The sequence below is a fragment of the Argopecten irradians genome, chromosome 9 (genome assembly GCF_041381155.1).
Source record: "Argopecten irradians isolate NY chromosome 9, Ai_NY, whole genome shotgun sequence".
NCBI lineage: Eukaryota > Metazoa > Mollusca > Bivalvia > Pectinida > Pectinidae > Argopecten > Argopecten irradians.
The window spans coordinates 38,940,870-39,061,468 of NC_091142.1; the positions used below are offsets into that span (position 1 = coordinate 38,940,870).

At 34.7% G+C, this 120,599-nt stretch overlaps 5 protein-coding genes across 7 annotated transcripts; 3 read left to right on the forward strand and 2 right to left on the reverse strand.

Moving 5' to 3' along the window:
• The first annotated feature begins 29,970 nt into the window (after nucleotides 1-29,970).
• LOC138332284 (uncharacterized) lies at nucleotides 29,971-39,753 on the forward strand. 2 transcript variants are annotated; one of them, XM_069280311.1, is made up of 2 exons: nucleotides 29,971-30,115; nucleotides 36,565-39,753. In XM_069280311.1, the coding sequence occupies exon 2, from the start codon at nucleotides 36,596-36,598 to the stop codon at nucleotides 37,787-37,789; it is 1,194 nt and encodes a 397-aa protein (XP_069136412.1). In that variant the 5' UTR covers nucleotides 29,971-30,115; nucleotides 36,565-36,595; the 3' UTR covers nucleotides 37,790-39,753. The 2 variants fall into 2 exon arrangements, with proteins under 2 accessions (XP_069136412.1, XP_069136411.1); XM_069280310.1 differs by lacking the exon at nucleotides 29,971-30,115 and adding an exon at nucleotides 33,072-33,852.
• Nucleotides 39,754-50,309: 10,556 nt separating this feature from the next.
• LOC138332285 (oxysterol-binding protein 1-like) lies at nucleotides 50,310-54,787 on the forward strand. 2 transcript variants are annotated; one of them, XM_069280312.1, is made up of 4 exons: nucleotides 50,310-50,527; nucleotides 52,181-52,195; nucleotides 53,820-54,019; nucleotides 54,462-54,787. In XM_069280312.1, exons 1-4 carry the CDS (start codon nucleotides 50,325-50,327, stop codon nucleotides 54,770-54,772), a joined length of 729 nt encoding a protein of 242 aa, XP_069136413.1. In that variant the 5' UTR covers nucleotides 50,310-50,324; the 3' UTR covers nucleotides 54,773-54,787. The 2 variants fall into 2 exon arrangements, with proteins under 2 accessions (XP_069136413.1, XP_069136415.1); XM_069280314.1 differs by lacking the exon at nucleotides 52,181-52,195.
• Nucleotides 54,788-60,923: 6,136 nt separating this feature from the next.
• On the forward strand, nucleotides 60,924-72,645 carry LOC138332286 (potassium voltage-gated channel protein Shaw-like). The gene is made up of 2 exons (XM_069280315.1): nucleotides 60,924-62,263; nucleotides 70,493-72,645. Exons 1-2 carry the CDS (start codon nucleotides 61,385-61,387, stop codon nucleotides 71,657-71,659), a joined length of 2,046 nt encoding a protein of 681 aa, XP_069136416.1. The 5' UTR covers nucleotides 60,924-61,384; the 3' UTR covers nucleotides 71,660-72,645.
• A 2,430-nt stretch (nucleotides 72,646-75,075) lies between these two features.
• LOC138332287 (serine/threonine-protein kinase TAO3-like) lies at nucleotides 75,076-104,208 on the reverse strand. Its single transcript, XM_069280316.1, has 21 exons — nucleotides 103,991-104,208; nucleotides 97,549-97,800; nucleotides 96,941-97,012; nucleotides 96,637-96,738; nucleotides 96,178-96,223; nucleotides 95,678-95,827; nucleotides 94,955-95,107; nucleotides 94,215-94,390; nucleotides 93,506-93,724; nucleotides 91,201-91,359; nucleotides 88,738-88,770; nucleotides 87,101-87,154; nucleotides 85,192-85,224; nucleotides 83,351-83,524; nucleotides 82,939-83,073; nucleotides 82,339-82,467; nucleotides 81,493-81,690; nucleotides 80,953-81,192; nucleotides 78,769-78,981; nucleotides 78,267-78,449; nucleotides 75,076-77,738 (listed from the first exon to the last, which is right to left on the reverse strand). Exons 2-21 carry the CDS (start codon nucleotides 97,678-97,680, stop codon nucleotides 77,496-77,498), a joined length of 2,844 nt encoding a protein of 947 aa, XP_069136417.1. The 5' UTR covers nucleotides 97,681-97,800; nucleotides 103,991-104,208; the 3' UTR covers nucleotides 75,076-77,495.
• On the reverse strand, nucleotides 79,000-80,657 carry LOC138331063 (serine/threonine-protein kinase TAO3-like). The gene is made up of 4 exons (XM_069278522.1): nucleotides 80,631-80,657; nucleotides 80,052-80,273; nucleotides 79,512-79,751; nucleotides 79,000-79,257 (listed from the first exon to the last, which is right to left on the reverse strand). Exons 1-4 carry the CDS (start codon nucleotides 80,655-80,657, stop codon nucleotides 79,249-79,251), a joined length of 498 nt encoding a protein of 165 aa, XP_069134623.1. The 3' UTR covers nucleotides 79,000-79,248.
• Nucleotides 104,209-120,599: the final 16,391 nt, after the last annotated feature.

Below are 120,599 nucleotides of genomic sequence, written 5' to 3' on the forward strand. Positions count from 1 at the left end.
TGTTTTAAATGTTTACTAATAAAGCATTTTTAAGGAAAAAATAGGCAAATATCATAAGCTGGGAGTAAACAATATGTTATTAGTATGCCAAATTTGGTAAAAATCCACTTGACCCGAAAACTACATATACACGTTTTTATCAGCGTTTCACGACAATATCCATTTTGTGACCAAATACATTCTAGGGACTGTCTGGCCTACCGCGATAATTACATGACCATCGCTGGGTCTATTGGGCACTTGTTCTGCGTCATTTATTTCCAAATCACATTTCAATCCAAATAAAGCTTGGTACTCTCTAAGGAGGTAAGAGAGGCAATCAAATGGTTAAAATGGTTGCTTGAATGCAGAGCACAATGCTTAACGTATGGATATCGAGAAACTAGAAATATGTCTGTTAGACATTAAGTGCTCGCTAATTACTTCCTAAAACCTTAATTTCCAGTACAATACACATCAATACCTCGCTGCTATGATGTTGTTTGCACATACGTCGCACTATCCCTCATTTACCCTTGGGACTATTGTAATGAGATTGTTTACGACGTCATTATTGATGTATCGTAATGAATTCCTTTTATTCATCAAAACTATAAATACTTAATCAACTGTAACTTTGTTCATTGTGTTCTTTGATATATTGACGTTTGTTTATTAATTTGTTGATCGCGATACGGTAGACTTTTTTGTTGTTGTTAATTTAAAACCATGCATAAAGACTGGTATTGTATAATGTTTTGTCATTATGTTTTTTATCATTACCTAATCTAACGCTACAAAGTTCTCCTCTTGGAAGTATGACAGTATGTCAGCCTCATTGTCATTGCGCAAGGCTGGGCACCTGATTACCCCCTTGCTGCAATTCAATAATGAGTGTGGTTTTACACACACTCTGAGGCCGACAAAACTGTTGGTTCCAAGGAGGTTCTCCGCTTGTTGCTTGCGGAAAACCTCTATTAGGAGATCAACCGATCCCAAAGGCTTGACAGATTTGACATCTCCAGCAATGCCTTTGATACCCTTTCGCAATATTAAGGGTGATAAACCTGCAGTGGTCTTGCCACTCTGTGTAGAGGACATGACCAGAAACTGTGGGAATGTGTTTGTTGTACCGCTTTTTGTTTGTTGATTTGTGGTTGATTCCTTTTGGGGAGATTTTGGTTGTAGTTCATTTTATTTGTTTTTGGAAGCCATCTTTTAGAGTTAATTACAATTCGCTAGCTGTGCCCCCACCCACCTCGGAGCCCATTAACGGGACACTCATGATGACATGGATATCCAATGTCAAAGTGTCAGGGTTACACAGATAGTATACTCGGAAGAATATTTTGAACAAACATAATTCAAATCAAGCTTGCGACAGCACGCTCGCAAGATTGTACACCCGCAAGATCGATCAGAATCAAGACAATCCAAATTAAACTCACGATTGACCCTAAGCCACCGCCTTCTTGGAGATCTACGAACCAAGGGCTCGGCATGACCAGCCGGTCTCTCATGTTAAACGCATCATGACGAGAAAAAGTGGGTGCTTGGTCCCACTTTTATCTTAACATTCGCTACACACTTTTATCTTAACATTCGCTACACCAACATTACCACAGAGCGTAACTGTTGGTTACCAACGTTACAATGTCACTGTCTACATCCCTAATCCATTGAGGTGCCGTAACTGCCAGAGGTACGGCCATCATGAGAGCAATTGTAGACGGAAAATGGTATGTCAGTACTGTGGCCGTGAAGGTCACGACAAAAAGACGAATGTGACATTGTCAACCGTCACTGCGTCAATTGCGGGGGTGACCATGCTGCGTCTGCTCGCACCTGTCCTGCCTGGACTCGGGAGAGGGAGATATTACGGGTCAAATATACCCGAGGTGTCTCCTTCCCTGAAGCTAGGAGGATAGTCGAGTGTTCAGACCTGAATGTGGCAACCTATGCCCAGATCACCCGCGCAAAGACGCCTGTTGACAGTGTCACCGTCAAACATGCGTCGGTCCAGGCCTTGGTTGACAAGCCTAACTGGGACAATGATGTCCCAGATATGGCTGATGCTAAGGCCTGCAAAGTAATCATGGGGGACCCGAACAGGTTCAAGTCAGGTCCATCTAAACCACAACACAAACCACAACAAAAACCACCTGCTGGGCCACCTGGAGCTAAAACGCCAATCCCACCGGCGTCTCCAGGACTTACACAACACCAAATTCAAACACAGAACATTAGAAAACAAGTTACTGCCGCTCGCCATAGACGTGATTTATCTTCACTGTCTATTGACGTTAAAAAAACTCCCTAATAAAGCCAAGCGACCAGCTAATACACCACCGCAGGGGCAACGCCAGACCAAAACCACCAAGGTAAAGCTGGCGAGGTTCCCTGCACTAAACAACAAACCCAGTAAGGGATCAGATGACCCTATCCTTGGACGGAACATCTATGATGTTCTATCGGACGACAGCGAGTTTGGTGACAACACATTTATCGCCACCAAACAACCTACTTCAAGTAGTCCTGTCGGTCCGACAAACTATCCTCAGGGACCAACATAGAGACAAACACTATCACACAATGGAACATACGCGGATTTAAAGCGAACATAGAAGACTTAAAACATCTTATACAAACAAAAAACCCATCCATATTCTGCCTTCAAGAAATAATGCTGAAAGACACCATCAATCTCAGACAATTTACACAATACACAAAAACTCCAACAACAGGTGGCCGCGCATCAGGTGGTGTGGCGGTGGCGGTACATAAAAACGTCCCTCATAGACACATTCAGCTAAATACCACCTTACAAGCTGTTGCTATAAGCGCAACTCTTCACCGAAAAATAACAGTCTTTTCTATATATTTACCTCCAAATACTCCATTTAGATGTGATGAACTGAGCAACATCGTATCACAACTACCAGTGCCATATATTATCATGGGTGACTTTAACGGTCATAATAGCCTCTGGGGCTCCCCAGGCACTGACGATAGAGGTAGACGTATCGAAGAGTTTATTGATAAAAACAGCTTATGTCTTTATAACACCAATGTCCCAACATATTTACACCCTGCCTCTGGCTCGCTTACCCACATTGATCTATCGTTATGCCATCCATCAATTCTTCTGGATTATGATTGGAGGGTCAACGATGATCTTTGTGGAAGCGATCACTTTCCAATTATATTAAAAAATATAGGGTCACCAAAACTTGAGGAGCCTTTTCCTTGTTGGAATCTACATAAGGCGGACTGGGTTCAATTTAAAAATTTGTGCGCAGAGGAGCTCATTGAGGATAAATTTTTGAACCTCGATGACCCCATTAAAATTTTCACAGAAGCGCTCACTTCTATCGCTACAAAAACCATACCAAAATCCGTGCCAAAACCTACAAAGTTTCTTCTGTCAAATGATTCATTTATCAAACGATCTGGTAGAAATGCAGCTCTGAGGCGGTACTTGGCTTCGCCAACCGTCTCAAACTATAACAATTTTAAAATATGGAGAGCTAAAGCTCGAAGTTCTATTAAGTCCGACAAGAAAAGTACTTGGAAAGAGTACGACTCAAAAATTAATTCCAATACATCTTCGAAGAAAGTTTGGGAAATGATTGGGAAAATCAGTGGGAAAAGAAAAGCAACACCATCCTCCCACCTCATTAACAAAAATAAAATATTTTCTTCAAAATCCGAAATAGCTGACGCCTTTGCCAAAAATTTTGCTAAAAATTCATCCGTCAAAAATCATTCCAAAAAATTTCAAAAATTTCAAAAAGAAAAGGAAAAGAGACGTCTTAATTTTAAATCCTCCAATAGTGAAAGTTACAATAGGCCTTTCGAGATACCAGAATTGCTCGAGTCCCTTGAGAAATCAAAGGACTCGGCAGCTGGACCAGACGAAATTCCATATATGTTTTTTAAAACAATTACCAGACTCTTCACTAAAATGTCTTTTAACTATATTTAATCAAGTTTACTCTTCTGGCAAAATTTCCGAGTCTTGGAAGGAATCTACTATTATACCCCTTCCGAAGCCCGGGAAAGATGCTACTGATGCCAATAACTATCGTCCTATTTCATTGACGAGTTGTATTTGTAAAACTCTAGAACGTATGATAAATACTAGATTAGTTTGGTTCCTTCAATCAAACAATATTTTAAGTTCTTTGCAAAGCGGCTTTAGAAACCGCAGGGGAACGGTAGACCACTTAGTTAGAATACATTTATACGAGAAGCCTTTGCCAAGAGAGAACATCTTGTGGCCGTATTCTTTGACCTTGAAAAGGCATACGACACAACTTGGCAATATGAAATCATGAACGATCTCCATGATATCGGTATACGTGGTAATTTGCCAAAGTTTATATCAAATTTTATATCTGACAGGCATTTCAAAGTTCGAACGGGTTCAATTTATTCAGAAACAGAAACGCAGGAGATGGGCGTCCCTCAGGGTGGTATCCTGTCCGTCACACTTTTTGGACTAAAAATTAACAGCATAACTAAATGTCTTGGCCAATCTACGGAAGGGCCTCTATTTGTGGATGATTTCTTGATCTATTACAGATCAAAATCATGCACACTATAGAACGACAACTACAACAATGTTTAGGCAAATTACAAAATTGGGCTGACGAAAATGGCTTCAGATTTTCAAGATCAAAAACTGTCTGTATGCACTTCTGTCAAAAACGAAAACCACACAATGATCCTGACCTCGCACTCAATGGAATTAAAATTCCATTAGTTGAACAAACTAAATTTCTTGGACTAATATTTGATTCGAAACTGTCCTTTGTTCCACATATCAAACATCTGAAGGATAAGTGCTCGAAGGCGCTGAACATTCTACGAGTTCTTTCCTAGTCTGATTGGGGTGCAGACCGTGAAATGCTTCTACGTATCTATCGGGCACTTATTAGATCAAAACTTGACTACGGCTCTATTGTCTATGGATCGGCTCGCAGCTCCTATCTACAGATGCTTGACCCTATACAGAATCAGGGACTGCGTCTCGCACTTGGAGCTTTTCGAACAACACCTGTGAAGAGTCTCCATGTGGAAGCTAATGAGCCATCTCTAGACGATCGACGAAAGAAATTATCCTTACAGTATGCTGCTCAACTGAAATTCAACCCCGAAAATCCCGCATTTAACCTTGTATTCAATCCACAACATCAAGAAATATTTACACAAAATCAAAAGCTCATACCAACATTTGGCATCAGAATTTCAAAATTTTTGCTGGAACTAAATATAAATTTCGACACCATTGACGAGTACACCGTATCGGATGTACCACCATGGCTCATTCAAACACCTGATATCAATTTATCTCTACATGAGAGGGCAAAATCCAGTGCATTACCCGAAGAACACAAATCCTCCTTTTGGGAGTGCATTAGGGCTTTCCCTGACCATGTTCAGATCTACACTGACGGATCAAAAGATTGTGATAATGTTGCGGCAGCATGCTGTACATCTAATCACTGCTCCTCTATCCGACTCCCGGATGTTGCCTCCATTTCTCTGCGGAAGCATGTGCTATCGGTCTGGCGCTTGACCATACCGAAGAACACCGAATTGAAAAGACAATCATCTGTTCAGACTCTCTTTCGGTTCTTCAGGCTTTGAAATCAAGAAGCCCTAGAAATACTCTAATCCAAAATCTTTTAATCCGAACATTCCGATTATCTTCTAAAACTCAAATTACTTATCTCTGGATTCCCAGTCATGTGGGTATAAAGGGGAATGAACAGGCTGATAAAGCAGCTAAGACTGCTCTTCGCCTAGCACAAACATATATGAAACTACCATACACCGACATCAAACCTTCAATTCAGTCAGCCATCAAACACCATTGGCAACAAAGGTGGTCTACCGGAACAAACAATAAACTGTTTAAAATTCAACCTACACTTAATCCTAAACTGTCCAGTCGGAGAGACCGCAGAGAGGAAGTTGTTCTCTCTCGGCTCCGAACTGGACACACATATTTTACACATTCCTATCTATTGAAAGGGGAGGATCCTCCTACATGCCATGCATGAGATTCTCCTCTCACAGTGGAGCATATTTTATTGATTTTAAACACATACGAGATAAATACTACGATGTCTCCGACATGTACACTTTGTTTCATGCCGTGAGACATAATCGTATTTTTAATTATCTCAAAGAGATCGGTATTTTAAGCAAAATATGAACGCTTTCTCATTATACATCGTATCAACACAACATTTCATCGTTTCATCAACTTTGTGCATGAGTTTTCTCATGTGTTTTAGCTAAAACTATTTTATCCCATGCAAACCTTTTTTTTATCAAATAAACGTTTACAATCTGTGTTTTACTCCTTACCTGCCTTTTCTTACCCTGATCTTTTATCCTGAAAATAATGCATGATTTGTAGTTTGGCCCTAAATGACCTTAGTTGTCGATGGGCCGTAAAACTCAAACAAACAAACAAAAACAAACAAACGCTACAAAGTAGATCTCGACAACGCTTTCCCAAAGCTGTCAATTTTCAACGGCATGTTCTATTTTCAATGGCATTCGGAGTCAGTTTTCAATGTTAAAAAAATACCCGACAACAATTTTTAAAGGAGGTCCATTTTCAACGTTTCAGTTCCGGTTCCAACTGACTAACATTGTTATGAGGTTAGTTTTCAACAGGGTCCATTTTCAACGGATCGGTGTGTAAAATGCGCTTAAATATCAGTATACAACAGCATTTCGGGTCATCATTCAACGTTGAAAAAAGACCTGAGGTCAGTTTTCATCGAGGGTCCATTTTCAACCCAATTCTGGATTTGGTTCCAAGTTTTGATCTCGCCACTGATTATGATTTGGTGTACATGGAGGGATTCGCATGCACCCTCCCTACACCAAACCTCTGAACCAATATTTTTTTTTCTGAACCCCGATGACCCCTTGATAACCTTGTGATATAGCCTCTGCTATATCTGTAGTTTATGCTGTGCTGTGGACTCTGCTATCTCTGTGGTTTATGCTGTTCGGAGCACTCTGCTATCTCTGTGGTTCATGCTGTTCGAAACACTCTGCTATCACTGTGGTTTAGGTCATGTTGTAGACTCTGCTATCTCCGTAGTTTAGGCTGTGCTGTAGACTCTGCTATCTCTGTGATATAGGCTGTGATGTAGACTCTGCTATCTCTGTGGTTAAGGCTGTGCTGTAGACTCTGCTATATCTGTGGTATAGGCTGTTCGGAACACTCTGCTATCACTGTGGTTTAGGTCATGTTGTAGAATCTGCTATCTCCGTAGTTTAGGCTGTGATGTAGACTCTGCTATCACTGTGGTATAGGCTGTTCGGAACACTCTGCTATCTCTGTGGTTTAGGTCATGTTGTAGACTCTGCTATCTCTGTGGTATAGGCTGTTCGGAACACTCTTCTATCTCTGTGGTTTAGGTCATGTTGTAGACTCTGCTATCTCCGTAGTTTAGGCTGTGATGTGGACTCTGCTATCTCTGTGGTATGGGCTTTTGCTGTAGACTCTGCTATCTCTGTGGTTTAGGCTGTGAAATAGGCTCTGCTATACATGTAACTGTGTTTTTGGCTGTGCGGTACACTTTGCTATAACTGTGGTTTAGGTTGTGCTGTAGACTCTGCTATATCTGGTTTAGGCTGTGCTGTGGACTCTGCTATCTGTGTTGTTAAGGTTGTGATGAAGACTCTGCTACCTTGTGGTTTAAGTTGTACTGTAGACTCAACTATCTCTGTTGTTTAGGCTGTACTGTAGACTCTGCTATCTCTGTGGTTTATGCTGTTCGGAACACTCTGCTATCTCTGTGGTATAGGTCATGTTGTAGACTCTGCTATCTCCGTAGTTTAGGCTGTGTTGTAGACTCAACTATCTCTGTGGTTTAGGCTGTACTATAGACTCTGCTATCCCTGTGGTTTAGGCTGTGCTCTAGACTCTCCTATCACTATGGTTCAGGCTGTGCTGTAGACTCTGCTATCTCTGTGGTATAGGCTGTTCGGAACACTCAGCTATCTCTGTGTTTTAGGTTGTTCGGAAAACTCTGCAATCTCTGAGGATTTGGCTGTACTGTAGACTCCGCTATTTTTGTGGTTTAGGCTGTGCTGTAGACTCTGCTATCTCTGCGGTTTTGGCTGTGCTGTAGACTTTGTTATAACGGTGGATTAGGCTGATCTGTAGACTCTGCTATCCAGTTTGTGGTTTTGGCTATGCTGTAAAATCTGCCATCACTGTGGTTTAGTCTCTGATGATCTACCAGAGAAGCAGAAGTATATCAAGTCTCTGGCCATCAAAGTTGCCCACATGATAGTACACGGAAGTGTAATTCTAAGACAGATTAACAAGCATGAAGGTATATATAGAATGAATTAAGAAACCATAGAAACAAGATGTTTTCCTATTTTTTTATTTTGAAGAAATTTTGCATAAATACAAAGAGCATAGACATATGACATTAACATAAATATATTTTTTAAATCTAAATAGTCATATGCATTTATGTACTTCTCTGTTCTCTAATAGTGTAGATAGATAATGCTGTTAGATATAATGCACTCCAAAGGTATTACTTGAAATGACAAAGTTTACTCTATCTATATACATAACATATAACATTAACATATGTTAATTGTATATAATACTTAGTTATCAGTTTTTCGAGTTTCCTTTATGATATACAAATATATATACAATGAACATATATGATCATATATAATCATTCAAATAAATTTAGTCCTAAATGAAAAGGAGCCAGGAATAAAAACCAAGAAACTAGTTGCCGTGTAAACAAAGGGCTTTACAGTATCATGTAGTTCCTATGCAGTATGATCGTATTTTTGAATTTAGATTCAAAGATTAAAGACATTTGTAATTTGCCAGTTACTCATTTTTAAAAAAGCAAGATAAAATACTAAGTAAAAAGGAAGAAGAGAAAAGAAGAGAATAGAGAGAACGAAGTGGCAATGGACTGACGAAGTTCATCATTCTCGATGAGATTCATAATATCATATGTAAATCAGATTTTAGATACCACACAAAGATCATGACTATTTCCAAAGGCCCTACAGAGGCCACATGGAGGGATATGGTGGATACAAGTAAACAATCATGTAAACAGAAACTCGTGAAACTGGCATATACCTGCGAAATAGGCACACATCAATGAAAAGTCATAAGCAACGGACTCAGGTTAGATGCGACACAATTGCAGACAGAGAAAATCCCCTTTACAATGATTCCCGCAATGAATTACTCCAAAACCTAAATAGGTACACTAATACACATACTCATATAAGTATTGACACATTTCTATACGGATGTCCTGATTGTGGTATAAATACAAATAGATAAATACTTAAAGATATTTATGTATTCATAGGAATGTCTCAACGTTTTAATTTGCATAAGCTAGAGTAAGCCTTTATATTGACCTTTGGACTTATTCATAGAATATTTTTCATATCAATCAAGTATATGTAATTTTGTAAAATCCTTGAAATAGTTGGAAACTAGTTGGGCAGCATTGCTGTGTTTCTGTGTTAAAAACTGATTTTCATTTATGTAGTTTATGATTCTTTACAATAGTTAATGAGTTATCATATTATCATATTTCTAAAATAAAATATTGAACTATGTATATTTCAAACAATAACAGTTTGGATGGTTATTACCTGTGTAATATTGTACATGGACTTTTGATTAATCCACCTAACTGTATATTATCCCATAAAAATGTTTTGTCTCATATATACATATTCAATATGATACATTATACATATATATATTGATATTATGATCACTATATCCTCATGTTTAGATTATAATTGTGTGTAAGGTGTGTGTTATGGTGTGTCTTTCTGTGTTAAACCTGAGTTACCTCCCCTGAATGTTATTATATTTTTTTCATTTCAAAAATATTAATGTAACAATATATGTATAGATATTATAACTGATTTATATATAAACACTCCATCCACCAATGGAGAGAACTTATATAGGCCTAGCCTGTTGTTCCATCCTATTGACTGTACCATCAATATGTCAATAAAATTTGTTGAAATGAAAAAAATGCAGACAGAGTAAAAAATGTGCATCTGTCTGTCGACGATTGTCAGAATGTTAGATAACTTTTTATTATGAGGTGTTATATAGTGAATCTATACAGAGAAAGACTTAGAGCGGACGGCAACACCACCAGCTGCCAAACGAGTGATCGTCTTGTGATCGTTGACAAAATGCCAGCACACATACCGCCATATCGTCACTTACAGGCCTAAAGAGACATACACATATAAAAACAAAATGCTGAACTGCACTAAATGCCTAAGTGAGGTACGCACTTTTCGTCAATGTCCTAAATGACTGGCTATGTAGAGATTGTGGAGTATCTGGACATAAGCTTTCTGATTGCCCCAAACCTATTCTATCAGACCGAGAAGATCTTGGTAACACAGACAAAGTCATAAAATAAATAACGCACATGAACTTGGTGACGACGGCGACGACGACGTCGTCAAACAGCAAAGACGTGACGATATCGATAAAGAGTTTTACTCCAGTGTGGAGACTAAAACAGAGAAGACCATAGATCTGTCCAAGCAATCCAGACATAAAGATCCTACCAAACAACTGAAGTTAAGTGTAAGGGAACACAAACAAAGCCTTCAAAAACAAAGGATACACCAAGCTGGTCGAACTCTAACTTAGCTGAAACGAAAACTACACCAAAGTCTGGGATAAAGGCATCAAGTCGCATAAAACATTCTCCCAATTCACCAGCAGAGGTCTTAAATGATCAGCAAATCCGAATGTTAAATAAGAAAGGAAAATGGTCATTGACTTAGAATTCCAGCAATTATATTACACACTACTATAGACATACTGAAATATAGACACGCATTCAGTTGTTTAAGTAAATGAATGAGATAGAATACAAAATAATGTACTAAACTACCAATATCTAACCCATCATGCATTTTTTATATATTTATATGTACATGTACATTAGATAGGTAATATATTTAAAGCATGCATGTGATATGACTTTAAAAGAAAATAACCTTATATTTGGATATGGTCAGATATGTATTTATCTTTGCGGATACTATTTTATGACACCCGCAGAGAAAACAAAGGAAAATAATAAAGACAATAAATAATAAAAAAGACTAAACATGTAAATAATTATTTATTAAGCTTATGGATCTACGCTTTTTGAAAATTTCAAGATCTGTAGGATCAGCAAGAAACAGATTTTACAGATGGATACAAAATAAAAAAGCAGACATCATATTCACCCAAGAAACCACCTTTACGGAAACATTGAAGCCTTACGTAAGAGCAGAACAGGTTAGAACAATAGTACATAGGTATGGAACCAAAAACAGTAAGGGGTATCAATATATAACACAAATAATATAGGAAAGATTACAAAAGTAGGAAGTGGGGAGAAGGGTAGACCTTTACTTAAAGATATAGAAATAGACAAAGTTGTCTATAGCATAGGAAATATTTATTCTCCAAATGATAATACGGCACGCAACGCCATTTTCAAAAGAAATAAAAACTATGTAGATAGCAATGTGAAAGGTCTGTTAATATTTGGAGAGGAGATTTTAACGATACACTCCAACCGATCGACAGAGAATACAGGAATGAGAAAACAGAAAAGAGAAACACAGTCTAAATTATCTCATTAAAACAAATAAAATTAATAGGCATACAGAGGGTTAATTAACAACGCAAAGTGCGATACAACTAGCGCAGATATAATCAAAGCCAAGTCAGTCGCATAGATCTATGGCTAGCAGACTAAGGAATTGTGCAAATTACAAAATCATGTGACATAAGACATGCATTAATATAATCATTATCACAGCGAGCAATTTTCCTTAAATATAAAGAATAACCATTCCTTAAATACAGCCTGTTTTTGGAAATAAATAATAGCTTCCTAAGCAATGATAACTATCAGAATCAGATAAAACAATTGATATAAAATAAAATATAAACACCACTGACAACAACATAATAAAGAGAAACGACTTAGCAGGTACACATGAAAGGTTGTGATCAATGAAAACACAATCAAATTCTATAAAAAAACAAGCAACACTGGAACAGAAGCTACAAGCTTTCCAAGCTAATTTAGATAAAAAAAAAAACATAACAGACACTGAAATTTCCAGTCTAGCTGATCTACAAAATAAAATAGAATCAGCCTATAAATGCACACAAGTCAGGTCGAGAGCCAACTGGACAGAAAACGGAAAAAATACTGAATTATTCCTGGGGCTAGACATGATAAGACAAAATGCAAAGCAGATTACTCAAATTAAAGATATTAATGGCATAGCTAGAAATAAACAAACAGAAAGTCTAGAATCAGGGAGAAAAAAAAATATGAAACACTATACAAATTAACTCACCCAAATGCTGATATAACAAATATGTGTATACAGGAAACAAACATTGAAAAACCCTACCGAAAGTCGGAAAAAAATGAAATGGAAAAGTAACTAGACAAGATTTGTAAGAAAATCATTTTTGAAATGAAATGAAATAAGAGCTCTGGTCTAGACGGCCCGATGTCTATACACAATAACGAGGTTTATCTTTATTCTTTCAAAAGGGAGATCCTTTCTTATTAGAAAACTGGAGACTAATCACAAACCTAAATATTGAATACAAGATTGCTGCAAATGTATTTTCCCCTAAGAGTAAAGTCTGTTTTACCATATATATATATTTATAAAATTTACCATCAGGCAAATACATTATATTATGGAATACACAGATAAAACAAATATTAACGGAGCACTTCTATTTCTTGATTTACAAAGGCTTTAACCCCCTCGAGTGGTCATTCATGTTAATGGCTTTAGAAAAAATGGATTTGAATAAATCTCTTTTTTGGATGAGTTAGTACTCTTTATAAAACATACTCACTTTGATTTGATATAATAGGTTGTTATCAAATGGTGGTCAAGGTTGTCCCTAGTCTGCTTGATCTTTGTGGTAGCGGTAGAAATAATGGCAGCTAGTTAAGACCGAATAAAAATATTAAAGGAATTCCAATAAAATTTAAGAAAAATATGAAACATAAGCTCTTATTTCAGTTCAGACAAAATGGTTAATAATGCTCCACCGCTGACAAATAGTATTTATTCTCACTAAAAGTCAGGAGCAGATGAATCAGTATTTTTCTTCAAAATTTACTTACTTTACACCATTACCACCATTAAAATGTTTGAGCTTTTAATTCTCATCAAGATAAAAGTATTAGAAATTAATTGCACTCGGAAAAAAAATCTGCGATAATGTCCTAAATGGAATGAAGTCCTGATTACGCATGTACCAAAATCAAAATAAGGTTTTTGTATTGTGTTTTAACAATTAGACATATTTACACAGTCATGATTAAACACCAATTATTATTCAAATGATTAGTGTCGTTTATGCTCTGTTGGCGGATAATAAAAGACTTAAGCAATGGCTCGCTTACCCACATTGATCTATCGTTGTGCCATCCATCAATTCTTCTGGATTATGATTGGATGGTCAACGATGATCTATGTAGGAGCGATCACTTTCCAATTAAACTAAAACACATACGGTTACCAAAACTTGAGGAACCTATTCCTCGTTGGAATCTATATAAGGCGGACTGGGTTCAATTTAAAACCTTGTGCGCAGAGGAGCTCATCGAGGATAAATGTTTGAACCTTGATGACCCCATTAAAATTTTCACAGAAGCGCTCACTTCTATCGCTACAAAAACCATACCAAAATCCGTGCCAAAACCTACAAAGTTCCTTCTCTCAAATGATTCATTTATCAATAGATCTGGTAGAAATTCAGCTCTGAGGCGAGTACTTGGCTTCGCCAACCGTCTCAAACTATAACAATTTTAAAATTTGGAGAGCAAAAGCTCGAAGGTCTATCAAATCCGACAAGAAAAGTACTTGGAAAGAGTACGTCTCAAAAATTAATTCCAATACATCTTCGAAGAAAGTTTGGGAAATGATTGGTAAAATCAGTGGGAAAAGAAAAGCAACACCATCCTCCCACCTCATTAACAAAAATAAAGTATTTTCTTCAAAATCCAAAATAGCTGACGCCTTTGCCAAAATGTATATGTTTTTAAAACAATTACCAGACTCTTCACTAAAATGTCTTTTAACTATATTTAATCAAGTTTACTCTTCTGGCAAAATTCCCGAGTCTTGGAAGGAATCTACTATTATACCCCTTCCGAAGCCCGGGAAAGATGCTACTGATGCCAATAACTATCGTCCTATTTCATTGACGAGTTGTATTTGTAAAACTCTAGAACGTATGATAAATACTAGATTAGTTTGGTTCCTGGAATCAAACAATATTTTAAGTCCTTTGCAAAGCGGCTTTAGAAACCGCAGGGAAACGGTAGACCACTTAGTTAGACTAGAAACATTTATACGAGAAGCATTTGCCAAGAAAGAACATCTTTTGGCCGTATTCTTTGACCTTGAAAAGGCATACGACACATTTTGGCAATATGGAATTATGAACGATCTCCATGATATCGGTATACGTGGTAATTTGCCAAAGTTTATTTCAAATTTCATATCTGATAGGCATTTCAAAGTTCGAACGGGTTCAACTTATTTCAGAAACAGAAACACAGGAGATGGGCGTCCCCCAGGGTGGTATCCTGTCCGTCACACTTTTTTGATTAAAAATTAACAGCATAACTAAATGTCTTGGCCAATCTACGGAAGGGTCTCTATTTGTGGATGATTTTTTGATCTGTTACAGATTAAAAAAAACATGCACACTATAGAACGACAACTACAACAATGTTTAGGCAAATTACAAAATTGGGCTGACAAAAAATGGCTTTAGAATTCCAAAGATCAAAAAACTGTCTACATGCATTTCTGTTAAAAACGAAAACCACACAACGATCCAGTAGTTGAACAAACTAAATTTCTTGGATTAATATTTGATTCGAAACTGTCCTTTGTTCCACACATAAAACACCTTAAGGATAAGTGCTCAAAGGCGCTGAACATTCTACGTGTTCTGTCCCATTCTGATTGGGGTGCAGACCGTGAAATGCTTCTGCGTATCTACCGGGCACTTATTAGATCAAAACTTGACTACGGCTCGATTGTCTATGGATCGGCTCGCAGCTCCTATCTACAGATGCTTGACCCTATCCAGAATCAGGGACTGCGTCTGGCACTTTGAGCTTTTCGAACAACACCTGTGAAGAGTCTCCATGTGGAAGCCAATGAGCCATCTCTAGACGATCGACGAAATAAATTATCCCAAAAACCCCGCATTCGATCTTGTATTTAATCCACAACACCAAGACATATTCAGACAAAATCAAAAGCTCATACCAACATTTGGCATCAGAATTTCAAAGTTTTTGCAGGAACTAAATATAAATTTCGACGCCATTGACGAGTACACCATATCGGATGTACCACCATGGCTCATTCAAACACCTGATATCAATTTATCTTTGCATGAGAGGGCAAAGTCCAGTGCATTACCCGAAGAACATAAATTCTCCGTTCGGGAGTGCATCAGAGCTTTCCCTGATCATGTCAAGATCTACACTGACGGCTCAAAAGATGGTGATAAAGTTGCGGCAGCATGCTGTACATCTAATCACTGTTCCTCTATCCGACTTCCAGATGTTGCCTCCATTTTTCTCTGCAGAATCTTGTGCTATCGGTCTGGCCCTTGACCACATCGAAGAACACCGCATTGAAAAGGCAATCATCTGTTCAGACTCTCTTTCGGTTCTTCAAGCTTTGAAATCAAGATTGCCCTAGAAATACTCTTATTCAAAATCTTTTAATCCGAACATTTCGATTTTCTTGTAAAACTCAAATTACTTATCTCTGGATTCCCAGTCATGTGGGTATAAAGGGGAATGAACAGGCTGATAAAGCAGCTAAGACTGCTCTTCGCCTAGCACAAACAGATTTGAAACTACCATACAGCGACATCAAACCTTCAATTCAGTCAGCCATCAAACACCATTGGCAACAAAGGTGGTCTACCGAAACAAACAATAAACTGTTTAAAATTCAACCTACACTTAATCCTAAACTGTCCAGTCGGAGATACCGCAGAGAGGAAGTTGTTTTCTCTCGGCTCCGAACTAGACACATATATTTTACACATTCCTATCTATTGAGAGGGGAGTATACTCCCCACATGCCATGCATGTGATTCTCCTCTCACAGTGGAACATATTTTAGTGCATTGTATTGATTTTAAGCACATACGAGATAAGTACTACACTTTGTTTCATGCCGTGAGACATAATCGTATTTTTAATTATCTCAAAGAAATCGGTATTTTAAACAAAATATGAACGTTTTCTCATCATACATCGTATCAACTCAACATTTTATGGTTTCATCAACATTGTGCATGAGTTTTCTCATGTGTTTTAGCCAAAACTATTTTATCCCATGCAAACCCTTTTATTATCAAATAAACGTTTACAATCTGTTTTAATCCTTACTTGCCTTTTCTTACCCCGATCTTTTATCCTGATACTAATGCCTGACTTGTAGGCCCTAAATGACGACCTTAGTTGTCGATGGGCCGTAAACCTCAAACAAACAAACAAACATGAAAGAAAAGAAAAACTAACCATATTTTGAAGAATAAAAATGATAAAACCTCTGACCATTCCTATAATATCATATAAACTAACCAAGAGGAATAGTCAAAAGTATTCTGTCAAAATAATTATCAGAGAAAGTAATATTAGATAAACTGAAAATAAAAACAAATTGGATAGATAAATAAATTTGCAGAAGGAAGTCATGCGAGAAAATTGTTTGAAATTTTTAAAAGAAAAAAAAATCTAAAAACATTTAAAAAAAATATCAAGATATCCAACGAAATCACTTTTTATGATGAGGTAAGTAAAACAATGAAAACCTAAAAGAAATTAACAATAGTAAGGTATACAACACATTTACATTTAAAAATACTTGAGCCCATAAGTTTTAGATCTTTTATGCTCAATGTTTTTTAGTTACGAGACAAGATATACCAGCAACACTCTCATTTTAATTCATTACAATCTAAATGTAACAGGTTAAAAGAATTCAAAAAGAAGTTGTTACACATCATAGTATCGTGTAAACAAAAACTATACATAAATGGAAATTATTCCTGTGTAATTACTGCAAAGTTAATGAAGACTTACATCACATGTTCATACAATTTTTGTAAGTTGTGAAATCATCAAACCCTTTTGGTTAAAAATCATCAGTTTATTAAAACTGCTGCACATCACGACTGAAAACAATTTTCTCTTGTGGAAAAGCATAATACTGAGTTACAAATTCTGAAACCATTCTTCAGCATTGTTACAATCAACAAACTATTAAAGATGCTGCACCGCTGAGAAACGGCCTTTTCTCACTATCAAAAACAGGAGCATACGATTTAGTATGTTTCTTCAGTTACAAAAACTTTACACCATTACCACCATCGAAAAGTTTGAGCTTCTAATTTTACTTCAAGTAAAAAAAAATATAAAAAATAATTAATTGCATCCCGAAAAAAAAATCTGTGGCACTATATCCTATATGGAATGAAGTACTGATTGCGCACGCACCATAAGGCAAACTCCATTTATTTCATATTATTTTTTGTGTTAATTAGACATACTTAAACACGATAAAACACCAAATTTTTGTTCAAATGATGAATATCATTTATGTTCTGTCGGCAGTAGGGCATTCTTAACAATCATAGCTTACTAAATTTTACAAAAGCTACAACAACGTCAGCGAACAAAAAACAAAAACCCAACAAATGTACTAACTATTTTCAAGAATGGAATCGCAAATATAGTTACGAAGCATACACATTATTCAACGCCTAAGTGGATACAAACAAAACACACACGCATCGAGCAGATATGAATAGGTTTATTTTTGATACCATTTTTTTTTTCTTCTATAATATACCATGACATCCTTACTGACAATAGGCACTAATACCACTAATTTCAATGCTTTTCCCTTTATTGATTGAAATAAAAAACATAGCAAATACTCACCCAAATCTGGATTTCAGTTTTGTATGGTCTCTTATAATGATATAATTCTATTTACATTACGAGTTCCGATACTGTCCGCACAGAGCTATTTAAAGACGCTATTTTAACAAGTATGTATCGAGTATTTTAGTCTGACTTTATGGTTCCCTTTGATTCATTTAGTAAGTGAAGGGATGTCACTTCGGAAGGAACAATTGTGTTTGCAAAATGTGTCAATGGAAAAATAAATAAACTTTAAATTACGATGATGACATAGCTCGTTTTACCCTCATTAATTAAGCTTCATTGATGGTGTTTTCGAGAATATAAACAGTATTTTTTCTAGTAATTTAACGATCTATTTCAGTTACTACTAACCGGAAATTCGTAACAATTACCATCCTAATTTTATCTACATGTAATATGTGTAAAATGTAAGGAAATATCACTATCTAGCATTGAATAGAAATGAATACAGTGTGAAGTAGCAACAACTGGTATTGAAAAAAATGAATATGTGAATTACCAATAACTAGTATTGAAAAAAAAAATGAATATGAAAATTAACAATTAACAATATCTAGTATTAAAAAATGAATATAATGTGAATTACCAATATTTAGCGTTAATATCTCTCTTTGAATACGAAAAAAACCAACAACAACACCAACTAAACATTGTTGTGTCGGCCGTACAATTAATGTTATTCCTGTCACTATTAAAGTATAACACTGCCAATAAATACTACCTTGTAATTTCTATCGATCAAAAACATTAAAATATTTCAAAAAATAGATACACACTATTACCATCACTGAAAAGTTTCACCTTCTTATTTTCCTTCTGGAAAAATAAATTTAAACTATTAATTGCATCTTGAAAAACACCCATCGACATGTATGAAGTGAGGGTAATAATTAACCAGACAATAAATACAAAGTAAATCATATTATATTATTTTTGTGTTAGTAATACACGTACCATTAAACATCAAATATTGTATTGTTGAACATCTTTCAAATTAGGTTTGGGAAAAAAACCGTTGGTACCTACCCTGATGAATGTGCTTATCGAAAACATTCTTGAAATAAATTACTATACGCTCGAAAATAAATTTACTTCATACACAAAACCGAATATCTAAACATCTTAGAGCAAAATATAATGGAACAAGCGCAAGCAACAATGTGGCGCCTAGGTCAACATGTGAAAATATATGGTTATTTACAAAATATTCGTTTAGATACGCACAACGTATTGATACAAAATATGTTTTTTTTATAAATGTTTAAATGCAATCTGCTTATCATTCATATTTACATATGTATGTGGATTTTTTTCAAAATTTTTCATCATATAATTTTGATAAACATTATGCATGCATTTCTTCCTTTGTTATAGCAGAATTTCTGATTTCCTTTTTTTCATTTTCGATTTTTCTTTCACATCCTTATATCATACACAATTGACCAATGGCAATAAAAATAAGTTTACAGCCCCTTTGTACACATACTGTTTGTATCATGTACATGCTATTATAGCAATTTTTACGATCTGTGTTAATCAAGGTCCAAATCAAAAGTAAGGTTAAATTTGAAAATACCTAGTGTTACATTAATTGGTTTGACATATTCTTTAAGTGATTTCTATTTTTCTATGAAAACATGAAAAGCAAATGGAGGCTGAGCAATATCAATATATATATAGCGAATCAACATTCAGAGGACTTCAAGCAGGTGACTTCAACAGAGGGCAAAAACATTGATATAGTCCCAGAATAAAAGCTTAATATCATATTCAAATTTAATTTCATACAAAAAATTCATTCGCTAAAAATAAATATTCCCAACAAGTTCACCAATACAAGAAATAAGTTAGAGATTTTTATGTTTTAAAAAGATCTCTCATTTTAATTTTAAAAAATACTACCGCCACAATAACGTTCATTTTTACCCGAAAACATTGTTTTTCCAAACATTTTTAAAGAATGACAAAACAATATTTCGGTACTCGAAACCCAAGGTATTCTGATAAAAAAAGCAATCCATCTCTGCCTAAAATCTTGAGTAATTTTTTGAAGTAATGAATAAAAAGAAATTGTCAATGGGAAGGGACACAACCCTCCTTAAAAGTTGTTGGAGATACGTAGGCAGGACATCAATTAGGTTTGGAGAAGTGGACAGTCACTCTGATTGAGGATACAGGAGATATGATGATTGTACACCGGGCCCCACATCACCACCATTGTCTATCCAACAGTTACATAGAAACGTGTACAGACGGCCGTCTACATCCTCCAGTGTAGCCTTAACAAAATACAAATGGTCAGCTTAATATTCAAATGCATTACAACATTGTTATTCCAAAGCCTCGTCGTTAAACGAATATACGAACATTGACGGGGGACTGGTTAATGCTACATAATAACCATTAATGTCTGGTCCACGTGTTCATTTTTACACATGTTGTACTATAAGAGACGTTCATAGTAAATTATATACCATGTATTGCTTTAATACATTTTTTGGTTGTAAAAACAATGCCACGGAGTATTTCGTAAGAAAAAAGCAAGTTCCTCGATGACAAAATAATAACAGCTGCGATGTAAATAACACGATAGAATCGTCACCTTTCATTCTATAATATTGTTGTTTTATAGAATCTAACCCGTGAGACTGCTCAATATACCTGTAGTATTATCGCCGATAGACAAAAGACATACAAGAAAAAATATCACAAGGAGACACAAAACATTGGCAATTTCTCTTCACCAGTATTCACGTGTTAATGCAGAACTTATGTATGGCCATTTTAAAACGTATGCATATATAAGGCCAGGGTTTAATAAACTTCCGTGGTAGCAGAAAAACGGATGACAACCATAATTGTTATACCTCTATGAAATAGTATCTATATGAACTCTATTAACAAAAACGCCAATAAATGAACTGTTCCGTCGAAAGGTCAAAATAACTATTAAAATCGACTGTTAAAATGTGCTGTTTGACGGAGTAACGTTACGCCTACAACACGTGACGCCAATGCATTGTTTTGAAGTTAATGGGTTTAATAAAACAGTTATCGACTGAGATGTTGTTGCCCTCTACATTCGGCTCTCGGGCAACAGTTTGTCTTCGGGTCCAACAAATCAGCTGTTGCCCTCAACATTCCCAGTCAAACAACTGTATACTAGCGAACTCACATGAGAGTTTCTAGGAAGCTAGGTTGGATATAGTTATAGTGCGGGACACTGATGGACTATGAGCCCAATGTAATATCACCATATACGTGTTCTCGGATAAACATTGTATAAAAAGATAGTTATTAGTTACTAATACCTATGAAATGTTAATACAGATACTATCAGAAATAAATAAGAGGCCCATTGGTACGGAAGCCCTGGATGGACTTTAAACTTATTAATTATGATCTTATTTCTTTAATTACTTATTTACTTATCACTTAATTGTTATCACTTATTTGTTATCACTTAAACACATTATTTGTTAACTGAGTAATCTTTGACGGCCTGTGTTCAAGGCGCGACGTTTTCCCATGGGAAAAACAAAATGGCCAAGGCAATGGACTGAGTAACTTAGTTCACAAACGAGGGAACAATGGGACAGTCCAAAACGAAGAAGAGGTAAGAATGATTGGGAGTTTGTCAAATATTACCAGGGACATCCTTTATTTTACAAACACGCCATAATTCCCCTCACAAACACTTATTCCACATATCAATCCAGTACTTGTTCAGTCTTAAAACAATTACACGTATGTGGAATGACACTAAAAACCCTTGATGATATAAAGATATAATAATTGAATGAAAATGGCAACGTAACGTTCAAACTTTGAGTTTAAACCAATACTAACAAGTACTGTAGACAGTACATACAATTCGGGTATTTTATAAGTTGTTAGAACTTGTCTTCTACCCAACCCTTTAAAATATCAAAATATGGTTTAATATCAAAATGTTAAGCTAATTGTTGACCAAATGTGTCATGGTGATGTGTTTCATGATAATAACAGACATATTGTAGTTTGTATATTTTCCCATGTAATGTTGGAAATAATGTAAAAATACACTGCACAATTACCACGAGTACAGTTTACGACCGCATGTATTGGGCTGTTAATGGACTATTTACAGTCAATCCCCCAAATGCCGTTCGGACACTAGTCCATATATTTTACCTTTGTCACAGTGTTTGTCAATGGAATCAAGGCGCTGTCATATTTAGTCACACTTCAATGGAATATTTCATTAAAATGATATGTTGTTAACATTTATGATGGCTTTAAGGGTTACTTTACTTTGATGTGAAACTACTTGTCAGTCACACTTTGGATCACACCTGGTCTTAACTAACAGTAACAGAACATACAGTTGAATGTAGTTCGATAATAGTCTGCGTGTTGTAATTTATGACATCTCTATCCTAATTCGCAATTAGCGCATGCGACATAGTCTATTTTTGTTACAAACAATAACTAAGTCGCAATTACATATCACAAACGATATGGAACATCCTACAAAGTTGAATTGTTATGCCTCTGGCTTGAGATGACGTTCCGACAGCAATTTCAAATACACTTTGGCTTCAGTAGGGAGGAGAAATATTTTAAAACTCAGTTATTACTGCACTTCCCAATTTTTAACATACATGAGAGGAAAAATCTTTTTAAATGAGCATATCGATTCAATATATTTCAACTAGCCCTGGACCGCACGTGGTCCATCTGTCCTTAAGAAATTCTGTTTTATCATTTCTTCTCAGACATACAGCTACAGAAAGCAGAATAAATATTACCAAACGAACGTTTAGTGTTTTGAGTATTACTTTATTTATTATAAGAAAGCAAATATATCGCAAAGCGGTTGTGTCTCCCGGTTATGAATGACTTTGACACAAAAGAACAAGTTACACATTAATAAATAAGTAAGGAAATATTAAAGAAGTTGATTATTATAATAATAATAAATTCGTAATCAGATAATAACAAGAAAAGTATAAATAAATAAGTAATACAATAATAACCAAGTAAGTAGTCATTAAATAAGTAATAAATAATAACAAGTAGAGTAGTAAAAAATAAGTACTAATAAATAATTAACAAGTAAGTTAGTAATAAATAACTGAAAAATAATACTGAGTTAAAGTAAGTACTAACCAACATAGTAGTAACAAAATAATAACAAGTTAAGTCGCGTAATAAATAAGTAATATCACATAATAACAAATAAGTAGTAATAAAATTAGTAATAAATAATAACAAGTAAAGTCCGTAATAATCATAAAAAAAAATATAAACAAAAATAATTAAATCACGAGATAAAAAACAAAATAAAGCAACAACAAAGTATATTAAAGTTGCCCCACTCGCCGACAAACGGTAAATTTTTTTCACTATCAAAACCAAGAACAGGACGATTTAGTATTATTTCATGCGAGTTACAAAAAGTTACTTACTTTACACAATTACGCTACATGGAAAAGGCTTTGTGCAATCTAATTATTTACTTCAAGGTAAAAAATATGAAAAGAATAATTAATTGCATCCCGAAAAAATTCCTTGGACACTATTTAATCCTATATGGTATGAAGTACTGATTTGCGCATTATGTACCAAAGGCAAAATAAATTATTTTGTAATTATTTTTGTGGTTAATTAAGACAAATACATACACGATCTAAATATCAATTTTTATTCAAAATAATGAAGATCATTTATGCTCTGTCAGCGGTGGAGCATCTTTAAAGTATTTATTGAATGAGAAATAATTAATCCAATTACTTCATCTTTCAGAAAGAAGATCAAAGCCTGTGGTGCAAGGGGCAACAGAGTGTTTACATGTTATATAAAGGGTGGCAACACTATTCCAGTGAGAAATATAGAGTGGTAACCATAAAAAAGGAGATGTGACAAGATTGATAGAATATAAAGCAGATGAAGTCCAGACGGTGGAAAGTATCATAAGAAAAGGCGCAAAGTACTTCTTTCCGAAGTCAGTTTGGCGACTTGGAAGATATGGATTTATCATTGGCTAGTTTATCTGGCGAGTGCATAGAGACATTCACAGACTTAGAAGGTTGTGAAAATACATTAAAGACATATCTCAAATCAATGTTTTCTTCTCTATAACATTTGTAACTGAGATCAAAAAGAAAAGAAGAAGCAAATAAATTACCAAAACATGAAACGCCCGATTCGCTAAAACGTTCAAAGGTACCAACCGATGTTAGTGGGAATGAAAATGACGAGTATATCTATATATGAAAGAATCCTCTTGCCTTCCAGGAAATATGAAATTGTTTTCAGAATGACAAAACATTCCACATATTCTAGTGATGAAAGTTCAATTTAGAGTGCATCAATGAAAACTTAATTGATCAGTGCATTAGGTTATCTAGGATAAAGGTGTTTCAATGTGAATATTAAGATTTGTTGAGTCACGAGATAAAAAAAATTGTGTTTCATTCTGGTCATATGGATCTTTGAAATAAACAATAAAGATATGAATTCTTTTTTTTGTTATTGTTTTCAGATAGCATGTTCCAAAATAAGATTTTTTAGCATATATAAAAATGTATTTTGACGTAAAAAATTGACGTGAATTTCATATACGTTGAATTATATTTGTGTATATGTTAAAATGCATTTTTACATATGTATAAATCGTTGTCATTTTTACATATGCAAAAATCAATTTATAGCTCATCTCTCGAATAGTGGGGGCTTATATGATCATTTCGGCGTCGGTGTTGGTTAAAATTTTGGTTATTCAGTGTTATTCTGAACAACTGGCAATGATCGATTTCTACATTGATATAGGATCATGATTGTTGTGATAGATATCATCAAACACTTTAAGGAAGAAGAAAAGGCTGCATTTTGAGAATTTGAAGATGCCTAAATGGGCCGAAATTACAGGTTTTCTATAGAACAGGCATTGTTCCTACATTTTATTATAAGGAATGATTCCGCCCTCCATAAAATATGTTATCATACTACTTCTTCTCCATAACCGAAAGACCCAAAGGATACTACTGAACGATTTTTGTCTACTGTACTGTATACTTCTACTGTGTTTTATTGTACATACCAATAGTAAGACGACCATTAAGGCCCTTGGGCCTCTTGTTCTGATTTGCTACAATGTCTCTAATATAAGGATTAAACCATTCACAAACTGTTAAAAACAGGGGATAAATAGAAAGTTTTGATAGGTAGGATGAGACACGCAAAAAGGGGACTGCTATTACATGAACCATATTTAAAACGGTTATAATAAAACTGATAACTAGAAATTGCTGTACATGAACCCTTATATGAAGTTTATAACTAGAAATGTCGCCAGAGTGCCCGGACTAATACCCCCCGCTGTAACACATTTAGTAATAACTCCGTTAATAGGGGACATTGCAGATTCCCTATTCTAAAAATTTACTTCAAGATTTCCTCCTAATGTCAGTGGTTTCTGTGAAACACAATATTTTTTATCAAAATCTGTATCTCATTCAGTTTCAGGGGAGGGAGGTCGGCCGCAGACAAGATGTGCTCCCTTAAACATGGACGGGACAAGCCCCCTATTCCCAGTTATACCTCTCCTATTAACTAGCTGATGGGGTTTTAACAGAGGGGTTTATGAACAACCAGTGAGCACAATTTCTGGCACCGCGCATGGCGGAACCTACATGGTACGGACAGAAATGATCTGTTTATTCCTGTCATGGAATCAGCAAAACAAACGATGCGTTCTTGGTTCGAGATGCTTACACTTGACCATTTATTTGTTACTTGCAAGTGGGTAAATGAAGGAATAATACAAATGCTTAAATAGCGATGGTATGGTCCACTACACACTTGATTATGGATCACAAACATTGTTTTCCCAAGGTAAATGTGACTCCGATTAATTATTAATCTAGTCAATGCTGTTGTCCGATATAAATTATAAACCTTAGTAAAGGATCATTTAAAACAACAAGCGTAGTTTATACCATTTACTTACTTTGGTTCAAAACACAAACAATGTTTTACAAAAACATTGAATCTAAATCCAGGGTTGGTCCCTTGTGTGGGGGCCTTGTGCCATGTGTACTCTCACTGGATCAGTGACATTCCTGATTCTTACTTGTGCTGCCTTCAATAGACTGGCCACCAGACCCTAACAATTCTTAGTTGACTTTAAAGCCATAAGCTTCACACAGCAGAGTGTCTTTTACTTTGATTTATTTAAGCCGGCCCTGCTGTCATATCTACTCTTACGGATCTGGTCAAACTCTACTGAATTCACGTCCTCGTATTAAACGATGAGTACAGCAAACGCGTCAACACTCCCCTATTACAATACACTGTTACTGTGTATGAGTTTATATCGTAATAATAAGGACGGTGACAATGTGTAGTTACTCCCTGGGGCAGATTTTTATGACCACATCTTTAACACACAGCTGGGGTGGGAGCAGGGCCTGACAAAGGGGTTTCATCAAACTGTGTCAGGCAGACGTCAAGAAGACATACAAGAAAGAATCAAGCCGAATTCTAGTGATTTTGTTAATTATCTCTAGAAGACTTGGGGTGGGTCAGTCTGACTTTGCCACACTACTATCTCTAATAGTCGACTTTACTCAATTCGCAAACTAAGGGCGAAACTCTCACCCGAATTACTTGTAAACATTTGAAATTATTGAAAATACAATGCGTTCTATTCTATAACATTTTTGATATTGGTTTGATTATATTTTCGAACAAAAATCAACATATTTAATAATTAAAAGGTTGTCAGTAGAATGTGAATCTAATTTAACCTAAGATATCCAATGCCCTTTTCTGCAATCAATGAGTTGGCTTCAAACTGGTGGAATTGATGGAAGGCATTACTTTTGAAACACTCTTCATTTTTATTATCTTGTTAAAGTTTAGAACTCAACGAACGCATCAAACATATCCACACCGCCCTCTTTACATTTCATTCCCTAAGAGTTATACCCCTACATGCCGAGTCATTTTTTTCCAGGAAACAAATATTGTTGTTTTACATTGCATGTACATATTATTTCGGGCACACTGGCCAAAAAGAATCTACTTGGAATGCTTTATGGATACATATGGCCGTTTCAATTGTTCTGAGTCACCGAAACACATCCTGTATTTGACAACTTCTCCGGCCATCCTCATCCCCTCATAATTTTGTTTTTTAGAGATTAAAAACACAACTAAGAAGGGATTATCTCACACAAAAAAACCTCACATAAAATCAAACCCTTATCAGATCGATAAATAACACTGCTAAATATATTCGACATACTAGTGATCTGACTTTCCTTTATTTTGGGAAAACAAACTAGACGCTTACATCTACACGTTATTCTTAAATTAAGTCCATAATAATAAGAATATATATATAGACAGTACATAAGTTGTACTTCGAGTTTCTAATCAAAATCGCGTTCTGGCAGGCCCAATGAAACACTTAACTTCCAAAGTTTGCGACTGTTGGGCCCGATAGTGCAAAAATATAAACGACAATGAAAAGACAGTCATATTTGTAGCATTCTGAAACTGTCAACAGTTCATTTTAATATCCTATTCAGAGGTTATTTTTGAGAATATTAGCTTTCAAAAAAATGTTTCGTTCAACAACAACAGTATCGTAAATCTTTCGTCAGGGATGATTGGGGAGTGATGAGCACCGTTTAACAAATTCTTAAAATGTTTTACTGAATACTGTTGGTTTTATTTTTTCATCGCTATAGGTCTAAATGTAGTCGCTCCTTCTCCTTCAAAAATCTTATCAGTATCCATATTAGGTTTTAAGCATCGGGTCCTTCGCAGCTCAATTACACGCACAAATAAAAAAAACATAAATGCTGTTTGTTGTCCAGAGGGGGCCAGTATGCAGTATAGTTTTTTCTTTGGACCGCATAAGCGTGTGGTGCGCAGAGATCAGGGTGATCCGATGATCTCAAGATAATCTACATAACATGATTATCTTTATAAATAGATTTATCTCACCTAATGCACGCTCCAGATTTCCCGCGAAAAGCAGGTCCCGCCAGATAAATGCTTGAGTCTCTTATTGTGTAATCGAAGCGAGACATTTCTTTGAAATGCGGAGCAAAAGATTCATTCACTAAACTGTGAGTGTTTATATTTAATCTGCTCCATTTTACTACCAAGGGAAATAACGCATTTGGTAATATATCATTGAAACAATATGAAAATACTAAAAAACAATAACTATATAGTATATACTCATCAAAGAATTACTTTACAATACATACATTTGCCATGGGCCAAGAAGAAGACGATACTGTCATAGGAATCTTCGATATCGTAAAAATGACGTAATTCCGATGTGAAGGTGACGTCACTTTTTAGCGGGACTGAATGACGTTTCATTCACCGGAAGGTTAAAGTTCGGGGTCAAATTAGAAAACGTTCCGTCAGATGTAGAACAAATACATCTTTTAGTTGGCATTCCTATTGGCTATAAATTCCAACTGAAAGACGTTCAATGGTTATATTTTATATTTGGTTACAATTTTATGGACTTGACATCTACATTTAAGCATTGAACGTCTTTCAGTTGGCAATCATAGCCAATATGAATGCCAACTGGGCAAAGGCAAATTCCATGAAGCGCGCTAGCGCTCCATGTTGGATTTGCCTTTGTCCAGTTGGCATTCAAGTTGGATACAAATGCCATCTTACAGACGTTCAATGCTTATATTTACATTTGACTGCAATTTCATGTTGAAATACCAAAGGATTTGGCATTCATACTGAATTAATTATTTGTTATCGTCAAGGATGGAACAGTCATTTGAACAGCCGTTTTTCTGTGATTGATGCACGACAATTGTGACGTCACAATGATAATGACTTGTAAAGATGTATAGTGATATTTACAATAATAATATTAAAAAGATTGCTTAAATCCTTAATAGCATGTCCTAGGTTTAAGTATCCAGTGCTTGTTTAGCCTATATAATGTCTTTCCTAGGTTGATGGTGAAAACTTCGTGACGTAGTTTTTCCAGTGCTTGTATAGTGGGACCGTTAATGAAATGAATAAGTATAGACTCTTTGAATGCCAACTGCTACCCAGAGAGGGATTGCAGTAAAAATGTAAATATTGACGGATAAAGCATTTCGTGTAGTTATCCGTCAGTGTGTGTGGCAATTGCAGGATCTAGTGACTAAAAGGTCCGATAGAGAGTAATATCTAGTGAACTAAAAAGGTCCGATAGGGAGTAATACTTAGTGACTTAAAGGTGATAGTAACATATAGTCACTTAAAGGTTCAATAGAAAGTTATATGAAGTGACTTAGATAATAACAATATATATGTATAGTGAATTACTTGTCAGAAAGGCCTGATGGAGAGTATCCCTATGATAATGATATCTATTGACTTTTTATCTTTACGATAGAAAGGTACATGTATATACCTTTCAGACATGTTATACACTGTAAGTCACTATAGGCAATATCTAGTGACTTATGAGAAAAGTATTTTGTGACTTTTTACGTGTCAGAACAGATGAATTGTCAAATGTAAATATGGCCATCAGTCAGGCATAATTTTATTTTTATTTTATTGAGTATAGTATTGAAATCCAAAATATTTATCCAAAAAATTAATATCGGAAAAAAACTTCCTTGCCTACCACCTTCTGTACATTAAAAACCACAATGGTTCTCATGATGAATATTCGACGTATAATGTGTGTTGTAATCACAGTGGCTTTGTTTAAAGGGGCATCGATACAATATTCTACAAGAAAATGAAGCGAGCCAAGGCTTTGCGTACAAAATTTCACTCCAAAATATATTCAAGCTTTTAGCTGATCATGATCTTTGAAACGTTTTATTAACCATGATTTAATGTTTTTACATTAGTTACAAGAAAGCTTGAAATCCAACAGGTGTCAAATCAGATTGGAAATTTAACCTTATATTACATAATCATACGGTGCCTGTGGACATGTAACGATGCTGAAATATTCAGTGTGATGTAGATTACAACAACACTAAATGGTACGTATTTCTCAGTTTTTCTGGGGTGCAATTTATCAAAGTTTGTAGCATGGATGTAACGTTATCGATTCTCTATCTGCATGACCTGTACTGTATCCGTCCCGGTACTCAGATTCTCTCGGTAGTCATAAGATGTCTGTATCTTATCAAGACTATTTTAGACATAATTTATCATCAAATATTAATTTGGTTTCTTTAGATATTCCCTGCTTTCTGCTTTTGCTAAAATAGTTATCAGTGCTTATCATCTCACCCCTTGCAATGTTGGATGTGGAGAGGAGGAAGCGTAGCTGTCAGAACCGGTTTTCGATCTCAAAGGACCTCTAAACACTAGCTGGATGCATTATTGCTGAGCTACCTGGTCACCGATGATATCCCCAAAGACCTCAGACACCACAATTCAAGTTGGCATGTACTCTTCTATGCATACTCCCAATATAATTGAAACATGTTTTCGATCTCAAAGGACCTCTAAACACTAGCTGGATGCATTATTGCTGAGCTACCTGGTCACCGATGATATCCCCAAAGACCTCAGACACCACAATTCAAGTTGGCATGTACTCTTCTATGCATACTCCCAATATAATTGAAACAAGGGTTGGTAAGCTCGCCAATTTTGTAACAGGAGCGGAGAATACTTGTGGCTTTACTGGTTAGTATCTGCGATCACCTAGCTCTAAATGACGGACAGAAGATTTCTGACAGATGGTCGTCGTCAGAGCTACAATTCCGTCCTATTGACCATAGTGTTGCAAAACATCCAGCGGTGATAATGTTACATTTCACGTGTGTCATGTAAATATGTAATTAAATTCAACAATATCAAACATCTAAAAACAAGATTATTCATTTACCCACCTCCATGTCTAAATTTTGTTTGTAAACACATTTGAATGGCTCACATCTTTGACACGGCTCACTTGGCTGCAATGGTGCTTCTCGTTAGAAAGTCTCGCGCTCTAAATATGACCAACAAGTACTTAATACAACAGAAATATACGTCACAGAGTTTTTAACATAAGTTTTAAAATTCTTTTTTGCTAAATTTAAAAGGATACTTATATTTGTTTAGTTTCACAATGTTTATTCTCAGTTTGTTGGCTTTTTTTAAACTTCAAAATTTTTTATCTGCTGAGTGTTTCATTTCGTCATGGTTTCCAGTAAATCAGACATGGAGGGTTTTTTGAACAGAATTGTATGTGTGTTTTGTTTTCCTTTGATTTTACTTCTAATAGTTGATGAAACATTATAATCGAAAGGTTTGTGAATTGAATATTGATCTTAGTTGTCAGATCAATACAGTTACATATGGATATTATCCGAAAAATATATTTTTATCAGTCTCAAATGCGATCCACATCGGGGCTTGCAACACTATCGGCGATGGGGTGGAATTTATACCCTGCCAGGAACAGAGTGGAGGCAGAGTATGATTAAATTCATTCTAACTGGTTAGATGTATGTCTGCTGATATCTCTCCACAGGTTAAATTAGTTTATAGATGATAACTGATGTACTAACATCTCCATATTAATTCAATGCCAGGATCATTTTGGTTAAGGTGACCATTGCTGGATGATCTCTATTGGAATTCTTATTGAGATTCTGACATTATTTTTATGTTTGGTAATGCATCAGGTGTGCCATCAGGAATACAAAATCTTATTGGTCATTCAAACATTAGCAGATGACTTGTTTTAATATTCAGTTAATAGTGATGTAATGGTATACCAAGACCAGAATCATCAAACATATTTTATTATCTGCTTAAGAGTAAAAAAAACATGACTACAAGTGTATTTTGGTTGATTAACAAAGAATATAAATTTATTGGATTGGATATGCATGAATAGCCCCTTGGGTTGTGACTAAAAGGTTAGATAGAGAGCGCATATGTGTTGACTAAAACGTTTCTGATTTTGTTGACAGAACTTGGCACCACAAGTCACTTAGAAAGATTCTATTAGTCTTCCCATACTTCTGTTTTAAAGTTATCACAATGACACGTAAATCTCACTGGTTTTTTGGGGTTATTCCGGGGTCCTTTGTGTTTTTGTGTTAATGATATTAGGGTTATTCCCCTTGGTTTTATTCCTGTGATCTATAGCCATCCTGTGATAAATTTGGTATAAATAAATTAACAAAGTCATTAAATATGTACATTGTATGTCAGTTATATGTTTAATGTTCAGGTAATGGTGACCATGGTTCAAATAAGCAATTATTGAGTTCTTTTTGAATACTTGCATACATAATTAGGGCTTTTTGCTGGTTAAACCTGGCTGTAGTACCGCCCGATTCGGGCTAAATTACATAAGATAGCATAATGATAGTATAGAAATGTACCCATGAAATTGCAATTGTGCCCCCCCCCCTGAAAGATAATGAAACCCATGCATAATTTATATTTACAGAAAATATCAAAGCATATCCAACAGGATGGTAAAGTAATAACTTCAATGATTTATTATAATTACTGTAAATAATAACCTTTAACAAATTGATTTTAGAGCCTCAGTTTTTGAAATTAACATCTTCAGATCTTGGTGACAAATAAATGAATTTCATTGATCCTTTTGTTTGATTCAAATAATTTGCTGAGTGTGGTTGCATGAGTATGCCTTTAACAGGGAAATACTGCTTAATCAAAATAATTGCATGTAGTTTTCAATTTACATTGTTAATTACTTCCCTAAAGTTAGTACCATATTTGATCCAATAAACACACAGAATACTTGAACATTAAGGCAGGGTAGGGTGGTAGACCAAATATAAACTAACCTTTTACAAAATAAGCCAAAAATCAATTTAAAAAAAAAGAAATGAAATTTTGAAAAGGGATACAGTACCAACTATAATTAAATTTTCTGTTGTCTGCATTCAGTAAAGATTCAAATTTAAAAAATATTTATATTGAAGGTAAGTCTGTGAACTAATGGCCCCAAAATGGGAGATTCATGGGAAATTGAATAATGATACTTTCTCCACTGGACATAGGGCACTTATTGGGTTTAATACTTTCTCCACTGGACATAGGACACTTATTGGGTTTAATACTTTTTCCACTGGACATAGGACACTTATTGGGTTTAATACTTTATCCACTGGACATAGGACACTTACTGGGTTTAATACTTTATCCACTGGACATAGGGCACTTATTGGGGATAATGCTTTCTCCACTGGACGTAGGGCACTTATTGGGTTTAATACTTTCTCCACTGGACATAGGACACTTATTGGGTTTAATACTTTCTCCACTGGACATAGGGCACTTATTGGGTTTAATACTTTCTCCACTGGACATAGGACACTTATTGGGTTTAATACTTTCTCCACTGGACATAGGGCACTTATTGGGTTTAATACTTTCTCCACTGGACATAGGGCACTTATTGGGTTTAATACTTTCTCCACTGGACATAGGGCACTTATTGGGTTTAATACTTTATCCACTGGACATAGGGCACTTATTTGATTTAATACTTTCTCCACTGGACATTTAATCAATACGCTGGTATATGTGTCTGACATTTGCAGGATTGATCATTCTAGATCTACTTCTTAACTTGGACAATCATCTTAATAGTTATTTTTATACAAATCATATTAATATTTGACTTATGGACATATCGTTGCTTACATGTGTAATTAAATTGTTATTAGTGGAGTTATCTCCCTTCCTGGGCACATGCTGTGTTCTTATTGGACTACAATGGAAGGAGCACTATGAGGTTTGTAGATACTTTGTGTAGAAGTTGGTACTAAAAAGACTTACATGTAATTATCAGAACATTAAGTAGGGAAATGTTACAGTATTATCAGTAGTCTTTATTATATATAAATAGCGAAGAATGTTTTGATTGATAATGCAGTACGTGTTTATGCTAGCAACACTGTGGCAAATAGTACTAAGTCATGAAATAATATATTATCCACATATATGTAGAGCATGTATTTAACTGATTGTTTTAACTCAAACTTTTATGAAAAGAATAATTTCTTTGAAAAAAAAACCCCAACATTTATAAGGAACATTTAAATAGAAAACTATTCATCAACTCACTTTTTATTTTGTATTTATACAACAATACAGCTATGTACATCTGATGTAAGTTATATGAGTTATAAGCCATGAATTGAAGGATGAAATTCAATTTTTTTCAATATCAAGATTATAATGCTATTATTTATAATGGTGCATGTTTATCTGAATTTGTTTTTACAATAAATGAAAAGGTCATGTGTTATTGGAGAAAGACAATAATTGTTTATAAGTGATTAGACCTCTTAAATCTATATATAGTTTGATGTCTGGTACTTGTGAAATGACAGGTATGCAATGCTAAACCACTGCAGCGAGGGGCAGCTCCTAACAAAAATTCTTATTGATGTTGATATTTCATAGTCAATATTTACCCAAGTACTTTAAAATTATTGAAATTCTCTAGGTGAAATGAAGTAATTACTGAGAGCAGAACATTTACATACCAGAAAATCTATATCATGGGGCTAGACTCAGAATAATTTGATGGATTACAGATAAATAGGTTATAATTAATGTCCCTGTACTAAAGTGTTCAGTTTTCATTCCATTGTTGTGTGTCATGTAAATATTGATAATATCTCAAAATATACCAGGATTGATTAGAAAGCCTTGTTAGCTTGACAAAATTCATTATAAAACAAAATATACCAGGACTGACTATACAGCACTCCTGGGTTGACTAATCATGACAAAGTAATGTTTCTCGGGCAACCATTGTTAGCTTGACCAGTCAGGATTTCCTGTTGCTACTGATGCAATGCTGTCAACTAGTGATAATGTCAAAGCACTCGGCTCTGTCAACTTAATCTGTTACCATACAAATATGTAACATTTCCCAGTAATACTAAAATGTTAGCTTGACTAGTCATAATATTTTAATGTTAATGGCACAGCAGCTTTGTTAACTAGGCTTTGCAATGTTGTCAACTTATATATCTAGCCAATATAATAATTACTTCAGTAACAGGCTACCATTATTCCTAATATACACTGTAAAAGGATATACACTTGTCAGCTTAACCAATATATCCGATAGAAAAACAAGCAGATTTTACAGGATTGATTAAGTACTGTCAGCTTAACCAATCAAAACAGGATTTCTCAGGATAAATGACATAGCTCGATTTCAAAGTTTCAGTCCCAGACTAGATGTGACATTCTCAAGGGGAGGGCATTCACTTGCCATAGTAATGGTTTGCTTCAATGATATTTTGGTATTTTCCAAAATTGTCAACATATGTATTGATATAATACAATTTTGAAGGAATAATCAATTGATCAAGTTAATTTTGACAACATACAGATAAAAAAGTTACCCGGGATGTTCCTGCATAAGATTTTGACCTGCCATCTAAATATTGGTGGTGGGATTTTCAAATCACACCTCTCCAATGTGGTCCACAGTATATCTTTTTTTTATTAACACCTTTCAGCACTACATAAGCTTAGTTTAATATCTTTTTTTTACACTCAAATTAAAATCAGCAGTGATGTCACTGCTGATTTTAATTTAAATTGTAAAAATTTTTTGAATGTATTTAGTAGGTATATATCATTTTTTTTTTTGGTTTTGTTTCAATTCAATTCATTTTATTTCGAATTCAACCAGCATATAGGCTTACAATATAAATACATATGACAACATATTACATTTGTGCAAGATGGCTTAGAACACAACCAATATAATACAAAACACACGTATGATGATGCTGATATGGAAAAATGAGAGAAAAAAAGAATATGTACTAACAGTTTAGAATTTGCAATTTTAAACCACATGAATTAATAACATATAACGACTAAATGTCGTGGTAATAAGAAAACATGAATGCAATTTACTATGTTAGAGTTATGTTTAATACATGAATAAAAATTTACTGTTGAACTACATTTGTATTTAATTAGATTTTTCTCCTAGCCGTTGTCTGAATTAAATATTTTCCAAAAAGTTTTTACATTTTTAATTGCGAGAAATGTAAATTTGAGAAGTATATAGCATTATTAATAACACTTTTCAGGGATATTTTGAGTATAATATTTAGATACAACTTTTTAATGTTGAATTGCTTTCTGATCTAAATATTAATCTGCATTCACAATTTACAGGTGAGAATTTCACATAGATTTGAATGTTTTTGATACTGGTGGCTTTCCAAGTCAAATACTAAAAAATATTGTTTATTGTTCATATTTTTCTTATATGACTTTTGTATTTAGGACAACATACAAATGTAAATGTTTCGATTTCTGAATAACCTGACATTTTACCTGTATAACCTAACTGTTAACTGTTTCCCTGTATAACTAACTGTTTACCTGTATAACTAACTGTTTACCTCTATAACTGTTTACCTGTAATCACAATTGTATTATCGTTAACCTTTCTGTGTGTTTACAGCTGTAAGCCAGGAGAGCCGTATGAGGAGGGGATGTCAGTACTAGCGGTGATAATGTACGCCCTCGCCAACTCTGTGTGGCTCTTACTCTACTGGCTGTATCAGCATCCCTTAAAGCCTCCACAGTCACCACAAAATGGCCGCAGTAGTGTACGACTACGGCGACGTCTGCGAAGTCGTCAAGGATCTCTCCTAGAAGCACTTGGAATTGTCTACACAGATAAACCGTTTTATTCATTCGATGACCACTTCCATAGTTTCCAGGAAGTTAGTGATTCTTGTAAGAAGGCTGGTTTAGAGAAGTGTGGGCTAATCATTGGAGTGGATTTTACAGCTTCTAATGAATGGCAGGGAAGGAAATCATTTAATGGACAATGTCTACATAAAATTATCTCTGGGCGAGTGTATAATCCATACCAGAAAGTTATTTCTATCATAGGTCAAACGTTAGAGCCATTTGATGAGGATAACATCATCCCAGCGTACGGCTTTGGTGATAGTGTATCCCTAGGAGATAAAGTGTTTCCATTATTTACTGAAGGATTATTGTGTCGAGGATTTAAGGAAGTTCTTGAGTGCTACAGTATCATGGCCTCCAAGTTAGTTCTCAGTGGTCCTACAAACTTTGCACCATTAATACATCAGGCGATCGATATAGTGAAAAATACGGGGACCTACCACATTCTAATAGTGATAGCCGACGGGCAAGTAAATGAGGAAGAGCCGACGATTGACGCAATTATTGAGGCTTCTAAATATCCTCTCAGTATTGTTGTGGTAGGTGTTGGAGATGGACCTTGGGACCTAATGGAGGAGTTTGACAATCATCTCCCTTCACGTACATTTGATAACTTTCAATTTGTGAATTATCATGAAGTCACGTCTAAATCTAAACATCCAGATGCAAACTTAGCCCTCCATGTTATGATGGAGATCCCCTTACAGTATAAAACGATCAAAGCTATGGGCTACCTCAACAAGGGGAAGACAACTCTCAACATTACAAAAAAATCACAGAGTTTGGACGTAGAGAAACGGCTTGAGCGACAAGACTTGGTAAGAGTCCGACCTCAGACTTGGGACTGTTGTGAAGAGTCTTTATTACTACCGGCAAATGGTAGCAAGTCACTAGATATGGACAACAGACCTTGGAGTAGGGGCGGTAGCAAGTCAGAGCTCGAGAAGAAGGAAAGTTTGCCAAATATCTGCCTGCATACAGAGGTTTGATGTTGTGTTTGTCAATAATGTTGGGTGACCTGAAGTGTACCATAGCTCTATTTATTTTATTGACAACGAATTATTGTTTGGAAAGTCTGGATATTTCTTCTGATATATATTTTAGAGTTATCTCCCCTGGTGAACAAATACTAATGTGTGACATTATTTGTTTTATTTGAAAATAATACAAAATTCTCACAACTATATTGATTTTGACTGTCACAAAACCTTCATGATTCTATTCTCATAAACAAATGATAAGGCCCTCATAAATTGATAATAGAATTGACAATCATAAAATGTGACCATAACAAAGAGAATGGTGAGACTCATGAATGTTACTCTGAAGCTCACAAAGGAATTATGTCACCTTCACAAATTTACAGTGAGACTCACAAATTTAGAATTTTGTTCTCACAAATTTTAAAATGACTATAAGCAAATGATGTGACTCTCACAAGCAAGTAATGTTATCCTCATAAAATTATTATTCTATTCTCGCAAAGAAATAATTAGCAGTGAATAAATGCTCACAAGGGGAGATCAACTTGTAAAACTGCACATTTCAAGAAGCCACAATAAAGAAAAGACTTAATCAAACATCTTTTACATGGCACTATGTTGAAAGTATGATAAAGTGTGTTGGAAGATTTGATTCTTGTAAGGTGATGAGGAAATTGAATAATGATAGTTTTAGATATTATTTTCCTGCATTTTTTTAGTGAAATACTAGAGGTCTATCAGGGTATGATTTACAATGTAGGTTAAAATTTGAATACATATTTTTACATAGGTATTGTTTAAAAGGACAATTCAGTCTAAGAGAACATTAAAATTTGTACACATATCGGGAAAAAAACCCAGTTCTAATGGAAATTAAATCAGTCGGTTTTACTGTGATATGCCAGAAAAGCCCATGGTATTGAAATGCGTGTGAAATGTTCAAACTCGCTCGCTGTCCGCCATTACACACTGTGGTCAAACATCTTGTATGCCGAACCCTGTCCCTTGCTCGTAGAGTAATGCAACTTTTGTCTAGAACTGCTCAAATCGCTCTGACAGTAGTGTGTTTACCTTATAATGTGAATTGTCTTGCCTAAAAATCATTTTATCATCTCCTCAGTGGTTATGTAGTTCATTTGTTTAACGTGCGTGACTGTGGCTGGGGTATGGGTACGGTGTACATATGTATCTGCTTAATCGTATTGATCAACCATTTGTAATAACAACGGTATCAATTAAAATACTTAACAATGATTTGGAATTTGTCAATATTTTGTGTTATATGTTTCATAAGAAATGTAGAACAATACATTTATGCTATATTTTGCCTCTTAGTTATGTAAAAGAATTAGCCTGAGTGAATTGTCCCTTTAAACAGTATATCCATGTAAGTATACAGTGTGTGAGAGGTTGATTATAATGCTGTATGTAAGGCAGTGTCTTGATAATACTCTTAAACATTCTACATATGCTATAATTGCATTTTCATGAAACTAGGTTTTTAATAATACGAAAATTCAAATTTGAGAACATAAATGCCAGTTCATTAGCACTTATTGTAAGAAAATTGAAATGTATGTTAATTGCAATGTGTTTGAAAGGCAATCATGCATAATTGCGTCAAAGCAAAGTTTTGTGTACAATTCTTTCTTATATCTTTATGGTAAATTTTATGGTTTGATAAACAGAAAAGGAAAATATTACCAATCTCATTATAATTAAGGCTGAACCATTCCTCAGTCAGTTTATAAAATTGTGCTAGGATTGAAAGAAAAACTTGAAAAAAGAAGTGTAACACTGCCTTTAGTGACATCTAGTAGAAACATATTTTATTATGTAGGCCAATATATGTTTCTGTATCTAGTAATCATGAGTAAGTTCATTTAAGTCAATCATGAGTTGGTTCATTTGAGTTACCACGATCTCAAATGTGTGTAACAGGAGGGGAGACAATGTAGTGGCCAGACTAACACGAGGGACCTCTAAAGCCCAATGTTCTACTGATTGAGCTACCTGGTCACTGTTGATCGATCATGTGTATATGTATCAGGGAATCAGTTATACACTGGTAATAAACACACAGAGTTGTGAATGTATGTGACATGTCTGGCCTTCAGAATGAAAGTGGAGAATACGTGTATTATCAGATCATTGAATTGTAAATCATTGTTGATCAAGGCATAACAGGAGATTATAACAAGTTCATGAAAATTCAACAACATAATATTAATACACTAATAAATATTTCCATGTTGTGAAATTTGCTCAAAATTTGTAGGTATATTGATGCATTAAGTAGATAGATTTATCTTTGATTTTAACTCTAATAATAACTGTTTAGTTAAATATATTACACAAGTCCAACAAAATTGCCAACATTCATGATGAAATTATTTCATATTTGAAAATGTATTTTGTAGAATATCAATTATGGCAGGGGATAATTAAATTATTTTTAATTTCTTATACAATTACTATATTTATCTGGGTAGATTAATCTAATGATTATGGGTATGTGGAACCTTGATTGTAAGTAAGCTTACACTTGGAAGTAGATTTTTTATATAGATTACTTTAGTTAAGAAAGTGTGAAAAAGAATAATTTGTATACCATAAATTATAGTGTGTCTACAGGACTATTTCATATCCTGTTTACAGGTAAAAGGGTAATATACATGTATATATACACAACAATTATACCTTCTATTTATGTTATAGTATAGATCTGATAGTCATAAATGTCTTTATTTCTGCACTCAGTGTATTTATGATGAGTCACAAAGCATGCATATTTGTAGTGTTCAACCCCCCTCCCCTTTTTTTCTTAACATACAATGTACGTGTAAACATAATGTATAATTTATAACTTTAAATGTAGAGTCAATGAGTTTTCTAGTTTTGGGTTATGATGTCTACTTGGATAGCTATATATTGTGATTTTAAAATATATATTGTCAGAATGATATAACACCTTAAGGCAGGCATATCAAAAGGGGCTCTTATATATATAGGGCAGTATATTCATACAAAGTCAATAACTATATACTACAATAAAATTAATATTCTCACTAGTGAGTCAGTAATAGTCCTAACATAGTAGAATATCAGATGTATATTATATGGTGCTTGATTCCAATAATCAGATGATTGATAATATAAGTTTATGATTCATGTACATTTTATTTCTGTCTTCCATCAGAGCTGCTGTATGAAATGTAAAACATTCCTTCAAACTTTGATCAAAGACACAATATGTGTTCATTTCATCTTTGCATATTTCAAAGTTACCTCCCTTGCTGGTAGGTATTAATTGAAAAGTACATTGTATTGCGACGTAACATTGTTTTCTCCTAGAAATATGATGTTACGCTCACAATGCAGACATAATGTAACAATCAATAACTTCCCGCAAAGGCAGATAACTGTGTAATATGCAAACATATTACATAAAATTATCAAAAAAAAATTCTTTCAAATGTCATTAAATCTATAACACTATTTGTCTATTTTTTGTTAGTTTATGATAGAAATAGTTACTGATTGAATTATTTTGAAATGAATCAGTTTTAGTTTTATAACTGCTGTTATTGTAAATTAAAGAAAGCTTACTATGTATGTATTTTTGTGCATGTGTAGTTTTAATTCTATTTTATTCTTTATTTTCTTATAATTTTTCATGTGAGAATTTAGCTTCTGTTTTTTTGTTTTTTTTTTGTTCATGTAAAACAAATCTACAAATTGAACAACCAGTTCATTATTATCCCTGGTAGACAGATGATACAAATGTCTATAGGCGTGTTTACATCTCCACATGATTGATGAAGCAAAATCATATCCACATGATTAGAGTCTGCTTTGTGAAAAGGGAGATAATTCACTAACAGTATCGTGTTTTCCCTATTAAGAGCGCCTCCTCTAATAAGGGCGCCCCCACGTTTTTTGCTGAAAAAAATCAACTAATTTCATACAATTTTTGTGCAATGTTGTGACGATTTGTCTTTGCAGACGCTAAAAAAATACTGTTTCACATCAATCTCATGCTTAACAGATATCCAATCAGCTTGTATAAGCACTAAATTTATTGCATTGGACAACTTGGGACATCTTTGCCAAGTATTTACACATAGAAACAGCGAGAACGCCATGTTCAAAATAAAACGTGTCACTTGAATGCCCCACACACGTGTATGGATGAAGACTAACAGGCTACAACATTTTAGCGATGTCTATACAGGTTTTATGAACACTTACTTGATTTTTATGATAAAGGTTCTTAAATAACAGGAATGTTATCATTTCTAAGCATTTTATTGTGTGCTCTTGTCGGTAATTCCCATCTGCCACAAAATGAAAGTAGTGATAGAAAGCACTGTCCGCCATTTTGTGTACGCATGGTAAACAAACAGGCTAGCATGAAATGCCAAAATTCCATAAAACAGACATATTTAACCAGTGTTTAATACTTCTAGTGCATACATTTCTTCATAATTATGTAATTTCAATACTTACTTGACTTCAAAACGTAAATTGGTTATAGTAAGTTTCAGAAAAACATGAAAATAAAAGCAAGATGACTAAAGTCTGTTTCAGAAAAAAACATCTAAAAATGGTCTCAAATAACGGCGCCCCCCTTGGCCATTTACCCGCGCCCAGCGCCCTTATTAGGGAAAATACGGTATTTTCATAGCTTTGTGTAAGGGGAGATAATCCACTTACAGTATTCTCATAGGTTAGCTTTAGATACTAACTTTGTTATAGATAGCCATAGTAACATTGTTAAATCTATATTTCAAGCAATAACTAAATATATGCAATGCCTGATACTACATGTATTACTTTGAAATTTAAAATTAATTATTGAAAAATCTTCTTGCTTTTGATTTAGCAATATCAGTGTTTACACTGACTATTTTCTGAAGGTTTTCATTTTGAGATGGATGTGTGAGTGTGATTGAAGGGGAGGGGAGTGATTGTGTGATCAAAGGAAGTTTAAAGTCTTTAATGTAATTAAGGATTTTCATCGCTGGAAATTTTTCTGCTGTCATGTATTACAATACATTCTTTAGACATACACTTTCATTCCATATTTACTTAATGACGATATATATATTATTGCTGACATACTTATAGTTTTGACAAATGCTTTAATATGACATTGATCATTAATGTGTATATTCCATCATGAACTATTCCAAAGTTTTAATGGTTACTGGTTTATTCATACAGTTATTACAATTAGTATATTGTAATAATAGATCAGATTCGGATTTCATTCCTATCCAAATTGTTATCTCTTAATTGCTCAAAAATGACTTAAGTTATATTTTTCTGTGTCATGAAATTCGATTCCTAAAAACTTTGTGTTGTCTTTGAAAAAAACTGTTCAATGTACAACTGAAGGTGATTCTCATACTCTATTACAAGATGGCATCCTAGATGAAATCCAGATAGAAATACAGGCCCTCTTAAAGATGCTTCACTGCCGACGAATGGTATTTTTTTCTCTAGGAAAAACAGGATCAGACGAATAAGTATTTTTCTTCAGTTACAAAAGCTACTTACTTTACACCATTATCATCACTGAAAAGTTTGAGCTTCATATTTGATACCAAGATAAAAATATCAAAAAATAATTAATTGTATCCCAAAAAAATCCATGGCACTATGCTTTATGTGAATTTAGTACAGATAGTGTATGCACCAAAAGCAAAATAAATTAATTAATTGGTTGTTTGTGTTAATTACACGCACACAAACATGATTATAAATCAGTTATTGTGCAACTGACGGTTATCGTTAAAGTTCTGTCGGCAATGGATCATCGTTAAACTTTTATTATAAATCCTGAAATGGCTTGTCAGAGTGCGTATATTCCATGCTTGGATATTAGATCCATGTTTGTTTTGTCTCTAAGTTTATGATTCTTCTTCAAACATAGAGTTGAGAGATTGGAGCATCACTTTCTATTAGAAATAAGCCCTATATTAGGTTAGTCAAATCTGTTTATAAAGACCATCAAGAACACATGTCAGATTGTGTTATAAATGGCCATTCGCTATCCTAAGAAAGTAGTCTAATAATTTCGCACTCCTGCTCTTTTTACAGAAGTAGTTGCTAAGTCAGGCTTCACTGTATTACCCTGTGATGTGCGGGGCTTGTCACAGAACAAATATGGTATTGTTATTTCAACAAAAAACTGCTACCTTATTGTAATCACCAGTTAGTATGTGTATAAAGTAAATTTTAATTATTGTAAATATTAGTTTTAACGAGTGTAAATATGAGAGATTTACTGCACGTCAGAAAAACAAATTATGTAAAATAACCAAAAATCATATCCAAGAGTATTTATGCAATATCCTCTGCGATTTTATATAAATTGTACAGCTTAACTATAAATAGATGACCTCTATATACACGGAAAATATCTTCAGGTCAAGTTAACCTGAAAAGAACTTCACTTGAAATTCCCCCTAAAAATGACCTGAAATTGGAGTCAGTTCCACATGAAGTAAGGTCAGTTTCAAGTCCAGGTTTTCACCTGAAAATTTCACCATTGACTGAATTTACCTGAAGATATTTTCGCTGTGTACATATGACTATTGTATGACATGTATACTGTAAACATGTATATTTCACTGGTAATCATCTTATAATACTTCTCACGTTACAATTTTTCTGCAAATAGTAATGGATTGTACAGTTTGCATTTTTATTCGGACTTTATGTCATTTATGTAAATGCATTGATTTGTCACTCCACTAAAAAGTTCAATACCAGTTCTGCCCAAAAACTTGATTACACTAAAATGAATATGTTTACAGTAATTCTTTGTATATTTGATAGCTAGAATCTCAAATTAATGTAATATCTCAGCCCATGTGTGCCACAGGGACTTGGCATGAATTTCCAACCAACGGTCAATATACATGTATAAATTTGTATTATAGTAACCTACATACAGTGTTCAATCTACGATTATTTTTCGTGGGTCCTTTTCAATGGTTTTTGTGAAAACAATGGGTGGGTCCTTTTAAAATTCTGTGAGTCCAGGACTCGGGATGCGCACGTAGATTTATCACTGTACATATGTATTGGCCTTTGTTTGAAATGCATGCCAAGTGATGTGTGTAAAAAAACCAACTCTGTGATTATAGTGAGGTGTCTCAATGCGCCTCATAACCCTTGTTTATGTAATGTGATTGAGTTTTCTCTGTTGTTTATAGTATATAAGTACATGTAATATATTATATATAAACCACGAAGCAATATTGTTAAACTGATTAAGATATACTCCTGATGTTTTTGAGGTGCTGTATACTCTTACAAAATATACCAATAATTGTATTCTTTGATCTTCATTTATTATTATCATACAATGAAGATCTTTTGTTTATAAACATTGAGAAATTTTGATCGTAAATGTTTTTATATATGATCATAAACATTGAATGCCTTTAAATAATAATTTTGCTGGTAATCTCATTTACATGTCCAATGTGTGTTCAAAATCTCTTTTTTAAAAATGATTATTTTTTTTATTTTACCAGAAATGTCAGGAATTTTGGTTTTCATTCCTTACCACATTGTCTTTTATACACTCGGCATGAACAAAATGGTGGAATTATGATTTAATTTCCTGCTAGGACGGCTTATTAGTGATAGATCTGGGAGTAGATTGACTGGTTCCAAGTTTGCAATGTGACTAAAGTTTCAGGGTTGCCAATTTACAAAGATACAAAGAAAAAGATCTCCTACAATCTGATTAAAATCCATTTCTTCATCGCGTCGCTTACACAAAGAAGCTTCATAACATAGGCAAATGGAAGATAGGGATGTTTACCTGAATAACGTAAGAGTACTTAAGATATGGAGTTATAACTGTACTATCTATAAGGATTTCTCCTTCCAAAATACAAGAGATTTGACATTTCCTGCTATTTCTGCACCTAAATCATCCTAAAAAACTTTAAGTCTCCTATCAAGAAACTGAGAATTGGTAACCCTAATATTCAAAATTATAGTTGTGTATACAATTTTTTTATGAATTCCACAAAAACTGCTACCAAATAACCATTACCCTGGAACCAATGAGTGTTAGTTAATACACAGGGACTTGACACATTTCCAGAATGAAATATTTAATTATGATTATACAGTTATCTACCCTTTGGTGTCAGGTCCTGATTGTTGCATTTAAGAGACACTGCTACAACAGATCTCTGTGGGGACAGGTAGGTTAGTTAATGTTGTTTTTCAAAATAGATACTTATAAATAGAAGAAAATCCAAAAGTGGCTCAATAATTTGATGTTCCTTATTTGACAAAAACAAATCAAAACAAAACCAAAAGCAATGAAAGAGCTGTAAACATAAAGTTGGTTTGAATTACCTCCCCTTCATTTGTCCTCTATTTCAATTATCTTGTATGCAATTTTCTGAGTGTCTCAAAGTTAATCTATTATTGATGTGTCTGTGTTCATATACTGAAACTCTATAGCCTCTGATTAATTTGATTTTGATTAATATTTAATTTATCTAATCTATATTTATAATTCCACAAATTAATCATTTTGACCTTACAATTTCTTTGTGATGGGCATTAGAAAGCAGCCTTTGGTACACTCTGGAGAGTGTGAATTTATAACATATGCATGGGTATGCATTGCGATATACCAGAGTTACTTCCCTTATCTATACAATGTACTCAATAGATCAGAATGCGTTATTTCTGATTGGAAATCAGTTGTGTCACATATGGTATCATTGAAGAAGTATGGTGTCAGAATTGACATAATAAAAAAATCTAGATTAATTCAATTGCCTTCATGAAATGTGAAAAACATTATTGCAGTAATTTGAGGTTCATGCTGGGACATAGGTTAAATATTCCATTCTGGTCACCTCAACATAGGAATGTGTCAAGCCTCAGTGTATTCATAGATTGAATTTATTCCTTTTTATCATTCCTGTTATTTATCTTTGAATAAACATGTTAAACCTACTATGACTCTGAGTTGTGTTTTGTTTTACTGTGAATTAACAGAGTTACTTCCCCTTAAATTTCACAAATTTTCTAATACTCAGAGAAAAGTTATGACTTGCAGTATATTTCGACTGTATCACACAGTCTTCTTCAGGGTTCTTGAGTAATTTATAATTTGAAATCTAATACAATTCCAGAAAAAGAGAACAACATCTATAGTTGTTTATTTCCCTTTTTTCACTCCATCAGTGATACCTATATGATAAATTACCACTAAAAATCTTCGCAATAATTCTTGAAAAATGTTTTGAAAATTATAAAAAAAAAGAAGATTTGTTAAGTTTGAGACATTTCAAGAAAATAAATTTTGTTGAAAAAATATTGAAACAATTAATTTTTTTTAAATGCTTGAATTATAAAGATAGTCCACCGTTGACGAATGGTAATTTTTCATTATCAAAAACAGGAGCAGACGAATTAGTATTTTTCTTTGAATTCCAAAAGAAATTTACTTTATACCATTACCATCATTGAAAAGTTTCTTATTTTACTTCAAGATAAAAGTATTAAAAATAATTAATTACATCCTGATAAAAATCCATGGCACTATGTCCTATATTGGATAAAGAACTGATTGTGCATGCACCAAAAGCTAAATAAATGATTTTATATGTGTTTTTGTATTAATTAGACACATATATACATGATTAAACACCAGTTATTGTTCAAATAATGGGTATTGTTTATGCTCTGTCAGTGGTGGAGCATCTTTAACTATGTAGATATGTTTTAGTCTGTTATTTGGTTACTGAAATAAAAATTTAAAAAAATTGTGATTAACATAATAATTTCATTTTTATACTTCGGAGGATCAAATATAGAACTACTGTAAACTTAATTGTCAAATTCTTAATTGTCTTATTCGGATCCTTGTGTATTACGGCAAAATTGTATGACATTTTCCTTCTTAACTTATAGTTCACTGTACTTAAAACCTATGTAATGTTAAAACCTGGCTAAACTGAGCAAAAATACTGGTCCTGGTGACATCTGGTTTAAACAAGTTTGAAAGGATCAACGGGTATACTAACAATAGTATAATGCATATAAAAGAATATGTACCATACATTTATTTCCTTGTTCCTGGATGTTTGATGCTGAATTTGATAACAACCTAGTATTGAAAGTACAGTCTACTAATTTTTAATGTTGTATTTACAGTAATTATAGCCCTCCTACCCCTATAAGTGTCCATCTCATGGATTCAATAATGTTTTACAACTCTGTGATGCATATAAAATCAGCATTATTAGTATCCCATTTCTTTTGAACTTGTGAGTCTTTCAGAATACATGAATTACGAAGGAAAGAATTAAGGCATATTACCTGGTACTGCATGTCACAGATTAATGTGCCATAGGAGTAAGGAAAGAGTTAATCTATGGCTGATGTTTTCTAAAGGTTTTTTTCCCACAACTTCCAATTTGGTTCTCTAATAAGTTGTTATAATTTTTGAAGCGCTCTGCCTGGGCACTACAGCGAATACAGACTAGCAGTGAATTAACTTTGAGAAATCAGAATTGAAAGTGTTGATGATGGGTGGCACCTATAACGGAATCCTCTGTTTATTGCAAGGTACAAAATGAACCATAATTCCGAGATTTAAAGACAAGATTTTGTTATAATAGATTCTTAAAGATGCTCCATTGCTGAAAAATGGTATTTTTTCACTATCAAAAACAGCAGCAGACGATTTGTATTTTTCTTCAGTTACAAAAGTTACTTACTTAACACCATTATCACCATTGAAAAGTTTGATCTTCTAATTTTACTTCAAGTTAAAAATATAAAAAATAATTAATTGCATCCCGAAAAAAATCTGTGGCACTATATCCTAAATGGAATGAAATACTGATTGCACATGCACCAAAGGCAAAATGAATTATTTTATATTATTTTTTGTGTAAATTAGACATATATATACACGATTAAACACCAATTATTGTTCAAATGAGGAATATCATTTATGCTCTGTCGGCGGTGGAGCATCTTTAAGTAATTAACAAAGTAATTATATATTCTTGACATCTTCATGAGGTTTCAGTAGATAACTATCATACACTTACATCTAGAACATTATAAAATTAATTGGATATTTTCATCGTTATCATGCCAAACAAAAAAGTATGTAAAAAAATTTTGCATTGCCAAAAAAATAGGGTCAGAAGTGTCTTTCACTCTGAAATAATGGCTGGAATCAAAGTTTAAGATCGAATTAAATCTTGACTTTTAATTTCTTTTTTTTTTCGTAGAAAAGTAGCTGCAATATTGTAGCTAAAAAGACTTTTAGACAGAAAATGGTGTCGTTATAATTGGTGACTATTACTGCTAATGGAGCAAATTAATGATTATGCAAACCATTATAAAATGGTTTTTTGCATTTTCTCGTACTTGTTTGATATTGCTTACCTACTAGGCAATGAAACTGAACCATATAAAATATAAAATTCTCATCGCAGCATTATATTTTTACGTAATACATTTGAAGGGATTTCTGAAAGGAATTTATACGGCTAGTCCACAAATTGTGAATTTGATGTCATGTGAGCGGTACGGTAGATATTAAGAATGGTAGTTATGTTTGTTTTGGACAAAAATAATATGTAAATGCATGTATACGCATGAAATAGTTGGAAACCTACAAAAAAGTATAGAAAACTGTGCCCGAGTGATTTTCAGAGGCAGTGCTCCACTACGACACATAGGGACCAATTCGTATCCGGCCGAAAGGTATAGTAGGCCGGGTACGTATATTCATCCTAGTAGATGGAAAAAATATAAGGGTCGGGGGTAAAAAATTAGGGTGAGTCAGGTAACCCTTAACAGACATATTATTTTTTTTTTGCCTCACGATATTCACACAACCAGGGAATGTCACTTACATGTATGTCAAAATATTCAATGTTTCATGCACACCAAACATACCAACAACAATAATGTACCATACATAATGGAAATAAATTTGAATTGGTCCTTTGCCATCTTTCAACAAAACATGTTATCAACTGCAGGAGCAACAACAAATGTAAATGAATATTCCTTTTTTTTTATATTATTATTTTGCAATGAAATCACTGAGAAAACTATTAATCATCTACAATTTAATATTATCGTTTTATATTTTAATGTTCATAATCTATCTTATGGAACAAGTAACATTTTAAAATGACTTATTTATTTAATAACTAAATAATACTAGCCTAACATTTGTTTATTTATCGAATTCATTTATTGTCTGCTTTTTTATTTATAGCGTAATAAGGGGGCAGGGCTACTTCGGATTGTTGTACACTTTTTACCCCGAACATATATTACATATTATTCATACGCTACAAAATAGTTCTTAATATTTATTGGTTGAACTTATTGATTATGGTTATCAAAGTTATTGAAACTTATTGTTCTATTTCTATTGATCTATATTTAGTCTTTAATGACGTTTTCAGAAACGCATACGGCATATTTCAAACCAGGAAGTCGCAGTGATAAATAAAGGATGGTAGTGACACGTCGCCGGCCATCTTCCGATGACTCGATAAGCAATGACAAGTGTCACAAGACACTGAGGCTTAAAATGTCTGAAACTAAGCCCCAACATCAGTCCCAGTACCGAGGCTGGCTGTATAAATGGACCAACTATTTGAGGGGGTACCAGAAACGATGGTTTGTGCTTCAAAATGGCCTACTTTCGTACTACAGGTAAATAAAAGGAGGGAGGTTTTAGCAAAATATTGTAGATTGCTTTGCTGCATCTAAATTTTTTACTTGGATCTGTGAACAGACTAACTGTTAGAATGATATAGCGATTTTGTTATAAGCGTGCACAGTTAGGTTTACAAAAGCACACAATTGCTGAAGTCAGTGTCCATAAATGCATCGTGATGCTTGGCCCCTTCTCAAATAATTTGTCAATAAACTTGCACCGGTGACCCTGCAGTCTGCAATCAGAGCAAAAATATGGATCCATACGTGTGATGCCTCAGGCTGATGACAAATCTAAAGTAAGAAGTTGGATTTTGAAGTTTATCTAGATTGATCATATTTCCAATGCTCTGTCACCTAGCACATATTTCCACATATGTTTGAAAATCGTCACAACTTGTTGTCATATGACAATTTTTTATGGTAAAAAAATAATTTGAAAACTTAATTACTGAATTGACAGTGTTTTTCCTGCCTATATATTTGGGGCCGAAATTAGGCCCCATTCCCAATTGTATTTCTAGTTATTTTTCCCCAAATCTATGTCTAAATTTCCCAAATCAGTGAGTTGAAGCCTATTTTGTGTGAAACAAAAAAATTCCCGAAATCCCAAGTCTGAACGTCATATTTTAGTATACAATATTACACTTGATTTTTAGAGAAGGAGAATTGTTTATTTCAACCTTTTCCAAAATTTCAATAAACACTTAAAATTTTTCATTTCATACTTTTATCGCACCAAATTTCCCAATTTTCACCAGGTGACAATTTCCCAAAATGCCCAGAAAAAGCACTGATTGAAGTGTGTTAAAAAGCCTTTTACAGGACGCAATCCTTTTTATATATAGGTAGGTCATGGGGCCGATTTAAGTTCACGACTGAGTGGTTAAGATGTCTCGACATATTACCACGAGCCCTCCACCTCTGGTTCACGAGTTCGAATCCCATGTGGGGCAGTTGCCAGGTACTTACAGCAGGCCGATGGTTTTTCTGCGGGTACTCCAGCTTTCCTCCACCAACAAACCTGGCACGTCCTTACATGACCTTGGCTGTTAAATAGGACTTTAAACCAATAAAACGAAATATAGATTAAAACCAGATCTTCTTTTGATTTTGTTGTGAAGTTCTGTAAAAGTCTGCAAAAGCAGAGATTCTGAAGATCTGGTTTCAATCAGATTGTACCTCTGTAGAACATTTGAAATGAAGTAGAGTGTGCCTGGGTTTAGCATAGTTTATAAAATGTCAGGAATGTAGGTCTTCACATGCATTTAAAGGCTCGCTAGTCAGCATGTATCCTGACAAGTAGAAAAGTAAATTTTACTATCCAAAGTTGGGAACCAAAAGCTTGGGCCACAGGCATCAAATGTATGAGGGAGTGGAAAAATGCGATATTCAGTTGTGTACATGTCTTGGACGAATACTGTACTAAATGAGTTTATATTAAAATCGTTGGCAGTTAATGCAAAATCGTAATATCTGAAGAAGAAGTATTGTATTTTGAATACGTAAGCTGTGTGATACTCTTGAAGCAAAATTTGATTAAACATGCACATGTAAACACTTAACACAAGTTCACATAACACAAGTAATGAAGATAATAATATATTCATATCGACAGTCGTCTTATACTGTGTATATTTCTCTTCAAAGAGCTTGGAGGGACAGGTGAGTAAATTGTCTGCGCTCCAATATTTTTTTTTGTGATGAGTTATTTCCCTTGTGAGGATTTTTTTATGTCGCCATTGAAAAATTAGTGTTCTGTTTCAAATTGCAATTTTCCTTTGTTTTTCATCTCCTCTTGTCAATTGCCCGTAATTAATTTACATTTTTGACACTAATTAAAGGACTAAAAATGAATCAATATTTATTTTTGAATGATCCCTTAAGTATTAAATACCTCACTATTAATATAAATGGAAACCGGCTTAAGAAGTACTTGTGGCCAATCCCATCGCAACTATGGCAATAAAATATGTTTAAATCAAATTAATTAATATAAAAAGAAGTGCTAAAAACATGCCAATTAGTTATTATATCTTAATTGTCTTACAACTGCTCTTTCGTCGATGAAAACCCTTGACAAAAGATTGCCAGGTAAGAATCATTTGTCTTATATACTATCATTAAGATAACACTGAATTTAAGGTAGCCAATTTTCATGCTACTGGTATGTGAATGATTTTGATGATAAATGATTAACAATCTAATCCCAATAATTGAATAAAGTTATTTTTCATTGAAGGATTTTGATGAGTTCCTTCCTGTGTTTGAGGGAGTTTAACCTCCAGGGTGATGTTACTGATGTAATTATCTGTTTGCTCTGATCTTAGTCATTATGCATGTTGATGAATATAAAACATGGTCCACACAACAGAATCTGTTTACAATCTATTGCATTTTGGATTGTATTTGAATGTGATTGTGTAGTGAGATTGGACTAGGCTAGTCATTCGTGACAAGGTAGCTCAATTGGTAGAGCCACCAGCTAGTGTTGGAGCCACAGTCTGATTTTCTCCTGTTACCACTGTGACAGATAAGAGCTGCATGAAGGAGTTTTTGAATACATGCTCTGAATGTACTAATTTGTCCAAATACAATATCTATAGGAACACCATAATTTGTACAGACAGCCACTGTAACATAAAACTTCACAGTACAAAAGTCTGGGACATGAAAGAATGGTCTTTGATCTTAGGGACAATGTAATGTTGTGAAATAGTTTATAAATGTTAATTATAATTGCATTTTAAGAAATTGATAACAAAATTGAAGATGCTCCACCGCTGACAAATAGCATTTTTACTCTATCAAAAACAGAAGCAGACAAATTATTATTTTTCTTCAGTTACAAAAGTTACTTACTTTTACCAACATTGAAAAGCATCTTGTTTTACTTCAAGATAAAACTATTAAAAATAATTAATTGCCTCCTAAAAAAATTCCATGTCATTATACCCTATATGGAATGAAGCACTGATTCCACTTCTACACAAAACAAAATAAATAATTTTTAATGTATTTTTGTGTTACACATATATACACGGTTAAAAATCAGTTATTGTTCGAATGAAGGGTATCGTTTATGCTCTGTCGGCGGTGGAACATCTTTAAATCATTTACTGAGGGTTAGTTTCATTGAAATTGCTGGTTGCTGTACATTATTGTACACAGTTATAGCCCCTTGATAAAGTTATGGCCCTTTGACAAGTGGACCCATTGTGACATGACATGTGTGTATACTTTATCTCAAAAAGTTTCTTTGTAATCAGTAAGAAATTAATTTTGATAGATCCCAGGCAGAAATGGCCCACACTTGTCGAGGAACTATCAACTTGGCCAACGCATTCATACACACTGAAGATTCTAACACAATTGTGATTTCCAATGGCGGCACGCAGACCTTCTATCTGAAGGCTACCTCAGAGGTGGAGAGACAAAAATGGGTCACTGCCTTGGAGCTTGCGAAAAATGACGCCCATTCTGAACCAGGTACACAATTTTATGCAATCTGTAGACATGTTAGATGGGAAATTCTTGGACATATTGTTTAATCAAGAATACAATTGCATTCAGTTGGCAATTATCGGAGGATGAATGCCAATTGAACAACAGCAATGTTATAATAAAATTTTGAGATAATTTGCACCTGTGATTAATTAAAAAATCATTATAATGGAGGACAAATAGTCATCTTCTGTGATCACTGGCACGACAATTGTGGCATCACAATAATAATGATTTTTACACGGTATCTAATTATTCAGTTGAAAAAGGATGGAAGTAAAAAAAAATCTTTCGTGTAGTAATTATAATATTGTTAGAATTAGGAGAGTATTCTTATATAAGTATTTTGTTTGAGTTAACTCCCCATGTCTTTAGTAGTCTAGCATTTAATGAAAACTATATGCTTAATTTTACTTCTGGTCTACAGACAGCGATGAGGAGGAAGCTCCTGAACCTGATAAAAACGAGTTACAGAACATGCTGAAGACGCTGTCCGCCAAACTCGAGGACATGAACACCTGTAACGATCTGATCTCCAAACATGGTAGTGGACTACAGAGAGCTCTAACAGAACTCGAGACCCTAAACAACGCTGAAGACGCCGGGAGCAAGCTCAAGGTCGTCAATGAGAGAGCCACCATGTTCAGGATTACATCCAATGCCATGATCAATGTAAGATTTTATTACTGTTTGGAATGTAATAACACAAAAAGAATGAATAATTACATGGATGTTTGAAATGATCAATGATTTGTTGATATACAATTTATCAGTCATGATCAAAAAGGGAATTTGACATGATCTCTACTACATGCCTGAAACAGTTTGAGAAACCCCTTGTCATGACCTCCTCCCACCCCAGCTGGTGTGTTAAAGTGTCATAAAATTTGCCCCAGGACTACACATTGACCACCGTCCTTATCACCAGATCAACTCATCACAGTCATGGTAATGTAATAGGGGTTTGACCTTTCTGTAACCACCATTATTTCCGAGGAGTGATTTCCCAGATTTGACCAGATCCTAAGTTTTAAACCAGGGGTAAATAATCAAGTAAAGAACTCTGCTGAGAAAGTCTTTATCAACAATTTAGGGTCTGGTGGCCAGTCTATTGTGGCAGCACAAGTACAGTCATGTCCACTGATAGTATTACCATGGCAAGGCAGGACCAACATGGATATAAGTCAAATGTTTAAAAATTGTTTGTTTAACAATATAATGTATAAAACACGCTTTTGTATTAAAGATGTTCCTTTACTACTAAGGTTATATTATATCGGATACATTAGCAATGAAAACAATTTTGTGATCCATACAAGTATTATAGAGACCATGTATGTAACATTGTATATTCTTCATGTACCACTTGCAAGAACAAAAATGGTCAAAGTGTAAGCATCTCGCACAAAGCATCGTGTTTGCTGCATTTGTGCATGACAGGAAAAACAATCATTCGTCGTACATGTAGTGTTCCGCATGCGGATCAGAATATGCTCACGCTGTTGTTATACCCCCTCAACGAAGTTAAGGAGATGGTATACTGGAATTGGGTTGTCCGTCTGTTTAGACACACCATTGTCTTGCGACCTCCTCGCTTAACTGATTGACAGATTTTTGATAAAATTTGTTACACAGAACCCCTGACTAAAGGGGGTTAAAGTAAATTATATAGGGTTCTGCAATGTCCCCTATTAACGGAGTTATGACTAAATGTGTTCAGCGGGGGTATTAGTCGGGCACTCTGTCGACAGTTCTAGTTATAAACGTTCATATAAGGGTTCATGTACAGCAATTCTAGTTATCAGTTTTAGTTATAACCGTTTTAAAATGGTTCATGTACAGCAGTCCCCTTTTTACGTGTCTCCATCTAATAGATATCAAAACTTTCTATTTTTCCTCTTGTTTTTTACAGTTTAGAATTGTTTAATCCTTTTTATGTGTAGACATTGTAGCAAATCAGAACAAGAGGCCCAAGGGCCCTTAACGGTCGTCTTACTATTGGTATGTACAATACAACACAGTAGAAGTATACAGTAGTAGACAAAATTCTTTCAGTTAGTATTTTGGGTCTTTCGGGTATTGAGAAGAAGTAGTATGATAACATATTTCATGGACGGCGGAATCATCCTTTTACAACACTTATAATCCTTTATAAATATAGAAATCAATGCCTGTTGTTAGAAATGTCAGTATTTCAACACTTGCACCAGAACCTTAACCTTGTAATTTCGGCCCATTTAGGCATCTTGAAATTCTCAAAATGCAGCCTTTTCTTCTTTCTTAAAGTGTTTGATGATATCTATCTCAACAATCATGATCCTATATCAATGTAGAAATCGATCATTGCCAGTTGTTCAGAATAACACTGAATAACCAAAACTTTATCCAACACCGACGCCAAAATGATCCTATAAACCCCCACTATTCGAGAGATGAGCTACAAATTGATATTTGCATATGTAAAAATGACAACGATTTATAGATATGTAAAAATGCATTTTAACATATACACAAATATAATTCAGCGTTTATGAAATTCAATTTTTACGTCAAAATACATTTTTATATATGCTAAAAATCCTTATTTTGGAACCATGCTTTCTGAAAACAATAACAAAACAACAAGAATTAATATCTTTATTGTTTATTTCAAAGATTCATATGAACAGAATGAAACTAAATTGTTTTTTCTCGTGCCTCAACAAATCTTAATATTCACTTTGAAACACCTTTATCCTAGATAACCTAATGCCCTGATCAATTAAGTTTTCATTGATGCGCACTAAATTGAACTTTCATCACTAGAATATTTGGAATATTTTGTCATTCTGAAAACAATTTCATATTTCCTGGAAGGCCAGAGGATTCTTTCATATATAGATATACTCGTCATTTTCATTCCCACTAACATCGGTTGGTACCTTTGAACGTTTTAGCGAATCGGGCGTTTCATGTTTTGGTAATTTATTTGCTTCTTCTTTTCTTTTTGATATCAGTTACAAATGCTATTGGGAAGAAAACATTGATTTGAGATATGTCTGTAATGTATTTTCACAACCTTCTAACTCTGTGAATGTCTCTATGCATTCGCCAGATAAACTAGCAAATGATAAATCCATATTTTCCAAGTCGCCAAACTGACTTCGGAAAGAAGTACTTTGCGCCTTTTCTGATGATACTTTCCGCCGTCTGGACTTCATCTGCTTTATATTCTATCAATCTTGTCACATCTGCTTTTTTATGGTTACCACTCTATATTTCTCACTGGAATAGTGTTGCCACCCTTTATATAACATGTAAACACTCTGTTGCCCCTTGCACCACAGGCTTTGACCTTCTTTCTGAAAGATGAAGTAATAGGATTAATTATTTCTCATTCAACAAATACTTTAACATACTTTGTTGTTACTTATTTGTTTTTACTCATGATTGATTTTTTTTTGAAATATTCTTTTTTATCTATTACGACTTACTTGTTATTATTTATTACTTATTTATTACTACTTACCTGTTATTATTTATTACTTATTTATTACTACTTACTTGTTATTATTTATTACTTATTTATTACTACTTACTTGTTATTATTTATTACTTATTTATTACTACTTACTTGTTATTATTTATTACTTATTTATTACTACTTACTTGTTATTATTTATTACTTATTTATTACGACTTACTTGTTATTATTTATTACTTATTTATTACTACTTACTTGTTATTATTTATTACTTATTTATTACTACTTACTTGTTATTATTTATTACTTATTTATTACTACTTACCTGTTATTATTTATTACTTATTTATTACTACTTACTTGTTATTATTTATTACTTATTTATTACTACTTACCTGTTATTATTTATTACTTATTTATTACTACTTACTTGTTATTATTTATTACTTATTTATTACGACTTACTTGTTATTATTTATTACTTATTTATTACTACTTACCTGTTATTATTTATTACTTATTTATTACTACTTACTTGTTATTATTTATTACTTATTTATTACGACTTACTTGTTATTATTTATTACTTATTTATTACTACTTACCTGTTATTATTTATTACTTATTTATTACTACTTACTTGTTATTATTTATTACTTATTTATTACTACTTACTTGTTATTATTTTATTACTTATTTATTATTACTACTTACCTTGTTATTATTTATTACTTATTTATTACGACTTACTTGTTATTATTTATTACTTATTTATTACTACTTACTTGTTATTATTTATTACTTATTTATTATTACAATGTACTTACTTTTAAATATTCCTTACTATTTATTAATATCAACTTGTTCTTTTGTCAAAATCAAACATAACCGGTAGACAACCATTTGTGATACATTTGCTTTCTTATAATAAATAAAGTAATATCCAAAACTAAACGTTTTGCTAATATTTATTCTGCTTTCTGTACTTTCTGAGAAAACTAACAAACAGAATTTCTTAAGGACTGATGGACCACGTGCGGTACCAGGCTAATTGAAATATATTGAATGATATGCATTTAGAAAAGATTTTCCTCTCATATGTAAATTGGGAATACAGTAATAACTGAGTTTAAAATATTTCACCTCCTACTGAAGCCAAGAGTGTATTTGAAATTGCTCTGATATTTATACTAGCTGGTTCCTCTACATCATCTCAAGCCAGACAACAAATCAACCTTGTAGGATTTTCCAAATCGTTGTGTTATAATTGCGACTTAGTTATGTTGTTACAAAATAGACTATGTCGCATGCCTAATTGAGAATTAGTTATGTCATAATTACAATACAGACTATATAGAACTACATTCTACTTTATGTCTGTTACTGTTAGTTAAGACAAGATGTGACAAAGTGTGACTGACAAAGTGTCACATCACATGAAGTAATCCTAAAACCAACATAAAGTTATAACATCTCATTTTAATGAAATATTGCAAGACGTGAGCCTAAATATGACAGCACTTGATTCCATTGACAACTTGTGATATTGACTAGTGTCCGGGGTATTTGGAGGACACTGTAAGTCCATAACGCCAATACATGGCCGTTACTACTCGTGTAATTGTGCATGTATTTTACAATTATTTCCAACATTACATGGAAATATACAACTACAATATGCTGTATTATCATGAAACACATCACCATGACACATTTGTCAACAATTAGACTTAACCTTTGATATTAAACATATTTTGATATTTAAAGGGTTAGGTAGAAGACAAGTTCTAACAACTTATAAAATATGCGAATTGTATACTGTATACAGTACTTTAGTATTGGTTTTAAACTCAAGTTAACGTTACGTTGCCAATTCATTGAAATATTACTCTTTATATCAAGATTTTTATTCATTCCATACGTGTAATATTAACTGAACAGTACTGCTTGATATGTGAATAAGAGTTGTGATGAGAATAGGCGTGTTTGTAAAATAAAGGATGTCCCTGGTAAAATATGACAAACTCCAATCATTCTTACCTCTTCTTCGTTTGGGCTGTCCATTGCCTCTTCGTTTGGACTAGTATACGTACTGTCCATTGCCTTGGCCATTTTGTATTTCAAGTGAAAAACGCCGCGCTTTGACACAACCGTCAAGTAACAGATAATTTGAATGATAACAAATAAGTGACAACAAATAAGTGATAACAAATAAGTGATAACAAATAAGTGATAACAAAAAAGTATTAAGTGTTAAGAAATAAGCCATAACTAAAATGTCCCTCCAGGGCTTCCGTAAATTCGTGCTTTCGGTTTGAATGTAATAATGGTTTCAGGATAAACAGAATACACGGTTAGTATCTTACAATGCAAGTTCGACACGGCAAAGCCTCGATCGTTATCTCGGCTTTCCCAAGTCTCGCACCAAAATAAACCTTGTATTGTAAGATACTAACCATGTATTCTCTATCTATCGGACCTTTTAGTCACTAGATATTGCTGTCTATCTGACCTTTCAGTCGCTTTTTTAGTCACTAGATATTGCTCTCTATCAAACTAGATATTGCTGTCTATCTGACCTTTCAGTCGCTTTTTTAGTCACTAGATATTGCTCTCTATCAAACCAGTTAGTGACTATTGTCACTCTCTATCATTTTTAGTCACTAGATACTGTACAGTATTGCTCTCTATCAAACCAGTTAGTGACTAGATATTAATCTGTATAGGACCTTTCAGTCACCAGATATTACTCGCCATCAGACCTTTTAGTCAACAGATATTACTCTCTATCAAACCTTTAATTACTAAATATTACTCTCTATCAAACCTTTTAGTCACTAGATAATAATCTGTATCGGACCTTTTCGTCACCAGATATTACTCGCCCTCGGACCTTTTAGTCACTAGATATTGCTCACCATCGGACCTATAGTCACTAGATATTACTCTGTATCGGACCTTTAAGTCACTAGATATTACTCTCTATCAAACCATTTAGTCACTAGATATTTCTCTGTATCGGACGTTAAAGTCACTAGATATTTCTCTGTATCGGACGTTTCAGTCGCTAGATATTTCTCTGTATCGGACCTATAATCACTAGATATTACTCTGTATCGGACCTTTTAGTCACTAGATATAAATCTCTATCAAACCATAAGTCACTAGCAGTATCGGACGTTTAAGTCACTAGATATTTCTCTGTATCGTACAGGTATGTCACCCTCTATCAGACAGGTATAATTCATTAGGCATTAGCAGAAAGGTAAGTCACAGGTATTATTGCCTTACATATCGTATCATTGCATTGTTACAGGTATTTTATGTTTTTCTATGGGGATTAAATAGGGTTAAGCTTTTGAAACAGGCTGGTTGTTAATATTTAGCCTGTGTGAATAAGAATACGTGTAGGTGTAAAATAATTTGTCCGAGAAATGATATTTATGACGAGTGGCAACAGGGACCACATACGCTGGATTGTAAAAGTTGATATTCGGTAATGTGTGCAATGATATATGTGATCGTACATTGTGTATAACTCGAGTTCCACGCTGTGTGAAAGGCCTGTTATAGGTTTGTATCAAGGATTAAACGTTTAAAGCACGATATGTAGAGGCTTTAATGGGTGGCGTTCGTCATTGTTGATAGTCCTTGTCTCCAGGGTTTGGACCGAAGCCTTGGAATCATGCACCGCATTACAAGCATCCATAACTAATACCAAGACTCCGAAATATTAAATATAATCTGATATGTGTATGTTTAATATCTGTCATTATCAGGAAGTGTGTCCATTCCTGGTTACGAGATCAGAAATGGGAAGGACCGAAAACTGATGTCACAACGACTTACAAAAATGGAGATCTAATCGGTTGGGAAAAGGTACAGATATGGATACAGGAAAAAAGAAAAGGGTCAAAATTACTGACCAAAAAGCCAGGAAAAAAGGTAAATCGGCAATTGAAAGAAGAAATTCGGCCAAATTGGTCGGGATACAGCCGGGTTCTGAGGAGCGGAGAAATTCCAATACAGCGTCTTATGAAGATCACAAGAGAGAACCGGACGGTAAGGAGAATAATGATGATACACCACGCATAGAATTAGAACACGTGGAAAATGGCCAAGAAGAATCAGAACCAGATAAATCAGACAAAATCACATCAGAGGAGACCGTTACGATCAACTCGCCGGATGATGCAACTGTTGGACATGATCTGTCAGCCAAAGTTATGACCGATCATACAGGACGAATAAAGGTACCAAAAAGAATTCCATCAGCGTCAAGTGGAGGGAGCAGTGCCGAGGACAGTGATGCCGACATCGTTACCTTAAACATTGGTGGTTTCAAACACCAGACTAAATTAGAAACCATTTCCCAATTTCCAAGTACCAGACTCGCGAAATTGGCCGAATCTGCAAGGTTAACTGGGAAACGAGAGTACTTTTTTGACAGGCACCCTACCTTATTTGAGTATATACTGAATTTTTACAGAGTAGGGAAGCTTCACGTGCCGATCAGTCTTTGTGGGCCCCTTTTAAGGGAAGAACTGGATTTCTGGGAAATTGACGACAAGGACATTGAACAATGTTGCTGGGTTCATTACATCAGTTTCGAAGAAACGCTTGAGATGATCGAGAAATTCGAACAAGACGATAGGCGGACGAAAAATTCGGCAAAAAATGTTGATCCTGACGCTCCTTTCTGGTACCGTTATAGACCGAAAGTGTGGAGAGCCCTTCAGGACCCGTACTCGTCTAAAGGGGCAACGGTAAGTTCCCACTAAATTTACAAATTATAATATTATTATACATATAGGTATGCTTTCCTTGGTCCTTACGTCAATTGTCTGAGAGAACCGTCATATAGTTTGTAGCGCGGAAAAAAAAGATCATATTTTCCCAGGCAATTAATTGATCCTTTAAAAAAAATCCTCAGTGTGACTTATTATGTGATTTGTATATAAATTATTATCTTGTGCGTTATATCAAGCCCGGAAGTGGATTAAGTCGAGAGTTTATCTTACATTGCAACAGGTACGTAATAACTTCTGTCGAGAAGTATAAATCGTGTGGCATTCTGTCACCCCGTGTTCTTTGAAAGTCAGTCTAATTTTGTAACACGTTTCACTAATTTGCTAACGATACGAAGATAAGACGTTCATTCATTGATGGAACACATTTTGCCGCTATATCAGACACTGACGATTACCAGTGAGTCATATTGGTGGCAGCGGTGGGATACAGTGCGCTTCATTCCGTTATTTTGTACAAGAGTGTCATAATATGTTTCCTCATAGAGGCCGCTGCGCAGACTTTAGTAGAGTAACCTGGAGTGTAATGTTTTCTGTTGCTATACAAAATGTAATAAAGCAGGTATGTCGATATGATGATTTATGGAACAAGGGTAACCAATGTTGAAATTGACCCCCAACGTCGAATAATAGTACATATTTTATCATAACGACCCACCATCATTACACAATAACAATGAACACTCGTCGTATGGGCTGTTACGATTGGTCCTTCTTATTGTATCGTTAGGTGGTTCACGCAATATCACCTACGTGTTATTCACATTACACGATATCTTCTGTATATAAAACTGTGCGAGAATCAAGAGTGTGTTACGTTGTTTCAGTAAGTTTGACGTGTGACAGACGAGTAATTCGAGTACGAATTATGAGTCGATATATTGTAAATAATTGTTGTCAGTAGGAAATTGTGTAATACCTCAATCTAGTAGATCGTTTGTGAATCATCGCTGCATGTGTTGTCTTTGTGTAGTCATTTTAATCAACTGTGGTATCAATACTGATTGTTGACAACATGCTAAATGTAACGTGATCGGGTCTATCTTTCGACAGATTTCACCAAGTGAGATATCTGGTCTTGGTAACAGACCACTTGTAAGTGTCACTGGTCTACTGCTGGTACACGAAGTATAGATTTCTTCAGCCTTTGGGTGGTCACAAGGCCCTCGAGGTTTTGTTATTGTTTTTGTCCCACTCAGTAATATAACAAATGCCAGATAAACAGTTAATTATGGTTTATTAATAAGACAAATAGATAAACAGAGTACGAGTTCGTGATACACTTTAGTCTATGAGAGGCCACACTGTTCTCTTTCACCGTTTCACGTAATACTCAATACAATATATATTCTACTAGATACACCACAAATAATATACTTAATTAGTTAGATAATGTAAATATCTCATTATTTGTGGTACAAACACAATAATAAAATCTCGAGGGCCTTGTGACCACCCAAAGGCTGAAGAAATCTATACTCCGTGTACCAGCAGTAGACCAGTGACACTTACAAGTGGTCTTTTACATAGATACATAGATTTATTCTGACAACATACATGTTAACATGTACAGGATTTTTTATAATCCTATAATAGTCAGCTCTTAGAAATTTACGGATTTATTTTTTTCAGTGTATAAATACTTTAGTGGCTGATTTTTCCAGTGTGAATCGAGTTCATATTCAAATAGTCAGCTCTTAGAAATTTACGGATTTTTTTTTCAGTGTATAAATACTTTAGTGGCTGATTTTTTCAGTGTGAATCGAGTTCATATTCAAATTGCTTAACTGTCCTAGACTGAACAACATTTGATGGGAGACTGTTCCAAGTATTCACGACTCTCTGGGTAAACGAGTGTTTTCTCACGCACAGCCTTGAATGTTCTTTGTACACTTTCAAATCATGTTCGCGGGTAGTTGATCCCTGGTTAATTGAAAACAAATCTGCGACTTCTAAAAATCTTTATCGTATTTTCCAGAAAGTATTTTGTACATTTCAATCATATCCCCACGTGACCGCCTGTATGCTAACGTTGGAAGTTGGAGTTTACGCAAACGTTCTGTATATGGCAAAGTTGAGAGACCTGGCTTTGTTGCTCGACGTTGAACGTTTTCTATTGTTGTTACATGCTTTTCCAAATACGGACACCAGGCTTGAACAGCATATTCAATATGAGGCCTAACTAATGCCGTGTATAAAAGTTTAAAACTGTTCTGGTCCATATATTCCATTGTCCTCCGCAACACTCCCATGATTGAATTTGCTTTGTTGACCTTTTCACATATATGCTTGTCAAAGGTAAGTTTATCATCTATGGTGACACCAATATCCTTCTCCGAGTCAACGAATTTTGAAAATTGGGCATTTTCCTTCAGTCTGTATCCATATTTAGTTGTATTTGAATATCCCAGTCGCATCATTTTACATTTGTCTGGGTGGAAGCAGAGTTTCCAAATATCTGACCATTGGCTTAATGAATATATATCATGTTGTAATATTTTGCAATCCTCTTCATTTTTTATTGATCTAAAAGCTTTCTTATCATCCGCATACAGATAGGTGTCTGTCCCGGTACTTGTAACATCGGGCATATCACTTATATAGAGAACAAAGAGAAGTGGTCCCAACACAGATCTTTGTGGTATCCCTGCTTAAAACTGGATTCCACTCCGACGTTTTGCCATTCACTACAACTCTTTGTTTTCTTCCATACAGAAAGGCTTGGATCCAGGTTGAAAACTGACCACCGATGCCATATTTTGCGAGTTTATGTACTAATCGGCCATGATGTACTTTGTCGAAAGCCTTCATAAAGTCACAGTATATAATATCCACGCATGCTCCTTTATCCAAAATATCTGTCCATCTATCCATGACATTGATAAGTTGAAGAACCGTGGATCTACTGTCTATAAAACCAAACTGAGCGTTACTAAATAGCTTATTTCTTTTCATGTGACTCATTATTTTATCCCTTATTATTGATTTAAGACCAGATATCTCACTTAAGATAGACCCGATCACGTTACATTATGTAAAAGCGTTTTAGAACCAGTCCTCATGAGTGTGTATTACGAATATTATCATAAAATTGTAGGCACCAAAAGACACAGGTAATTTGTACATCAAAGAAATTGTATAACAGCCCACTGTGGCTGATTTGTTGCTTTGAAGTTGGGAATCACTCTTTGTAATCTTCAGAGGAAGTTTCTGTAGGCCTGTAATTGGTCAAAGCTTTTTTCCTGGACTGTCTCCAGTTTTGCTATGAGATCGTCCAGGGGTAGATATAACGTTAGTGATAGTAACCCCTGGAGTATCGAGGATGCAAATCAATACGTTAAGTATGTTGCCGTCTTCTCAGTGCCTTCGTATAAACAATAGAGTGTTGTGTACCGGTGGTCAGGTCTTAGCGAATAGAGAAGGAATGTTATCACATAAAGCAGGTGTTATCCTACGTACGAACCATAGCCAGGTAAAAAGAGCTAGTTATTACACCGACCTCTACTCACTTACTATTATAATCCTAAGGACTTTAATAAGCTGGTAATCGGATCAGTGAATGGAAAATTGTTGACACACAGGCATTTGATTCTAAAGTTATTTTTTCTCCGTATATCTGTAATATTGACACACCCTTACACACAGAGATATATATAAAGAAAAATGTCTATAGAGTCAAACGCCTGTGGTTGGATCTGTAGAAATGTCAAAAAATAAGAAGCATAAACCTCTTTGAAGAGTAGGTCAATAAGACACTTAAAATATGCCAAAATGTAGAAAAGAAATAAAGTTCAGAAAAATACTGCTATTTGTTAAAGATGCATTTGTATATTATATAGTTTCATTGCGTTGTTGTTAAACTATATATTTGTTACATAAGCGTAACGTATTCTGTATTTGAATATTACAGAGTTATCTGCACTTGCGGGTAGGTATTGATTGTGTCGTCATGTGTTTGCGAGCGTAACGTCATACTTTTCGGAAAAAAACGACGTGAATTACGCTCACAAAACAATGACGTCACAATGGATACCTACCAAGGGAACTAACTCTAATATGCAAAGACGGAATAACAGCAGTGTGTTGCACTGCAATCAACCACGGGCATCCAAGAATGAGGTCATTTAAAGAATAAAGTGTCAGGTTAAAAAGATGAAGAAAACCGGGAGGCTCCAGAGAAAAAACCCACCGACATTCGGTCGGTACCTGGTCAGACATCTATATAGGGTAACGAATTAGAAATCATTCACTAGCCGTAGGTCGGTGGCTTTCCTCTGTAATCTTTGTGTTTTCCTCCCACCACGTTCTTAACGCCCCGTGGGTATCGATATGACATGGAAAGATAAAGAATTATATATTTTATTATACTTCTTCTTGGCCTCCATGTACACGTACATTATTTGATAGTTCAAGATGTCTTTCAGCGCCTCGTGTCCAGATTTGGATATTTTAAGTACTTAGTGTGAAAATTGATAATGCGAAGTGCCGAATACAACAGTATGGCTAGAAAATATGAAAGTCCCCAACTTCCATCATTTTTATATGGAGATATCGATGATAATTTTCTTATGCTTCTTATTCGACAGATTTACTTATTCAATCGTTAAATTTTCTTATGTAGCAACATCATATATTATTTTTGACTGAAAATGCTGAAATGGCTTTCTTCCATTGATATATCTTTACTCACTGTACAAACAATTCAGATATCAAAATAAATTTGATCTGCATGTCAATATTATCTACAGATCTGAAGACTGCTTATGTCGAAGTGAAACAAGAGGCCCAGAGGGCCTGTATCGCTAACCTGGTTCGTAAGGTCAATATTCTGAATTCAGGTTCGTTGTTTATTTTCTGAAGGAATTTGAATATTTACCTCTAATTCCCCATTTGAGCCCTGCTCTTTCTGCTGCAGGGGGTCAAAACCAAAATTTATACCAACTCTCTTCCCCTTGCTCAAAGGATGTTTGTGGCCAAATTCGGTTACAATCCAAGCAGAACTATACGACAAGTAGCGATTTAAAGGATTTACCGCTATTTTTCCTGTTGGGCCCCGCCCCTCCTGCCCCGGGGGGGTCAGACCCAAAATTTATACAAACTCCCCTTCCCCAATAATGTTTTTGGTCAAATTTGGTTTCAATCTATGCAGAACTCTAGACTAGTAGCGATTTATTGGATTTACCTCTGTTATCCCTATTGGGCCCTGCCCCCGGGGGATCAGAGCCAAAATTTATACAAACGTTGTTCCACTTCCTTCAAGGATGTTTATGGCCAAAATTTGTTACAATCCATGCAGAATTCTATGACTAGTAGCGATTTAAAGGAAATGTTGACGGACTGAAGGACAGACGACGGACGCCGCGCCATGACATAAACTTACTGGCCCTTCGGGCCAGGTGAGCTAAAGATTTTAAAACCTGAAGACTGCTTATTTCGAAGTGTAAAATTCATAAAACATGAAGACTGCTTATTTCGAAGCGTTAAACCTGAAAACCTTGCTTATTTCGAAGTATATTCTTGTGTAGTAAGTAGAATATAAGAATTCTTTGAAACATCAACGTCGGGTTAACGAAGTTTGATTTATAATTCTCTTTATTTCCTCCATTTTACATAAACAGAATAACATACATGTAATAAAATATTTAACATGGCATTCATTTTACAAAGAATAATAATAAGTGATGTGACAACTTGTTTAGTACTTGTACATACAACTATTTTAGTACTATTTATAAGTACATTAAAGAGCACTACATAATATATATATATAGACCTGATAACCATTTGAAAGAAAAACCATTTAACAGTGAAAAAATATCTGACAGAAACGTGGTGAAATTCTATTATATCTAATCTGGTAAACTCATACATTATTTTGCCACCTATAAGTATATGAAATAATTGGAAGTCTGAGTGGGAATGCAAGTATACGTTAAAACCGATTCTATTTATATATATACGTAGAAGCTCACACCATAACCTATCTCATTTCGAAGAGGAAAATTCATAAAACCTGAAGACTATGCTTTTCTCGAAAACTAAAATTCATAAAATATGATGACCTTACTTATTTCGAAGCGTTAAACCCGGATACCTTACTTATTTCTAAGTATAATGTTGATCTCAATACCTGAATTTTACCTCTGTGACAATACGTGTGTACATCTTTATTCAAGAACAATAAATTATTTAGTAATTAGAATATTAGAATTCTTCGAAACATCAACGTCGGGATAACGAAGTTTGGTGACCATATATGCCTCGAGTACGTCTTCTCCATTTCGTCTCCTTAGCATGCTGTAACCCAAATACGAGGCCCCAGAATATAAAAAAAATTAAACACAAGAAAAGTAAAATAAAAACACAATACGGCTGTCCATAACGTTCTCAAACACCATGAGTAAGCTATTGTGGATGTAAATGTCTCGTCTCCTAGAAGATTCCCTAAATTCGGAAAATATTTATTATCTTACTCAGACATACCACAACATGCATCTGTGTCACTCAGACGTCTGCCCATTAAAATGGCGTCATTTCGCAAGGTTATGTAACTCTACTCCGCGAGGGGTCTAGCTTACGTCTTGCAGACGACGAGAATCGCTTTAAACCGTCCAGCATACACATTAGGTAGCAGTAACCTTTAGTTTGGAAAGCAGTCGAGAATTCGTATGACTTCGCTTAAAATTTTACGATTATTGTGACAACATCCATAACTTAACAAGCGTTTCAAATATCTAGTTTTAAAATCCTCTACTCATTATAGCAATGCCATAAAGTGGATATACCATATAGTGTATATACCATATAGTGCGACACATGAGGTGCGTTCATAGTATCACCAATGGTACTAATGGTGTCATTAAAAAAACACCATTGGTAGAATGAACGATTTTCATCTGCAAATGACATGTGTTCAAAGTGAAATTGCAACTATAGGCTAGTATATTTACCCCAAAAATTAGGAGTAATCTGACAAAATTGCAAAAGAACCCTGGCAAACGTCATTTGTCATGAAAGGGGAATCTTTGACGAAATACCAGTTCTCTCTTTTTTGAGAATTTTGGACATCATTTGGAATAATTTAAAGACCATCTTCATTCTGCTATTCCGTCTTCGCATATTACAGGGTTAGCTCCCTTGCGAGTAGGTATTTATTGTGACGTCATTATATTGTGAGCACAATTCACGTCATTTTCTCCCATACTTTACAGGGATATCCCGTGGTTGTTAGGGAAAAGATATCTCTATCTTACACAGGGGGGGGGGGAGGGGGTGTAAGACGTAAGACAGCTCACACAAGCTAGACAATAACGTGACGTCGTCAATATATGCGGCGTAACTGCAGCGCGTATTGTAGATGACGTCATCAATTTTGACGCATAACAACGTTCCTGTGATCATGGCGCGATGAAAAAGCTGGAAACCAAGTGGAATTTCATCCTATTTTCTACTAAGTAAAGCATACTTAGTAGAAAAAATTACGTAGAAAAAATTACGAAATTCCACTTGGTATCCAGCTTTTTCATCGCGCCATTACCGCCGGAACGTCGTTATGCGTCAAAATTGAGGACGTCATCTACAATGTGCGCTGCAGTTACGCCGCATGTATTGATGACGTCACGTTATTTTCTAGCGCGTGTGAGCTGTCGAACACCCCCCCCCCCCCTGTGAATAGAGATATCTTTTCCCTAGCAACCGCGGGATATCCCTGTGAAGTATGGGAGAAATCCCTGTCCACTTCACAGACCCACGTAAGATTCTATCAATCACCCCCTAGAGTATTTTCGGAGCGAAGCCTAGCGGAGAGTAGAAAAACTACGGAAGGCAATCCAGTCTACCCCTATAGGGTATGACATATTGCTCGCGCTAACCTTGTGAACCTGAAGAAAATTACATGACGTCATGAATTCACGCGGTGTGACTGAGGCGTGGATTGTCGATGACAGTCATCAATTTTGACGTGCAGTCGACGGAACCAATTTAGAGTGGTTGCCTGCCGTAATTTTTCTGCTCTCCGCTAAGCTTCAAGAGTCCCAATGGGTAAAATTGTACTCGCTCGTAGGTCCTTATAGGTTCCAAGGGACAATCCTTGCTATTTTCAAATAACTTTTGTTATAGTATGCATTCACACAGAATTGCGATATATATTGTCTCGTTAATAATGTCATTTTTCTTTATATTCCACAGGCGTATGCCGTAACTTCTCTGCTTGTGGTACTCCTCTCCATATCAGTCTTCATCCTGGAGACGCTTCCTTACTTTGAGGCGCTCACCGTGCACGCCACGAACTCTCGCGCCAACATCACGAGCGAAATGTTACGTCACGAACTGGACATATTCTATGACATCACACCGTACGACACACTGCTGATCATCGATAATTCGTGTAACGTATTTTTCTTCACTGAGTTTCTGGTGAAGCTTCTGACAGCGCCTTCCAAGAGAGACTTCCTCACCACACCATTGACTATTATAGAAGCCATCTGTATTGTTCCTTACTACATCGCAGTGGCGATCGTCTTCCTCCATCCCGACCCCGTCACGCTGTTCACCTTCATACGAGTACTGTTCGCCTTCCGCGTGCTCCGTATATTCAGGATCTTCATTCTGATGAAGCATTTTCTGGCTTTGAAAATTCTGATTTACACAATCAAGGCGAGCACCAAGGAGTTGTTTCTGCTACTTCTAGTCGTCATAATCGGTGTCGTCATCTTCGCGTGCATCGAATATTACATGGAGATATTTTCTACAGAGGAAAGTGACTTCAAACATATCCCTCTGGCCTTTTGGTGGGCTATCGTCACCATGACAACCGTTGGTTACGGCGATATGGCACCGAAGTCTGGACTCGGATATCTCGTTGGATCGCTATGTGCTATTTCCGGTGTTCTCGTCATTGCTCTGTCTGTTCCCGCAATTGTCAACAATTTCACTTTGTATTACACGCATGCCCAATCACGAGAAAAACTTAAACTGCGGAAAAGGAAGTTCCAAAAACAAAGATGGAATAAGTTGATGTCAACAACTGTGTTCAAAATAAAATTCAATAAAACAGAAGACAAGGGACACTCGGGGTTCAAGACAATGATGAATGGCCTGATGCAGACAGGAGACAAAACGCCAAAAATTAATTCTGTCACACCGTTGAATATAGAAATTGGTTCTGACAAAGCGGCCACTTCCTGCGCAGACTCTGTGAATGATGACGTGATAGAGGAGTCTGACGTCAATGACACCAAGACCAATCAGAATCACCTACAAGTGAATAATGCCAATGATCATCCAAACGCAGCAGGGAGTCAGATGGAAGACGAGTATTCCGTATCGGAGGTTAAACCGCAAATTATCGAATAGACCCTACCCTAACATGTCTAAAAGGGCAGCAACGTCATTCAGAATGTCGACGTCCAAATGAAATATTTTATGTGTAATGATAAAGACAGACCAAGAGCACTATAAACATGTACCAAGCAGCAGCTAGATACATGTTCAAGCTCTAAAAACGTTCGTATTCACAATGTAATGGAACGATATACATGAACACCTTCCCCGAGTAACTCTTGCCGTTCTGTCCCGACCAAAAATTGAGTTCGGCATGTGTTTCTAGACACTATCGATTACGCTTCGCACCTATTTCTAGTTAGCCTTATCAGACTTGCCAATTTGCTAATTGCAGTGCTATTTCCTTGTGCTAACTGCTATTGTATCCGTTTTGTCATTAGAGCTTTTCTTTTTATAGCCCAATTGCAATGCCGAACCTTGTATCCCAATATAGCGACTAGCGAGACACTTTGATGCACATGAATTACTCTTCTCATCGTAAATGGTTAGGAATCATATCAATTTAACTACGGTATATATAACTGAACTCTTCATATGTACATTTATATCATGAAATGAAACCGGAAATCACGTCATTTTTTTTACATAAAATAAATGCCGTCAAGGTATATACAACGTAGATACAGATTCCAGGACAGTCCATCCTAAATGGTTACAGATACTTTCCATTGAACTTTGTTGAATCATTTTGGTCATGTATAAACAAACTACTATAATTTCATCTGAATCGCATAATTTTTTCAACAAATAAATGAAAGTGAGGGAACGAGGGAGAGAAAGAGTTAGAGAAAGGAAGAAATAGTTAAAAAAAAAAAGAGAGTTAAGAGAAAGAAAAATATGATATATAAATATATATACACTGTATGTCTGAATTATTCGGGTTTTTTTCTAGAGAATTGAACGTTTATAATTGCTGGAAATGCTTTTCATAGTTCTACAGTACCTACATTTTATAAGATTTTAGCCAGTTTTACCAGTCATTAAATTTTATTCCTTTGTCCTATTTTGTTAGTTTTAAATTTTCATCGATTTAAAACGAAACAAATACTCACTATTTTATTAAAATTAATTTCTATAAGAATTTTGCCAAATTCAACTGTGCGAATTTAACAAAGAGATACCAGAAAAAACTTGGCGCCAATCAAAGAATGATCTATATCTGACAATGAAAAGAGGGAGTTTTTCTCCGCTTTTCATGCAAACTTCAACTATCAAAATTCACACGGTTGCCGGTCGGCTAAGATGTTAATGAATCGGTATGTGGAGCCTATACCTGCAGAATTTGAGACAGATCCCCTAAGCACTTTCTGAGAAAACAGCGTAACTAACTCCAGTTATCAAAATACAAGAGGGCGGCCTATCGGCAATCTTGAGGAACCTAAATATGAAATTTAAGAAATTTCACTTCAGTACTTTCCGAGAAATAGCGGTAACAAACGTCATCTATCAAAATCCAAAATGGCCACCTGTTGACCATCCTGTTAAACGAACGGTCCCAAAATACAATATGCACAAGAATGGCTATATGGGAGCATATGCATGGAATTTTTGAAAGATTCTTTCAGTACTTTCTGAGAAATTGCGGTAATAAACTTCAACAATCAGAATCCAAGATGGATTGTTAAACCCTTCATCTAAATAGGTCATACTCCGTAGACACTTCATCAAATAACTCATGCTTGGTAGACACTTCATCACGGAACCTTCATCTAAATAGGTCATACTCGGTAGACACTTCATCAAATAACTCGTGCTTGGTAGACACTTCATCACAGAACCTTCATCTAAATAGGTCATACTCCGTAGACACTTCATCAAATAACTCATGCTTGGTAGACACTTCATCACGAACCTTCATCTAAATAGGTCATACTCGTAGACACTTCTCAAGAATCATCATGTCATTGGTAGACACTTCATCATCACGGAACCTTCATCTAAATAGGTCATACTCGGTAGACACTTCATCAAATAACTCATGCTTGGTAGACACTTCATCACAGAACCATCTATTCTATCGAATCAATAGTCATATACTCGGTAGACACTTCATCAAATAACTCATGCTTGGTAGACACTTCATCACAGAACCTTCATCTAAATAGGTCATACTCCGTAGACACTTCATCAAATAACTCATGCTTGGTAGACACTTCATCACGGAACCTTCATCTAAATAGGTCATACTCGGTAGACACTTCATCAAATAACTCATGCTTGGTAGACACTTCATCACAGAACCTTCATCTAAATAGGTCATACTCGGTAGACACTTCATCAAATAACTCATGCTTGGTAGACACTTCATCACAGAACCTTCATCTAAATAGGTCATACTCGGTAGACACTTCATCAAATAACTCATGCTTGGTAGACACTTCATCACAGAACCTTCATCTAAATAGGTCATACTCGGTAGACACTTCATCAAATAACTCATGCTTGTAGACATTCTGGTAGACACTTCATCAAATAACTCTCTGCTTGGTAGACACTTCATCACGGAACCTTCATCTAAATAGGTCATACTCGGTAGACACTTCATCAAATAACTCATGCTCGGTAGACACTTCATCAAATAACTCATGCTTGGTAGACACTTCTTCACAGAACCTTCATCTAAATAGGTCATACTCGGTAGACATCAAATAACACATGCTTGGTAGACACTTTATCACGGAACCTTCATCTAAATAGGTCATACTCGGTAGACACTTCATCAAATAACTCATGCTTGGTAGACACTTCATCAAATAACTCATGCTTGGTAGACACTTCATCACGGAACCTTCATCTAAATAGGCCATGTTTGGTAGACATTACATCTAAATAGGTCATGCTTGTAGACACTTCACCAAATAACTCATGCTTGGTAGACACTTCATCACGGAACCTTCATCTAAATAGGCCATGTTTGGTAGACACTACATCTAAATAACTCATGCTTGGTAGACACTTCATTACAGAACCTTCCTCTAAATACGCCATACTTGTTAGACGCTTCCTCTAATTAGGTCATGCTTGATACACACTTCCTCCAAATAGGTCATGCTTGGTAAACACTTCCTCTAAATAGGTCATGCTTGGTAAACACTTCCTCTAATTAGGTCATGCTTGGTAAACACTTACTCTGAATAGGGCATACTTGGTAAACACTTCCTCTAAATAGGTCATGCTTGGTAAACACTTCCTCTAAATAGGTCATGCTTGGTACACACTTCCTCTAAATATCTGGTAGGTTATAGTTACTAGACGCATCGTCTAAATATATCACAATTGCTGGACATTTCATCCAAATTGGTCACAATTGCTAGACACCATAAAATAGGCAATGGAGCTTATAGCTGGAATGTTGCACTGACGAACTGCATTAAAAATAACTATAAGAATATAAATATATATTTAGAAAGAAACTGTAACACAAATCAAACATTTCATAATGGGTTTTATTGTTATTATCATTAATATTACCAATGTATATTGTTCAATGAAAATACATTCGATCACGAGAGTTAAATATCTAGTCTATATGTCTCATATTACATACACATTTGTTAAAAGTTGGCAAACAGGTCCTCAGAAAACTGCTCACCAGTTTTCAGGACTACCGAGTATGGTCTGCCAGTGACGGCGGAACATTGGCTGGCCAGGTTATATATAACTTATTGTGTGTACCATACATATGTATACCAGAATTCACATATAGTGAATTTTAAGAGCTGATATGGCCCCTAGCATCCCAACCTCTCCCCAGAGTATATCAGGTAAATCATATAAAAAGGTCTCCCCCCATCAACAAGTGTTATTGGACAAGTATTGCAAGTCATGGGGATTAACCATGTTTTACTTATTTGTAAAGAAGCCACAGGGATTTGGTAGATTTTCTGTTCAGAAAAAATGAGGTTCACAGGAATATGAATATTTCACTGTATTTGTACAGGCGTCACAGGGATTTGACAGGTTTTCTGTTCAGAAGTAACTAGGAGATCAGAGAAGTCACAGGAAAAACACAGGTTTTGATGTTCACAGGAATGTGAATAATTTACTGAACAGTGTATTTGTAAGAGTTACAGCAATTTAACAGGTTTATGTGCAAATGAAACCCAAAGTCACAGGAAATGTTCGTTTGTAATTGGTAAATGAGTCACAGGGATTTGAATTATTTTGGTGGATTAATCAACATTGTCACAGTGATAACACAGATTTACCTGTATTCATCAAGTAGTCAGGGATTAGACAAGCTTAAATGGCAACAGAAAACTAAAAGAGAAGTCATAGAAATTGCACAGGTCTCACTGTCGTTGATAAATGTGCCAAATGTATTTGAAAATGTTTTACCGTATTTGTCAACATAACATTTTGTCCCAAGAATAAGACAAATTTCATGGTTTACAAGAGAACATTAAAACCTTAGTAACAGATATTATAAAGGTACCACTACTGTTATAGGTAGACATGTCACTGTTTATTAAAACCTTGGATCTCCATTACAGGATTTGTACAGGCGTTACAATAATTGGTAAGTAAGTCACAGGTTCTTGAGAGATTTTACTGTAAATATGTCACATATTAGACAAGGTTTACTATATTAATCATGAGTTCATAAGCACTAATCAAGTACTTTTGCTATTACTGGTATTGATAAAGGCTAGACAGGTTTCATTGAAGTTTATAGCGAGTCACAGAGATTCAACAGGTTTTATACAATATAAGCTAAATAAGTTAGAAGATACATTGTGCACGAGAACGTTTGACCAGACTCACAGAAACTTGTCAGGTTTTACTCAGCTGTGGATCAGACCCGTAACTTTCACAACCTGGTGACTTATCAGAACATTTGAATCCCCAGAACCTGCATTTACAACAAAACCAGACCAGAACCTTTTTTACCAGAACCTCATCAGACTCATGCGACTCACAGGGACTCCAGACTAACTAAAGAACCACAATTTTGTAGGGAGTATTTTGAGATATTTTAGGAGGAAATTTTACTCTAACCTCCCCTTGAAATCCAACTAAAACATTCTAAAATACACATCAATTAGCAGGTCCACGTAGCAATTAACCCGAGATGAGATGAGCAAGGATGACTTCCCTAGCATCTGTGACAAGAAATATTAGGAGGACTTTCGTAAAGCCTGTGACAAGAAAATTGGGGTAATATTACATGGGCCTGTGACTGGAGCTTGCAACTATCTATAGGGATAAGGAATGTTTCCCTGGGGCCTGTGACTTTGAAACTAGGAAATAGATGTGTTTCCTTGGGGCCTGTGACTTTGAAACAATGGAATAGGAGTGTTTGCCTGGGGCCTGTGACTTTGAAACTAGGGAATAGACGTATTTCCCTGGGGCCTGTGACTTTGTAACTAGGAAATAAGAGCGTTTCCTTGGGGCCTGTGATTATATAGCGGCACTCTACCTACACAGAGACCTGTACAAACTAGAGTAGTGGATGAGTAAACCGTTATTAGGTTAATGAATGTCAGGTCTCCCATGGCGTGGAGATAACTGGCCTTGTGATCGCCCCGACGATTAAATCTTATATGTCCATATATCACATCCAATGCTGTCTGTCACACCAGTGGCTAATTGTTGTTCCCTAAATAGTCTAGGGGGCCAAAAAAGGCCATTAATGGGGTTCTAATAATGAATCACAGGGGCCAAACTGATCCTCATCCCCACAGGTCCCTAATTAGGGGCCACCACCTCCCAGCTGGCAGTTTGGGGACACACAGCTGTGTCCAAATCACATTTGCCCGCAGGTCCCCACGCCAGACTGGCCGTGTCGAGGACAGCTACAGGAGCTGTGTATACAGCAGCAGTTCAATGTTTATCACACCTTTATAGTTTATGTCTGTGAGGAGAATGAAAAGCTACTGCTACTAGCTGTTAAGCTAATCATGCTCCCCCGTAAACTCGACACATCGTCATTATAGGCCGAGTCCAGAGAGGCTTGAGCTACCTCCATCGCACTCATTCCCATATCTCCAGTCTCATGGTCAAATTCGTCAAGATCACGCTCTTGCCGCTTTTTTAAAGTATGAATTTTTTCTTTCTTTTCTGCCATCAATTTGTTCCTTTCATCATCCATCTGTAAAACAAATAAAACCTGTCTTAGCGACCACTTCTGTATAAAGACCAACTGCTTAATCAGATCACTTTCATATGGTCCAAAATAGTCAACTTCAATACAATTTGACATCTATATAGCGACCTCTTGGCTATAAAGCCATTATTTTCTTCTATGTCACTTACACAGTCTTTACAGACAGGTTTGACAGAAGAATGAATAATCAAACCCTGACAGATTCATAGTTTTGGCGACGACCATATGTCAGGAATCTTCTGTCCATTGAAAAGAACTTAATCACCGCAGCTAGTTTGCAGTAACTCAGACAACGTCCTATTGTTATGATCAAAGAATATTTTGATTAAAGAATTCATCTATTAAAGGGGTTGTGTAATATTGAATACAGAACCAATCACATACCTTGTATTTACAAGCAAAACGTTCTAAATTCTTTTTTAGATATTAAAAGTGGATGTCCACTAAGATTATCTTTGTAGACTACTTTTGAAACATGTAAGACTCCAATGTCAATAAAACAGTATGACATACCTTTTGTTCTAAAAGAGCACGCCGCAGAGAAACACGCTCCTCTAGCTGCCGGCGCTCTCGCTGGTGTTGGGCTTCCGTCTGCATTTTGATCTTGCTCTGGTAAGCCATTAGTAACTCTAGCTCCTGCTGCAGTCGTTGTTTGAGTTGTTGAGCCTCCGTCTCCTGGGAGTCATCAAGTCGCATCTAAAACATGGCAGGAATATTAAAGTTGTTCCTGTTCTCATACTAGTAAGTCATATATTACATTCATCAAGTACATGTACTATGTATTATACTAGTCAAATATCAAATAACTCAAGCACCACCTCAAAATCATAATTCATGGGTTACACAAATTGTAGTCTACTTGGTCCAAGAAGACTTCATTGTATAACCTTGTTTCTTTATATTGAAATATTTCAAGTTTGACTGTTATTAATTATTTAACAAAGTTGTGTTGATTTCGTGAACACAACAAGTTCACTGAATCAAAGCATCGGAGTGTAAAGAGAATAAATCTTACATTTTGCTGCTGCAGCATCTCTGCTATACTGGCCTCATACTGTTCCCCTAGGATATTGAGTTTGCGGACCTGCTCCTCCTTGAGTTTTTTGACGACAGCCTTCTGTTCATTTTTAGGTGTGTTTTGCAGTATATGTTCCTTGAGTGCCTTGTACTGTCTCCGTTGTGTCTGTACCGCTTCATGGAACTGTTTTCTTATCAATACCTCCTTTTGCTACAAATTATATCACATCATCATTAAACTTGTACTTTATATCAAATGAGACCAATCAACCTATCACAGACTATCATGTGACCAACTGACCAATTACAGACTATCATTATACTGTGACATTGAATGGTATATAGCAGGTAGTCATTTATTTGGATGGTTGGATGGTAAAGTGATAAAGTGTACATTTCACCAGGGCAGATATAATTTCCTGTTTTGACATCAATAAGTAGGGGTTTACTTGCTGAATACATACATTTTCCAAGGTTTTCAGATGTTCTATTAATTAAAGTGGATAGAAATTGAATAAAATTTATTCCAATTCGACCAATATCTACAGTTTTCATTTAATATCATTAATACATATGTAATATATTTTTATATTATTCATTCAAGCATTTACTCCGAGCATCTGAACTTGAATTCCCTAAGGCTGTGTAAATTCAGTATATCTTTGACACAAATAATTATCTTTAGCTCAGAAAGTCTCTAGATTTATTACTTTTTGAGAAGTTCTTCAAGGGAAAACTTACCTTAAGACTACGTGGTTGCTGCTTATGCTCTAGCAGATGTTTCTTGCGGAGGTTTTGTTCTTCGTGTGCGTTGTACTCTTTCTGATTGTCACGTTCTGTCTGATGCTGTTTTTTGAGGTGATCGTCACGCAGCTTCTGTAAGGTCTGGAGCTGGCGGTACTCCAGTTCCTGTGTGCTGCTGTGATGGCGAAGCAGCATGGCATGTTCCATTTCTAACTGTGCTTGTCGCTTACTTAGCTCCTATCAGACAAACACACATTCAGTAATGATAATACTTTAATATCTACTTATAAAACTACACACTTTGGTATACAACATAAATCAGATTCCTTAAATATCATTTTAAGCAATGGTCTTCCATTCAAAGTGTTTTTATCCTAAAATAACACATTCCTGATCGATACCTTAACTACAAGATTTCCTTAACAAGACCGTTACCTCTGAGAATGCTACATGCCTGCATACCATGTTTCTGAAGTATATTCATATACAAGTTCACACCATATCATAACAGTGGTCGACACTAAAATAACTTCTCACCTCTGCTAAATGTTCCTCCTCTTTTTGATGATATTGCACAAGTTTTCGTCGTCGGAACTTGCGGATTTCAAATTCCATGGAGTCTTTGTGTCGTTTTTCTAGACCCACCTCCGCCTCTCTCTGGCGTTGAAGGAGGCGGTCCTTGTGAGTCCGTACCAAATCATCTCTCTCTTTTTTAGGCGTGCTGCCATCTATTTCCTGTAAGGTGGAAATTGAACAATCCTAATCACAGGGCTTTATCGATATTGTATTATAAGAGATAAACTGGGGATGTTCTTAAAGAACCAAAACATACTCATGGTACAGACATTTAAAACAGGGAGGGATTGAAAACAAGAATGGAGCACAAGGTAATCATAAGATTTAGGGAAGCCTTCTAATGATAAAAGCCTAACATTAAACGTTCAGAATGGAGGGTACAGAAGACTTTTTGGTCAATCAGGCTTATATGTACACTTAAAGGTGAAACTGCAAAATCAAATCAATGAACTGAAAACAACTTTTATTAGCGTGCTATTTACTTTCGCTAATTTCGCGATCCAAGTAAATTTTCAAAAGTTTATCTCCGTGAATACCTACATCATCTGTATTGATAGGAATTATCATTGTTATATCTACGAATGTTAATCTTCGTGAATTTGTTTTGAAATGGAAATCGCGAAATTTAACAAAGTTGGTTTACAGTAGATTCTAATGTAATTTAACCTATTCAGGCAGTATCACAGCCAAGTTTATCTGGCAAGAAGTACCAGGAACCATCTCATATTGAAATCGAGCATCTGAACTTGAATTCCCTAAGGCTTGTGTAAATTCAGTATATCTTTGACACAAATAATTATCTTTAGCTCAGAAAGTCTCTAGATTTATTACTTTTTGAGAAGTTCTTCAAGGGAAAACTTACCTTAAGACTACGTGGTTGCTGCTTATGCTCTAGCAGATGTTTCTTGCGGAGGTTTTGTTCTTCGTGTGCGTTGTACTCTTTCTGATTGTCACGTTCTGTCTGATGCTGTTTTTTGAGGTGATCGTCACGCAGCTTCTGTAAGGTCTGGAGCTGGCGGTACTCCAGTTCCTGTGTGCTGCTGTGATGGCGAAGCAGCATGGCATGTTCCATTTCTAACTGTGCTTGTCGCTTACTTAGCTCCTATCAGACAAACACACATTCAGTAATGATAATACTTTAATATCTACTTATAAAACTACACACTTTGGTATACAACATAAATCAGATTCCTTAAATATCATTTTAAGCAATGGTCTTCCATTCAAAGTGTTTTTATCCTAAAATAACACATTCCTGATCGATACCTTAACTACAAGATTTCCTTAACAAGACCGTTACCTCTGAGAATGCTACATGCCTGCATACCATGTTTCTGAAGTATATTCATATACAAGTTCACACCATATCATAACAGTGGTCAACACTAAAATAACTTCTCACCTCTGCTAAATGTTCCTCCTCTTTTTGATGATATTGCACAAGTTTTCGTCGTCGGAACTTGCGGATTTCAAATTCCATGGAGTCTTTGTGTCGTTTTTCTAGACCCACCTCCGCCTCTCTCTGGCGTTGAAGGAGGCGGTCCTTGTGAGTCCGTACCAAATCATCTCTCTCTTTTTTAGGCGTGCTGCCATCTATTTCCTGTAAGGTGGAAATTGAACAATCCTAATCACAGGGCTTTATCGATATTGTATTATAAGAGATAAACTGGGGATGTTCTTAAAGAACCAAAACATACTCATGGTACAGACATTTAAAACAGGGAGGGATTGAAAACAAGAATGGAGCACAAGGTGATCATAAGATTTAGGGAAGCCTTCTAATGATAAAAGCCTAACATTAAACGTTCAGAATGGAGGGTACAGAAGACTTTTTGGTCAATCAGGCTTATATGTACACTTAAAGGTGAAACTGCAAAATCAAATCAATGAACTGAAAACAACTTTTATTAGCGTGCTATTTACTTTCGCTAATTTCGCGATCCAAGTAAATTTTCAAAAGTTTATCTCCGTGAATACCTACATCATCTGTATTGATAGGAATTATCATTGTTATATCTACGAATGTTAATCTTCATGAATTTGTTTTGAAATGGAAATCGCGAAATTTAACAAAGTTGGTTTACAGTAGATTCTAATGTAATTTAACCTATTCAGGCAGTATCACAGCCAAGTTTATCTGGCAAGAAGTACCAGGAACCATCTCATATTGAAATCCCTCAATATGGTAACTACATGACTGAGCACGGTAGCTTTCAAACTTGTGAATAGCATAACTGTGGAGACTGACCTTCTTCATCTGCTCCTTATTGACTTTATACTCCTTTTTCTGCATAGTTGAAAATGTTTTCTTTTCTGTGTCATGTGACGTGGAAATCTGCTTCACTAGTTTCTTTTCCATCCCTAGGTTATTGCGTGCCTGTCACAAGGAAGTGAACAATATCAGTATCATAAACAGCATCAAAGGGAGATAATGCCTAGTTAATCATATTTATTCCAATAAAACGCGCAGGGGCATGACATTTTTCAAAGAGGGGCATTTAATAGAACATAAAATTTCAGATTCAAAAGTCTGTCAGAAAAACTGTATCAAATGCATCTATACTGCAAACAATGTTTTAATTGTGTCAATTTCTGGCTAGACATTGTAATCAGGTCATTACGGTGTGTTCTCCCATATCAATCACTTGCATTTTGCCACAAAATATGAATAAATCAAGCTGCAGACATTTTAATTCCTAACACATCACTACCTTGCAACCAGCATGTTAGAGGCAATGTCAGTAACAAAGCCGCCATGATGCGATTGTTTACACTTCGGCTCAGTGTACCATGGGAAGTGTGAAGAGGTGTCACGAGGTGAATTAAGAAGCTCGTAATTCATACTAACCATCTTCTCCTGGTCAGACGTCTGCATCTTACGGATTTTCTCCATCTCCATGACAAACTTTTGTCTCAGGTTATCATATTCCTTATCTAACTTCTGTTTGTGTTCCTCCATCTCTGTTTGGAACTTTGTCTCATTCTGTAACAAGGGGAGATAATAATGATGATACAATAATACAGGCTATGCAGGAATGAGTATCGGAGATTACTGTAAACCAAGTATCCTTTCCCATTTCAAAACTAACTTCAAATTCATGGTTATAACATAATAATGTTCAGTACTTATCAAGGTTGCTGTAAGATGTTTGTATAACAAAGTGATTTCCTAGGTCCCCTGAAATTTGTAATAACCATAGCATACTGTACCCCGTCAAGTATGTACTACTGAATTCCCTCCGACAACCTTTCCCCCATACCTGTTGTAGTTGTTTTTGGTGCGTCTTCCTCATTCTCTTATAACCTGTGAACTGTTCCTTCATGTCGTTGGCATGCTCGTGTTCCTTCATCTGTTTCGTCACCAGATGGGTCGTCCGGATTGTGGCAAAATTGTTGGCGCCCGCCTCCATACGATTTATACTTGAGTTTGAAGGCTAAAATAACAGAAACAGATTAACTTATAGATAAATAATAAAGAACAATGCAGAAACTTTTTCTAAAAACATTAAAAACATTACAAAACATAAAATGTTTGATGGTATTGATTAACATTCAGTCCTTAATTAAATGGAAGTGTAATGGTTTACAGTATTAAAATTAGTAATTATTGATGTTAGAAAATTACTCCATCCAAAATGATAGTTAGTTAAATCTAGTTATTCTTTGTATTTAAGAACTGTTAACTCAAGCAAGCCAATATTGAATATCAAGTTCCATTTTGTAATGACCATTTCATGGTAATTTTAGTGTAAAATATACTATGGGAAATTATTATCCATTTATCAAGCAAGTTACACATATACCACAGTGAGCCGATTGGCAAATCCAGAAACATCCAGTTATTGTCTCTTAACGATTACACAACATAACAATTCTTTTATCATCATGTAAAAGGAAAAAGCAATTTATTAAAGCATGAACTTGCATTCCGTTCATTTATAGGCATATGAACATCCAATTGCATTACAATTGTCTCTTTGACTGTTTTTGTTTTACCAGGTATAAAATTTCATTAAAGCAAATTTTTGACAAACCCTGTATTAACTTCAGGAGTGAATATCTCAGTCTAAGATCTATCTCTATTCAGCTTTGTTTTTTATGCTGTAGTAAACTAAATGTATATTACAGACATTGTTTTTAATTGAATAAGAGTGTGAAACATAAAATAAATAGTTACTGAAAGAGTATGTTTACAATAGAAATGAGGTGACAGTGATTTCCTATGGTATGTAACTAGAATCCTCCCGAAACCTTAAACACAAACTGAACAATGCAGTGGTCAAACTTTTATTAGACCTTACTGGTAATGCAATAACCTTCTCCTACATTCCAATAATGCTTATCATATGGGTTAGTAGGTCTTTATATATATATGAAAAAAATAAATGCATCAATTCATTATGTACTGTCCCTATAGAAATCAAAAAAAGTGACCTTCCTGTTAGGGTCACATGTTAGGAGTCACATGACCTTGAAATTTTTTGCACACATTTAATTTTTTTCTCCTTGCTATTACTCCATCCCCATAACTTCCAATATAACCATTGTATCATATGCAACATGCAAATTCAAGTGCAAGGTGCTCAAGGTGAGCGAGAAATTTAACCCAAGATTTCAGAAAGTTTTACAAGAGGTCTGGAGGGCCTGTATTGCTCACTGACATTTCAGTGATTACCACAAAACATACCATTTATGTGATCATACAACACATTGAGAAAACCTATATACCAGTGGTGACAACCATACTATTTGGATATTACAATTTATTAATAATTGCTTATTCCAGACAGTTAGTTACTGGTTTACTGCCCACAAGTACATCACTTTGTCTATTACATTATACCAGACAGGATTTTTTTTATATAAATATATGGTCCATCTTCACAATCCCACTGTGAATGGGTATAGTTGACAAAAAAGATAGAAGATGAATATTGCATCATGCAATCAGCTTATCCTAAGCCTTCAGACGAGTTGAGCTAAAATGAGAAGGAATACAGTTGCTGCCTGTTTCATTCTACAATGTCATTCTCATTCAATATAGGGGGTTACAACATTTACCATGCATGTCGAAAATTTGGTAAATAAAATGTTTTCATACCAGGTTCAGAAAGAGCAGGGGAGACTGAAACAGCTAGTAACAAACAAAACAACATTTAATTACAGAACGCTCACAAAGACAATATCTATAAATAGGACACCAACAAAACAACCACTAGATGGCAGCACCAATAGTATGTACCACTAGGTAGCAGCACTAACAGAAAATCTTTACTTAAAATACAGTATTGAGAGAAATCATATGAATGTGAACATATCACATTTAATATCTACGACACACACAATATATAACTATGTAATATAGGCTCCTGTAAATAAACTTTGTCAATTATTCAAATAGGAGTTGGAGAGAAAAATTATTGAAATTAAATGTGCAATACAAAATAATCATATCCTGCATTCCCACAAAATTTTCAAACGATATGAAAAAAATCTGTGCCCCATCCCAGTAGTGACAGGATAAAGTCATGTGACAGTCATGTGGTCAATATACATGTATATACACTGTACAAAATGGGTGACAACAATCAGTTTTATGAGTATCGTGATACCATAGAATATAAAATGTCTAAAAATAATATCAACGAAAAGCAGACAACCACTTGGGCATGATGTAATGACATGTTACATATATCTTTAGTTTATGATATGATATCGTGATTAGTTTTTCCTCTTTGTCATGACCATATAAGCAAATTTTCTTCAAATGAATATGAACAACTCATAAATGCTTAGTTTTTCCTCTTTGTCATGACCGTATATTAAGCAAATTTTCTTCAAATGAATATGAACAACTCATAAATGCTTAGTTTTTCCTCTTTGACATGACCATATAAGCAAATTTTCTTCTAATGAATATGAACAACTCATAAATGCTTATTTTATCAAGTACCATATTTAAATTAATCGACTTCATAATATCATATCTAATAAAGTATTTTTTTATAATTTTAATAATACAAAATTGTTCAGTATTTTAGAATAATAAATGAATTTTCTAAGATGAAGTATATCTATGAAGACCTATATATATATAGCTAGCCGTTTTCTATATCCAGTACATCAGCCAATGGTTGGTTGTCATAGTTAAAAAGCAGCTATGTATATAAACAAATCAATGATACAAGATAAAATGTGTGATATCCATACACTCAACAGTATCTGTAGTGACAGAAAAATCTGTCTCAACTAGTACTACAAAGGCTGAAATTGTGTCACATATCAAAGCTTTCATAATGAAATACTTCACAAATAATTTGCAAACTTAATTTTACTTAAAGATGCTCCACCGCCGACAAATGGTATTTTTTCACTATCAAAAACAGGAGCAGGCGATTTAGTATTTTTCTTCAGTTACAAAAGTTACTTACTTTACACTATTACCACCTTTGAAAAGTTTGAGCTTCTAATTTTACTTAAAGTTAAATATACGAAAAATAATTAATTGCATCCCGAAAAAATTCCGTGGCGCTATATCTTATATGGAATGAAGTAATGATTGCGCATGCACCAAAGGCGAAATAAATTATTTAATGTTATTTTTTGTGTTAATTAGGCATATATATACACGATTAAACACCAATTATTGTTCAAATAATGAATATCATTGATGCTCTGTCGGCGGTGGAGCATCTTTAATTCTAATTTTATAATTTGAAATATCAAATATACATGTATAACCAGAAAAGAAAAATAATGAAGAATTTCAGTTCTTACAGCCAATCGAATTGTACTTAACACATTTTCAGCCAATCAAATCAAATTGAAATAGAAACAATTTCAGCCGATGAGAATAGCCGTGACAAAGAAGGCTGCACCCTGTACTGTCAGTGAGTGAGAACATGCTTTATATAGGTTACAATACTGAGGCATGCTAGAACCCAGTGCTGAACCTCCGGAGCCAGCCCTGGGGGCAGGGCATCTGGAGCGAGCCCAGGGGAAGGGCATACCTTGTTGGGATGGACATTGCTGTAATAACTCGACCTTTGAGGCAGGGACCAGTCCTTGTAGGTAGAAAAATAAGATGACAATGAAATGGAGGAGATAAATTTCTCTGATGAAAATTGATGTGTCTCATAAGACAAATAATCAGATGAATGCAGTGTGTAATACCTAATGTAAATTATTTACATACACAAATACAATAGACATCAAGCAATGATATTGGAAGTTTGCAAGTTTTCCTTACTGAATGTACACACAGCATGGTGACCACATCCTGTCAAAAAATTACATTTTTGTTGCAGGAGGTTTTGACTTTGTTTTTTTCTCTTTTTTTTTTTGCTTTTAACAGTTAGCATACTTTCAAATTTCTTACTCATTTGATATGATTTTATATTTGAAAGACATTAACAGACAACCTAAATGTAAATCAATATGTCGGCTACAAAACAATATCAGTGAATAAACGTTAACACCAGAATTTTCAGAAATAAACATTAGAAAGTTAAAATTTGATGACCAATCACTTATTTCTAAAATGTATTGTAAGTCACAATACAATTCAAGCAAAGGAACCTGGACGCCACAAACAACTATATAAAGATGCCCAATACTGAATCTATACATGTCATTTCACGCTACCATCTCAGAATATCTTTATTTTTCAACTAAGGTCATAAATTTTTTCATGCAAATTTTAATTGTTAGTTTTTTTTCTTCAGATCAATGGGGTATTTTTGAAAAATAATTTTTTTCTTTCAAAAGAGCGAAATCTCATGCAGATTATCTGTTAGGTAGACAAATCACAATTAAGTTATAACAAACACAACTCTAGCACTTCAATCTGATATTTCCATTACAAAATGTTAATATAAATCTAAGTTCATGTAGAGATTTTTGAAACACAACCAATAGGAATAAGAATCTTCAGATAAACAAACTTTCTAACCTGAGAAAATGTATGCAAACATCCATTTGAAACTAATACTCCCAAGTTACAAAATAATAGTATTGTAAATTCTTGTGTATATTCAAAGCACACTTTTTCTCATATGATTATAAAAGAAGAATGGGGATGCACACTATAAGCACGTACAAGCCTTTATGGGTCACAAGTTGTTAGGTCCTAGTGTGAATTTTTTACACAACTATTTCAAATGCTACTAAAAATAGACTAAAAGTACATGTAAAAGACTACATGTGCATCTTATAAATTGGAATATTGTCTCGCAGCAAAGTTGTACTTTATATAATTGTACTACTAACATCAAGTAAGAAGGGAACAGTTTTGCGGACATTACAACATTACAAGGAAAGTGCTTTCTAGCTAATTCAAATTTCAAACTCAAAAGTCAAAAGATGATTGGTCAAAGGGCACTGAAGCCCACAGTCATCAAAATACAGATTAAATAATTCAAAGCATAACTTGCTGATAACAGAATACTGGGTCTCAGTGCTTGGTGTTTCAATTTTAACATTACAAAACAGTTTCTTAATTTATTCTACTCACAAGACACATAGTGATTGAATAGCAGATGGACAAATGCTACAAACAATATTAGGATTGATGATGCTGTGAAAGGTTAGCCTCGACAATACACGACAAAACAGACAACCAACATGATGCGAACTTTAACCTCGTTACCTGTAGAATGTAGGACTGAAGTGTGGGAGGCGGCTACAGTGAGACAAAGGGCAAACCTCATTAACATTTATAGTTCAAAGGTCAAACCTCATTATCATTCATAGTTCAAAGGGCAAACCTCATTAACATTCATAGTTCAAAGGTCAAACCTCATTAACATTTATAGTTCAAAGAGCAATGAAGCTTAGGACAAATAAATATGGAAGTAGAGCTCATTTTTGACTAGAGAACTGTATTATTCAGACTTTAGTATAATTCAATTTCAACCTAACATCAATACATACCACTACTTATATTATCTTTTATTTTAGAAAAAGAAATGTTTAGCAAAGGTAATGTATGGGGGATACTTATATAATCTTTTATTTTAGAAAAAGAAATGTTAAGCAAAGGTAATGTATGGGGGATACTTATATAATCTTTTATTTTAGAAAAAGAAATGTTTAGCAAAGGTAATGTATGGGGGGATACTTATAATATCTTATATAATCTTTTATTTTAGAAAAAGAAATGTTTAGCAAAGGTAATGTATGGGGGATACTTATATTATCTTTTATTTTAGAAAAAGAAATGTTTAGCAAAGGTAATGTATGGGGGATACTTATATTATCTTTTATTTTAGAAAAAGAAATGTTTAGCAAAGGTAATGTATGGGGGATACTTATATAATCTTTTATTTTAGAAAAAGAAATGTTTAGCAAAGGTAATGTATGGGGGATACTTATATAATCTTTTATTTTAGAAAAAGAAATGTTAAGCAAAGGTAATGTATGGGGGATACTTATATTATCTTTTATTTTAGAAAAAGAAATGTTTAGCAAAGGTAATGTATGGGGGATACTTATATAATCTTTTATTTTAGAAAAAGAAATGTTTAGCAAAGGTAATGTATGGGGGATACTTATATAATCTTTTATTTTAGAAAAAGAAATGTTTAGCAAAGGTAATGTATGGGGGATACTTATATTATCTTTTATTTTAGAAAAAGAAATGTTTAGCAAAGGTAATGTATGGGGGATACTTATATAATCTTTTATTTTAGAAAAAGAAATGTTTAGCAAAGGTAATGTATGGGGGATACTTATATAATCTTTTATTTTAGAAAAAGAAATGTTTAGCAAAGGTAATGTATGGGGGATACTTATATTATCTTTTATTTTAGAAAAAGAAATGTTTAGCAAAGGTAATGTATGGGGGATACTTATATTATCTTTTATTTTAGAAAAAGAAATGTTTAGCAAAGGTAATGTATGGGGGATACTTATATAATCTTTTATTTTAGAAAAAGAAATGTTTAGCAAAGGTAATGTATGGGGGATACTTATATTATCTTTTATTTTAGAAAAAGAAATGTTTAGCAAAGGTAATGTATGGGGGATACTTATATTATCTTTTATTTTAGAAAAAGAAATGTTTAGCAAAGGTAATGTATGGGGGATACTTATATTATCTTTTATTTTAGAAAAAGAAATGTTTAGCAAAGGTAATGTATGGGGGATACTTATATTATCTTTTATTTTAGAAAAAGAAATGTTAAGCAAAGGTAATGTATGGGGGATACTTATATTATCTTTTATTTTAGAAAAAGAAATGTTTAGCAAAGGTAATGTACGGGGGATATTATTATTATCTTTTATTTTAGAAAAAGAAATGTTTAGCAAAGGTACTGTACTGGGGATTACTCAGTATCATATATTATCATGTAGTTCCAATACAGGTCATTTAGTACACGACCCTCTTATTATCAAATTCTACTCAAAGCTACAATAAACCAATTCATTTTAACCATCAAATTTAACAAAAAAACAAAAAAACATTCGAGACCAAATAGAAAATGTCCTGCAGTAGCTGTGTACACTATGTAGATACTTAAGGAAGGGAGTATTAATATTAATGAAGTTCCCTGTATTTATAAATTCTTTGTATTGTTTGAAAATATCCCTCAATTCCTAGGCTGAAGGAGTGTACATTTTTATCAGTGGAATAGAATGACTACACTGCAAACATTGAAAAAGTGGACACAATTATTATAAGCTTGGATACCTTTTCATTATATTTGCTGGAAAGGTGGAGCCACTGTCATCGGTGGAGATACTCTATATATAGATACTAACACTATGTTCACGGGGGAAGGTGGAGCCACTGTCGCCGGTGGAGATACCCTATATTTAGATACTTACACTACGTTTGCAAGGGAAGATGGAGCCACTGTCGTCAGTAGAGCCACCCTATATTTAGATACTTACACTACGTTTGCAGGGGAAGGTGGAGCCACTGTAATCGGTGGAGATACCCTATATATAGATACTTACACTACGCGGAGGAAGGTGGAGCCACTGTCATCGGTGGAGATACCCTATATATAGATTCATCGGTGGAGATACCCTATATATAGATACTTACACTATGTTCGCGGGGGAAGGTGGAGCCACCGTCATCGGTGGAGATACCCTATATACTTACACTACGTTCGCGGGGGAAGGTGGAGCCACTGTCATCGGTAGAGATACCCTGCAGACTGCTCTGGCTACTGGACTTGCTGCTGAGGTTACTACTGGGCATTGAATGCTGACTCGTCATACTACTAGATTTACTGGTGCTACTGTCTATATTGTCGTCATCCTGGAAAATAAAACAATGTATTATCAGATTCTACATGTCTCTCAGTGTGTCAACTTTTACAGAGGAACTTTTTACAAAGACTGTAGATTAAACACACTCTAGCAGCATGCTATATGAACAATACATTCCGTGTCACAAATATATAATTGTTGCAGAGTTTGTTGTAAGGACTTATTTCAAGAACTGAACATTGAACACTTTGCACAGGAATTGGAAAAGATGTTGGCCAAGACAAAAAGCTTGATAATAAGGTAAGACTCACAAATGGAAACATTGACAAGACTTTTCAATAAGTTATTTTCTTCTTTAAAATCAAATAGTATCCATGCACACAAAAAGATGAACAGTCATATTTTCATCCACAAAATAAATGTTAGAAAATGTGATAACCACAGTATAAACCAACGAAAAATACAACATCTTCTAAATTATTATTTTAATGTAAAATGGGAATGGAAACCATGCAAAAACGTCCACAAAAACAATATTTGTATGCATGTAAAATTGGAATATCATAAACGACATTGACAAAGCAAAAATACACATCAGTTTGAAGCATTAAAACAATTCCATATCAAATCAAAATAGTCTATTTGCTAAGGTTATGTGATAAAACAATATGTATACTTTAATTTTGGTTGCTTTATCACATGTCCTTAGTTTAACAAAGGATGGACCAGTCAACAGAGGGAACATTTGGGTAACCTAAAGTGGATACTAATTCTGTGGTCATAGAATCTGAAGCCATGACAAAATCACACATATTACAACCTCATCAATTAAACAATTAACAGCCAATCAGTGTCAGGGGCTCAAAACAGGAATAATTGTTCCATTAATATCAATGGCAGTGATTTTTCAGGGTATTTTGGGGAAAAAGTTTTTGTAACAAATTGGGAATTTTTAATCGCACAAAGAGCAGTTTTGGGGAAAAGTTTCCTATTACTGAACATGGTGTTATAGATGATTAGATATTGTAAAACAGTAAACTGTTTCATTTTATCAAATGATGATGACCATCACAACAGCTTCAGAGTAGGTTGTTTTAGATTAAACAAAGAGGGGAGAGATTTTCGGGTTTTGTTTGTCTTTCAGAGATTTGATTTGGGAAATTTTCATTATAATTCGGAAAAAAGTTTGGGGGTTTGGCATTGGGAATGGGGTCGTTAATCGACCCCAGTTATATAAGGAGAAAAATCACTGAATGGAATTTTCAAGTATTAGAATGCAAACTATTTTTAACAATTTCTGTACTTCCTGAACAAAGGTCATTTAGTTTACAATGGTTAACATATATACCTACTGGACAAAATATAGGTCACAATGGATATCTTCTGCACAGTTCTCATTTTACATTGGTTAACATCGATAATTTCTACACAGTGATCAGTGTACATTGGTTACCATGGATACCTTTTATGGATACCTTCTATAGAGTGATCAGTTTACATTGGTTGCCATGGATATCTTCTGCACAAAGATCAGTTTATATTGGTTACTATGGCTCTTCTGAACAGTGATCAGGGTATATTGGTTACCATGGAAACCTTCTATAGAGTGATCAGTGTAGATTTGTTACCATGGATATCTTCTGCAAAGTGATCAGTTTACATTGGTTACTATGGAACTTCTTTAGTGATCAGTGTAGATTGGATACCATGGATACCTTCTGCACAGTGATCAGTGTAGATTGGTTACCATGGATACTTTCTACAGTGATCAGTGTAGATTGGTTACCATGGATACTTTCTACAGTGATCAGTGTACATTGGTTACCATGGATACTTTCTACAGTGATCAGTGTACATTGGTTACCATGGATACTTTCTACACAATGATCAGTGTGTATTGGTTACCATGGATACCTTCTGCAGTGATCAGTGTACATTGGTTACCATGGATACCTTCTGCAGTGATCAGTGTACATTGGTTACCATGGATACTTTCTACACAATGATCAGTGTGTATTGGTTACCATGGATACCTTCTGCAGTGATCAGTGTGCATTGGTTACCATGGATACCTCCTGGATACCTACTGGATACCTGATGGGTAAGTGAGTCACACAGACAGGCAGCATGCAGGCTGCAGGCAAAAACCACTGGACACACAGCAACGGTCAAGCGGAGTAAGGGAAGAGACTTACCAAAGAGGGGTCACAAGGACTGACCTGGGAAGAATCGTCCGTGGTAAAATCATCCGACGCTGGACCATTTGAACTGCTCTCTCCCTCTATCACATCCACCATGAGGATCTTCTTCATTCGACGATACTGTAGGTTGTCCAGCTCTCGCACGGCATCCTTGGTACGCTGAATTAGGTCTATGATAACACTACTAGGGCCAGTTCCCTCCAGGAAATGATGCTACACAAACAAATAAAGTACACTTAACTTCGTTTGAATCATTTTATAAATTTAAGGTATTTTTATTTTATTTATTATATATTTGTGATGAAATGTTACTTTAACCCTTACCATATATTAATTACCTACAGTCGAAATCACTTAATTAGAAATTGATATATGTATTGAATTACAGCTTAATTTGAAATGACTTATAATCCCTGTGCACACAAATCCATTTCTTTCTCTTGTTGAAATTGAAATCTGGATAAGATGAAGAGGTTGGCCTATCACAAGAATATTTACCTTTTAGATCTCTGAACAGGTCGATCTATCATTTAAAATCTCTGAGTAGGTTGATCTATCACAGAGTTTTTACCTTTAAAAGCTGAGGAGGTTGGCGGCCTATCAAAGGGTTTTTTACCTTTAAAATCTCTGAGGAGGTCGGACTATCAGAGTTTTTACCTTTAAAATCTTTGAGGAGGTCGACGGCCTATCACAGAGTTTTTACCTTTAATATCTCTGAGGAGGTCGGCCTATCACAGGGGAGTTTGGCGAGGCAGGAGTCTACAAAGTGTCGGAAATCGTCGGACCACTCCCCACCAGCCAGTGTGGGCGGGTCGTTCTGGGCGATGTGATACAGAGCACTCATGGCATTCATATTAAATAATGGCGGCTTACGCTCAGCTGGAAAATCAATAGGTAAAAAGATTACAAACACTTCAATACCGGTAGGTAATAAATGCTCAAATGGAAACTTAGACACAACCGTAAAGTTAACACTCAGATGGAAACACAACCGTAAAGTTAACGCTCAGCTGGAAACACAACCATAAAGTTAACGCTCAGCTGGAAAATTAAACACAACCATAAAGTTAGCGCTCAAATGGAAAATTAAACACAACCGTTAAGTTAACGCTCAGATGGAAAATTAAACACAACCATAAAGTTAACGCTCAGATGGAAAATTAAACACAACCATAAAATTAATGCTCAGATGGATAATTAAACACAACAATAAAATTAACGCTCAGATGGAAAATTAAACAGATAGAGATGACAACCACATCATTAGGTAATAAATGCTCAGTTGCAAAGTTAAACACAAGAACAAGATCTGAGATCTGTAGAGAAAATTTCCTTCAAAATTTCAAAAAACTTTTCTTATACATTGTATTTTGGAAATTAAAGTTTTTATTTTTCAACATTATTTGTATTTAGTCATCAGAACTTATCACCTGACAGGCTTACCTAATTCTATACAGGTGATGCCCATTGACCAGACGTCCGACTTGCCGTCGTACTGTCCCTCGTCCATCGCAAGAATCACCTCAGGAGCCATCCAGTAGGGCGTCCCAACAAAGGAGTTGGCAGGACTTATCAGAGAAGCTGAACCAAAGTCCGCTGAAACAGACAGAAGCATGTAATTAGAACAGAAGACTATACAGTGACTTTGAAGTGGGCTTAGAGTAACCCATAAATAAAGCTTCAATTCAGTTAAGTATGAACACCAGATACTTACTGTAAACCACATTTTTTCACAGCCATTAAATTTTGCAATTTCAAATTTAGAAAGAGTTTGTGGAGATAAACTTTTGCAGATTCAAATTGGAAATAAATTTCAAATCACAAAATTTGCTAAAGGTAGTCACATTTGCTAGAACAAAGCATCAGGAATTGGTCTACTTGGCTAATTTGATGGTGCCGTTTTCTGTCAGCAGTATACTGCCCGCCTTAATGTCTCGGGGCTCTAGTATTTACCTAATTTGACCGTGCCGTTTTCTGTCAGCAGTATACTGCCCGCCTTAATGTCTCGGGGCTCTAGTACTTACCTAATTTGACCGTGCCATTTTCTGTCAGCAGTATACTGCCTGCCTTGATGTCTTGGGGCCCTGGTACTTAGCTAATTTGACCGTGCCATTTTCTGTCAGCAGTATACTGCCCGCCTTAATGTCTCGGGGCTCTAGCACTTACCTAATTTGACCGTGCCGTTTTCTGTCAGCAGTATATTGCCCGCCTTGATATCTCTGTGTATCTTGCCCTGAGTATGTAGGTAAGCCAGTCCCTCTAAAGCATCGTGACAGATAGCCGCGATCTCTATCTCCTTCAATGGTTTCTTATGAACTTAAACAAAGCATGACACAATTCAACGATAGAGTTATCATAGCATATTGATATTCAGAGAAGCTTACTGATTTCACTTTTTGTTTAAACGATGCAACATGTCCATATAATGATTTTAAATACAGTGTATTTAAAGCTGACAATCTCACCTAAAGATTTTTTTATAAGAAAACCTTCAATTCATATCATTTCATTAATGACAATGAAGTAATTTAAAGAAGAAATCCATCTACAGACGAATTTTTTTTAGTGAGATTGATATTTGAATAAAATATCACTTAATGAATACTGGAATACTTCGCATTCGATTTCTATAAAGCAACAATCTAAACTTTCAATCCTGCACCTACCTTCTACGATATCCGAGGCCGAGCCCAGACAATACTCCATCACCAGCTACAAACATAAACAATAATCTTCATTAAACCATGTACATAAGTAAGAATTTTTTTTGGGGTTTTTTTTTTTACATATTATATTTTCAACAGCACGAGTCATTTAAAGACAAGCCAGATTTTGTGAGAATGCTGAAATAGTCTGAGAAACCCCCAATGTGCACCATATAGGTTTTTGAACTGGTTATCCTGAACGTGGAAATTAAGCTAGCTTTTAATAATCATATTGATTCACTTTAACTACTCAGCCACTGCTTCCCCCTGTCATGCATGATTTTTAAAATCAACATTAAGATGGGTTGTGATTTTAGGAGCCGATTTAATTTTGGGTGCATAAAAATCAAAGTTGAATTTGTAATCTTGGATGTTAAACTGGGTTATCACTGCTTTAGCCCATATCATCCCGACACTTACCCATGCTGTGTGCTCTCGGAGGTAACATCCTTTATAGTCTATGACATGTCTGTGTTTTAACTGCCGCAGGAACCGTACTTCCTTGATAATATCCTGCCATTTCTGAAATACACAGTTTGTGAGAACGAAATATATAACATGTACTTATTTGAAAAATGACTTAATATTTCTAGTATGTTCACATATTATTTTTAATCATCTTAATCATTAATTAGGACCCATATTTTATTAGTGTACTGTGTTTATTCCTTCTTCCTTTCAATAGGGTGTATAAATCAGTACACAAGTAAATACATGGCCTTACCTCGTTGGCTTGCTTCCCGTTGTAGGACATCTTCTTAATCGCCACAATCTCCTTGTTGACAATATTTCTGGCCTGAAACAGTCAAGTGGTTAGAATTAAAATACAAAACCAAATAATTTTCTTAGTAAACGGAACATTTCACTTAATTTATATAAATCAATTAAATTGTTAGATAAAATAATTCAATATAAAACATATCAACACAAGACATAATTTTTATCTGATCTTTACATGTTGTTAAATTTAATTTGAAATTCCAAATTCGACCTCTCCAAAACCAAAACAATCTGCAATCCTCTAATCAATGCATTAAAGGATACAAATACTTAATTCTGAATTGAATGTTGATTTAGTCCTAGAGTCTTGAATATTATATTGTTTCAGATAACGTATAGCTGATTATTTTTGCGATTTTGTAGATGCTATGATTGCAAAAATTTGATTCACAAAATATTAGAAATGGTTGAATCATACATACAGTAAAGATCATGAAAATTTAAAACCACTAAAATCCAATTTACTTGCTTTTACTGGAAATTTTGATTTTTTTTACCTGCACTAATAACCAGCATTACAGTTTATCATCAATTTTTTAAGAATATACTTACAAAGTATACTGCACCAAAACTGCCATGGCCAATTTCTCGTAGGTCAACAAATATCTTTTCTGGGTCTTCATTGTAAAAGAAGAGTCCTGCAATATCCGGATCTTTGAGGCTTCCTGCCTTGGAATGGGGCATGTTGACCCCTTCAATTCTGACCTTGGCCTGGTCTACCGAGGGTCAAGGTCTTTGAAAGGGTACAAGAGCCTGTCTCTGATCATGTGAATATAGTTATCTGCCCTTGTCTGTCAAATTTACCTGAAAATAAAAATCAGACGGTTTCATATACAAAAACTGTATCCTATTGTATTCTATTTCAAAATAGATGAATATAATCTCATGATCTCTTTCTGCTATAATTTTCTAAATGAAATCTGATATGGGTCGAAACATCAGTAGTTTCTTTCAGTAAGAAGAACCTCACTGTGTTATATTATGGCCCTGGAATTTTTAATTACCAGTAACATTAATTTTTACAAATAAAGCCATAAAATAGCACATTCTGACCATTTGTCTATAATTACACTTGCTAGGCTTGATCACTATACGCAAGTACTAGCCGATTTTGTTTACCATAACTGCATGGTAACATTGAACTTACGTATGAAAATGTTCTATGCAACGTAAAGGGGCTACTTTTTTTAAAAGAAACACATGACTTTGTTTACATTTTGACGCATCATTACATGTATATATTGTTGTTTTCCATAGAATTTTGGAAAAATGTAAACAATACATATATGTTTTATATTTATATATGATACAAACACTTTTAAAATTAACAATTGTATGAAGAAACGGGAAAAAATAGCGCACCCCATAGAATATATTCTTAGAGGAATTGTTCCATACAAGCATGGTTAACATAAAAGCGAAATCCAATCCCTATATAAATTTGCATTACTTTTTATTGATAAAACTATTATTATGTTTTTGTTGTCCGATTCTTTAATTTCATGTTCATGATTGATTGTTAGACATGTGGGATAAAATAAATTGCCTTGCTTGTATTAGCATGAAATAATACATTAATCAAATTCAAAATTGATTTGTTATCCTTTAAAAATTCTCAATTTCATAATTCATTTTTTTCTCCTTGTTGGCACAAATACTTTAGTATCAGCAATAATCTATATATAGAGTCAGATATCTTCCTTTACCCCACACAATCTGAAAATTTTTAAGTGAAATCTGATTAAGAACAGGTTAGTGCAGTGATGAATTCACAACTTCTCAATAATGCTAAAATATACGTAATTTACAGTAAACCAATTGCAAGAGCACTACTTCATGTTGATAGAATAAAACTGATCTAGAATGCTGACAATGAGCCCTTCCACATGACTACCTGGGTAGTACAAACACAATATCCCTATACTGCACAGTGACAATGGATACAATTTGCTCTTCTTTGATGACCACGTTTATGCTACATACAATATCAATTATACTTTAAACAATACCCACAGTGTACAGGAATGCTGGACCAAAAATATCTTTCTACAGATATAAACTTTTTTTCATTTCTTTTATTTCTTGGTTTGTTTAGCTACTAAAGTTGTCTTACTACACAATAAAGACAGTTTTTACCTGTGTGGTGTTCTGCATCTATATACACCTACAGATAAATACATGTGCTTATGTATGTATTCAAGGAATGTTTAGTGGTCATAAACATTTGCCTATAAATTTTCAAATTCTTTTCTCCTGGCACAGATCCTTCAGTAAACAATTCTATAGGTAAAGAAACCCTTCATTTAATAGGTGTACAATATCATATGTTTTCAATTTTTTATCTTATAAAAAATATATATCCAAAAGGCAATACTTATAAATACCCTTGATAGTAGTTTAACCAAAGACCTAAATTGTCCTAAAGAAATTAAATAAGTCCATGGTCGTACATTTACAAGAATAATTATAATGTTTGTAAAAACAATATTAATAGACATCTTATATTACTTTACTGGAAGTCTTCTATTACTGATAATTTATTCACATAACTCTTCAGTAAAATAAGATAAATGTAATGTCTGAATTGAATGAAAATATTTGAGCATTTGAATTTTGATTCTGCATTTTTGTTCTAATCTGGTTTAGCCAAACATAATCTGTCTAACTCTAACTCTAGCTATAGCTACATCACTGTTCAGCTGCAGGTGTTGTATGCTGCATACTTGCATGGCATCCACCATAAATTATTCATATGGTAAATACATACGAGTATTGCAAAAGTAACATGAATTAATCTCTTCACTGCTTTTCCAATTCATTCTAGATCTCTTTTCTTCAAAATATTTTATGACACTATATGATCATAAATGAAACTACAAATACTTTATATATATATACCTTGGTATTCTATCTGGACCTAACTTGTTCAATCATCTAAACTAGTAAAGATATCCATCTATTGCAATCTCCAATAAAAGTGAACTGAGATTGAATTTAGAACCAATGGACATTGCCCGCTAACAATATGTACCATGCATGTATATTTTATATCTAAGCACCAGTTAGTTACTTTCTTATTTGTCAATATTACTCTTGCCCTTAGCTTGCAGTTAATATACCTGCTTATCAAAATGGCTCCAGAATATCAAACAATAGGAACTCATGAAACCAAATCAAAATAGCAAAACAGAGACAACAGATTTCATCATTAAAATCCAACATGTTCCCCAATCTGCCATGTTGTTTTTCACTCAGACCTATCATCCAATGTCTGATAGCACATGTAGAAATTAAACAGAAGAAACCTAAGCCAATAAAATTTTATAATTAGCATTAACAAACTTCAACATGGACCAAGTTGAGTCTTCACTTCAGAAACCGCAATTGAGAAATCGAAAGATAGTACTAAATTTTCTTTGTTAAAACTCGAGAATTTAGATAAACATATCAATTGGCCAGGTTGTTGTCTTATCATGATCGATCAGTCCAAAAATAGAACATGCACAACCTGAACTTTGGACTGAAGGAAACACATATCTGGAATTTGAAAATTAAAAGATCCCCTCTGTGCTTGTGAGAAATAGTCAAATAGCTGTATCATGATCATGAACTGTGTAAGAAGGATGGGGAGACAGACAACAGTTTGGTTTAACATCCTATTATAGAGCAAATTGCAAAGTCATTTTTAAGGAAAGGCCAGGTTTGAGGAGGTGGAGGAGAGTTGGAAGTTATGTAAAGGGAGTTAACCCTAGCTGTGAATAGAACCTTATGTAAAGGGAGTTAATCCTAGCTGTGAAAAGTAACTTGTGTAGGAACTTATGAAAAGGGAGTTAACCCTAGCTGTGAATAGCAACTTATGGTAAAGGGAGTTAATCCTAGCTGTAAATAGCAACTTATGGTAAAGGGAGTTAACCCTAGCTGTGAATAGCAACTTATGGTAAAGGGAGTTAACCCTATAAAGCTAACTGTTAATAGTAAATTAAGTTATGTAAAGGAAATATTATTACTCCAGCCATAAAATATTATTTCCTGAAGAGATCTTCAGTCATATCACTTGCCTTCAGAATTTATTAGGAAGAAAGAGAAAATAATAACAAAGTATCGGCGTACACAACACAAAAGTTAGAATAAGTTTAAGATTATTAGATAATTAATAACATATATATAAATCCACCGTTTCCCTTAATTTACACAATCATAAGCATTGACGTTCAATATGTAACCAATGCAAGTCACATGTTTATATTGTACATTGTGACAAATTACTACATGTACACGTTGGTTCATCTTGAACATCATGACATACATCATTGCATAACAAAATTTATTATATGTGATTATCAATCATGTACACAATTTTGTATATCAGAATCTTGATTATATTAGTTCTCTTTTATTCACTAAAGCCTCAATATCCCTATCTGTCTTATTCTTTTTTATATTTAGAAGAATATTATAAAAAAATCCTATTGTAAATAATGCAGAGACAGGACAGAATAGAACTCAAGATGAGCGATAATGATTCTGAAACTTTTGATTGAAATCAAATAAGTTATTTTATAACTATTGAACATCGCTAAGTGGGTCCCATTTAGTCAAACAAACCAATGTTAGCCAATGTTGTAACGTCGTTGTTGAGAACGTCTCATAACTACCGTAACTATGTAACGTCTGTCCGAACTCTTCTGAGAAGGTGTCATGGACTTTCCGACTTCCATTCGGCAATAATTGTAGCTTCTATGGTGACCAGTTTAAAACGAGGGCATGTTTACAAGTATCGATTTTCAACAAATGCTGTACCAAAGTTATGAAGAAATCATTTTAAATATTCTTTGATATACTTCATTTGAACTACATCTACAAATACTAACAATATCAAGGTCAAATATAACTTTACTTTTTGTTGATATTTGCGTAGAGTGTGGCTTTAATCTCATTCTAATGGATTTGGCATATTTTTCAGGGTTGTTTATTAGACTGAAAACAAGTATGACTTGAGGCGAATTAATTTTCACTTCTATTTCAATTGTCTCCATCGTGGCATCCATTTGAATTTTATGGCTAAGACCCAGTATATTCCGCCACCAACCTCCACTAGCTGATCGAAGGGTCTATTGCATTTAACTTTATACTATTTTTTTTTTATTTCTATGGCTTCTTTTATTTTTTGTTGTTAATTCTAAATCATGTGAACCATGTTTGTTTTACATGTCTTGAAAAGGGGTATACGTAGACTGTTTTGAAAATTTGACAATTCATTTTGTCTACATAGTTGCAATCACATGTACATACTTTTTGTTTTAAGTAAATTGTATCCTACAAACATAAGTTTGTAAAGATCCTGTATATGCGTTACCCGGAACATACTGTTGAAGCTGATATTACTTCTTTGATCTGTATAGTATATTATGTGTACGCATATACGCGCATCACCTACCAAAATATTGTTAATACCACAAACATTTATTCATGCCCACAGACAGCTTAGAAATAAAGTTTAACCTGATCAGAATATAATAAATTGCAGGAATGCACCAGACTCCTTTTAAATACAACAACATAATTAACTACAAGTTTAAATTATCAACAATGTTTCTTACAGTACCCTGCAGGAACAAATCAATATGCATTTCGCATTTATACACATAACGAAATAAAATTCTATGGAAAAACTTATTACACAATGTGGGACCTACTCGGTATTGCTCTCCGAGTTTTATATATGAAATATACACTATCACATTTCCTCGGACATAGTGAAATTTTCCAGTCCAACAGACATGTCCGGCAAAATTTGACTCGGAGTGCCTGTTTTAAATCCGGTCCGGACCGACTGTCCGCCAACCATTGAGTACCAAAAGTCGGTAGAAATGGCGTCTCTGAAGTATTACGCAGGTGCCAGACCAGGCAAAAATGTAAACTGCATAAGATAATCATGAAAACAGCTGCCTGGATACTTAAAGTAATTATGTTTACTTAAAAAATTCACATTTATGTTCGGTCTGACGAAATCTTGTTTGGTCCGACTTACTCACAGTCCTTGCCAGTCCAAATGTGTACTTTCGCAATGTCGGTTTCCTTTCAGGTTCTTTTTCCCTATACTGTACTAAAGCTTGTGTCTTTTCAGGATGGAACTTTTTAAAAAATATTTCGCACAGGTGCAGATGAAGTACGTAGACAGAGAAACAAACCTCACAAAATATTGGACAATAGAGTAATAGTGTTGTTGAGACTTGACCTAGATTGGACTGTTTGCATGCTTACCTACATTCCTGAATATGTCAATGTAATCAAGGTAAGTCGGTAGGGATTGTAAGTGAATGTGTATGCATATACTCCATTAGATTAATTACATCCCACAGACAATGATTAAGATGACCGGTAGATGTAGTGCTGTCTCAGGACTGTAGTAATTGTCATGGGTGGGGTATGATAGTGTCAAACCGGATATCAACCTGAGAACAATAATAGGTTGTAGAAGTACCCATATAATGTTGGTCGACTGAAATATTAAACACATGTACGTATGGATAAATGTTTATCTGACCCAGCCGTATCGTTCTGTTGCTTCGACTATGCAGATCGAAGACGGACATTTCAGACATTCAACTTCCGAAACGGAAAAATACCCCTAGGCTGTCGGCAATGCGACAAATAAAATGATCCGAGTGACTCAGACTTATAACACATACAGGTCACTGCTGCGTATATGCATTAAACACAAATATGCACGTCCAGAAGTGCAATAGAGTACATTTCTCAAACCGTATTCCCATCCATGTACCTCCCCTCCCATTGCAAGAAATTGATGCTGATCTCAATGACCGAGACGGGGGTTACCATCGCTTCCGTGTTGTATTCTCGAATAAATGGGAAGCATGTACGTTTCATACCTTGGCTAATCAATAGCATACTATCCCAATATAATCTTAATTAGAATATCAGATAATCGACAGTCGTAAAACATCACTTTTCATAGTGTTTACAAGCGTACCTCTTTCAGTATTCTTTTTCCTCTTCCAATATGGCTACGCCTACGCATGCGCTGTCAGAACCGGAGCTTCACAAGGGACGTAAACTTCAGACAACTTTTGAGGCGACACCACGTGCGCTTTAATTACCACTTAGAACTGATGTCTATATTCTTTATCATGATTGTACGCGTTTATTGCACATATGAAAGTCTTATTATGTTTTCAAAAAACTTTAGTGGAAGTCCTTCATTACGTCACCGGAAAATTAATATTCGGCAGTGAAATATTCCCACTTACCCATTGGTCGAAATATCGAGGTCAAAAATGGGCCCATCTTCCTTACATTGGCTGAATTCTTGAAATGCGTGTACAATGTTCTACAATGTTATTGTTGTCATTTTTGTTGACGTTTGATTACTGTGTGGCTTAGAAACATTGTTGGTGATAGATAAGAAAGAAATTTAATATCATCAAATATTATTGAAAACCACAATGCAAATTTGAAATTAAAATAATCTTATCATTTTTTTAATTTATATAATAATTTCTGCATTATTTTCCGCAAGAATGCATATAGTGGGCATACATTGAATTTATTTAATAGAGACATAAATAGCCATATGGTAGATTTCTATTTGTGGTATTTAAGTCCTCCTATTAGAATCGAACGACGGACCTCATATTGTTCTGTCAATTATAAAAAATACATTTGTTGTTGTTTTATTTTTTACCAAGAATCTACACATTTTCTGTAGAGTGTAATTATAAGTGCACATATAATTTTTTCTCCGACCTCCCGCCCAAACTCCCCACCCACAAAGCCGAAAACCTCAAAATATTTTTTTCTTCACACACCATCCCCTATTAAATGAGAAAAAAATCAAAGCACGACAAAAAATCAACACAGCTAGGACAAGTACATGTCAACCAAAATTAGACCTCATTTGGAATACTGTTCTATCGTTTGGTCTCCCTGGACAAAAAAGATATAAAAACCATAGAAAACGTCCAACGAAGAGGTACAAAAAGACTAGTTAACCTTAAGGATCTCTCCTATCCTGACCGATTAAAGACCTTGGGTATCCCAACACTCGAGTATAGAAGACTGAGGGCTGATGTGGTGGAGACCTTTAAAATAATCAACAACATTGGTACCAGTGCACATGCGTACTCCAATGAGACACACAGGTACAAGAGATCAAAACACTATACAAGAAACTCTTTCGTCTCAATTCAGCAAGAACTGTTTTCAGTAACAGGATAATGGAGTCCTGGAATTGATGTGGTCAATGCTGAGAACCTGAACATTTTCAAAAATAGATAAAACAAGCACGAGAAAAAGCACGCCACGAAATTTTTACCATCAACCTAGGAACAATAGTATTATTATACACAAACCTAGGACGTACTATTAAGGATTTTAAGCAATCACTTTAAATATATATCTATACAAGCCTTTTTTGGCTTTCCGATGTTGGACTGATGAGAAACTGATGAGAAATATTAAAAGAATATATGACACCTCAGACATAGCCAAGTTTATTTGCATTTCAGTTGCAATAGTCGCCATTCTGATTTAGTTTTTTTATGAAATAAATTCGAAGAGATTCGAACTCGAAACCCATAGGTGGAGGGCTAGTGTCGGAAAACCCACAGTATTGTCAACTTGAAACACTCGTATCATAAAATCTACTATGAAATTATCACTGGCTTTTCAAGCGCAATTCATATTTTTTTTACAGATTCTGATAACTGGACAGACAGTTTTCAACCTGAAAACAAATTCTAAAATAGGATTTGGGAACATAGTCTTGCATTTTCTTGAATAAAGTGGCTCCTACAATGTAGTGGTCATCCGAAACCGTGACGGATTTAGAACAGGATTAAATCCCACCTTTAGGAAAAGAAAGAGAGAATGAAAGATATAAAAATGGAAGGAGGAAAAGATAGATGTTTCGGTAGATATACAGTGTAATGATATCTTTGTGATAATAGGAACATTTGCGATATACATGTATGTCCTTGATTGCAACAAATTAGTAACTACCAGGCCATTTTAATTCTTTATACTTGCTTCTAAAGTGATGTCAGTGATTGAGCAACTTTAATATGAGTATATGGCGTCGTTTACCTGAGATATAAATCATATATTAAACGTATATTGTGAGTTTGATAAGCCCTTTTCTCTTATACCTACACGTGTAATACTGGCTGGTCTAGGGCAATATACACAGTCACCTGAAGCTGTAATGCATGACTACCCATGTAATAAAGCCTTGTGACGCCATAGCGTCAACAAAATTACTTTTTTCTTGGTATAAATTTAACACTTTTTTTTTCAGAAACTATGCTGGGTTTACTTTTAAAAGATACAAACAACTGGATTTGCGTTGAAAATATCACGCAATTTTCAAGAATTGATTACAGTTAAGATATTTTTAAAATTTATTTCAAAATGCTCGAAAATCATAGTAGTAAAATTGCAATTAAAAGTCGTGGTATGAGAGAAAAATACTCTTTCAAACGCGGATATGAAGGATAGGGATATTTTACCCTCGGGACATTTTGTGACCCTCCGGTAGAATATTCCTATCCTTCGTATCCACATGAAATCATATGAAAGAGTCTTTTAATCTGTAATACTGGTGCGAATTTGAACCCCATGTGGGCAAGTGCTTTGAATATACTGACCGCTAAACGGTTTTTTTCCGAGCATTCCGACCTTTCTCCACCCCCTCCTGACCTAAACCACATCTCATGGACTAGCGGAGACAACTCTTACATCCGTGTCCGAAATATTTACAATTTGTAAACAGTTACCTCCCTTAGTCCATATATGATAACCAAACTATGACGGATCCTACATTGGTTAATGTCACATCATCATGCGCTATGATTATAAATCAGATTTAATGAAACAATCTCAATTTTATTACTTAACGAATGAATCAAAACTCCATTTACACCTTGCCCTTTAAACAGTCTGCCAGTTTAACAGAGTAAACGATACTTTCATTCAAACATATTATGTAGATATATATATACATAAAAAGAAAACACAACTATAAAACAGTTTTTTCCTTATATATATATATACATAAACACACACCAATACATACAGCTATGAAAACAAGCTGAAATCTTCTATTAATTCCTTTTCAAATCAGTATTAATACAGTAAAATGAGACCGATAGACTGCCATAGAAGATATCAATATAGTCCAATAGGAGAGATACATTGTCAGAGAAGTTCTGTCTATATCAATATAGTCCTATAGGAACGAAAAACGGTCAGGGAAGTTTTGTCTTTATCAATATAGTCCAATAAGCGAGATAAACTGTCAGAGAAGTTTTGTCTATATCAGTATAGTCTAATAGGAGGATAAACTGTCAGGGAAATTTTGTCTTTATCAATATAGTCTAATATTTACATTTCCGTTTTCACTTTTCTATATAACCTTACTAACCGGGCCATCGTTTACACTTGCGTAAACGCAGAGGGGCTGCTGCGCAAGAACACAAACCAAAACACTGACTTCCGCCCTTATGTGAATGCGCATCCGGTTAGACCAAAATATATGCCATGACAATGGTTCCATATCAGTATCAGTTTGAATGCAATGGAAAGCCTTGTGTTGATATTAAAAAATACAAAAAATGAAAACATATGGAATAAATGAATTTAAAACGATAAAGTTATTATGGAACTATATTTTATTTACTCCCGGAACTTGACACATTTTCCCGCCAAATTGGAGGCAGCTGTTTCGTGATTCCATCACCAGGGGCGTAGCTTGCTCTATAAAAAAAAGCCAGGGCTTGCACATAAAAAAATCCTAGTATGAGTTATTCATTGTCTTGTTAAGTTAAAACATCTATGTCGATCCGTCAAAGTCTTGAATGTAAATTAAAATTAAAGTTAAAATAACCTAAACGTAGATGATTTATCTAAAATTGATAATACTGAAACATACGTTATGCGTTAATATGAATATTCTAAGACACAAAGTGGTTTTTCAAGCTTAAAACGAAAGACACGCAAAGTCAAAGGACGACAGATGAAATATCGAAAAGTGACACCTCGCAAATTATAGTGACACAGTAGATTCTACTTAGATAGTCCGCTAAAACCTGCTTATATTATTAGGCTTTTTATTTATTTTTTGCCAAATATAAAGTCTATATATTAGGCAAAAAACAACAATAACTTATAATATAGGCATGCTTAGCGGACTAGATTCTATTTAGTCAAGGCCACCTTATCTAGATATTATGGGATTATTGTTCCAAAATCCCAACCCAGAGTAAATGCACAATCTACTGACACATACTCTTGTTGGAGCGATATAGAGAAATAAAACTTCCCGTCAAGATAGACTTTAAAAAGACAAAATACTATTTTTCTATCAGTGCGGCTTTTATGGTGGCTGGGAGCGGACATGAAATAAATAAAATTATTGCGGTGGCATGATTACTGTCATATCATCCATGTATGATAATGAGTTCAATAGTTATTTCGTTTGAACGCAATAATTATTTCGTTCGCACGCAATAATTATTTTGTTCGAACGCAATAATATTTCGTTCCCACGCAATAATATTTCGTTCCCACGCAATAATATTTCGTTCGAACGCGATAGTATTTCGTTCCCACGCAATAATATTTCGTTCGAACGCAATAGTATTTCGTTCCCACGCAATAATATTTCGTTCGAACGCAATAGTATTTCGTTCACACGCAATAATATTTCGTTCGAACGCAATAATATTTCGTTCCCACGCAATAATTTTATTTATTTCATGTCCGCTCCCAGCCACCGTAGAAAACAGTCCTATACATTTGATTTTAATAAATATAGTTTAGCAATACCAAGCATTATCAAGTATCATTTTCGGAGCTAAACAATTCCTTAAAACCATTTTCCGTCGGGGGCTTCGCCCCCCTGAACCCCCTAACCAGGGCGCTGCCCTGGACCCGCTGGGGGCCTAATCGCCCCCCAGACCCCTCGCCTGGGCTTGCACATGTAAAAGACTCTAGCTACGCCCCTTACTCAGCTGTTCCACCAATCGTATAACGTTAAAAAACGAATGTTTATTTAACAGGAACACTAAATTTAAATGAACTTGTCGGTCGAAATGTAAATATAAGGAATGCTTTTAATTTTTTGTTGTTTACTGGTGTGTAAACTGCATTTTTTGTACAGATATTTCAACATGAAGCGCTGACGCGCGTCATTTAAAATATCTGTACAAAAAATGCAGTTTACACACCAGTAAACAACAAAAGATAAAAATCATTCCTTAAATAGGAGGATAAACTGTCAAGGAAATTTTGTCTTTATCAATATAGTTTAGTAGGCGGATAAACTGTCAGAGAAGTTTTGTCTATATCAATATAGTCCAGTAGGCGGATAAACTGTCAGGGAAGTTTTGTCTATATAAATATAGTAGGAACGATAAACTGTCAGGGAAGTTTTGTCTTGATCAATATAGTCAAATTGGAACGATAAACTGTCAGAGAACTTTTGTCTATATCAATATAGTCCAATAGGAACAGTAAACTGTCAGAGAAGTTTTGTCTATATCAATATAGTCCAGTAGGAACGATAAACTGTCAGAGAAGTTTTGTCTATATCAATATAGTCCAGTAGGAACGATAAACTGTCAGGGAAGTTTTGTCTATATCAATATAGTCCAGTAGGAACGATAAACTGTCAGAGAAGTTTTGTCTATATAAATATAGTAGGAACGATAAACTGTCAGGGAAGTTTTGTCTATATCAATATAGTCCAATAGGAACGATAAACTGTCAGGGAAGTTTTGTCTATATCAATATAGTCCAGTAGGAACGATAAACTGTCAGAGAAGTTTTGTCTATATCAATATAGTCCAGTAGGAACGATAAACTGTCAGAGAAGTTTTGTCTATATCAATATAGCCCAGTAGGAACGATAAACTGTCAGAGAAGTTTTTGTCTATATCAATATAGTCCAGTAGGAACGATAAACTGTCAGAGAAGTTTTGTCTATATCAATATAGTCCCAGTAGGAACGATAAACTGTCAGGGAAGGTTTTGTCTATATCAATATAGTCCAGTAGGAAACGATAAACTGTCAGGAAGCGTTTTGTCTATATCAATATAGTCCAGTAGGAACGATAAACTGTCAGGAAGGTTTTGTCTATATCAATATAGTCCAGTAGGAACGATAAACTGTCAGGAAGTTTTGTCTATATCAATATAGTCCAGTAGGAACGATAAACTGTCAGAGAAGTTTTGTCTATATCAATATAGTCCATAGGAAGATAAACTGTCAAGGGAAGTTTTGTCTATATCAATATAGTCCAATAGGAACGATAAAACTGTCAGGGAAGTTTTGTCTATATCAATATAGTCCAGTAGGAACGATAAACTGTCAAGGAAGTTTTGTCTATATCAATATAGTCCAATAGGAACGATAAACTGTCAGAGAAGTTTTGTCTATATCAATATAGTCCAGTAGGAACGATAAACTGTCAGAGAAGTTTTGTCTATATCAATATAGTCCAGTAGGAACGATAAACTGTCAGAGAAGTTTTGTCTATATCATATATAGTCCAGTAGGAACGATAAACTGTCAGAGAAGTTTTGTCTATATCAATATAGTCCAGTAGGAACGATAAACTGTCAGAGAAGTTTTGTCTATATCAATATAGTCCAGTAGGAACGATAAACTGTCAGGAGAAGTTTTGTCTATATCAATATAGTCCAGTAGGAAGGATAAACTGTCAGAGAAGTTTTGTCTATATCAATATAGTCCAGTAGGAACGATACACTGTCAGGGAAGTTTTGTCTATATAAATATAGTAGGAACGATAAACTGTCAAGGAAGTTTTGTCTATATCAATATAGTCCAGTAGGAACGATAAACTATCAGAGAAGTTTTGTCTATATCAATATAGGCCAGTAGGAACGATAAACTGTCAGAGAAGTTTTGTCTATATCAATATAGTCCAGTAGGAACGATAAACTGTCAGGGAAGTTTTGTCTATATCAATATAGTCCAGTAGGAACGATAAACTGTCAGAGAAGTTTTGTCTATATCAATATAGTCCAGTAGGAACGATAAACTGTCAGAGAAGTTTTGTCTATATCAATATAGTCCAGTAGGAACGATAAACTGTCAGAGAAGTTTTGTCTATATCAATATAGTCCAGTAGGAACGATAAACTGTCAGGAAGTTTTGTCTATATCAATATAGTCCAATAGGCGAGATAAACTGTAAAGGAAGTTTTGTGTTTATCAATATAGTCCAGTAGGAACGATAAACTGTCAGAGAAGTTTTGTCAATATCAATATAGTCCAGTAGGAACGATAAACTGTCAGGGAAGTTTTGTCTATATCAATATAGTCCAGTAGGAACGATAAACTGTCAGAGAAGTTTTGTCTATATCAATATAGTCCAATAGGAACGATAAACTGTCAGAGAAGTTTTGTCTTTATCAATATAGTCCAGTAGGAACGATAAACTGTCAGAGAAGTTTTGTCTATATCAATATAGTCCAGTAGGAACGATAAACTGTCAGGGAAGTTTTGTCTATATCAATATAGTCCAGTAGGAACGATAAACTGTCAGAGAAGTTTTGTCTATATCAATATAGTCCAGTAGGAACGATAAACTGTCAGAGAAGTTTTGTCTATATCAATATAGTCCAGTAGGAACGATAAACTATCAGAGAAGTTTTGTCTATATCAATATAGTCCAGTAGGAACGATAAACTGTCAGAGAAGTTTTGTCATACAATATATCCATAGAATATAACAGTAGGATGATAAACTGTAAACTAGAGAAGTTTTGTCTATATCAATATAGTCAATAGGAACGATAAACTGTCAGAGAAGTTTTTGTCTATATCAATATAGTCCAATAGGAACGATAAACTGTCAGGAAGTTTTGTCTATATCAATATAGTCCAATAGGAACGATAAACTGTCAGAGAAGTTTTGTCTATATCAATATAGTCCAGTAGGAACGATAAACTGTCAAGAAGTTTTGTCTATATCAATATAGTCCAGTAGGAACGATAAACTGTCAGAGAAGTTTTGTCTATATCAATATAGTCCAGTAGGAACGATAAACTGTCAGAGAAGTTTTGTCTATATCAATATAGTCCAGTAGGAACGATAAACTGTCAGAGAAGTTTTGTCTATATCAATATAGTCCAGTAGGAACGATAAACTGTCAGAGAAGTTTTGTCTATATCAATATAGTCCAGTAGGAACGATAAACTGTCAGAGAAGTTTTGTCTATATCAATATAGTCCAGTAGGAACGATAAACTGTCAGAGAAGTTTTGTCTATATCAATATAGTCCAGTAGGAAGGATAAACTATCAGAGAAGTTTTGTCTATATCAATATAGTCCAGTAGGAACGATAAACTGTCAGAGAAGTTTTGTCTATATCAATATAGTCCAGTAGGAGGATAAACTGTCAGAGAAGTTTTGTCTATATCAATATAGTCCAGTAGGAACGATAAACGATAAACTGTCAGAGAAGTTTTGTCTATATCAATATAGTCCAGTAGGAACGATAAACTGTCAGAGAAGTTTTGTCTATATCAATATAGTCCAGTAGGAACGATAAACTATCAGAGAAGTTTTGTCTATATCAATATAGTCCAGTAGGAACGATAAACTGTCAGAGAAGTTTTGTCTATATCAATATAGTCCAGTAGGAACGATAAACTGTCAGAGAAGTTTTGTCTATATCAATATAGTCCAGTAGGAACGATAAACTGTCAGAGAAGTTTTGTCTATATCAATATAGTCCAGTAGGAACGATAAACTGTCAGGGAAGTTTTGTCTATATCAATATAGTCCAGTAGGAACGATAAACTGTCAGAGAAGTTTTGTCTATATCAATATAGTCCAGTAGGAGGATAAACTGTCAGAGAAGTTTTGTGTTTATCAATATAGTCCAGTAGGAACGATAAACTGTCAGGGAAGTTTTGTCTATATCAATATAGTCCAGTAGGAACGATAAACTGTCAGAGAAGTTTTGTCTATATCAATATAGTCCAGTAGGAACGATAAACTGTCAGAGAAGTTTTGTCTATATCAATATAGTCCAGTAGGAACGATAAACTGTCAGAGAAGTTTTGTCTATATCAATATAGTCCAATAGGAACGATAAACTATCAGAGAAGTTTTGTCTATATCAATATAGTCCAGTAGGAGGATAAACTGTCAGAGAAGTTTTGTCTATATCAATATAGTCCAGTAGGAACGATAAACTGTCAGAGAAGTTTTGTCTATATCAATATAGTCCAGTAGGAACGATAAACTGTCAGAGAAGTTTTGTCTATATCAATATAGTCCAATAGGAACGATAAACTATCAGAGAAGTTTTGTCTTTATCAATATAGTCCAGTAGGAACGATAAACTGTCAGAGAAGTTTTGTCTATATCAATATAGTCCAGTAGGAACGATAAACTGTCAGAGAAGTTTTGTCTATATCAATATAGTCCAGTAGGAACGATAAACTGTCAGAGAAGTTTTGTCTATATCAATATAGTCCAGTAGGAACGATAAACTGTCAGGGAAGTTTTGTCTATATCAATATAGTCCAGTAGGAACGATAAACTGTCAGGGAAGTTTTGTCTATATCAATATAGTCCAATAGGAACGATAAACTGTCAGAGAAGTTTTGTCTATATCAATATAGTCCAGTAGGAACGATAAACTGTCAGAGAAGTTTTGTCTATATCAATATAGTCCAATAGGAACGATAAACTATCAGAGAAGTTTTGTCTATATCAATATAGTCCAGTAGGAACGATAAACTGTCAGAGAAGTTTTGTCTATATCAATATAGTCAAGTAGGAACGATAAACGTCAGAGAAGTTTTGTCTATATCAATATAGTCCAGTAGGAACGATAAACTGTCAGAGAAGTTTTGTCTATATCAATATAGTCCAGTAGGAACGATAAACTGTCAGAGAAGTTTTGTCTATATCAATATAGTCCAGTAGGAACGATAAACTGTCAGAGAAGTTTTGTCTATATCAATATAGTCCAGTAGGAACGATAAACTGTCAGAGAAGTTTTGTCTATATCAATATAGTCAATAGGAACGATAAACTGTCAGGGAAGTTTTGTCTATATCAGTATAGTCCAGTAGAAGGATAAACTGTCAGAGAAGTTTTGTCTATATCAATATAGTCCAATAGGAACGATAAACTGTCAGAGAAGTTTTGTCTATATCAATATAGTCCAGTAGGAACGATAAACTGTCAGAGAAGTTTTGTCTATATCAATATAGTCCAGTAGGAACGATAAACTGTCAGAGAAGTTTTGTCTATATCAATATAGTCCAGTAGGAACGATAAACTGTCAGAGAAGTTTTGTCTATATCAATATAGTCCAGTAGGAACGATAAACTGTCAGAGAAGTTTTGTCTATATCAATATAGTCCAGTAGGAACGATAAACTGTCAGAGAAGTTTTGTCTATATCAATATAGTCCAGTAGGAACGATAAACTGTCAGAGAAGTTTTGTCTATATCAATATAGTCCAATAGGAACGATAAACTGTCAGAGAAGTTTTGTCTATATCAATATAGTCCAGTAGGAACGATAAACTGTCAGAGAAGTTTTGTCTATATCAATATAGTCCAGTAGGAACGATAAACTGTCAGAGAAGTTTTGTCTATATCAATATAGTCCAGTAGGAACGATAAACTGTCAGAGAAGTTTTGTCTATATCAATATAGTCCAGTAGGAACGATAAACTGTAAAGGAAGTTTTGTGTTTATCAATATAGTCCAGTAGGAACGATAAACTGTCAGAGAAGTTTTGTCAATATCAATATAGTCCAGTAGGAGGATAAACTGTCAGGAGAGTTTTGTGTTTATCAATATAGTCCAGTAGGAACGATAAACTGTCAGGGAAGTTTTGTCTATATCAATATAGTCCAGTAGGAACGATAAACTGTCAGAGAAGTTTTGTCTATATCAATATAGTCCAGTAGGAACGATAAACTGTCAGAGAAGTTTTGTCTATATCAATATAGTCCAGTAGGAACGATAAACTGTCAGAGAAGTTTTGTCTATATCAATATAGTCCAGTAGGAACGATAAACTATCAGAGAAGTTTTGTCTATATCAATATAGTCCAGTAGGAAGGATAAACTGTCAGAGAAGTTTTGTCTATATCAATATATAGTCCAGTAGGAACGATTAACTGTCAGGGAAGTTTTGTCTATATCAATATAGTCCAATAGGAACGATAAACTATCAGAGAAGTTTTGTCTATATCAAAATAGTCCAATAGGAACGATAAACTATCAGAGAAGTTTTGTCTATATCAGTATAGTCCAGTAGGAGGATAAACTGTCAGAGAAGTTTTGTCTATATTAATATAGTCAAGTAGGAACGATAAACTATCAGAGAAGTTTTGTCTATATCAATATAGTCCAGTAGGAGGATAAACTGTCAGAGAAGTTTTGTCTATATCAATATAGTCCAGTAGGAACGATAAACTGTCAGAGAAGTTTTGTCTATATCAATATAGTCCAGTAGGAACGATAAACTGTCAGAGAAGTTTTGTCTATATCAATATAGTCCAATAGGAACGATAAACTGTCAGAGAAGTTTTTGTCTATATCAATATAGTCCAGTAGGAACGATAAACTGTCAGAGAAGTTTTTGTCTATATCAATATAGTCCAGTAGGAACGATAAACTGTCAGAGAAGTTTTGTCTATATCAATATAGTCCAAGTAGGAACGATAAACTGTCAGAGAAGTTTTGTCTATATCAATATAGTCCAATAGGAACGATAAACTGTCAGAGAAGTTTTGTCTATATCAATATAGTCCAGTAGGAACGATAAACTGTCAGAGAAGTTTTGTCTATATCAATATAGTCCAGTAGGAACGATAAACTGTCAGGGAAGTTTTGTCTATATCAATATAGTCCAGTAGGAACGATAAACTGTCAGAGAAGTTTTGTCTATATCAATATAGTCCAGTAGGAACGATAAACTGTCAGAGAAGTTTTGTCTATATCAATATAGTCCAGTAGGAACGATAAACTGTCAGAGAAGTTTTGTCTATATCAATATAGTCCAGTAGGAACGATAAACTGTCAGAGAAGTTTTGTCTATATCAATATAGTCCAATAGGAACGATAAACTGTCAGAGAAGTTTTGTCTTTATCAATATAGTCCAGTAGGAACGATAAACTGTCAGAGAAGTTTTGTCTATATCAATATAGTCCAGTAGGAACGATAAACTGTCAGAGAAGTTTTGTCTATATCAATATACAAGTAGTCCAGTAGGAAGGATAAACTGTCAAGGAAGTTTTGTCTATATCAATATAGTCCAGTAGGAACGATAAACTGTCAGAGAAGTTTTGTCTATATCAATATAGTCCAGTAGGAACGATAAACTGTCAGAGAAGTTTTGTTTATCAATATAGTCAATTGAACGATAAACTGTCAGAGAAGTTTTGTCTATATCAATATAGTCCAGTAGGAACGATAAACTATCAGAGAAGTTTTGTCTATATCAATATAGTCCAGTAGGAACGATAAACTATCAGAGAAGTTTTGTCTATATCAATATAGTCCAGTAGGAACGATAAACTGTCAGAGAAGTTTTTGTCTATATCAATATAGTCCAGTAGGAACGATAAACTGTCAGAGAAGTTTTGTCTATATCAATATAGTCCAATAGGAACGATAAACTATCAGAGAAGTTTTGTCTATATCAATATAGTCCAGTAGGAGGATAAACTATCAGAGAAGTTTTGTCTATATCAATATAGTCCAGTAGGAAGGATAAACTATCAGAGAAGTTTTGTCTATATCAATATAGTCCAATAGGAACGATAAACTGTCAGAGAAGTTTTGTCTATATCAAATAGTCCAATAGGAACGATAAACTGTCAGGAAGTTTTGTCTATATCAATATAGTCCAGTAGGAACGATAAACTGTCAGAGAAGTTTTGTCTATATCAATATAGTCCAGTAGGAACGATAAACTGTCAGAGAAGTTTTGTCTATATCAATATAGTCCAGTAGGAACGATAAACTGTCAGAGAAGTTTTGTCTATATCAATATAGTCCAGTAGGAACGATAAACTGTCAGAGAAGTTTTGTCTATATCAATATAGTCCAGTAGGAACGATAAACTGTCAGAGAAGTTTTGTCTATATCAATATAGTCCAGTAGGAACGATAAACTGTCAGAGAAGTTTTGTCTATATCAATATAGTCCAGTAGGAACGATAAACTGTCAGAGAAGTTTTGTCTATATCAATATAGTCCAGTAGGAACGATAAACTGTCAGAGAAGTTTTGTCTATATCAATATAGTCCAGTAGGAACGATAAACTGTCAGAGAAGTTTTGTCTATATCAATATAGTCCAGTAGGAACGATAAACTGTCAGAGAAGTTTTGTCTATATCAATATAGTCCAGTAGGAACGATAAACTGTCAGAGGAAGTTTTGTCTATATCAATATAGTCCAGTAGGAACGATAAACTGTCAGAGAAGTTTTGTCTATATCAATATAGTCCAGTAGGAACGATAAACTGTCAGAGAAGTTTTGTCTATATCAATATAGTCCAGTAGGAACGATAAACTGTCAGAGAAGTTTTGTCTATATCAATATAGTCCAGTAGGAACGATAAACTGTCAGAGAAGTTTTGTCTATATCAATATAGTCCAGTAGGAACGATAAACTGTCAGAGAAGTTTTGTCTATATCAATATAGTCATAGGAACGATAAATGTCAGAGAAGTTTTGTCTATATAATATAGTCCAGTAGGAACGATAAACTGTCAGAGAAGTTTTGTCTATATCAATATAGTCAAGTAGGAACGATAAACTGTCAGAGAAGTTTGTTTTTAAGAGGAGTAACTTGAAGTTGTCTATATCAATATAGTCCAGTAGGAACGATAAACTGTCAGAGAAGTTTTGTCTATATCAATATAGTCCAGTAGGAACGATAAACTGTCAGAGAAGTTTTGTCTATATCAATATACATGTAGTCCAGTAGGAAGGATAAACTGTCAAGGAAGTTTTGTCTATATCAATATAGTCCAGTAGGAACGATAAACTGTCAGGGAAGTTTTGTCTATATCAATATAGTCCAGTAGGAACGATAAACTGTCAGAGAAGTTTTGTCTATATCAATATAGTCCAGTAGGAACGATAAACTGTCAGAGAAGTTTTGTCTTTATCAATATAGTCCAGTAGGAACGATAAACTGTCAGGGAAGTTTTGTCTATATCAATATAGTCCAGTAGGAACGATAAACTGTCAGAGAAGTTTTGTCTATATCAATATAGTCCAGTAGGAACGATAAACTGTCAGAGAAGTTTTGTCTATATCAATATAGTCCAGTAGGAACGATAAACTGTCAGAGAAGTTTTGTCTATATCAATATAGTCCAGTAGGAACGATAAACTGTCAGAGAAGTTTTGTCTATATCAATATAGTCCAGTAGGAACGATAAACTGTCAGAGAAGTTTTGTCTATATCAATATAGTCCAGTAGGAACGATAAACTGTCAGAGAAGTTTTGTCTATATCAAAATAGTCCAATAGGAACGATAAACTGTCAGAGAAGTTTTGTCTATATCAATATAGTCCAGTAGGAACGATAAACTATCAGAGAAGTTTTGTCTATATCAATATAGTCCAGTAGGAAGGATAAACTGTCAGAGAAGTTTTGTCTATATCAATATAGTCCAGTAGGAACGATAAACTGTCAGAGAAGTTTTGTCTATATCAATATAGTCCAGTAGGAACGATAAACTGTCAGAGAAGTTTTGTCTATATCAATATAGTCCAGTAGGAACGATAAACTGTCAGAGAAGTTTTGTCTATATCAATATAGTCTTGTAGGAACGATAAACTGTCAGGGAAGTTTTGTGTTTATCAATATAGTGTAATAGGAACGATAAACTGTCATAGAAGTTTTGTCTATATCAATATACAATGTAGTCAAATAGGTACGATAAACTGTCAGAGAAGTTTTTGTCTATATCAATATAGTCCAGTAGGAACGATAAACTGTCAGAGAAGTTTTGTCTATATCAATATAGTCCAGTAGGAACGATAAACTGTCAGAGAAGTTTTGTCTATATCAATATAGTCCAGTAGGAACGATAAACTGTCAGAGAAGTTTTGTCTATATCAATATAGTCCAGTAGGAACGATAAACTGTCAGAGAAGTTTTGTCTATATCAATATAGTCCAGTAGGAACGATAAACTGTCAGGGAAGTTTTGTCTATATCAATATAGTCCAGTAGGAACGATAAACTGTCAGGGAAGTTTTGTCTATATCAATATAGTCCAATAGGCGAGATAAACTGTCAGAGAAGTTTTGTCTATATCAATATAGTCCAATAGGAACGATAAACTGTCAGAGAAGTTTTGTCTATATCAATATAGTCCAATAGGAACGATAAACTGTCAGAGAAGTTTTGTCTATATCAATATAGTCCAGTAGGAACGATAAACTGTCAGAGAAGTTTTGTCTATATCAATATAGTCCAGTAGGAACGATAAACTGTCAGAGAAGTTTTGTCTATATCAATATAGTCCAGTAGGAACGATAAACTGTCAGGGAAGTTTTGTCTATATCAATATAGTCCAGTAGGAACGATAAACTGTCAGGGAAGTTTTGTCTATATCAATATAGTCCAATAGGAACGATAAACTGTCAGAGAAGTTTTGTCTATATCAATATAGTCCAGTAGGAACGATAAACTGTCAGAGAAGTTTTGTCTATATCAATATAGTCCAGTAGGAACGATAAACTATCAGAGAAGTTTTGTCTATATCAATATAGTCCAGTAGGAAGGATAAACTATCAGAGAAGTTTTGTCTATATCAATATAGTCCAGTAGGAACGATAAACTGTCAGAGAAGTTTTGTCTATATCAATATAGTCCAGTAGGAACGATAAACTGTCAGAGGAAGTTTTGTCTATATCAATATAGTCCAGTAGGAACGATAAACTGTCAGAGAAGTTTTGATATATCAATATAGTCCAGTAGGAACGATAAACTGTCAGAGAAGTTTTGTCTATATCAATATAGTCCAGTAGGAACGATAAACTGTCAGAGAAGTTTTGTCTATATCAATATAGTCCAGTAGGAACGATAAACTGTCAGAGAAGTTTTGTCTATATCAATATAGTCCAGTAGGAGGATAAACTGTCAGAGAAGTTTTGTCTATATCAATATAGTCCAGTAGGAACGATAAACTGTCAGGAAGTTTTGTCTATATCAATATAGTCCAGTAGGAACGATAAACTGTCAGGAAGTTTTGTCTATATCAATATAGTCCAGTAGGAACGATAAACTGTCAGAGAAGTTTTGTCTATATCAATATAGTCCAGTAGGAACGATAAACTGTCAGGGAAGTTTTGTGTTTATCAATATAGTCCAGTAGGAACGATAAACTGTCAGGGAAGTTTTGTCTATATCAATATAGTCCAATAGGAACGATAAACTGTCAGAGAAGTTTTGTCTATATCAATATAGTCCAATAGGAACGATAAACTGTCAGGGAAGTTTTGTCTATATCAATATAGTGTAATAGGAAGGATAAACTGTCAGAGAAGTTTTGTCTATATCAA

Coding starts and splice junctions, on each gene's coding strand:
- LOC138332285 (XM_069280312.1), top strand. CDS start 50,325: ATGGTAGTGACACGTCGCCGGCCATCTTCCGATGACTCGATAAGCAAT. Junction 54,020..54,461: donor TGACGCCCATTCTGAACCAG/GTACACAATTTT, acceptor TCTGGTCTACAG/ACAGCGATGAGGAGGAAGCT.
- LOC138332286 (XM_069280315.1), top strand. CDS start 61,385: ATGGATACAGGAAAAAAGAAAAGGGTCAAAATTACTGACCAAAAAGCC. Junction 62,264..70,492: donor ACTCGTCTAAAGGGGCAACG/GTAAGTTCCCAC, acceptor TATATTCCACAG/GCGTATGCCGTAACTTCTCT.
- LOC138331063 (XM_069278522.1), bottom strand. CDS start 80,657: ATGATAATTCCTATCAATACAGATGAT. Junction 80,274..80,630: donor TTCCTATCAATACAGATGAT/GTAGGTATTCAC, acceptor CCCTGTGATTAG/GATTGTTCAATTTCCACCTT. Junction 79,752..80,051: donor AGGAGGAACATTTAGCAGAG/GTGAGAAGTTAT, acceptor TTTGTCTGATAG/GAGCTAAGTAAGCGACAAGC.
- LOC138332287 (XM_069280316.1), bottom strand. CDS start 97,680: ATGCCCCATTCCAAGGCAGGAAGCCTCAAAGATCCGGATATTGCAGGA. Junction 94,391..94,954: donor CATCACCTGTATAGAATTAG/GTAAGCCTGTCA, acceptor TTGATTTTCCAG/CTGAGCGTAAGCCGCCATTA. Junction 83,525..85,191: donor CCCTGCTCTTTCTGAACCTG/GTATGAAAACAT, acceptor CTGTTATTTTAG/CCTTCAAACTCAAGTATAAA.